The following is a 114,602-nucleotide window of genomic DNA, read 5'->3' on the forward strand; positions in this document are numbered from 1 at the left end:
TTTACTTCGCAGTTCTCTTTCATCTGAAATAAATTGTTCTATGGATGCTTTTTGTCCAGAACATTTTAATAAGGAAGTATACACGTGTTACAGCAAAGCCATTGAGATAAATGGAAACCCTGCAACGTAGCTTAATAATAACAGAAGTAAAACACAAAGTTCATGGCACCTTGTGAATTAGCACCAGTAAAGAGCCCAGATGAGCTGAACACTGTGGTAGAATGCAGCTTCTCAATAGCCCCACCTGTGCAGTACAGAGGCTACATATTAACATCAGGTTTCTGAAAGCAATGGAGATCTTTTAATTCCCTGGGGCATGAGAGACAGGTACAGTAATTTCAAAACAAGCACCTTCCTAATGATCTTGTTCTCTGAAAAACTGAAGAGAAAGAGACATCTCTCTGGGACGCAGTGTACTTCCAGAGTAAAATCATGAACTGCTTCTGCCTGTCTTCAGGTTACTGTGTGCCTTTTAAGGGGAGCACATTCCTTTTCCCCTTCACAGACATCTGAGAAACAAAGCAAACTAAACCATCTCCCTATGAAGACAGAAATTTATTTCTTCAGTTATTTCTCCTCATATTCTGCACGCTCTTTGTAATTAAGATAGCAAATATTTTGTTGAGGAAATCTCTTCCCAACTCACATGCTGGATTGAGGTCACAGACATAATGAGTGTGCCTGTAGGACTCTGATGGAAATAGACAGGAATAAAACATCTCTCATCACTGTGGAGTCTTGTACTCCCTAACAATGAATCACAACCCACTTTCCCCTCTTAAGGATGCAGGAGAAAAGGAAAAATGAGAAAGCTAAGCATATGGAAAACGGAGAATCCATGAACTCCATCTGCAATTAGTCTGATATAGTCTGATATACTCTCTCTAAACACTTTCTGAACCCTCCTGAAATCCCTGCTTCTGGCCTCCCACTGACCAAGCATCTCTCTGCATTTATCATAATTTTTCATAGCAGATACTACTAAAAATAACTTTTCTTTTAGCACTTTTCAAAAGAGCCATCATCAGATCATGATTTCAGCGAACTTTGCTAATGATTTCTTAAAGGATGATGAATAGCAGAAAATTGCATGGGAAAGTAATTTTCATCTCTTCATGGTACTGATGATTTTCTTCTTACAACATGGTCTCTGTGGTTGGTATTCACACCTCAGGAAGGGCATGAAAGCTAGAAATAACTCAGGAAAAAGTTACGAAGCATTTGATTTGATTCAACATTAGACTGCAAAAACCCAAACCCCATTCTCGGGAAACTCAATTCAAGAAAGTTAAGAATGATTTGCAGGATTTTTTCCAGAACAAGGTCTGCTCCTTTTAGCTAAGCACCTACGGACTATTCTGATACTAACTCAGCAGTTCAGTTTGTATTCACTTAAATCTTGGAAACAGCATGGAGCTGAGAGAAAGCTTTAAAAGGCTAGCTGGGAAGAGACAGCAGGTGAATAGAGAAAGCATCAGGCTTAGAGATGCACCCTTTAGAGAGGGTTCTGTCAGGAAAAGGACAGAGGTTTATGTGAATCATTCCCTTGCCAGTAGAGAAGAAGAAAAGTAATGAAAAGATCAGCTTGAAGGTGGGGCAAGGTTGGAGAAGGGGGAAGAGATCCCCCTCCCTCCACGTGGTATTGTAAGGATGAGTTAGGATCCATCTAGGGCTGGTTGATGCAATGATGTTACTATTTTCCCTTCTTGCTTGTTCCACCCACAGTCCCCAATGTCTACAGCTGGGCTGAAAGGCTTCACATTTCTGAAAATTGTGCCATAAATTTCTAGTTACTCTAGTTTTGTTTCTTCTTGGTGAAAACTCTTGTTCTCAAAGGAGAGTATTTTCTATCAGCCTGCAACAATCCTCTTAAGTACCAGGGAGGATTGAATGAAGTAGCCTCTATGGTGACATGGTCTGCAGACATCTCTTCTGTTTCAAAGCTAGAGATAAACATAGGACACAATCAGGATGTGTGGTGATAAAGCATTCACAGGTAGCTCCCTCTAAATCAGAAGGGAAGTGAATTTCTCAAGAAAATTGCTCAAGCCAGTTGACAGATTTGAATGCCTAATTATAACAGAAATACAAACAGGCTGAAATTACAATTTCATGGGCTGAAAAAAAAAATAATAGATTTTCAGCTTCCCCTCCCTCCCCCCTTAAAAGATGCCATTTAAGAGAACTGCAACCTCTTTATACACAGAACAAGAAAATACATATTTTCTCTTGGTATTGGAACAATGTTCTCTCTCCTGACTGCTTGCAGTCACTTCTCTTGAAAATAATAAGTCTTAAAAACTGATCTATATATAGTTTAAAAAAAAATGTGACTGAAGATTAGAAATGCTTTTGCACAGTGCATGGGAGTGCAGAAAAATGTATACACAGTTCTCAAGAAAACGCAGACTTTAGTGAAAATAAGAAACAAAGTTGATTGCTACAAGTCAATGATAGTGCTATTGTCAGCCATGATCCGAGGTAATGTATATGTGAACTGCTGCTAGAGAAAACTCAGAACAGGGCGACTGCAAATAAGAGATGGTTTCTGAACATAAGAAAACAGAAACAAGACACCACTTGGACACACACAAGTCTATGGGACCGGATGGGATCCACCCAATGGTACTGTGGGAACTGGCGGAAGTGCTCACCAAGTCACTTTCCATCATTTACCAGCAGTCCTGGCAAACTGGGGAGGTCCCAGCTGACTGGTGTCTAGCAAACGTGATGCCCATCCACAAGAAGGGCTGGCAGGACTATCCGGGGAACTACAAGCCCATCTGACCTCAGTGCCAGGGAAGGTTATGAAGTAGATCATCTTGAGTGCCGTCACACAGCACATCCAGGACAAGAAGGCACAGTCGGCATGGGTTTATGAAAGGCAGGCCCTGCTTGACTAACCTGATTTCCTTCTATGACAAGGTGACCCACTTAATTGATGAGGGAAATGCTGTGGATGTTGTCTATCTAGACTGATTATTTTTCTCCGAGAGTAGGAGGAGAGGAATTCAAAAGCTTTGATTTTGCTGATTATTATCCCCATTTTTTTCTAATCTGAGAATTCAGATTCTTCCCCAGGCTCATGCTAAAGCTGCCATAACAAGTAGATATAAGCTGACAATGTATCTGCCTACACAACAGAGATTCTTATGGTCTAACACATCAGTAATGCAAATCAGGCAGGAAAATTTCAGGAACCTTCACATGGTTCTTAGTTGTGCTTCAGGGAAGTGACCTCGAAGAAAATGGCTTGGAGGCTTCATGTTTCATATTGCCTTGATGTTTCCTTTGCTGACCTGAACACTGGCCTCACAGTCTTTACAGCACTTTCCCTGGCGTGTGAACTACTGGGCAGTTCCCTAGTGACTCTCTGCATTGAAGATGAGCCCTTTGCACTATGATTCAGGTTCAGAACCAACCAATGCCTTTGGCAGAAGGAGCCACAAAACTTGCTGCCCTCAGTGACTGATCTCCTCAGTTTTTGATTTCTCTTTTCTCATTATATTTAAGCCTTCATGTAACAAAAAAGTAGCATTTTAATATTAAAGTATATTTACAGTTTTGGGTGACTACGAAGGCACGTTTAAAACAAAAATAATACGAGGGGTATCATTCATTTTGCACAATAATTTTAGACTTGTTTTAAAACATAACATGGTATGCTGTTGATTTCTAGTGTGTTTATTACAGCCCAGTTCCACTTTTTATCTTTGCTAATTCAGCAGACTTTAAACCAATCAAACAAAAAACTTGTTGAAAACACCCAACAAGGAGAGCGCTGTGAAAACCAATCCTATTCACCATTAACCCCCTAATATTCAAATAATCATGTAATGGACTTACACAGGTCTTTAGGTCTGAAAGTGGAGTCTGCTACACTTTGCCTTGAGCTCTTCTGGTGGGTAGTTGTTCTCACCTGTTTGAAGACAGTAACAAAATTCATTAGTTTTGTGGGATTTGGAAGATTTTGGCAAAGTTTAGCCTTTTACCCAAGAACAGCTGCAAATCAAGTGACTTCATTAATTTTATACACAGATCATAAACACTATTTTAAAGAGATGAATGCTATGGCGGTCTAATTCTGCAGCCATCAATAGGAAAAAGCACAATTAACTTGAATGGAAAAATGAAGGACCTAAAGAAACCTAAGTTTATATGAATGTGAGGATTATATGTATATGATATTATTTATTTAATTATGTCCTTAGTAAGTCTGACTTTTTAGCTAAAAGCCACTAACAAAGTCTATGAATAACGTAATGGCCCATGTCTTTTTAAGTGGTCTATATTCACTATTTAACACACTTTGTATAAGATACAGGCAATCATTAGTCTGTTCTCATTTGCATTTGACAGAGTTTATATTTTCACAGTAGCAAAAAAAGTTAGGTCTTAGACTTCCAAAGCTGAGTGATAAGGCAGAAGTACCTAGATCCCACTGAGGGTTGGCTGGAGTTGATCTTTAATGGGAGCAGGGCACTTGTCAATATTTCACTCCAATATAGAGGATTTAACACCACAGTAAATTTTTTTCTTCTAACTCCCAGCAGTGTAGCATGATTTCCATATGCATGTTATAAAATGAATTCTGATCTCAGTTTCCATTTGCATTCTCCATTGGCCTGTATTTAAACAACCCTGATGATGGCTGATTTTCCTCTCTAGCTACACATTTTCCTTGCTGAATATACAATATATAACCAGGACAAAGTCGCTCAAAGAGCTGCACTGAGGAGTTTCTATCCTATTAGAAGCCACAGGCCTTGGTGATGTTAGAATCTAAAGGGAATGGAAAACCTTAACTATCTGTTGGTAGAAGTGCTCTGCATGAGAAAGCAGGTGTCGTTTGTGATTTTGAAAAGAACATTTTTATAACCAAATATTTATTTCTTGTTGTTCCTGTCTAAACTTTTTGTGAAACCGATGGCAAACAACAGGCCCTGTAGGTGTCAGTCACCAAAATAAAGACTCCTGGAACGAAGGACAAGGGATATAATCCGTGATTTTACCCAAAGAAGGAGGCTGAAGACCTTTGTGAAGGGAGAATGAACATAACCTGCCTAGCAATGCACATCATGAGTACACCCCGACCTTATCTATCCAGTGCTTTTGCAGAATATTGAAAATTCACAGGGAAATAAAAAACCCCACGACCTGTGATGGGATAACTTACTCCTGAGGAAACGTATGAATGGCTTCAGAAACCTCATTACATAGTCAAGTTCGGGCTTATGGATTCTGCCAAGCTGAACCAGATGCTCTTCCAGAGGGGTGCTTGCAAGCTCTTCCAGTTCATTTCTGTCATAGGATTTTCCTACTGAAATTACAAGGAGTGCATAGCCTTGGCACTTAGCTTGCAGGGAAATTTTTTTTAATATTCCTTTGTCCCATTGACTTGTTTTTCCAGCAGATATAATGATGATAACTTTGCGTGGCCTTGGATTAGGAGCCGCTGAGAAAACGTTAGCAATTGTCCATTGCACGGCAGAGCCGACGGCAGCCTCTCCATTAAGCTGTTGAAGAGATTCTTCAATATATCTTCTTATTCGGTCTTTACTGCTGTAGGTAACAAAGTCGAATTCGTTCTTTACTGGCCTCTTCCCTACGCCTGCTTTGAAATCTGGTAGTGCATGGCTCACCACAGCAATTCTGTCCCCTACAACAGATGTTTTTGGATCCAAGGAAACGTTGAATGCAGTGACTGCTTTGCTCATGAAGTCTTTGATTTGCTCAAATTCAGCACCACTTATTTTCTGTGAACTATCCAGAATGAAGGCAGCATCTATATATTCCCTCGGTAAACTGGGCCTGGGATGTTCACAAAAAGCATCTGGTTTACATATGTCTACAAAAGAATGTAAAATTAATTAGCATTTTTTTAGATAAATCAAAAAGTAAATATGTAACAATGAATGTGACCACAGACTTAACGTGTCAGACCAATTTAAAAAAAGAAAAAACAGAAAAAAAATCACTAGAAAGACCTCAATGCAAGTTAGGAAAATAAAAGCTGACTCAAAACATGTAATTATGCACCAGGTTCTACAGGAAAATTGATGCTCTGTTTCCCACTGAAATAAAAAAAGATCACAGGAATAGAGTTGATTACATTATACTTGTTTATTTTTGGACAGGTTTACAAAAAATGTGAAACCAGGTCCTTACTTCCCATTAAAAATCAATGAAACCCCCAAACTCTCCTGTTTACTTCAGTATGTATTTGATAAGGTTTTTGTTGGGTTTTTTTATTAGGACAGAGATCACTACACACGCACCAACCACAGCAACTTTTTATTGTTTGGGCAACATGTAAGAATGTATTTATGTGGCTATTTAAATAAAAGTTTTATTCCTATCTAATAGAACTGCTGGAAGCGTTTTGAGACAACCTTAAATATTATGGCACTAAAAGGAGAAATTGATGCTTTTTGAAAAAGCACTTTGGGTCAAGAAAAGAAAATGGCATTTTCAGAACCGCAATTTTCCCCAGTATTTTAGAAAGCACAATGGTCAATCTTCACAATTATGTTCTTCACAGAAGAAAGTCTTTGTGATATTGGTGACCTTCACCAAATTATTGAGGACTCTGGTCAGGAGTCAACGCTCATCAATATTCCAAAAAATACAAAATGACTGCAGTCAGAATTTTAAAGTATTTGCTAATCTTTTAAAATCCTTTCTGTGAAAAGTAACTCCAACTCAGACTCAGAGCATAAAAGTAGATGTCCAGATTCCAGCAGAATAACCAGTCTTTCTCTCAAGCTGTTAGGTGTGCTAATAGCTGCCGGACTGCACAGATTCATCATAAAGAAGTCAGGGGACCTCACAAGCCATGAATGCCAGACCATTAGCTGAGTCACAAAGTGAGATATTCCTTGTTAATACTTCACCTGTCCTCCCGATCAAAGTGTGCCCCAGTAGGAATACATAGGGGTACTCCCCAGCTTTACATAGTGATGGAAAGACCAGAAATGATCTTCTGAAGAATAAGGAAAGGAGCTAAGGAGATAGGCTCTAGCTCTATTACCTGTCTTCACCAGGAAGATACTGGTTTCACAGAAGGCAGCATTGATTATCGTTGTTACAGCTTCTTAAATGTTAGTAAACTTGGTCGTGCAGAGTTTTAAAGCTGAAGGACACTGGTGGCCTGTCTGTTACATTTAATTAACACTTGCTTTTAGGATGCAATTCAAGTAAATGCATCCTTTTCAACCAGGCATTCTGGTGAAACAAGGACTCAAATACCCTGAAAGAAAAGCATGTGCTCATTCAAGTTAGAAGGCCCCTTCTACAGGGACAGGAGTAAGGAAATGGCTCTAGATGTTTAATACCACATTTGAAGAAGCTTAAGGTGGACAAACACGTTCTTCCAACTTAAGTCTTTCCTTTGAAACGGATTTAGCAGTTATGACAATGCAGGTGATAGGTTGCCAGTAAATGACGTTCACTGGAAACAGACTATACTTTTGGAATTCAACACATCAATAAGAAACAAGGTCAAATAATTTTGCTAGGGATATATATATCCAGAGGAATGCCCTTTTCCTTATCACACTGCTCTTCACTAGGCAACTCTACATAATACTGTATTTCTCCTTTAATGACAATTCAAAATACTGTATTGGTCTTACCATGGCACAAAGTGCAGACCTGAAATCTTCGTAGTGCTTCATTATAGTGTCCATCACGAACATTTAGGACCTCGAACAATCCAGAATCATCCATCTAAAAACAAAAAATAAAGATGGCAAGTAAGTACTGCTGAGTAAGTGCTCTATGATTTCTTACTGTTGAAGAAGTGTAAATTTAGTGCTCAAACTTGGCCTAGAAGACCCATTGCTGGGGGGAAGGAGGCCAGGGGGAGGGATCCACTGCAGACAATCAGTGCACCTAGCCCTGCTGTGGTAATCTCATATAGACTTTCCTAATTAAGCCCTAAAATGAGATAAAATCATTTTTCTAGCACTATTGTGAAACACGCAAAAGACTTCATATCTATCTGTGACAATGCTAGATCCTCAATTGACAGATACTAGTGGAAATTCTGCATTCTTGGAGTCTGATAAAATGCATGACATAACAGAGATTTTCAGATTTAAAATATTTAACATGGTCAAAATGTCTGACAAAAGCTTCAGATAGAAAAATTATCTACAGAAAAAGCAAACTAAGCTATCTGAGTTGATGGCTGTGTCTCAGACATGCAGCAGTCCCTTGGGAAGCTGGAACTATCTAATCTAAAACACTACCAAGGGCTTCTGATACTGGATTTCTTGTTCTCTTTAAAATATTACTTCAACATTTGAATTTGAATATAGCTGTTTCTTCGTAAAATATTTCTAAAAGCTAACGATGGACACAAAGGGAAATAAAATCTTGTTATTGAAAAAAATTTAGATATTTTTATGTTTAGATATATGTATATATGTTCATATACATGATATGTTTAGATATATGTATTTATATATATGTATTGTTTCCATTCATTATTATAGATTACTAAACTGAATAAACTGTCATAAAGTCTGCCAATGAAGTCTGGCATACACATGAAACCGCACAGAGCTTTGAAATCCTCCTAAAAAGAAGCTCCTTATCTTAGAGACACCGTGGCTCTGCTAGATGTTAATATTTCTGCACCTCATGGGAAAGAGACCAGAATACTTTTTACAGTATTATTTGTCTGAATCCACAAAAGCTCCAAGCTTTCTTGTGTCCTTGTGCCAAGGCACAGACCTCCCAACGGGTATGTGTGCCTGGGTTCTCTCACAGCTTAAAGGGAAGGACAGTGATAAGCAGTGATAATGTACGAATAGCTTTATCAACATCAATAGCACTTTCAAGAGCTGTTGTTGCTTTGTGGAAGCAACTGATTTCTTTCTTTCCTTCCTGCCTGCCTTTCCTTCTCTCCCAGTATCCATCATTACAGTTCACTCCAGGAGTTACTCCAACAAGTCTTCTCTTTAGAATAAACACAGGGAGGATTTTTGGGTTCACTATCATAAATAAAGGGAATGTAATGACCAGAATATCATCTCTCTAGGCGAAAACTCCTGGGAGGCTTCCAGGTCATTGGGTATCAGCTTTTTGGATCACACCCATCCTCGCCTATGAACTTAGTCTCTGGACAACTGTTGTTTTTCCTTACAGAAAGATCTGAAACAGCAAAACTAGTTCTTTGGTTTTGCCTGTGCCTTACCTGTGTCTGCCCTCTCACACCACTCGCTCTACTCTAACAAATGCAACTTGAAATGAACTCTAACCATTCTATGATTCCTCACATTTACAGGAGGAAGAAAGACAGTTAACTTCCCACCTGCCTAGGATGTGACTCTTCTCACACAGAGGAAGCAGCAGCAGTGATCACTGGCACCTTGTGCCGATTTTGCAAGGTGATCAAAGTTTAAATCTGTGCTGTATCCCAGCGTATGTATACCTTAACCACACTACATAATCTTTTATAGTGACATTTTAAAGTTAATTTTTTAATTCATTGGTTTTGGAAAGAAGTGAAACCTGTCTAGATTAAGACAATAAATATTAGGAAATAAATAGGAAATAAATAAATCTAGTGAATCTGAAAGAAGTGGCAGGTCAGATCCTGCTAGGCTTGCCTCAAGCCTGACGCATACTCATGAGAACAGAGAAAGAAAATTAACTCTACCCCAGCTGAAACCAGGACAACTCCTTTACTACTCACATCGCATTTGTTTCTAGGGAAGAGCATTCCAAAGGGATGATGAAAAGCATCCTCAGTAAAAGCTCTCAATTCACACTAGCCTATAAAACAAAGCTTGCCTTTTAATCTGACAAATTGTTTTTAGAATCTCTAGAGTCCTTGGCAGTAAACGTGGGTGTCCTTTACTAACATTGCATTTATCATCTTGATGAAGATCACTTACATCTAGTAACAGGGCTACAAGAAGGAGGCACAGAGCATGCTCCACATGCACTGGAAGAACTGTCTTCAGATACCCCCAGTGTTAGAACACTATGTTTTTATCCTCACAAGAGTTGATTCCTGAAGTCCAGACAGCTATCTTAACTATTCCTGTGGGTGCTCTTGAAAGAACTTAGCATGCAAACATGCCAATATCAGACATTAGTGGTGTTTTACCTAGCATTCAATACTGTAATTCTTTGATTTTTTTTTCTTTAAATTCGTTGCCACACATATTTCATATACATTAATATAATGGAAATGCTAGTACAAAGAACAATAGAGGTTTCAACTCTTAATAATTTATTATGCATTAGTCACAATTTCCATAATTCCACCCTCTTTTGGTAGCTTCTTTACCAAGTAATAAAACAAGGAATTTGCTAGCCGTTCCTAGCCATTTACTGTACCAGGCTTGCTGGTACAATGAAGGTTTTTCTACTAAATGCATTCTGTGAGTTTTTACTACTTTAGAGTGAACCATTATTGACCACAAAATCTCTCTTCTATAAAGTTACCCATGTATTTTATGGCCTGCACACGTTATCTTTGTTGTGGTCTGCTAATGTATTCTTACAAAATCTCCAGTATTTCCACACCCTTCATTAGCATCACTGAGGTCAGGCTCTTCTCAGTGGTGCCCGGTGACGGGACAAGGGGCAACGGACACAGGGCTGGAACACAGGAAGTTCCATCTGAACATGCAGAAAAACTTCTTTACTTTGAGGGTGTCATAGCACTGGAACAGGCTGCTCAGAGAGGTTGTGGAGTCTCCTTCTCTGGAGGTATTAAAATCTACCTGGATGCATTCCTTGCTTAGCAAGGGAGTTGGACTAGATGATCTCTGAAGGTCAGAGATGATCTCTTCCAACCCCTATAATTCTGTGATTCTGTGTGCAGAATTTGAATTAAAGTTTGATACAGGTGAGTTGCTATGCTCAAAAGCATTACATATGGGATAAGCATGACCTAAAACATTTAAGGTTTCTTATTTCAAACTAACATTATTGAGCGTAAAGAAGAAAAGTTTAGAAAATTTCTTACCAGGAAAGCTTGTGAGATATGGGGTGTGTTTTCAAAAGCAATAACTACTGGAAGGACTTCTACTGCACTCATCTCCAGGACAGCTTGTTTAACAGAAGATGCATCTGTGGCTGGCCCATGGCTGAAAACCACAGCTATTTTTCTCACATGAGGACCTTGCAGAGTTCTCTTGAAAACGTTCCTGGCAATAAATCTCATTGCACCTCCAGTGTCCCGTCCACTAGAGGATCTCTGGTAAGGAATACTTTTTAGTGCTTCGAGTAGCTTATTCTTGTTGTGAAACTCTGAGAAGCGGATCAGGTGGTGGGTAACCGAGTTGTAGGAAACAACAGCAACTCTGGCTCCCACTGGGCAGTTGCTGTCTCTGATTCTGGCCTCACTCACTATCGCTATCATAATCTCTCTCATTAGTTCAAATGTCTCAGGAGTGAGTGTCCTCGAGGCGTCCAAGGCAAAAACCAGTTCTGTTGGATATAATGGGCATTTCGGTTTTCCTAGGAAAAAAAGAACAAAAAACACCCCCAAATTATTTTGTTCCCTTGCATCTCAGACATGGAGAGTAATGCACATAAAAGCTATACATAAAATAACATAATACTAAACTGCATCCCGTACTTCATACATGCACAAAGAAGAAGAGGAAGCCAAACAAAATTCTGCCCAACTTATACTGGCGAGGCATAGAAGAGTACAAATTTATGGTTCTTACAAAGAGGTTTTACAAAGATCTTTGAAAAATAGCCCTAAAACTAAAATATTAGTACTATTCTACAGATGGAGAAGCTGCAGCACAGAGTAAAAGTGGCTTTTCCAGCATCACCCAAGCAGGACAACAACAGGGCCAGCAGTAGAAATGATCTTGGGTTTTGTCCAAATTCTGACAGGCTCCACATTCACCTGCACTCTGAACCAGGGGGATGTTAGGCTGCTGCAGTCTGTGCCCCCCTTTGCTGGGTGTGCCTGCAGAGGCAGAAGGCACGCTATCGACTTCAAAGTGAGCTTGCAACAGTCTGCATTGGGCTGCATAGAACTATCCTGTATTTTCAGCACAAAATATTCCCTTTTAAAGCTCTTCTTGGGCCAGTATGGGCCTGCTGTGCAGCTCAGATACTGATTTGATGCTATTATTACTCATTATTCTTAGGAGCTCTGTGAAGACTGAAGTAAAACGCATTTCATCTTGTAATTACTCCAGCCATGATATTACATCTAAAATCAGAAACTGTGTTGAAGAAAATAATCTGCTGCATCATGAAGAAAAATGTAATTTAAAAACTAGAGGCTATAGCAGGTAACATAACTACAGTAATAACAGGATCATTTTTCTAGCCCTCACGAAGGGAGGAGATTACTGACTCACTGTTCCAGCCAAATCCAGTGTAGGACAAAAATTTCATTATCATTCCCTATACATAACTGGTATCAGAAACATTTGGGCATGGAACACACCAAGTACTGAGGGATGTTGAGCCATAATGGAAAGAGGATAGTTAGGAAGAAAAAAAAAAAAAACCAGACAGAGGAGAACAGTATTGAAATCAGAAAAAATAAAGAGGAGACAGTTTTAAATCAATAGGTGTGATAAAATTATTTGGCAGCTCAGTGTAAAGCAGTGGAAGAACTGGTGGGAGTGCAGTTAAGAGCACAGAAGAAGGTCAGAGAAGGGACAAGGAAGAAAATTAATCTGCAGTGCTGAAACTGCAAGATAATTAGCATTATGAAGGGTCAGAGAAGGATAACACTAGCCATATCACTCAAGGACAAATAGAAAGAAATAACAAGAAAGAATACGCCTAGGAAATGAACACCACCACACAGATAATAGGGGAAAATTACAAAGGAGTACCTCTTGCTATTTTGGTATTGCCAACAATGGGGTTAAATCAAATACTGTTGTAACAAAAGGACAGAGGCACTAAGAAGGCCTGTGAACCTCTATTGCAAACAGAAATCAAAAAGATTTCAAGGAACTGCACCAAGTTTTAAATGCTCTTTTTCAGTTCATGTTCTCCTACCTACCTTCACATGAACAGTGCACACCACACTGTATCATCCAAATACATGCCAGCACATGCACTGGATATAAAACAGGGACAAATATGTCAAGCACTGTGTTATTGTGGGGAGAATCTGCAACTGCTTAATATTACACCTACTCTTCAGGGAATGGAAATGAGGGTCATACATGCAGTAGTGGTTAAGATAATCACCAGCATTGGCATTAAACAAAAAGGGTATGCTTTGATTTTGAAACTCATAGCAGTCAAGCATATCCAGGAGAAATTTATCACAAGTAAACAAATCTTAGCTTTTGAGAAGTTTTACAGAACAGCAAGGTAAGGGAATCGGATAATGTTGAAAATGTCAAAAAATAGAAGGTAAGTAAATAAGACAAGTAAATAACACTTCTTTTCAGAGGAAGAAGGAAGCAGATTGTGCTGGATGGCTCAGCAGATGTGTTCTAGGACTTTAGAGACTTCAATTCTCTGCTCTCCACAGATTTCCTAGGCTTAGCATTTCTATGCCATGCTGCTCCACCTGCAGAATGGGACTAGAACTTATCTAGATGGCAAAAGCACATACACATAGTAGGGGAAATGTCTGTGTTACAGTGTGCATATAGAAATTATGTGCATATATATACATATATATATGTGCATATATATATATAGAGAGAGAGATACATACGGTGTGCATGTAGAGCATATAGAAATTACGAAGCCCTAGTTTGCTTAGGATCAGTATAGCCAGTTACAGAAATGTAATATTTGAAGCTGAGCAAGTGATGGTCAAATAATATCTGATGGTTTTAATTAAAAACACCTACCACAGCTATGACTACCGACACGTTCAGCCTCACCAAGTCACTAGTGGAGAGAGACAAACTGAAGAGGAAGCATCTGGTGACTAAACACTTGCATTTTAGATATCTAAATTAAAAGGGGATATATCTCATCCTACACATGGATTAACAACCTAAAGCTCCAGTTCAGTAAACACATGACTCTCGACGTACAATTTAACCCCTTTGAAGAGAACACATAACTGAATTTTTAGTTGAGTGGAGCCTAATACTACAAAGGCAAAGGAGTTCACACCTTATGAGGTCTCCGCTAGGTCAGTTTGACAAATGAACAACAGCATTCTACCTTTCTAGTAACAGTAACATAGGAGCAAGCAGTACTCACCATCCCAGCAAGCTAAAGAAAGAAAAAAAGAAAGTTTAATTGAAAAATTTTGCATCCAAAGAGTTTTAAAAATAAAAGTCTAAATCAATGGTGGAACATACACAATTTCTATAGTTCTACAGATTTTAAGACTTTCAGTGACTTAGGATCCATGCATTATTGTCTTCCACTGATATGGATGCTTGCAAAATTTTCTTTGGTGTTACTGCAGAGTGGACTAAAAGGATGACCAGGCCCTGCTTTAGACCAAACATTTCATTGAGGGGTTTACACCAGAGTTTAGAGATATAAATTGTAGAAACTCCCACTATTTGGCACAGTCACTTTCTAAGGAATTAGGATAGGTAGACTAGGAAAAGATAATGCAAACTTACTTCATGTTTACTGGAACCACTGGACACCAAGACACTTAACATTTCTAAGAAATTATATTACAGTAACTTTGGCAAAAGAAATTATTCTAAACAACAAAAAAAAAATATTTTTTTTGCATTCTGAGCCCTAACTTCATTTTTCAAGCACCAGCCTGCCATAAATCCACAGGCACGCTGAACACAGAACTATCACGATATTAGTAAGACAGTGAAGAAAGCAAGTGGTGATACTCAGGCTTACGATATCAAAACAAGATTGAACACTTACGGCTGTGTTTGCGGATGTAGTCAATGAGCTCACATGGCTGTGGACAAGAACAAAAAAGACATACATGAGCACATGACTACCCAATAAGATGGTGCATTGTGTGTATTTGTAACATGGAGAGTGCTAGAGATACGTACAGAAAGTAAGGCTTGTCCTTCCTGTCCTTTACTCCCCTAAAAAAAAAAAAAAAACCAAGAAAAAAAGAGAAAAACATTACAGTCGTGTTATCGTCATCTCACCTAATTGCTCAGATATTTTACCAATAACAGGGAAATAAATAAAAAAAAATTATTTAATGTCTACCATTATTTAGGGATATTAAAAGTATACAGTAGAAATTAAGGTTTCTTCTACCTGTTATCTGAGTCCATTTTTTATTTCAGTAAGGCTGAGAAAAGATCAGCATTTTGGTTTGCAAGGACAGACCTCTAGTACTTTGATGAATTTTTGTACATGGCTGCTGCAACTAATTTCAGCTATGATCCTATTTTGAAGCTATAAGAAATTCATGGTATACCATTTCACATCTGATGAAGATGTACAGGGAAACTATCAGCTTAGCATGAGCTGCAGACTTCTTAGCAGTGGTAAAAATAACGACAGAAAAATGAACCCAATCTCTCTTTTACACCATGTTGAATTTGTGAAGGTAAAAGTCAAAGAGGAAATAAGTATTTCTAAAGTGAGCCTCTTTCATTTGAGACTTAAGATACATACCGCTGAAATCCCGCAATGGTACTTCTAAAGGCTTTGTTAGAAACACATAATTGCAAAATTTACTGTGCTACTGACAGCCAAAAAATACAGTAAGGATTTTCCTTTGCATTAGTTAAAAGGAGAGGCTCAAAGTATGAGTCAGGTACACTTTTCAAACATGCACTGGCTAGGCATTTAGATTGTGACCTATAAAAATTACATTTATAGGTGTACAATTAGCAATTTGCATTCAGAAGTACCTGATTTGTGCTTACATGCACATGAATTCACAATCTTTTTTATTTAATAAAATATTGAAGTTCAAAGTGTAATACAGTCATGGCATGTACAATATATGCACATCACATCAACAGCAGTCATCAGAACATTGCACACATTACCACTTCACACCACCAAAACAGGAGAAAATATTTTGTTTCATTCCTTAGTTTCCCTTCAAAATTAAAAAGAACAAACATATTTTCCGTATGGCAAAATATATTAAGTCTAGGTCTTACCCTGCGTCCTGGAGCTCCCCGGTCTCCTGGACTGCCTTCCAGACCAGCAGGTCCTGGAATACCCTATGAATAGTAGCATGTAACACATGGTATTCAAATACACAGGTGACATTTACATTTGCTATTAGAAAGCAACATATTTCCTTCCATCTTCCTTTATTTGCTACATGCTTAAGTTCCACTGACTTAAGCGTAAACAAGAAGTAAGAAAGAAGAGCATCAGGTCTGACATAATTTTCACTTTAATGGATAAAGAACCTGATAGCATCAAAGCACAATTTTCTTCTAGTAGTTCAGCTCATTTTTGTTAAGTATATTATTCATCCAATATGTTCAAAGCCCATTTAGAAATACAACCCTCAAACCAAAATTAGCACATGCACATCTTTGCTTCTGGTGGCAAGAGCCTTGTTTAATTTCTGGCCTCTTTGGAAAAGCAGCGCTGAGTAAAAACAGTTCAGTGGGACTGAACTCTTCCTGGTTTGTTACCACCCACAGCTACCAGTTCTCCTTTCCGTGGGGAGCGGCCAACCCTTGTTAACCCCTGTCACAGCAGAGGAGATATGAAGTTAATATGCAGTTGTGGAAAAGCTTGGTGAAAAAAGGGAGAAAGAAATACACGAGAAACCAGAAAAATCAGGACAAATAAGTTAATGGGGAATAAATAGGATCATCACACTGCTCTTAAACCAGCAAATTTCTTCTACAGCATTTTTTTATCTAAAAAGCATAAGAGGATATTGAACTGGAACAGCAGGTGGGACATTCAGAACTAGCCTTTGCTTATGTTTGGTGTGACAGGGACAGAGCATGGCCAGCATTAGCAGCCTTCGAAAATGACAGACATAACATCCGAAAATCAATACAAAGTGTACAATCTGCATATCAAGGAGGAGACTATTAAAAAAAATCCATTAAAAAACAACGAGCAAGTACTTGCCATTCTGCCTCTGTGTCCTTTTAGTCCATGTTCCCCTGCAATTCCACTGTCCCCAGCTTCACCCTAGTTAGTTGGAAAAAAATGTAATTACAATGTAAAAATAGACTCTCCTGATAAAATGCGTACTTCTCAAGAAACTAAGACATTTTTCCACTGAAACAGAAGGATGTGAAAGATTGCACATGAAAAATTCGTCATGGACTCATGTGAAAAAAAACCCACAAACCAAACCTACACAGTGACCGGCCAATGATTTTTTTTACCAAGAAAAAAGAAAATGAGGCACAGCTGTTACTTCAACGCAGCATCATAAGATAACAAAAGGCTTGCAACTTCTTGTTTCACACAAATCAAAGCACTTCTCCTCTAATCTGCCAAAACCATGCCGTTGACTGCAGTATATTCTGCCCAAATAATGCCTTTTATGGCAGAAGTGCGCTGCTTCCAAAATGTGATTTATCTACTTGTTTACTAAAGCACACACTGATTTCCCATGAGAACAGTGAAGAGCTAGCAGTTAAATTCATTTAACAAAACTTCTAATCACTCCATAATTACTGTGTAGGTGAAAATATTGGAGAAAATGTTAACAGGCAATTTCTGTGCACGGGCCATTTAACATGTCCAGCAATATCAACAATTCAGTGATTCCGTGACAAGCCCCTGTCAGATTTTCTACATCTGTGGGGGAATGTATAACAGTCAGCAAACTATCAGAACATGAGCTACCCCTCACTCTTTTTTACTCCATACACAAATGGCCATTTACCAGAAAGATTTGTGTCAGAGACCTGGCATGCAACATCTCACATCGTCTCCAAGCCATGATGTTCAGCAGGATAAGACTCTGCTTTCGCTGTGCCCATAGCTCTGTATCCACCGAGAGTACAGATGTTAAGCAGCCTTATTAGATGAAGCCTAACGTATAACAGCAATTTCACAGCCCAGTTCTATTTACGCAATCTTGTCTTCCAGCATTTTCATTGTCTTTAGAACAAGTTGAGTTCAACACTGAGCTCTGTATTTCACATTCAGCTTGAAAAAAAGTTTCAATCTTTTTCTGCAAAGTCTTATTTTAAAACTCATGATTCTGAGTTGCGGCCAAAAAAAAAAAAAGAAAAAAAAGGAAAGAAAGGAAAGAGAAGCATTGCATTTTTCCATGCAATAGAAATTTTTTGTTTCACTCAGTTGTCATTATAGTATGACTTAAAAAGTTAACTGAAGTAAATCCTCCACTTGTAATTTTTTTAGCAATCATGGATTTCCTATTAGGAAAACAGGTCCTATCAAAAACTTCTATAGACACCACTTTTGTTTTATAAAACAGTGGAGGGACAAAAGATTTTTTCCCCAGCTAAATGTATTTTGCCATTTCAATACAAGAATCCTAAAGTTCATAACAAGCCCATAGGGATATTAATGGTTGGCATATATCAAGCACAAGCTTACTAAATGGAGACTGCCAGAATGAATTAGCTGGATTTAGAAACACACAGCAAGCTAGCTTGTTATCCTACTTTAAAAATTACCAACTTTTTTTTTATGTTCAGAAAATTATTATTTCTATGGTTTAGTTCTCTATTTTAAACTCTTGCCATGTAAAAATTGATGTCAACAGACTGTTGGACTTGCAAAATTAGGCACTTGAAAGTAAAGGAAGGTCGTCTTCATCAGCTTCTGCTGACGATTTTCCAATTTATTTCTCTCCATAATTCTTCATCCTCCTTTGTCCATATATTAGTGTCATTAGTAGCACTGTTAGCCTGAATGAATTCACTCTGATGTGGTCATACAATGCAGCAGAGCAAGACCTTCTACCATCCATCTATTTTTACTGCAGGGAAGGTAGAAGCTGGCTTTGAAATGCTCCTGTCCATCAGAAAGTTGGTCAGAAGCTTCAGGAGTAGAAAAAAACACTGCTAGTCCCACTTATGTGGCAGCCTCTGGATCCTTGAAGGTCAGAAGAAACCTCTGCCTACAAACATTACCTTTGCTTAAATGATTAAATGACTAAAGTGATGCAATAAGTTCAAACCTTTCTGAAAAGATGGCACACAGAGCAATTTCCTTACAATTAAACTGCAAGAGGGACAAAGGCAAAAAAAAAGGTGGGCTTTCCAAAAACCATTTCAATCTAGGCTGTTTCCCTCAAAGTTAGTGCTCATTCAGGACACTTGGACCTTTCTTCCCTTTCCACGTCTTTGTGAAAGTTGCTTCATTTTAGGGCATCCAGCATCAGATTGTTCTTCCCAGCAAAACACAGTAAAACAACTGCTTCATTTTAATTTAGTGCTCAATGGTTGGAGCAGGGAGAATGGCAGATGAAAGCTTTCAGTCATTTACCACTTACACAGGTTACCTCTTCCACCCTTTTAACAAATCAAATTCTTTCTTCTTTTCAAAAATGCCAGGAATATTCACTCAATGTATGGAAAATTATCTACAAAAACTATTCTCGTTTTTAAAAACAAATATTAGCAATAGTATCTGCCATTTTTGGAATGGCATAATTCTATCAGCTACATCTGAGTTACACCCGTATAACCACAATGCAGTAAAGAACAGATTATTTAAGCTAACATATATGAAAGCCAGAGAACTGTTGAGGTAAAAATCAACATATACCTTTCGTCCAAAATCTCCAGGAAGTCCTTTATTTCCCTGTAACATAGAGAATAGAGATAATGAACTTCACATTGTCATCCCAGTGTGTTTTTTTAATTGGCATTTGAAAGTTATATACTCTTTTGTAAGTATATGTATAAATACTAACATTATGTATAATATATACACTGCATATGTAAAAATATATGGAAAGATACACAAATATATATATAAAATACTGCCGATAAGGATCTACTTATAGCTTTAGCTTGTCCCAGTCATGAATAAAGAGTGAAACTGTCATTACATTGCCAGATAAACAGGACCAATCTTAGTGCACATGAAAACTCTTGAAGTATGTTTCTAGTAAATCAGATGTAGGTCAGAGGCTGGTATTTCTTGGTGGAGATATGCAAAGCTGTATTTTTCATTTCCAAGAAACATACTAACAAGAACTTGGTGTTGGCCTGGAGACACTGTCTTGTAGGGACACAATGTGTCATATGAGCAATGTTTAAGGACAATAACAACTCTTAGTTTTTTGAACTCAAGGGACAGGCTCATGGCTCATTTAGCCGTTGCTGGATCCAAAATCTCTCTCCAGAATTTCTTACGAGAAAGCCAACAATGCTTCTGTCAAGTGTGTGGGATGAGCATCCCCAGTTTGTCTTCTCCTTCCCACACATTCCTTGCTCACAGTTTCACCAATAATTGCCACAGTCTCTGGCTCTTCCCAAGGGAACCTCTGCTCGCTTCTCACCAGGACCTTGCTAATGACTTTTTGGATAGCATTACTTGCGTTTCAGCTGTTTGCATAAAGGACCTTAATGCCTTCTTTAGACATATTCTGAATAAAAGACAGTTTTTCAGCCACCAGCTCTTATAAATTGTAGGAATGTAAAACTAGAAGAAAAGTTGCTATGTGATTTGACTGGTGTTTCTACCAAAACATTGTACAATCCTGTGTCTGAAAGCATCAAGATCTATCTAAAAATCTACTGAAGCCTCCCGCATCCTGCAGCCACTACCAGAAATATATTCTAGAACCACAATATGTACATGACAAATGCCCACAGGGCCCTTACAGTCTGGGGTGGGCTAAGGATGCAAAACCCATTGTGAACCACACTGATTTTAGCAATTCATGGTTTGGTCCCAGGCATGTGCTCACATAGGACAGCTAGTGAATTAGTCATAGTGAGTGACAACTAGAAATAAAATCAGTAGTTGTGTAGGTTAGAGTTCTATCCATCCCATTTTGCCTTGGGATGAAACTGAAATAGCTATAAACGGTGCCTGTTGTTTGCATTTCCTCCAGCTTTCCCTCTTGTTGTAAATCACTTCTAAAATAACGGAGAAAGTAATAATTTCCTTATGATTCCTCTTTCAGTTTTACCTTTACTCCTTTTTCTCCAGGTAGACCATATCCAAAAGCACCATCTTCTCCCTGTAAACAGAATATTTTTATTTAACTATTTGCATTGGTACTCTTCTTGTGTCTATCTACACCTTCTTTTACTGACCAAGTGTTAATTCAAGTGCCTTGGAGTACAGAATCACAGGAAGTCCGATGTAAGGAATTATAATACACTGGGAAGGAGCAAGATGACTTCTACTCCATTTCACCTCATACATATGCACACTGTGCCCCTGAACTGGTTCAAAGATAAGCAAAATCTCTGCATTCCCTGGGAAGTAAGATCTTGTAAGTAAACACAAAGGTGGAAGTTGGTCCTGGATTGACCCGCAAAGACAGGAGGGATGGTGAGAATACATACAACGTATGTTGACCCAGTCTAACAGAAGGGAATGTGTTATACATAGAGGAGAAAGCCAAGTCCACACAAAAAAAATCCTCCTGCAATCATTGATCACTCTGAAAACACTACTGCACTGTCTCTAACTGCACCTCAAAGCAAATCTTTACAAAATCTGGCCCCAAAAGAAACTGCATTTTTATATTACTAGTAGAAAATGATCACTCTTGTGTATGCTCTCTTCACAAACGGCTAATTAAAACCATATTCGAAAATGTCAGAAAGTTTCGACCTCAAAACCTAAAGCATCTAGTCATTCTCCATTTACTAACTCCAATGACTTTTCTTCCTAATACTACTAATAGAAATATTGTAATATTACAGTAGAATGTACCAAAGGCCAAATGTATGAATGTAGAATGTACCAAAGGTCATATCTGCACTTGTAATTCACATCTGTACTCATTCAGAATAACTCTATTATAATTGTTAGGAGACTAGGTAGTAGCAAAAAGTAGTTTAAAATCTATATTCTCTCTGTTATTACACTTAATATGAGGTTTTAATTGACCAGAGTGAAATTCTTGAGTTACATCTCTTTTAGAACAGAACATGCCTCCTACTTTAGGTCTAGTGTAGTCAAAATAAACAGCACAAGGATAAAAGTAAAAGTACAAACCTGCCTTCCACGTATACCATATGGACCTCTTTCTCCTTTTGGTCCTGGATCACCAGGTTGTCCCTATTAAAAAAAATAATTAAGTAAACCATTCCCATACTCATTTGAGTCATGCTTGGTTAAAGGGTTACTGTGAATTTCAAAATAATGTTCTGCAAATGAAATCTGAAATACTGTATTGAAGGTCCTTCTTCAATTCTCTAAATACAGACGGAAAGGAAGATTTTCATAATATGGGCAGACAACTAGATTTTTCAAATAATATATGATTTCCAAACCAAAGAACAAAACATTTCCAGTGTCAGGTCAAACAGCCTTTATTAAAGAATAAGAAATTATAACTATTAAAGGGGTAAAATCACCGGCTCCAAAAAGTCAGCTTACAGTTTTACAATCCAGTTTCAAAAGGCATGGAAGAATTTCCTTCATGCTGTGGAATAACTCTCTGACTATAGTAGTTGACAAATCCCACAGAGTCATCCACAAATATGAAGGAATTTGACTAATCTGAAAGAAGATATAACAGCACTATTACCTTCAAGCTACTTTCTTACTATTTATAAAATCAGATAAGCAGCCTCAGATTGCAGGTAAAAAAGTACCTTAAGCTCAACTTTTATGTTAAAAGCTACTTTGCATTTATCCTTTATTTAGATGTGCACATGTGAGTGATCTCCCTCAAAAGAAGTTTTGTGTGTACCCTGAGACACCTGAATTTATATGCCTATTAAAATTATGATTGTTTACTTCTGAGATATCCCGCAAATCCTAAAATGCATAACTAAAGCATTTCAAATATCTTACACTTTCACCATAAAGATTGTTTGCCTTTTGGATTCTTGGCTTATCATGATTCTGAAAGTTTGAATTAGAAGGGAAAACTGAAACTCTATTACAATACTTTTATTGGAATCACTTCTTCTGATCTCTGGTTATGTGAAGTTTCCCCACCCACCCACCCTTTAATAGCTATTTTAGCCTGGCATAGAGTTTACAATGTCTTTCGGGAAGAGTAAATCAAATAAATACGAACTGTTAGGTCTACACAACACAACATGGTTTACCATGCAAATGATACCAGCCTTATCAAGTGCTTATGAACAGCTTATCAACTTACAGAATCAACAAACTATCCAGACGATAAGTCTAAAGGTTTAATAGATGAAAAAAATTAATTTAAAAATCTGCTTCCCTGAACTTTCTAGTCCACACTTCAGCAGAAAGAGGTTTTTCAAATAAGAGAAAGTCCAGATCTAAGAAGCTTACACTCTTGAAAAGCTGTATGCAGCTGTGGCCACAGACATTGCTAACATGCATACTGTGCCGGCTGTGTTTGGGTTTTCTTCAAAGGTAATTAAGTACCAAACAAACTGCAATCCAAAAAGAAACATGATAAAGCTTATTTAAACTTCAACATGTAAGTCCCACTCAGATCAAAAGACTGATCTTGCAGGCATCCCTTGGACCTTTGCCTGGGAAACAGGTCCAGATGGGGATGCCAAGAACAGAGTTAGCAAACCATTTTTTATATCAACAACATTAAGGGAGGGAATTAAACAGACAAAATTAATGCAGTAATTTAACTAAGGAAACTTACTTTAATTCCTGTTTTCCCAGGAGCTCCAGGAGCCCCTGCCAGACCCATAGCTCCTGGTTTATTCTGAAATAAACAAAAGGAGACAAATGCTATGATGTAAAATAAGAAAACAGATAAAACACACAGATTCTTTTCAAGGTTGGACTTACATTTTATAAATATTGACTAATCCCATAACACTTGTAAGCCACATAACCACTGTCTACGTCTCCTTACAGCCCTCCCCTAGAAAAGAGCCCTCACGGTTCCAGGAAAAAGGTTGATCTTCCAGATAACACACAAGACTAAATATTAGTAAGACCAGCTTCTACCTCCACTTCAAGCTTCCTGTTTGATTTGGGATTCATCTGCAATCCACAGTTGAACAGAATGACTGAGGAGGAGGAAACTACATGGAAGAAAACTGTAGGTGCTATTCTCTTACTTGTAAATTAGAATTAAGGATATTGATAGAGTTTGTCTTGAAAGTGACTCAGAGAACATGATCCTATTTTCTCCAGGACTTTAATCCAATGTAGGTATTTTTGATAACGAGTTTGGTTTAACCAAGCTTTGCCACATCCTTTAGTATATCTTCTCTCTGAAATATCTGGCTGCAGAATGACCATAACCAACTCATATAGTACCAAGTAAATGCTTTCTTCTGGGCATTTGGCAGGGATTAGTCAGCCAATGTAAATAAAACTTAGCTTCCTAGTTGTAAAATAGCACACTCTACTTCTTCCTTTCCCCTTCCTTAAATACCAGAAGCTTTAAAAACTTAGAGGTTATTATTATTTTTATTGGGATAGCTCATTTTTTCTAGTCTTCATCATGCCAATCTTTTCTTCTGTCAGTTCCAAACGAGTACTATTATTTGTCCTTATACTCAGCAAAAATATCTTAACAAAATTGCTAGCAGCTGTCCATCCATGTGGCCATTTAAAAACCTGAAGGGCAAAACACTGACTGCTATTACAGGAGAGCCTGTACTGCATCAGTAGCAATGACAACTTTGCTTGAGCAAGGCAGGTTAGCGTCTTGTCCTCATATTTGTAGCCAAGGAGCAGCTGCCATACTATTCTAAAGATTTTCTGAAGCAAATCAACAGATGCGAGGTTTGGATGATACATCAGAGCAAAGGCAGATCTACACTCCCAGCCCTTCACAGCTGGCTTCCAGAAACCATGACTGACACCGCCTGTTACTGAATGTGACCGCAGACCTTTGTATCAAACAAATCTCAAAGACCAAAATTAATGTGTTTCTGAAGAAGCACATGCATTTTTTTTTTTCATTTTTTTAAACCAGTGTAGAAAAAGCATAGATAGGAAGAAATTTCCTATCCTATTCCTCCATTTCTTTAGCATCTTTTTAAATGAACAAGTCTCATTATAGGGTAATGAAAAGTACTCTTCTGCATTCTCTTTACAATTGACCCAGCGACAAGCACTTTTTTCTCTATACAGGACAGATACATAGAGATTCCTATCTCTGTCATCTCTCAGGGTATTTACAAATATGTGTAGTGAGACTGGAAATTGATTTGACTACGTCCTTAGTAAGGCTTACACCATAAAGCTGTCTAACAACTGCAGAACTTTATTTCTTTTACAACAACAATAACAAAAATCCAACAACACAGAGTGGTGGACTTAGGTGAGGATTGGAATGGAGTGAATTGAATATTTGTATTCTAAAACAGAGGGTAGAAGTATTAAAAATTCTTTGTATCTTGCAGATCACTGAGTTGTTCAGGGAAGGGACATCAGAAAGGACAGTGCTTTCTCCAGTGTCCAGACCACCGTATCGCATAATATGTGAAACAGAAATGAAAACTGGAACAGTTAGCTTGAGTGAAAACATTAAAAGACCACAGACTAGAATCATTCCAGATAATAATGCCATGAAAACAGAAGAATAAAATGTCTTCCTGTAATACAGGATTGTATTTTCAGCTGAAATGCTTCAAACGACAGTGTATCTAGCATGGACTATTTTAGAGTATAAGGAAATTGAATATTTTATTTCCAAACCGAAGTTGATATGGTCAGACAACAAAACTATTATTGACAACAAACAGCTTTGTAGATAAAAGGAACTGCATAACCCCATGGCATTCATTCCTGGGGAAAAATGATATTACCTGAACAAGAGGTGTTTTCCTTGTGGTGAATTACAGCAGGAAACAAAGTCTAATGGATTAAGCAATTTGACCAGGCCTTTGCTCTTAATGTGGTTCTGTGACCTGCTCTGTGTTCCTGGGAAAGCCTATCCCTGGCTCTCTGCTTCTGCCTCTCCTCCCTTTGCTGCTGACCAGGCCAGGACTACTTGGATCTCAGATGTTTCTTCTAACAGGTTGTGACTCTGCTTCCTAGAATAACGGCAAGTCTGCTAGGTTGAGGAGAGGAGTCACTAGGGACATCATTAAAAACACAACAGCAGTCCTGGGTGTCCTATGCCAACACACAGTGTATTGTATAAAAATATTCTAATGCAAGATCTCTTTTAAGAAAAGGTTTTCAAATACTGGGCAAGGAAAAAAAGTGGTCAGACATGATTCCTAGTCACTAGTTGATGGTTGTGACCCACCTCACACAGCATGACAATTTGAGCGCTAATTGGAAGATAGGAAATAATTCCCTTTTTTGGTCACTGAACACCACACTTCCAAATAAACACAACATTAACATCTACACAGTATCTTCAATCAAAATGCCTAGGAGTGGTCTCAAAACACTGAAGACACTGAGAAAAATGGACACTTTTTGGACAGGACTGACAAAAATAAGTGAAATTCAATCGAGAGACATGCTTCATAAGTCAAACTGAAGCCTCCTCGGCTCACTAGTGGCAGAGGAATATAAAGATAAGCAGTTAGTTCCCATGGTAACTTGTTTGCTGGGAAACATATCTTTAAATAAGAATGCACATACAAAATTAATTAACGTGGCACATCAAGGAAGCATTAAAGATGTCTTTCCAAAATAACAGCAAGCATTTCATGTCTGCGGAAAATACTGTTTTAAGAGTCTCGTTGTCATGACAAAGACAACATTTTTATGGGTAACAGAAAAAATATTATGTAGGCTTGAATGTGGAGTGGCCTCTGAAAAAAAAACAAGTGAAAACAGTTTTTCTTTTCCATTAAAATCTTGGAATTTGGCAACAGAATAGCAAAGAGGATGTATGTGAGTGATCTACAGGACATTTACAGTTCAAAAGTTGGAAAGTTGGTGCTCACATCAGAAGCAGGGTAGGGCATGATAGTCCCAGTGCATTATATTTGATTCTAAAAAATGGTTACAGGTGTGACTTCGCAGCACCAAGGTTGTCCCCAACTAAAATATAGCTTCAAATTCTACAGGATGAGGTTCTAAAAAAAATCAGGCGTTAATTTGGTAGAAAACACAGAGATACTAGATAAAGAGAAGCCTTCTGTGCTCATCAATATGACCCTTCCCTTTCATATATGTAATTATGTTTTCAACACCAAAGTCTGCAGGAACAATGTTAAAATGAAAACAAGACTCATCTCCTTAAAGCCACTAATGACTGGCATTTCAACTAAGTGAAGCCACAGAAGCAATTTAGCTTGTACTTCCTCATAGAGAGCAACTAGTATTTTCACTCTCTTCTACTGAGAAGTAACAGTTTGCTTAAATCCTGCCAGTATTTATTTTCAGAAGGACAACAGGAAATAGCAAAGTGAGGGGCCGAGGGAGATGTGCGAAGGCTGCCATGGGTAGGAACTCAGCATCATCCATCATCTCCGTAGTCTACCAGACAGCTCCTGAACAGGAAAGGGGAAAATTTCTGTGGGTGGGGGCTACACTGTACAAATGAGCTAGGTGAAAAAATGATTGCAGAGAGTAACATCCTTCACCCCCTCCTGCTTTCCACCCTGTAGCCCTGCTGGTAAGTTCAGAGCAAGGACAATCAGACCAGAAAGCAGGAGGTTGAGCTGGTTTCATGATCACCGATCTGCTTAGTACAAAAGGCAGCAGCTATACTTCCTTTTCTCCACAGTCCCCTAAAAATGTCTGAAGTACAAGGGAACGGAGCTCAAGAAAACACATGGCTGTGTGGGAGATGGGAAATGTGTGGCAGCTGACAGAGGAAGGAAAGAATGGTAGTTTCAGAGAAAGAAGTGAACAAGCAAGGCACTCTCCTGGGATTTGGCTATTACTGGGAAGCCTATCACCAGGAAGCCAATAAGACAGGTTATGGCAAGACTTGAGAGGTATTAGTTCTTATGTATTATTTAATGTGTTTAACCAAAAACTTTTATCCTGTCTGGCCAAATCATTCCACTGGATTGTGAAAATCAATCTGTTTACTTTGCTTTTGAATTAAAGTATTCAACTACAATTGAATACAATTGAACTACAGTGGCTTTACTAGGGGCAGGTCCTGCCTGACTAACCTAGTGGCCTTCTATGATGAAGTGACTAGGTCAGCAGATAAGGGACGACCTATGGACATGATCTATCTGGACTTCAGTAAGGCCTTTGACACAGTCCCTCACAACATCCTGCTTGCCAAATTGGAGGGATACGGATTTGATGGGTGGACTGTTCGGTGGATAAGGAATTGGCTGGATGGTTGCACCCAGAGGGTGGTACTCAATGGCTTGAAGTCCAGAGGAAGAGCAGTGACAAGCGGTGTCCCTTAAGGGTCCATGCTGGGACTGGTACTGTTTAACATTTTTATCAACAACATAGACAGAGGGATTGAGAGCACCATCAGCAAGTTTGCAGATGACACCAAGCTGTGTGGTGCTGTCGATACACCAGAGGGATGGGATGTCATTCAGAGGGACCTGGACAGGCTGGAGAGGTGGGTCCAGATGAACCTCATGAGGTTCAACAAAAGCAAGTGCAGGGTTCTGCACCTGGGCCGAAATAATCCTCAGAATAAACACAGACTGGGGGATGAGGTATTAGAAAGCAGCCCCGAGGAAAGGGCCTTGGGGGTGCTGATGGACGAGAAGCTGGACACGAGCAGGCAATGTGCACTTGCAGCCCAGAAGGCCAATCACATCCTGGGCTGCATCAAAAGAAGTGTTGCCAGCAGATCCAGAGAGGTGATTCTGCCACTTTGCTCTGGTGAGACCTCACCTGGAGTACTGTGTGCAGGTCTGGAGCCCTCAATATAAGAAGGACATGGACCTGATGGAGCGGGTCCAGAGGAGGGACATGAAAATGATCAGGGGGTTGGAGCACCTCTGCTACGAGGACAGACTGAGGGAGCTGGGGTTGTTCAGCCTGGAGAAGAGGAGGTTCCGGGGAGACCTAATAGCAGCCTTCCAGTACCTGAGGGGGGCCTACAGGAAGGCTGGGGAGGGTCTGTTTACAAAGGCCTGCAGTGACAGGACGAGGGGCAATGGTTTTAAGTTGGAGAAGGAGATTTAGATTGGATATTAGGAAAAAGTTCTTTACTATGAGGGTGGTGGAACACTGCAACAGGTTGCCCAGGGAGGTGGTTGAGGCCCCTTCCCTTGAGATATTCAAGGTGAAGCTCGACGAGGCCCTGGGCAACCTGGTCTAGTTGGGGGTGTCCCTGCTGACTGCGGGGAGGTCAGACTAGATGACCTTTGGAGGTCCCTTCCGGCCTAGACCAATCTATGAATCTATGAATTATAGCTATGGTTGACAATGCCCAGGAGACTGTAGGAAGTCAGAGCATGAACAACAAAATGGTTAATAGACTCGTAACAAAACATCCATACCATCGCTACTCTTGACAGCAAGCCCTTATAGAAAAAAAAACGTGCTAGAGCAGATGGAACACGATGTACACCTAGAAAGGAGACTAAGGAGCAAAGGCAGAAAACCTCTGTAAGACAGGTTTTCCCCAATGAAAGAACTGGAATTCCTATGAACTAAAATGATAATTATTAGATTAATAACATAATTCATACTTGATAGTTTCTGAATGACCAAATCCGTGACCTTTCTTCTCTTTTTTTGTCTTAGCTTACTATAATAAAACTGTCAAGTCCTTTGTTAGTAGCTTGTTATAGATAACTACAACAATGTATTAGGTATAATTGCAGAATTTATCACAGCTTGGAAAAAATACTAATGCAGAAGTGCCTTACTCTATCACTTTTTTCTCCATTATTGCCAGGAAGGCGGAATTATTAGAAAGCTAATATTTTATCAGCAATATTTAAGTTTCATGAAAATTCTTTACTGCTTTTCTCTCTTAGCAATATGTATCTCCTTTTCTGGTCAATACCATGTACTAAAAAGAAACTTGAAAAATCAATATAACGAAAAACATTCAGATTGCAATCCTCGATTACACATCCAGTACTTTACAATTAAACAAAACAGCGTGCTTTCATTATATTACTTACTGGAGGACCCTTAGGTCCTGGTCTCCCTCTCTGTCCTTTTTGACCACTGATGCCGCCTTCTCCCTAAAAACCAAAGTGTACAGAAGAGTTCAGTTAACACACACAACCCATTAGTGCTGGGGTTTTTTTCCTTTTGTGAATAATAATAATGTTTACCTGAGGTCCTTTGTATCCTTGTTTTCCTTGCAAGCCATTCTCACCACGCTGTCCACTATTGCCCTGTTTTTAAATGACAACAAACTTGTGTCTTGTTAGGGTTCTCTAATGTGATCTAACAGACAGTAACATGTTGGGATTTACTGCATTGAAACGGTCTATTGTTTTCCTTTACATCTTCCTACTGTGGATAACATATTTTCTTGCATTTATGGATGTCAAGAAAAACTCTAGAGGACCTGTCTAACCAGTCTGATTTCAGCGTGCTGAACACTGCAGACCCAGAATGAACTAGTAATGAACACAACAAAAAAACCCCAGATAGTACTCTTGAAACCACACTGTCATGATGTTCTTGAATGTTCTTAAAATAATGTCTGTGGACAATAAGTGATGCACAAAAAATTATTTAATACTGTAGTCACCAGGAAAAAGAGCACTAAAAGCAGCATCTTCTGCTTTCGAAGGCAGAAGGTGCTGAAAATTGATACAAACAAATGAGGAAAGACGTTTTATGTATCTAATAATACTTACATGCAAGCTATAAATACCTAAAATTTGCATGTTTATCTCTGCAATATTTGGAACATAATCCTGCAGATGTTTTAGTGTAACACATCAAAGTCCAGATAAGGCTCCTGATCAATTAAAAAAATGTTTCTCAAACATATCTGTTGCAACCACTTTGAATTCTCTTTTTTCAAAATTCTTGATTAGGCTTCTACGTGGAAAAGGGCAGAAATAAGAAAAGAATAGTTCTTACCTCTGATCCCCGTCGCCCTCTTTGTCCTGGTCTTCCCTAAGACAAGGTAAAAAAAATGGCTATGAGACCAAGTTAGGTATCATCTGAATGCTGTTAAAAGTGAATAACTTGTTGCAATTAATTCATTAAAACTTTTCAGCTAAAAGATAAACAAATGCAAAATTTATGCTTTTTTAGAAAAAAACAAATCCCAAACTTACAAAACCAGCAGTCCAGTTTTGGCCTCCGGTGCCATTCTGAATATTGCTTAGGAAAAGGTATTTTTATTTAACAATAAGAGTATTTCTACTCACCAAATTTCATATTGCTATCAAAAGTGCATGCAAAGCAGAGGCTAAAAAGCATTCTCTCACTAAATCAAGCCCAAGCAAGTTCAGAACATTTTTCATTTTCACTGTGTACAAGCTTCCTATGTTAAAGGAACTTACCGGGTTGCCTACAGCTCCTGGTAAGCCAGGTGAGCCTTCTTGTCCTCTCTCACCCTGTACATGGAAAATTTAATTTCCTTAGCATCATTGCAATTTCTCGTTTCTTCTTTTGTCCATTTTTCCATGCCAAATTTTTAAGAATACCAAAACCTGTCTTGTGGGACTTCCCCACGACAACATTCTCTGTCAAAGTCTTTCAGTAAATAGCATTGATCATCAAAAGCAATCAGTTACACACCTCTGAATGGGCCTGGCTGACAGCACTGTCTAAGAACTGGCAAATACCGTTACAGCTGTTAGAAAGATTACTGCAGGCCCTTGTTAGGAGCACGGGGCTGGGGTTTAGAGGGTTGGCAGATGCCTGACTCTGCTCCTAGCCTGCTCGTTGACATCGGGCAAGTTACTTCCTTTTTCTGTGCCTCAATTTCTTCCTTTGTTGCAGTGAGGATAACGACAGAGACCGCTTGTGAGAGCATACTCTTGCTAGAAAGCATTGCACAAGAGGCAAGCATCCATACTGTTGTACCACAGGAAAAAAGGCTCACTCAGTCTTTCAGCTCTCCCTGAAAGCAGCGAGGGATTTACACCAGACCGTTTTTCTCAGGTCTCTTGTCTGGATGACAAAATCTGGTTTGAGTTCACTCTCAGTGCAAGAAGTGGGCCTGTTGCTTTTCCCTGGAGACAGCTGAGCTTCCCCCGCCACTTACTTCAGAAGGAGAGCATTCAGTTCCCTCGCCAAAGGCCCAGGCATGGATCTTAGATGGATTTAAAAGCTATGCTGATATCTGAGGGATCTGTGTATATGGTTGCACTTGTGAATCTAAACAGTTCGGATATATGTTCCTCATCCAGAGAGGAGGAACATGTCTTTGCTCTCTGTACATGTGTTTCACATGAGTTCTTGTAAAGTTACATGTGAATGCTACTAAGGGCAGTGCTCTGTCTGTGGTGGTCTGTGTGTCTGACTTCACTGGTGTCCTCTGTTTGTGTATATCTCTTTCTGGAATACAGGCTGAACCTCACTACTTGCCAAACCTGCAAAACAGGAGCAGCATCTATTCGACCTCCTAGGTCTAGTGTGCACTTGACTGGGCTTTAGTGATTGGGAAGCAGGAGTTCCCAGGCCCCAGAGCCCATGAGATTCAGTGGCTATCATAACACCTTCTCTTAAAATTGGAATGATTTGCACATTGGAGTCAGATCAGTTGTTTGTTATTGCCTTGCAGGTTTGATGCTGACAATGGCACTCATTCCTTTCCAGTGGTATTTCTGACAAAGGCCTTTCAGACCTTTGTTAGCACCATATTTCATAAGTGGTAAGTTCCCATACCCTTGGCAAAGATGTATTTTAAATAGTGCAGATAGGAAGAGGAAACTGTACAACTAGTAAGCAGTTATCTTACAGAAATTCCACATATTTCTAAACAATTACCTCTTCCCCCTCTTCTCCTGCAAAGCCTCTTGGTCCTGTTATTTCATTGCTCAGTCCAGGGTTACCCTGAAAAAGAGAAACAACTCCCAGTAAGAATGCTTATTCTTACAAAGTCTGAGATGTTAAATAAACAAGTCAGTCCTTAGTCAATACAACATTAGAAGGAATTTGGTTTAGAGAGAACGAGTCAAGGATTTGGTAGTACTAACTACTTAAGAACTGTAAAACATTCTTCTTTACCAAAACAATAGAGAGATTTACATATATGAAGAGTTAATAAAAAGCCTATGTATTAGACATGCTACAGTCATTGTGGTATCACGTGAACACACATCTCAGTTTTGCCCTGGTGCACAGGAGACTATGTATAAAGTCTTATAGGCCCACATAAGAAGACAGTCAACATCTAGAAAATAATGATGCACTTGAAAAAACATACAGGATCTCCTTGAAAGCCCTTCTGGCCACGGTCTCCGGGGGATCCTCTTGGTCCTGGACTTCCCTGAAAGCAGAACATACCTCAGTAAGAACCTGAAACGCTGCATTCATGCAGGAATTGCCAAGAGATAGGTCTAAGTTCCAACCTTTCAACCTGCACTTTTAAATAGTTTCACTCCCAGTTTCTTCCCCAATTCCACTCCCAAAAATACCAGAAACCTGGGGGTTCTTGGACAGGAAGCAACATAGAAATAGGCACTGTGCTCGACATTTTGTTTCATGTTTTGGTTTTGAGGGTTTTTTTAACTAAGGAATAAATTCAAAATACTTATTGCAACTAAACAAAAATTATTCCAAAGATCAAAGAACTTTGTTTGTAGACTATATCACTGAAAGGTGTATGATAACATACATTTCATGTTTTCAATGTAATGGTGCCTTATCTGTGAACAACCAGAGTCCTCTGCGTAGCAATCAGCCCCATGCCTCCTTGGGCGCTTGTTTAAGGGCAGAAAGGACAAGACAGTTTCTTCTGGAAGTGAGGTACCAAGCAGTTATATGAGAGTATTGTTTTCCACACTTGAAGCAGGTATCCAGTTGCTGCTCCTGCAAGCTTAAACTTTTCATGCACAGACCTGCATGGTGGCTACCCACCAGTCTGCCATTCCTAACAGCAGGCATTGAATTGCAGAGGCTAAACTGTAACTGATAGCCTGAACGATCACCCTGATTCCCACTGAGAGTTGTTTTTATCACACAGACCAAGTCAAAATGGTCAGTGTCTACCAAGCTGCATTTTTTGCTTCAGTTAGCCATTCTACTAATGGTGTCTCATCAGTGGGAAGACAAATGGTCAATTCTCCAACTGTTTACTGAAGCTGACACAAGGCAGTATCTCTTTTTGCCATTTGCAGTCCCAAGTTGCACTTTGTTTCAGACTGCAAGGTAAGTGGAAAGGCAACAGGGCTGCTCCATGCTTTATGAAAAAGCGGTTATCTGATGTTGGCAAACACAGATGGTAACAAAATTCTCGTCTCGTGTATGTGAACCTGCCAGGGTACTACAGAGGTAGGAGGCTTCATATCTATCTTTAGCCAAATAAAAATTAGTCATATGTAGAAATTACTTTATGAGAAAATGCCCCCCTACAGGACTGTAATTATTCTTCAAATTCTCTTTTAAATAGAAACAACCCACAGGCAACTATTTTCTGGGTATATATCCTATTAACGAAAATACCCACTGGCTATTCCATCAGTAGTTTGCTCTTCTTCAGATGCTGGAATTCCTATAATACTCTCCTGATAGGAATTCAAACAAAAAATGTGCAAATAACTTTGTAATACAAGGTCTACTCCTTGTGCTTGAGAATTTATTAAAGACATCTCTCACAGGGACAGTTTCACCAAATAGCCATAATATTGTTCTAAAATCCAAACCCTGACTAATAAAAGATAACAAAATGTTACCGGATATCCAATGTCACCCTTTTCTCCTTTCTTTCCAGGAACCCCAGGAGATCCCTTAAAGACAAAATACGGTATATTAATTCATTTTTATCACTCAGTAGCTTTGAGGTCAAGAAGGCAAAAGAAAGAAAATAATGTACCTCTTCTCCTCTAATTCCATCACTCCCATCTTCCCCACTGTCACCCTGAAATAGTACAAATGTGTATGAATTTCTTGCATAAACAACCAGTGCACAATTACAAACTCCATCAAGAATAAGGAGACATAGACCAAGGAAAAACAAAACCAAAAACAAACCCCAACCTAAAACAGAAGAAAAAAAAATCAGTAGAAAAACTAGACACAAAAATTAATGCTTGAAGTTTTATTTCTTTTATGTTCCCTAAGCACAACTATAAACTGGGCTCTGCAGCAGACATCAGCAAAGCAGCCAAAAAAAAAGTAACATTGACTCAACACTCACTGACACCTCTGCAAAACTCTCAAAATCTCTATTTAGTGCAGGACAAAGCCCTAAAGAATATTGCATTCACAACCTCAGACTGCCTAGACTCATACTGTACCTTTTTTCCCACAAATCCTCGATGTCCCTGACAAGAAAAAAGATGGCAAAAGTTAGAAAAACATGTATATAAAAACATTGAAGGATTATTTTAAATCACAATGAAGCAGTATTTTCAGAATTTTTGTTTAACCTTTAAACCTCTTTTGCCTGGACATCCCATGCTGCCTTGTCGTCCTTGTAGTCCAGGTGGTCCTCTTGGGCCCTGAAAGAAAGAAAAGAAGAATCAAATTGTGTAAATATATATGTGAGGTTTACACAAGCTGGCAGCTAATTTATCTGGTAGAGAGACCTAGTCCTATAATCCTGGAAAGACTTCTTCTCAAGAACTGTAGCCCCACTAAAGTCCCTGGTTGACTGTGGATTAAAAAGGTTGCAACAATAGAGAAATTTGTAACTGCAAGTTCTTCATAATTCAGTGACCTTCTAGCAAAGATCAAATAAATCAGCAGTATCCTAGCAAATGTTAAAATATTTTTAATCTCCCCTGCTATAATTTTCACTTCTTTTTAGCCATGTGCATTGTTCTGTTAATATTCACATTACACATACAATCCCAAGTCTCAAGCTACCATTTTCACAAATCTGACTCCTGTTAAAAAGTATGGCTATACTAATGCATCTTAAATTTGAAAGTACATACAAGTACAGAAATCTCACAGAGAAGAACCAATATTTATGGGTCTGGCTGACAGGATTTCCGTGGAATTTTCTCCCTGCCTAGTATGATGAAAGTAAAGCAAATACAATGTGATGATGCCATTACACACCTGCAGGCCTATTTCTGAGTACTGCATCTTGACATGTCAAGACTTGCAGTCTTCCAGAGCAATGCCTACAAACTACTACAAACTGGCTGACAGCATCAACAGAACAGTTACTGAATCCTCCTGATGACAGCTTGGGCCATGCTCCTCTCAAATATCCATTACACTGCTATGCTACCTCCTTACCGTCACTGTAGTTACTTTTAGTTTCCACTGATGGGTCTTTGCTCATTTATCTTTTTTTTTTTTTTCTAATTTGAAACAAAAGCTATATAGATGAAAACTGTTTGCTCTTTTAGGAGCAAACAAATGTATCCATCAATCTCAGAGATGGTCATAGCCTTGCAGTACACTTCCCAGTCTCTTTCTCTCTGATGTTTTTGGTTTCAGCAACCTACCAGCATAAAAAAATATTACACCTGGGTCAAATCAATAGGATATGGTTTGTATGGCCTTCAAAAACCACCTCTAATTTGGATACAATTAAAACTATCTAAAGATGGATGCCTAGATCAAAGAGCTGGTCATGACTGGCCAGAACTGGCTTATTAATAGTTCCTCCTGCAGAAAATGACTGGTTTTGTCTCCATTTGTTTACTTTTAGTTTCTCTACACAAGACTGTTTTTGATTTTTTCAGTAACAACTTAGAAAAACACCAAAAAAAATTCGGAGGAAAACAAAAAAAGTGCTTTCTGTAGAAGTCTTCTACAGGAATAAAAATAGCTTTGCTAAGTAGGCACCCACGCAGCCACATACATAAGCTATTCAGGTTGTTGTAATCTATGTCCATTATACCCCAAGAAATGTTACTGAAAATTTTACAATCTTGTCTCTGTTTTAGTCAAGTGATGTGGGAGACTTCTCACCTTGAAAGGCAATAGAGATTTATAAGTTCACTATCCATCTAGCTTAGATGCTCTTTTCTTTTTTCCTGCTCAAAAGTCTTAGTTTTCACAAACACAGGTTTTTAAAGTGTTAAAACTTACCGGTACTCCTTCATCTCCAGGATATCCTGGGTTGCCTTTAAGACCCCTGGGTCCCTGAAGTGAAAAGATGAGAAATAATGCTATAATACTTGGTTGACCTTCAGAAACTGGTGGGAAATTCTGGAAAAACTAAATGGGCTAATATATTGTTCTTTGCATATTCTGTCCCTCTGCTTATTCTGGGCTTCAAACACTGCTAAAAACTTGAATAACAAACGTATTCTTTCCTGATCATTTTCTCCTAATGTTACTAACAGTTTAAGTCATCAATAATGCATTATTTGTCCCATGTTGTAATTTGAAGGTGGCCCAATATTTTATTAGATACTCCAGGGTGAACAATTTTCTTTCACTGCAGGTCCCAGGAAAAGCTCTTCCAAAGTTTTAAAGCGTCTCCAGCAACTAATTAAACATTTCAAGACAACACTGAGATATACCTTAATCTACTGATTCTTTAAAAGCTGATAGAAAAGAAAAAAAAAAGAAAATCTTGTACAAGATTCATAATCTGTCATACATAAATGCTTATTTTGCATTTTTATGAAGAATGTTTTGTTGGTTCAGGTAGAAAACAAGTGTCATTGGCTACTTCTGCTTTAAGTACTTTCTTCTTGAATATCTTTTATATCGATAGTAGACAATCAACTGTTGTTCCATCTTTGCTGGTGAGGGGCATTGGACTAGGTGATCTTCAAAGGTCCCTTTCAACCCAAACCATTCTATGACTGTATGACTGGAGCTCCTCCACACTGGCATGAACTCAATTGCTTTATTGGCTCCACATTTGTCAGTCTGGATGAACAAGAAAGTATGTTGAGGAAGACCAAAGAACAATTGCCACCCACAGGATAAAACATGCCTTCTCCAAGTCATTACTTTTGACATACGCCAAACTAAGGATTTGACCCAACAGTCTGGCATCTGTCCTTGTAAGAAAGGAGTGTACTTTTAAAAATAAGCCCCAAAATAGATGTTAGCCAGAAAATACTTCTGAACAGATACAGCAGAGATTTTAGAGCTTCTACGTAGTCCTTCCTTGTATAGTCCAGATTTTTAAAGTCCATCTCTTTTCAGACTATATTCCTTATAACCACAAGCCATACACAATTTCTTAATGCTTCTGATTTAACACTGTTCTTTAATATTATTTTTTATTCTAGTCCAATTATTTTTGAAAGAGTTCATGTAACTTATCTTTATAGAAAACTTGAGAGTGCACTGTTTACCCTGATTTGGAGCCCAAGAAGAGAGAGCGATACCGGTAAACAAAGAAGTTGTGGGGACAGTATCTTCAAATGTGTATGATTCTGAATCCAAGGCGAGCATTTTCATTGTCCTATGATTCCATAGGGATGAAAGCTGCTTCAGAAACAGCTGTCCTGAGCTTTGAGTCTCAGCACAGGCTTAATGAGTGCTCCAATGTTTCAGTATTAAATGACCCTTGTTGTATATACAGAGGGTAAGAGAGAACATTCTTTCATTCTCTCATTCCCCTGTGCAAAAAAGATTCATAGGACAAAAAGCTTCTACTTGAATTCAGAGGCTTCTTTTGCAAGAGGATAATGTTTGGAGAGTGAAAATCTAGCCTGGCACAATAGCCATTATATCAAATTCTGAGCCAGGGCTTTGTGTGAGTAGTTGTTTTCTTCTGTGTACCAAGAGGATGCTGCCAGGCGGGGGAAGCTGCTGACCCTGGAACAAGCTGCTGACCCTGGCACCCTGACCCTTGTGAGAGCTTTTTGGAAAGTGAAAAGCCTTCCTATATACTCTCTCCTGAGAGAGAGAAGGATAAAAAGAGAGAGTGTCTGATCCCCCAAATTCTACCCCACTCAGTCACCAGCACTGCAAAGTGCCACCCTGCAAGGGGTTGCTTTGTCTTTTGGAGCAGCAAAGTTTGTTCTGGTTGTGAACTGAGGCTGTGAAGGAGCACCTTCTTCTATGGTCACTCAGTTTCCTGTGAAAACTCACAGCATTAAGCAAAATATCAGATCACAGATGCCTCTGGCAGATGACAGAGGCTGTGCTTTTCCCTGGCAAGCCAGGAACCCACCATCTGGCCTGGAAGAGCAGTAGAAATAGCAGCAGGGCATAGTTGTCCCACGAGTGCACCTGCAAACCTATCTTGGACTTTGCTTCATGTTTATAATGAAAGAAGAACCAAGGGCAGGAGAGATGCTGTGCAAAGGACAAGATGATATGTGTGAAAAGATTCAAGGGAATTCTTTAACTCTGGAAAAGCAGAGAAGAGCTAGAGGACAAAATAAAGCTATGGCTGCTCAAAAAATATATGTGAACTAATACTATATAAGCCTGAGCCGTTTTGTCATCTGTTAGAGGTAGAAAATCTGAAGGCTCCACCAGCAGCGTTGATGGCTGCTGAAATACACAGGTGAGAAGCAACACCCATTGCTGAATGACCAGTCAACATGTTTGACCACAGAGATACCAGGACTGTATATAAAGTAATGTTTCATTTACACAGGGGACATTCTTCTACCATATTTGCACTCCTGATGGTTTGAAAATGTATATTCTTCAAATACCCATATGATAGAACATGTTTTAGTTAGAATTAACGCACACATTTGACAGAACTCTCAATTATTATGAAAGCTGTCAAAATAAGTTAGTTAAAATTGAACAGAATTAAATGTTACACTACTGAACTACAGTACAGAATTTTCCACTATTTCTTAACTATATCAAAGAAATAGAATATAAAAAAAGTCACAGATGTCTGAGGTTTAGGAGGGTTCTGTTGCATTCCTTAACTGGATATCTAGTTAGTAAAAAAAAAATAAAAATCAAAAGACAAATAATGTAACTCAAAGTATTTTTTGCTTGTTTGTATGGGTTAGCTTTTAATTCCCTAGCCTGTAGCATTTCACTGGCATCTTTCCATCGTCTTTAATGGAAATCTTTACTATCAAAATGAAATGCAATGCTCTCATGAGATTTTGGTTCTTTCTGGAACTCCTGCAGAAACAACCAATTGCTACCCTAAGTGGTTCCAAGACTGTTAAATAATGCAGTCATTAGGAACACAAGCAGTCATTAGGAACTTTCTGATGGCTCTGAGGAGAGGTGTCTGAAAGACTCAGATTTTAGCAAAGAGCAGGCAAGTTGCTAGGCAAAACCAATGTTAGAATCTTTAGATAAGCTCATCAATTCTGAAATGTTCCCCATCCCCCATACTACTCAGAACTGAAGACTGATTCCTCCTCCTGCACTGTTAGATGGAGGGTATATTGTTATTTTGGAAGATATACCAAAATCATGACAGAAAACATAGGTAGATGAACATCTTTACATCATTATTTACAATGCAAACTTAGCACTACAAAGCTAGGATGTACTCTTACCCTTATCCCTTGTTTTCCCCTATCTCCAATGTCACCTTCTTCGCCAGTACATTTGCAAGACGAACAGCAGCAGGTCCTCTCAGCGATATTGTTCTTAAAAAGAAGAAGTTACTGCAGATAAAAATGTATTTTCCAAAAATTTCCTCATGGTTCTGCTCTTGCTCTTACTAGAAGCACTCACCATAAGAATGCAACTGGCCATTATGCTTTATTAATAGCATGACTCCTTTGTTAGTCATATTTACCAAACTTGATACTTATGGTCTGATTGTAGAGTTCTTTTACCCAAGATCTTACTATGTACATTGGTTCTTTATCAAAAAACTTACCAAGAACTTGGATAGCTTGCTAGCGATATCTGTCATGCCAATATCTAAGTAAGTTCCATATTCAAATCCTTTTCCAAACTCAATGGATAGGAGGTTTTGAATGTTGGAGGCTCCTTCCAGAGCAACAGTTAGAAGACCATCCAAACCTAAGTACAATAAATATGAAAATAAATTTAAGTTCCACTGAAAAATGGTCTCTGTACCTATCTATACATGCATTGTGATATGATATATCCTATGTATCAGGTGAACAATACCTACTAGGAATGCCAGCTGTAAAAACCACATTTTTGATGGTGTCTAATTCTGAATGATTCAAATGAGATGCTACTGACAATGAAGAGTCAATAAAAGGCTCCCTTTAGCAAATCTAGCCCTTTCATCTCCAGTTCTGTTTTTCACTGTTTATTGCATGACAGTCTCCTGCACACATCAGAAGGGCTCAGCCTGTGGCAGCTTCTCCATTCCTCCTGCCCTACCTCTCTGACCCTGGGCTCTGAAATCAGGTGCCGATGCAGATACCAAAGCCTACAGGGCAGGTGGGAAGACAATTACTTAATCCATCTTCTCCCAACTCTGCTAGGTTTCTGGGTGATAACAGATACCAAGGACAATGCAGATTGATTGGTGAAACACAACAGATACGTGTGGCTGTGGGGAAGTTAAACATTGTAAGAAAGATTGTTTCAGATTATAAAATCCCTAAATAGGGACGTCATCCCAAAGAAGCATTAGTATTTACTTAGCCCAGTTATTAGGTGTTCTCTGAAACATCCACTACTGGCCAGAAAGATAACGGCCAAGCCAGGAGGACAGTCTTGCCTGGCATTGTCAATCTCACTTCACTGGAGCTATTCTGATTTACATTTACTGTGCATAGGAGACTATAACTCCTTTTATTTGCTGCTAATCTCCCTCTGCTCTTTCTGCAGGAAAAAATTAAATACCTCTTCTCACCCCATTGCTAGGCCACCTGAGAAATTAAACATTCTGACTTTTCTAAAACAGATACCTTTCTCTTTAAGTTCTTCAGATTTTTGTTCGAGTGCTTCTAAGTCATCATCCACACCATCCGAAAACACAAGTAATACCTACAAAGACATAAAAGAGACAATTTAAATCATACAGAAGCAAAGAAAAATTGTATTTCAATCTTTCGTATACAATTTTGACCAAAGGATTTTGCCTATGTCATCCCATTACCTTTTGTCGGGTCTCATCCTTGTTCTCAAACGTTTCCCAGAGTGACTGCAAGAACTCAACATTAAGTTGGGATGGTCTCTTGATCACAGCATTTGACAGGTTATGCCAGATAGATTCACTGTCAATGTAGAACTTTGGGGATATTGGAGTAACAGTATTCTTCACTTGAACAGCCACGCTGCTCTGTGCCTTGGACCCAACAATGCAGCTCACATCCCTTACTGACAGGAGGGCTTGCAAAATCTCAGGAAAACGTTTTTCCAGTTTGCTCTGTCCATGAAATAAGTGGTAGCCTTCCCTCTGTGATGAGATGTCAAATCCCACAGTGATATCCACAAAACAAGCCACTGTTGAGAAAATAATAAATAAATGCACTAATTTTCATTTCAGGCAAAGAAAAACAGAAGAGAAAAAACACAACAAAGGGAGATAAATGCACATCAGCTAAGTAGGCAGGAGCCTCTGGAACCTGTCCTCTCCAAGCCTCAAGTAGATTATCTGAATCAATCTTTAGGTCTCTAATTCATATAGAGGCTCATTCCTTTTAAAAAAAATGCTATGCCTAATGTTAAAATTTGGGTCAATTCCAGATCACTTCCCTTCTTCGCACCTCATTATGCTTTTTACCTGCGCTTGCACATTCACTGTGGCATGAAAAAGCTCTGCACAGTTAGCAAACAGAGCAGGGGCCCCCAACTCTCAATATACATTTTAGCATAATTTGTCATTGCACGTGAGGTAATGGGAAAACCAGAAGCGAAATGAAAGCACATGCCACAAAATAAGAAGTACTGCCACCATGTCCTTTGTTTAATTAGATGCGAGGTCACTCTAATCTGTAGTATGACTGAGTCACTGCACGTGTATTCTATGGGATTAATGTCTTTCTCTCATATCATTTCTGTCTGCAACTCAGGAGAAGAGAAAATATACATTTTTAAGAACTACACCTATTGTTAGTAATACTTTATTTCTGCTCCGCAATTGTTGTAACTGCTTCTAACTTTATCAAATTAGTGTTTGGATGATACAGCATCAGAGTCACTGTCAACCCAGAAGCAAAACCTATTTTAGTACTCAAAGTACTTTAGTACTCAAAGTACGAAAGCTGTACTTTGTAAGTAAGTAAGTGGATAAAAATTATACACCGTAAAGCTCGGATAGAATTTTAAACAACTAAAACTAAAATCTTCAAGCCTTTGTTGTCAATCAATCAGCTCAAATTTGCAGAAATGAGAACATAAGTACATGGATAAGTTAATGAGGAGTACAGTAGAGTGTGAGCTTGCAGAAAACTTACTAAATTCACAGTAACTATTAAAGTGTGTCTTTTTACCCTTCCTGAAGGGGAGAAAATAGGAACTACCTTATGGACCTGGGAAGGAGAGTATTTGCATGTGCAGCAAGGCAGAAGCTAACATAATGCAAACTGACCCAGAAGGTTATTTGTTCATCAGCTCATATCTTTTATTCTATGGAGGGAGCAAAGAGAAAACATCCAAGTCAATTCTTTCAGCAATTTTAGAGAGACCGGATGTAGCCAATTTATTCCACAGAGACCATTATCTTCATGTGAGTCAGAAGAAGTTTTCTATTCTGTTTTCAGAGTGTTGCAGAAAATCAACCAAATGTATTCTGAAGAACCACTCTAACTGGGAAGCAAACTTAAAGCAGCACACTGAGATCTTGGAACAGTTTGGTTCAGGGATGTTTACCTTTTCTATTATCCTCACAAATAACATCAACCAGTCTTTTTTTAACGGTCTTCAAGTTAGAAAAATCATCAACGGCATATTTCCTACTTGATGATCCAGTTATCTGTGTTAGCTGGGACTGATCAACATTTCCCACGCCGATGGCATATATATCAACACCTTTCTTCCTCAGGCTTTCTGCTGCTCTTGCAGCTCTACTGGTTGCTCGTCCAGCCATGATTACCACTAAAATCTGTTGGACATTTTCATGTATTCTGCTACCCTTTTCTGGTTGAAAGTTGAGTTTCACTTTCTCAAGTGCATTTTCAATATTGCTTTGGTGTCCTTTAATTTGTTTGATGCTTCGAATTTTAAATTCTAGTTCTGATCTGTTTGCAAAAATGCTTAAGTTGAACTCTTCTTTATAGACACCACCATACAGCGCAAAGCCAATTTTGGTGTTTTGGGCAATAACAGCTGGACTGATTACACTTGTCGCAAAGTCCATCATTATCCTGAAGTTTTCTTCATCTATGTTTCTGGAACCGTCCATTAGGAAAATGACATCTGCTTTCTTCGGACATGCTGCCAAAGATAAAGGAAAATATATTATTAATAAAGTACATAGTATTATGTCTATCATTAGTAATCCTTCCTCTACTTCCCACATCCTACTAGTGATATTGACAAAAAACCCCCAACAAATAGATCTATAAAAAGAAAGTTAAGCACATAAAATGTAATGTACATGGAAATTCAGACATCTAGTCCCAGAACATAAAACATACTCCTGTAAGGGGGTGTGTTGCAGAAAACCATAGGTACATTTCCCTCTTATTTACTCAACATTAACAAAATTACACTGGCCTAACCAAATGTCCACAGGGCAAGGGCACGTGTCATCTCAGCCTCATGCAAATACCTAAAGAGGTCAGCTGACTCACACACCAAAAATGCCTGTTTCTCTCCATGCTGCTTAGAAAGGGAAACTACAGTGACTAGACATGACAGGTATAGACAGCTAAAGCTAAGTAAGATAAATCCCATCCTGTGTATATATACAAACTTGAGACTCTTCAGATGAGGTGTCTCCCCCGTCTGAGAACTATAAAGCATGCTTACCATAGACCCAAAACCCAACTTCCAAATAAAGTGCAGCAGCCATAGCTACGTCCATTCAGAAAGATGGCAGAAGGAGAAGGTAGGAAAGAGCAGCCACTACAAGAGCTGAACTGAACAAGCAGGAAACAGAGATTACTGTAATTTAAATCACATTAATCAGAGCAGATTTTGTTGTCTGATCGATCTGATAGATGCCTTTGCAAGACTCTTCTTCAAACACAGTTGCAGGGGAAGAGAAAGTGGAACCAATAGTGAGTATTCACGTACCTGGTACTGAAATATCACACATATTATCTGTTATATTTGCAGTTAAGTTCTCAAGCCCTTCAAAGGTATCCACATAGAAACATTTGTCCTCTGAACCAGCCATTGTCACAAGTTCATTTCGATTTGCTCCTTCAACACCAACTGCATAGATGGTAATTCCTTTGTTCCTTAATCTCTGGGCCACATCATCCAGCTTGTGTGTATCCTGGGATTCTCCATCAGTTATCACTATCAGCACCTGGGGAACTCCTTTGCTCTTGCGGCTGCCGTGTTCTTCAGTGAAGAACATTTCTGAATGGGTCAGTGCCTTTGCCGTGTAAGTATTTTGTCCTAGAAGGTCATCTCTCTTGATAGCCTCAGTAATATCCAGTTTTGTAGTATACTTATTGAGATAGAAGAGCTCTACTGGTTCATCAGAATATTTCAGTGCTCCAAACTGAACTCCATCTGGGCCAACATCAGATTGTTTCACCAGGGCAATTGTGAAGTTTTTCATGGCCTGGTACTGTAAGGAGCTTATGCTTCCAGAGCTGTCCATAACAAACACAATGTCTAAACGTTCCACTCTTCTGCATTCTGTAAAAGCAAATTGAGAAAAGTGTAGATTTCATGCATAAAATTATGCAGAATCTTACTGATTATTATAACTCAAGTCCATTTCTGAGAGTTTTATGCAATGTCTGTATAACTTTGCTAACTGAATGGTGTTTGCAGAGATAAATGTCTTGTTACTATCAGTAAGTTGCACACGACAGATTCTTGTTGTTTATGAGACTGTTCAGTGTGAACTTCATGATTCCAGTAATCAGAGCAGAGTTAGACTAAACTGAGTGTTTTCTTAGTTACCAAAAATGCTACCCTTTTGCTCTGTACATCACAGTACAGGGCTTATAAAGCAAACAGAAATTTTCATTTCAGTTGATATTGTGGAAATATTTCTATTACCTTAAAATATCTAAATTTATCCTTCCGCAGGATATGAGCATTAACTGAAACTTTCCTCCCTCTTGCCTACAGCACATTTTGTAAGTTCATACTTAACATCCAGCAGAAAAAAATCCAAATCTTTATTTCATATCTGAATTAAACATAGCAGTGATTTTGCCTCCTACAGAGCTGGGCTAACACCCTTCCCCCAGCTTACTCCCTGGTGGGAGAAGTTTGGTCTGCCTGAAGGGCAGCATTCTCCCAGTTGCAGACATACAGAGCAGCACAGATGATAGCTGGTGACTCACTATATTTCAAGCTTCCCTGTTTGCAGCTGATTTTTCTCACTACATAAGTTACCGATGCCTTTTCTAAAACTGCTGACAGGAAAAAATGATGCTTAGCATCTTGGCTAATTGTAGTAGTATTTAAAAAAATCTCCTTAGTTACAAGTTCTGTATTGCAATAGCACAAAGACATAGCCACATGTCTGAACACTGACGGTGGGACCTCTTAGAGCTATGAATAGACCACCCTTGCATGCCTTATGCTTTGCTCTTCTCCCCAATCTCCCTCACCCATCACCCCTAGGCAAAGAAAGGGAGTTTTGAAAGCTCAAAAACTGGATGTTGAGTAAAGTTCAGTACTGAACTGAACAGTTAACCCCATCTCTTTAAATGAGTGCAATTTCCATGACTGAGGCAGCAACTTTGAATGCAAGATTTAGCAAGCGACTGTATGTTCTACCTTTATACAGCAGAGAGATCAGAAAGTAGGCACCCTTTAAAGTCTTTTGCACTGTTACAGCAATTCAGTATGCCTTAGGGCAACTGAGTCAGACAATGCATAGCTGCTACTCAAGCGCTTTTTAAAACCCTCTCATGTTTGCAAGCATGGCTGACATCCATGAGAACCCAGAGCCGCGGGACATCCCATCTGGTTCTTTTTGCAGCCTGATTACTTTCCCCATTTATACCCTCAGCTAAAGGTATCATCCCAAGGAAAAAAACAATCCAGTTCACTTTGTCAGCCAGGTCTGTAAACATTACAAATACTGTGTGCAAGCTTGCCTGCCAGTGTGGTTTAATACGACTACATTCATTTAATGTGCATACGGGGAAAAAAAATAATTAAAGAAGAGAATTGCATGAATTCTTAATTGGTTTTGTCCAGAAAGGGCAAAATTTGAGAACACAGAAGAGTAAGAAATTTCAAGTGGGATTACAAATGCACTCTTGCTAAAGACTCTGATTGCACCCTAGCTGCCTCTGGCCCCAGATAACTGCATTCAGTGATGGTGTGGGCTCTTCCAACGCTGCTACTCAGAAAAGAATGAGACTGAGTCATCAGAAGCCCCCTTTCTTGCCCATGTGAAGTCCACAGAAATAGCAGCTGAAACCATAATTAGATGACGGTTAGACTTCAAAGGAAGGAGTGAGTGAAGCCTTCTCTCTGGTAGGTTTATTCACCCTAAGCAAAGACCCATACTTTTCCACACAGGGATTTAATCTCATACACCCAAGGGAAAGAATCAGGTGCCCATGCTCAGCTAGACCTCCAGGGTGTGAACAAGGTGGTCAGAGCCCTGTGACACAGAGTGGTACCCTAGGAGACCCGTGAAGTGCCTCCATCAGAGGCAGAACAAGGGGAAGCAGAGAATTCACATGGGACAAACTAACACCAGGCCAGAGAGGCAGTGAGCTCTGTGACTGCCACACTTGATTGTAACAAGTTCAGAACAAAAACCCCATGGTTGCTCATGCATTAATAAATCACTGAAGGTTACCATACTTACTATCATCAGGAGGACTAGCGCACATTTCAAAAATGAGGTTGCTATTTATCTGGCTTAGAATATCAAAATTTTCAACATAGAATACCCTCTCACGCTTCCCACTGATCTCTTCAAGCTGAGTTTTGTTTGCATTAAAAACTCCAACAGAGTAGATAATAATGCCTTTATGCCGGAGTACCCTGGCAGGGGCTTCAACTTCATCTTGCGATTCCCCATCTGTGATCAAGATGAGAACTTTTTTAACTGCATGACGTGAACCACCACTGGCTTCAAAGTATTTAAGCATGAACTTCAGTGCTTCTCCTGTCAGTGTGGTGGACTGAAGGGGAGATATCCCATCAATAGCACTGAGGATATCTCTTTTGGTGGAGTAGGTGTTGAGCTTGAACTCTTCCTTTGGTTCGTGGCTAAACTGGACAACACCAATCTGCATTCTATCTGCACTGACATATATTATGTTCACCAGCTCTCTTGTGAAGTTTTTCATTTTTCGAAAATTCTCATCTCCAATACTTGAAGAACTGTCCAACAGAAACATGACATCAGCTTTCATTTCTTTGCAGGCTGTCAAGGAAAAAAAGATTTTTAAGCTTAAGGTTTTTTACATTTTTTTAAGAAAAAACATAAACAGCTTAGACAAAAGAAAAAAATTCTGCATAAGCCTTTTCAAACTCTAGATTTTATTAGTTCATTGATAAGTTATGACTGTGACTAAATTACTTTACCCCTCAGATCTGAACAAGGGCATTATTACCTTCTTCAGTTGCAATTCGATCAGTCAGCACTAAATCACAGCCAAGCAACTGAAGCAGCATCTTAAGATCAGCAAGGAATTTCTAAAATAAAAATCTAAAGCCTGTGGCTGGTCAGGTTGTGGAGCCTGAAAAAGCTGGAAGTTTTCTCTTAATTTCAGTGAGGTAGGAAATAGCAACTTGTTTCACAGAAAGAGGTGAGTCAAACAATAGGTAGGTACAAATGGACAGCCTTCCACACTGGTGGGTCACGTTTAAGCACATTTTTTCATTAATGTTTTATAGGGTTGTAAGAAATTAACCAGGGATGGAGGTATTAGTGCAACAGAACTTTTGCTTGTTTCCTGGTGAATGCTACTGTTTAGAGAATACTTATTTCTACATCATTACTTTAAATTGTAAAACTGTCTTTTTTTGACTTCTCAAATCTCAATTCCAGAATCCTATTTAAGGGATATGTTGTACTTATCTACACCTGATAAAAGGGACTGGCTTGCTTGAGATACGGAAAACTGCAGGCTCAATTGCTAGCCTTAAGTTCAAAACTAGATACATTCACAGACCTAGAGTCTCTACAGTGATATGTGATTTTGGGTGCCTTTGACATTGGTAGCTCAACTTCATAGAATCATGGAATCGTAGAATGGTTTGGGTTGGAATGGACCTTTACAGATCACCTAGTCCAACCCCCTGCCACGGGCAGGGACATCTTTCACTAGATCATGATCCTCAAAGGCTCGAGTAACAGGCCTCGCCTTGAACACTTCCAAAGATGGGTTATCCACAACTTCTCTGGGCAACCAGAGAATAAAGTCTGTAATGTAGAGGCAAGAGATTCTTGGTGTTTTCTGAACATAAGACCTTTTCATAATATTGACCAACATTTAAGCTACACAAAAGTCACCATCACCCTCTGAAAACTTCAACTGAGCAACAGTGAAATTGTTCAGGCTAGAAAAAAGATATCTTGCACTATTAATGAAAATATTTCTCTGTCAAATCAAAAGGAATCTATTTTCTGTGTTGTCAGGACAAAGTGAAAGCATGGTCTTACCTTGTTCAGTACAGATCTCTCGGACAACTTCATTTTTAATGTCTTTCAGCGAGTCAAAATCATGTACAAAGTACACTCTATTTTTCACTCCTGCAATCTCATAAAGCTGAGTTGTATTAGCTCCCCTCACACCAATGGCATAAATGTTAATGTGATCTTCCCTGAGTTTCATGGCTGATTCCTTCACGCTGTCCTGTGACTGTCCGTCTGTGAGAACAACTAGATGGCAAGGCACTTCTGTTCTGGCCTCTTCAAACAATGGTTTCATGTAAGCTAGAGCTGCCCCTGTACGGGTATTTCCACCTATTTGCCGAATATTTTCAATTGCTTTTATCAGATCACTTGTTGAAGTGTATTTATCAAGTTTAAACTCCAGTTCATTGAAATGTGAAAACTGCACGAGTCCAAACCGAACTTTGCTTATTCCTATGTCAAACAGGCTAACCATTTCCTTCAAAAAATTCTTCATATCCACAAAATCCAAGTAGTTAAGACTTGATGAACCATCAACAAGCAAATAAATATCAGCTGCTTCTGTGTCCAGGCATCCTATGTGGGATGAGAAAGCCTCCGTTACATCACTATTGTACATATAGGCAGATCACCTATCTCCACTCCTTTTGTAATACATAATAAACTAATACACGAATAAACTATCTGGTAACATAAAAGTTGGCAAACTTAACCTGCTAGGTATCTTAGGCATGATAGCAAGAAACAAAACATTATTTATCTATGGCTATATAACTGCTTTCCTCACAGAAAACAAATCTGATAGTTTGGAGTTTTTCAAACACAACTGAAATGCTTTTAAGCAAATACCTCCAGCAATTCCCTGACTTCTGAGTACAACTTATATCAACCATCAGAATTCATCATGCATCATTACATAGCCATGTTAAATGTTTAACCTGTATGACTGGTTTTACTGTTGAATAAGGTTCCGTGGACCAGCAGCAGTCCACAATGTTCTGGAAAATGTGTAGGAAACAACTGTCTTTTAGTGCTCTTAAGCATAAATCCACTGGTAATTTTTGATAAAATATCTAAGGCTGCTCTATTGTTATTACTACTTCTAGACCAATCTGAAAACTTCAGCCACTTCATTTTTTCCCGGACACACACCCTGATGGCTTAAGATCTGCCCCAAAAAACCATAATGTACACTTTCTCACCTATTTTCTAGGTTTGATCAAAATAAAGGCTAGACTGACTAGAAGGTTAACATTCCTAGGGAAATTTCATTCAGATGCAGCATCTTCCAACAGATCAAGCTTTAAAGGTTCCTTAGTAGGTTTTTAACTTACTCTCTAACAGGAACAGTTGATGTTTCTGCCAGTATTAGTCCTTCCTATTAAATAATGGTACAAATAAACAGGCTTTTCATACTACTGAACTTCAGCAGTATGCTAATAAGAAAAATGTGAATCCATGTTCAACTTTAAATATAAATTCTTCTCCTCAAAGGTTCAATCTGAAAAGTTCAGTTTGAGAATGTGAGAAGGTCCTCAAAACCTCAATCACAGTTCAGGATAGTCTTCAGTTAAAACCCCTTCATCTGGAAAGAACCAAAGTTACTTGTAAAGCTTTACCTGTTTTGAGAATCTCTTTTCTTTCAGATTGGACATAGAGCTTGTTTTGTATTTGATTCAAGAGCTTCTTTTGAAAAATTGTACTTTGCCTTTGCAGATCAGAAAACACCTTGAGATTGGTAACATACTGCTCTTGAGGATAAGAGGCTATCTGGACCAGCTGTTGATCAGAAGCATCTTCAACACCGATGGCAAACACTGTCACGCCACTTCTCCGCAGAAGAGTAGCAACATCAGTCACGTTGTCTTGAGAGCGTCTGTGGGTAATCAGAACAGCTACTTGCTCTACCCCTTGCTTCTTTCTGCTTCCAGCACTTTCAGTAAAGAGTTTTAGCCTTGTGACATTAATAGCTGCACCAGTGTAGGCTTTTCCTGACCCAGCAGAAAGGTCCTTTATTATCTGCAGAATTTCAGCTTTGTTTGTGTCTGTGTTCAGATGAGATGCCACTTCTTGTTCATCAGCATACATCACCAGGCCAATTCTTACACAGTTCTCCTTCATGTCAAATGAGGATGTTAGGTTTTGCAGGAATTTTTTTAATTCTTCAAAGTTTGACTTTGAAGTACCATGATCAACTATAAATGCAATGTCAGCAACCAAGTCTCCATCACATACTGCAGTAGAAAAAGGATGAGAACGAAACAATGTTAGTGGCCACCTTCTACACCGTTTCTGTAATTAACTAACTATGGACTGTTGTTCTTTTGTTTTTCTAAGACAAGATTTTCTGCTTTATTTTCAAGTAAAACAAGTTTGCAAAAACTTTTTTTAACCAAAGATCACAAGCTACCAAATGACAAAGTGATAAAACCTCATCTTAAGTTAAAATAAAAGACCAAAAGACCAAAGAAGGTAGGAGATACTATAGCTGAAGTGTTTATGGCTTTTATATGAAGCACATTCTTGTAACTTCAACTCTTGCCTGTATTTTCAAGTGTATTGATCCAGAAGATACACATGTAAGGATACAGGTTGGACCATGCATGCTAAAAATCTTCAGGGGTTTTATTTATTTTTTAATCACTCATCTGATACATATATATATATTAGAAAAATCCCAATACTCAAACTTATTTTCAATACTACATGAAAAGTGTAAGTTCCTCAGCTCTACCATTAAGGATTTGATAATGGAGAGTCTAATATAATTCCTTCCATTCACACTTGCTAAAGGTTCTCAAAGACTATTCATTAATTTACAAATTGTGGAGGGTCCATAGTCTCATAAGGAGTTGTATTTCATTAACAGGTACTAGTTGTATCAACTACCGATGAGTAAAAACTAAAAAAGATGACTTCCTTTTAGCAGCAGAGAGTACAAGGCTCACACACACCTACACATGTAAAAGCACCAAGTTTAAAGAAAAGTTCCAAGCACAAAACTTCATGGGCATGAATGTATGTCCATCTCATCCATATTCCTACCTATTTTAAAACATGCTAAGGCTAGGCAAAGTATTTAAAACCCGGCAAACACACTTCTATTTTTTTTTAGCAGCCTGTGTATTTTGAATGTTACACAAGTTGCTGGAGATGAGAAGGTACATGAGCCCTAGAGAAGGTCTTAGTCCTTAAATGTCATCTTGCACATTATTGATTTTCTTACCTTCTACTTCCGTAATGCTATCCATTTGGAACTCTGCAATAATATTGGAGACATTTTTAGAAAACATAGGGAGGTCCCATTCCTTAAGAAAATAAGAGAATGGCTGCGTAGCCATCAAGGTCAGTTCTTGTATCACAGCTTCATATATCCCAAGGGCTATCACTGTTACTCCATTGTCTTGTAGCATTTTCACTGGCTCTTCCACATCATCTTCAGAAGGCAAAGAAGACAGGACAATTAAAACCTGATTTCTACCTGCTCCACTAACCGGTTCTTTGAAATATCTTTCATAAATGTACCGGAGGGCATTGCCAGTTTTTAGCAGCCCATCTTGCACTGCTTGCATTTCTTGCACGTGCATCAACATATGCTCCTTTCTTTTATATGTGTCCAGTTCAAACTCTTCATGAACATCATCATTGTACTGGACAAGTGCAAGACGGTATTGATTAGATTCCAGTGGCAGATCGTATATCAGTTTGCTAATAAAGTCCTTCATATAAAGAAATGCGTCATTTGCTGTGTCCTGTTGGCCAGGAAGCAACAGGACAATATCTGTAGTACCTGCAGAGGCCACACAAAAACATAGCATTAACAATTTTTAACAAAGTCTCCAGACACAAATATACAATGTTGAGGCAATAAAGTGACATAGTACTCACTCAGCAATAGTCCAGGAACAGAAATAGAAAAGCTTAAACAGTTTTTATACCTAGAAGCTGGTCTACATAGTTTTCACTCTTACAACATTTAACTGACAGGGTTCCAGACAAATGCTGACTTGCCCAACATCTGAAATTCTTGCTGGCTTTAACAGAGACTGCCACATCCATGATTCCTCAAAATCAGACTGTAACTTCATTTTGAGGAAATGGTGAGATCTTACATTTCTTATTAAGGAAATGAATTCTTTACATTACTCCTAGTAAAGAAAATGCTTTCAAGTATTCAATTTCTCTCAGAATTTGAATTCTTGAAAACAACTTAATTCCTGTGCCTTCTTTCAGTTACAAATATCAAGGGCCTTGATTCAGTTAATATTTCAAAATATTTCACATTTTTAAATATTTCATATATGAAAACCCAGCACAGGAGTTCTCAACCAACTAATTCTTCACAGCCCCTTTAATATCAGTTGTTATGGAAATGGAAACAAATTTTTCAAAGAATGGAATAAAACACACAGCAAAAAAACGTTCAGTGACTTTTTTTTTAAGGAAATCCTACACATCCTTGTCTATCGTAGCCCTTTCAGACAAGGTGGAAAAACAGGTTTATCCCACAAAAGTTTTATCCAGATTTAGGAAATTTGCATACAACTAAAAATTATTTCTTTTACTTTGCAGCTCTTCCCAAGGAGAGTTTAGGCAGCTGGATGAAACAACTGCCAGCCAGAAATGCTCAAAGCAGTAAACGTTACACTGTCCCCAAGCAGCAGAACCGCACAGGGGTTGTCTGAAATGGGACATAAGATCACTTGGTGTGATCAACCTCTTTCTACTGTAACAAATCACAGCCCAGCCCTTCCCTTCCTTTCTCCCTCCCTTCCTAATGTCCCTCTAGATGGTAGAAGAATTCGAGGAAAATAATATTTATTCCATGCAAGGAATGCATGGTTTAGGACCACCTGACAAATATCTTAAAACTAATAAAAGTAATAATAAGCTGCCCTAATCTCAGAGTACTATCTTCTAATTCACTGCAAATGCCTTCATCCTGTGGAACTCTAGTACTGTAAATTGAAATATGAAAATTATGCACCATCATAATATCTGTAAGAAGTTCCCTACATCAGCAAAGTCTGATCTTCAGCACAGAAATTTACTGTGCTGCTCAAAAGCCTGCATGCCTGTTGACTCTGACAGCTCTCACTGAGGATACAGTTAAGGAAGAAATATGGCATGCACTAAAGCTCCAGTGCAGAGTCTACTGCATATGCCAAAACCTGTATTTCAGAAATGCAATACACACTTACAAAGCAGAAGTAGTCTAGAGAGGGGAGAGAAAAAATTAGGACTACAAGCAATCTTCCCATTTTATCTGCCACGGAGCTATTGCCTTAGTCCAGTTGAAAGCTAAGGAGCTCACTCCATCAAGGAAAAGCCCACAGGTGATGTTGTGCTCTTTCCTTTTCTCTCTCTTCCAGCTGCCTCTCTGTACAGACCACACAATATACAATACAGATCACACATGCAATATTGAACTGGTGTTCAGAACCAGATATCTAGCCACAAGCCCAGGTGAAATATTTGCTGACTGATGTTCCTTTTTAAATGCTATACAAAAGTTATCTTAACATTTGGAAATACAGTGCAATATAGCCAAATTTTTCTGATTTTTATCATTAATCTCTGTGAGACTGAAATTAAGTAGCACAGCTTACCTTCTTGAACAGCTCTCTCATTGTAAATAGGTATACTTATTAAGTCTGTGGTGTTTGCTTGGATAATATCATCAATGATCTGTGGCATATATTCTGAGAATTTAGGTAGCTCTTCTATCACTGGATTTTTGTAATGAAATGGTGGGGTGGCCATCTCAAAAAGTTCATTATATGGAGCTTCTTTTGTCCCTATGGCTATTATCTTTACTCCAAGACTCTGCAAGTTTCTGGCAGCTTCTCGAACATCATCTTCTGAGGGTGCTGATGTCAAAAGCACAATGATTTGTTGCTTTTCTTTTTCACCTTCTGACTTTTGGAAAAAGGTTTCATAAGCCTCCATGAGAGCATTTCCAATTTGCACTGAACTCCCACCATTAAACGTGAAGTTGTTCCTGATATGCTTCACCATAGGACCCTTTCTTCTGTAAGTGTCCAGCATAAATTCAGTGGAAAATTCATCACTGTACTGAGCAAGTGCCAGCCGAAAGTGGTTAGGCTCTATTGGTAGGCTGCCAATCATACGGATCATAAAATTTTTCACATAGGGGAGAGATGAATGTTCCATAGCGTCGGAGCTGTCAACTAAGAGGACAATATCTGCAGGGACTGAAACACAGAAAATTTAGTTTGCTACATCGCTTTTCTCTTCTGGAGCTGTAACATAGTCGCAAACATTGCAACTGTCAAGAAAAGAGACTTAGAAAATTCTGCACCTCAGTTAAGTGTAATAGTGACCACATAGAAAAACGGATGCCTGCAGATTGCGAAACACCTTGTCGACTGCACCATGACAAAATTAACCAGATATTCCATCAAGTTGTAGTTTCAATTAACACTCCAACAACATACAAATGAAGGAGAGCTGGACTATGATAAAACCTCTACCTTTCTGCTTTGCCTGCTTACACCTAAATCAGTCTTTGGTGGTCTCTCTTGCACACAAGGTCATTATGTAGGTAAAATTTTCCAAGAATGGGAGAGTCCACTGTTTCACAAAAAACACGGAGGAACGGGCTGGGAGGTAGATTGCCAGCATGAAAAATTCAGCAAAAAGGACCACAGCAAACAATGTTTACACATGCCCAGGAGTCCTGTATGGGGGCGACTGGCAGCTACACTATCCTTGTGTATCTGCGGGCATGAGTTGCAAGGTGGGGTCATGGCAGGGATCAGCCTCCTGCAGCCCACTTCCAAGCAAGGCTGCACTCTGGAAAATGGCGAGCCTCACTTCAGCTCACTCACTCCTCACCCCTTCCATCCCCTCAACATTTCCTTTCATACCTCACCTCACGCTTCAGCTCACACCTTAGCCCTCACTTCACACCATCAGTTCACACCTTGAATTTCACCTCAATTCCAAAATCTCAGCTTACACCTCACCCTTTAACTCACCCTTCAAACCTCACCTTACCTCTCAAACCTTGCCTTACACCTCACTTCAAACTTCATCACACCTCAAACCTCACCTCCCACCTCGTTACCTCATACACCACCTCTCACCTCCCACATCTTATCTTACACCTCAGACTTCACGTGTTGCCATCCAAACTCAGCTTCATCTACTGTGCACAGGAGTTTCTTTAACCTCTCAAGCTTCTGGTCACTATTTAGTGCAAAAATGGCAAGCAAGTATTTTGTCCCCCCACTAAGAATTGCATTTAAAAAAAGAGATAATAAAATACCAGTGTTCTGGGAAACAGATGCATGCGCCTCAAAGAGGATGAAGAACAAAGCCAGCAGCACCTTCATCTCAAGGCAGAGTCCTCTGAGCATCCTCTCTGGGGGAGTTGAAAAGATTGGCTACAGTTAGAAAGCTGAAGAAGCTGGTTTTTAACCATGCATGTTTATCGGGAAGAGCCAGCTCCATATAGGTCCAGATGCATCCTGCATTGAGTTTCTTTTAAATTTGGGGGAAAGTGGAAAGCACTTAACTAGCCACATGTTAATTAAATGGTAATTATTATTACAAAAAAGTGTCTTTTGAACAGCTATTAACCCTAAATTAATGGGCATGTTTGTGATCCCAGGAAGACTGGGTATCTCATATAGAAATACTACTATTTTCCATTAAAGGTTTCAATTTTTGATTTTTAAAGCAATCCATGGTAAGAAGCTTTTAACACAATATTGAGAGGTGATCCAGCTTCCACTGATTTTAATGGGAGCAAGACTGCACTCTGAGGCTTGATTTATGTGAATTTATTTTAGCTGATATTCAGTATCCATCAGATGCTGAAAGTTTATAGAAATAAACTAACAACCAGAGGAGTCATTGCTCTCCTGAATGTTGCTCCTCTTGATAGGCAGTATGAAAGGAGGAGGAAAAGCACCATTTAATGATGAGCTTTTCTATTTGCCCTAGACTGAATTTGAAGAGCTGCAGGAGTAAACCTATGACAGATAAAGACTATTTCAGTGTGGGCCACGTGGGGCTTCCAGCCCCACATGGAAAATGACACTTTAAATGTCTCTGTGAGTGATCAGTCAATCCCGACCCTCTCTATAAAATGAAGTCCTCCATGTGCCAGTTCAGTTGCCAGCTGGCAGGCTTTTAAAAGCAAAAATAATTGTCAGGGTTTGAGAAACTCACAACAATTTACTGTCATTTAGACAATTATTCTATCACCCAATGACCCCTCCCCACTCAGGAAAGGGAATCAGGAGAAACAAGGAAAGCTGAGGGTTGAAATATAAAACGGATTTAATAGAATAAGACTAGAAAATTAACATTAATAATACTAAAGAACCACTATTGATCCCAATAGCAACACAAAATATACAAGGATTATACTCAGCCAATTCTCTCAGCAGGAAGCTGTGCACTCCCAGCAGGGGACAGAAAAAATCAGACACTGCGAGCGCTACGGCTTCAGGAGGAAGGGAAGGGCTCAGGGGTCCAGCACCAGGGCAAGAAGTTCTCAGGATTACAGCCATCAAGGAAGAGAGAACTTCTCAGCAAACTTTCTAATTTATATTGAATGTGACATTCATGGTATGAAATAATCCTGTTGGCCAGCCTGGGTCAAGTGCCCAGGTCTCACTCCTCCTCATCCCTGCACCTGGCTAACTCGAAAACACTAAAAACTTGAAGCCTGCATACCACAGCTGGCTATGAAGTAAATATTTTCACAAAAAGTACAGTTTTCCCAGGCATTAGAAATTAGTCCCGTCCTCAAACCAGGACAATAATTTACATAAATAAATCTTAAGTTATCTTGTAAATATTCCCCCCGATCTCAGGCTATGATCTGCCCATTCCTGAAAACATCCTGCTTTATGGAAATACTACACCCACAGCTGCCTGCACTTGGAGCCAGAGCTGATGCCAGCAGGCCTGTAGGCTGGGTCTGGCTCCTGGGAAAACAGCTCGCCTGCGAGGAAGAGCTGAGTAAGAAAGGTCCTGGAGAAGGCCTGCCTGGATCCTCTGCCCGCTGTCTCCAGGGGCAGGTTGGCCCCTCACCCTCAGTCCTTCCCTGTACTACGCTGCAGGCATGCAACAGGCCAGCACCTTCCTCACCCACACCCCAGCCCAGGACATGACTGCCCTTGGACTAGTCTCATCACCAGGGACTTGTGGTACTGCTATAAGTAATTTGATACTTTCCCTTAAAAATTCCTGGAAAGCCACATTGCTTCCTTTTTCTGACAGCATTGATAAAACACAGTCTCTTGTAGAACAATACAGGCAAGCTAGCTCTCAATCACTGTCTTCCAAGGAGGAACACTCGAAAACCTGATGTGGACAAATCTCTAACATCAGTGGGAGCAGTGCTTGCCCAGTACCAAAGTAAAATGGGCATCTTCAGGTGCCAAGTGCTGAAAGTTTTGGCAAGTGGCTCTGTAGGACATCTTTGCTGTCACTTTGGATAGCTGAAACGGGATAGTGTGTTCGTGTAACTTGTTATTCTTGTATTTTACTGCTATTTCATGTATGTGGCAAAATTCCAGTGAGTGTCCATCATCCTCCATAGATCTGCTCTTGATTTACAGTATAACTGAGAATATTGTTTGGCCCATGCTTGCTCTAAAAATGTTTTAGTATCAATGAAATCTGAAGTAATAGTTGAAATAATGAGTATAAACTGTGCTTGTTTTCATTTGTTTTCATTTTATCTGACAGTCATAAATATTCTATTTCATCAAAAATAATAAACTTACTTATTAAATATCTGAATTGAAATTCTGATGTCAAGCATAGCACAGCAAATGCAAGATTATTAGAAATACCTTCCTATTTTTATCCTCTGTGATCCAAAGTAATAATCAAAGTACTCAATAAATGATGTCACTGTAAAACTTCAAAATATTTGTGTACAAACGGCTAACAAGTGTAATTAATTTAGGGATGCCTGCCCTTTTGTATGGACACAGAAACAGTGTTAATTCTACTGTTCTTTTAAAAGATTCTTGATGGAGAAATTTCGTATTACTGAGCAAAATTTTTATGTATAAAGCAAACTTGCATGAAGAAAGGGAGGTTTGTTTCTTAAGGGTTACTCTTAAGAAAAGTAGGCACAAAGAAAGGGTGAAGGCACACATATGCTCCCAAGGTTTAGAAATCATGAGGTCAGACTGTATTTAAGGGTGCTGTTTTTCATCTCTAACCTATTCTTTCATCCTTTATACTATGCAGGGCAGGTACAAAGATAGAGAAGAAAAATAATTTCCTGTGTCTACAGATGACAGAATCCTTGCTGCAATAATACATTTATTTTGGGGGATTATTATTTACATATATATTTACTAAATATGTATATATAAACACACATATGTATGTATACGAATGATGAGGGAACAATTGGCATAATTTGGAAAGACAGCAGACCCCCCCTAGAAGGAGTGGCATAAAATAAATTAGTCAGCCCTAAGTCACTGTGGTAGGAGTAAGTGATTCTCTGCTTCTGCACAGCTGAACTGAAGTTATCCATAGTTTTACTGAGGGATTTGAGGGACCTCTGGTGCTGCATTCAGGATTCTTCCCATAACAGAGAGGAAGAGAAGCAAGAAGCACCATGCCTATGCTGCCCCTGCACCTCTGCAGGGGCCAGGTCCGCTGGCCAGGACTGGAGCGAGCAACTCCTCCAGAGGGGCAAAGAAGCTGGGGAATGCTCTCTCCTTCTGGAAGATCTTAGCAAGTAAGTAGGTAGCTGTTTAAAAAATCCTACTAACCAGAGGCTAAATCTTTGTGAAGACCTATTAGCCACAAGAGAGCACAAGTCCCTAAGAGGCATGTTCAGGAGGAACACCACCAGCAAAAGACAGCCTATATAACCTATTTCTGCTCTTCCAGTGACCTCAGAAGTGCTATTTTTTCCAGATTCTCCCTATATAATAGAGTAGGACTTGAAAGTCTAAGGTTCATTGTTCATTGCTACATTTATATTTGTTCTTCTACATTTTTTCAGTCAGGTGTCCTGGAAAGTGATACCCACTACTCATTTCCATGCATTGTCATTACATAGACTATTCCTTGTTCCTCCCATTCACAGAACAAATTTTTTTCTATTTATCAAATCCAATTGAATTAGCTTTCAGTTACATTTTAAAAATTTAAATTTTCAAGAAAAGGATCACCCAGCATTGTCCTCATGGCTAGGCCATTACAGCAAACATGATTAATACCAATGGATATCATTCATCTCCTATAACAACATTGCTGTTATTAAGTGTTGGAGGTCTGTGAGATTTTACCACCATTCACACATAACTACCTCAGCATGTATAACAGATATAATCTTAAAGACTTCATTTACTTTCCTTAAGTCATCACCCTTTGAAAATCCTGAGTGCATCGTGTCAGCCGCTGTGTGTACGCGTTCACAATTAAACACGAATATATATGCATAGTACAGAGGGAGAAAGAAAGGGAAAAAAATAACAAACCTAAACCAAAACAAGTCCAATAGCTTTTAGGGAAAATCAGTAGGAATTTCAGAAACTCAAATCAAAGCTTTTTCAGAGTCATGAATGAATACAAAGAGACAAATTTCTTAAAAGGAGAAATTTTTTGTTACTGCTGTTTTTTTAAAGAAAATCTTTTCCAATGAGCAGAACAGACAGTTTGTAACACTTACCAGACAAAGGGGAAGGTGTCTCAGTGGAACATTTCAGACCATCAGTGTCCATAAAAGGCTTATGGAGACTGACACCCTTTTATAGGGTTTCGGTTAATTGGCCATGGGAAATCTTCCCAAAATGGTATTTAATAAATACATTCTGGTGGTTTGGAAGCCTGTAAAAAAAGTATGTATTTGTTGTCTTCTCCTCCTCCTATTCTTTCGCTTTTCCCTTCTTCACCTCCCACCCCTTTTTCTCTGGACCAAGTGCTATCCTGCATTCTTGGACTGCACTTTCATTGCTTCACTTCTCAAAATTCAACACATCCATCATTCCACAGTAACTTCTTGGAATTTAAAAAATAGATTTAGTGTATAGATGATGAACAGTTAGCCAAAAGCTGGAGTTGCTCTGTGTCTATGTAACATACAAACCTGTTCATTTTAAGCCTAAAATTAGGTGCTGTAAGAAGAAAATGTATATAAAGCCTATCTATAGCCATTTGTAGGCAATCAAAATTTTTTTAAAATGCAATTTGTTGTTCTCACATTTATTTCCACTTCAGGTTGCTAGTGGTTGATACTGTAAGACATAGGAATTTTTTTTAAGATAATCCCACAGAGTGATGGGCCTAACAGCACTAACAACTTATTTATCTCCATTGATTTCAAAGAGAATTTCACCATTATAAGAATTTAATGGTAAATTAAAGCCTTGATTAACCAAAATCCTGAAATGCTTTCTGGATCCAGGGGCAGCCAGGGTAGAAGCAAACAGAGACAGAGTGACGTACACCGGCTAACAGACTGACCTGCAGAGTTGCTGGAGAGAAGCACTGCTATGGGGCTCCCAAGAAACTTGCTACAGAGGTTCAGAGACTGTCTGGACACTTCTTTCTCTCTTCTTTCATTTCATGGGAAAGTGTAAGTCCCAAGAGCAGAGCACATACCACGTAGAAAAGGGCACAAAGATCGGCCTGGGAGGATAAAACAGACAGCGGACATTGACCTTGCACAAAGCAGAGGTGACACCAATGACCAGAAGGTGGCACCTGCATGAATTTCCATCTGCAGAGAAACCTCCTTTGATTAAAGACCCCCGAGTGGTGTTACTCTGTCCACTCAGCTTCTCAGTTCATAAAAACTCCTGCATTTGTCATCGATGGCAGCCTGATAGAACATTAGCACCATCTCCAGGGGAGTGCCTTCACCTGACAGACCTGACAAAGATCTGGAGTGTGACAATATCCAAGCATGAAATTATCATCCTTTAGAAAACTCTGTTGCAGACTGCTACACAGGCTTTGCTCGGAGATTTGGCTTAGCTGAGGGGAAGAGGAGAGACAGGAAAGAATGGCTGATGACTGCTATAACATATTCCATCTCCAGAACTGCAGTTTTATGGGAGGCTACAAAAAGGGCACAGAAAATCTCTGGTCTAGAAATAGCAAAAAAAAAAAAAAAATTTTTAAAAAAATCTAATGTCTTGGTTGCAAAATACTAGAATTAAAACTGGCTAGGAAGGGCTTGCTTGTGTGGGTGATTCCTTTGAGCAAAGTCTATATTTTTAAATGGAAATTTTAAATTTTATTTTAAGGGGAGCTGACACATATTGTTCTTTATGCAGTGGCAGACATCTTTATGTATAGAATATATGCCATTATTTCACTTTATTTCTTCAGTAAGAAACATTTTGTGTATAATTTTTACAGCTCTTCTTCCAGTTTAATCTTTTCTTTTTTTCAAGGAAGCATAAGAGAGCTGCTGCTAGATCTACTCTTGTAGTTTTAAGTAAATTAATGAGGTCAAGCCTACTGCTAATCCTTTTGGTATTACACTCCGAAAGCAAGTTTTTCCAAGAAGAGAGAATCAGTGCTTTCGTTCCTGAAAATAAAAGAAATGCAGAACAAATGTGTTCTTAAATGCCCTTTTGGAGATACCTATTATTAGTTTGTTCTTATTTCTTCTCCTCTTTTCCTCAATGGCATACCACTTGGTGTAACCCAGCACAGCAAACCTGTGTTATCAGGTTTATTGGTGTATGGTTATGAAAATGGAATCAGTCTCAGTGCAAGTTAAATACTCTTTACTTATGCCACGGCCACCACACAGCCAGTAACTCAGCACATTCCCAAGAGATTCTTGCTGCCTTAAGGGAAAGCTAAGGTTTGCCATGGTGCTAGTGGCATTCCCTCAACAATTACAGAGTGCAATGGCTGCACCACTAGTAACAAATGCTTTCTTTTGCCCACCAACAAAATATAGAAAGAGATTCGTCTCTGTGTCTCCCTTCCACTCCAGGGAAATGTCTCACCCTGCAGATCTGCCAGCTAAACTTCTTACATGAGAGCTCCCAGATCCCATCAGGAAAAATGTTATAAGTCCACTGGAAGACAATGCTACTAAGCACAGAGATGAATCACGGAGAAATCCGCTTTCTTTCCAGGAGTTCTCCGTATGCAATCCTGCTTCAGCAGGGGAGTTGGACTAGATGATCTTTATGGTCCCTTCCAACTCTAAAATTCAGTGAAATTCAGTATGGAGTCGCTCATGTCAGTCATGTCCCTACACTGAACTCTCCAAGTTTGGCTTGTCACACATCAGTAAAGCATAATGTGTCCAGCTGTCCCCTGTTCAGAGTTACAGGAAGCCTGACTTAAGTTGTTGGTTTTGGCAAGATATGCAGAGCATTTCTCGAGTGAAGAGGATGAAAGTACTGTAAATGCTTTGCTGGTTATAATTCTAAGTTTTTATTTAACAATAACAGTGACAATGGCCAGATACCAGAACATGCAATTGCTTCTGCAAGCACGTTTTCCAGCTGGATTCACTCATGCAACCTGACAGCAGGCAGCAGAGTTATTCTGGAGCAACCAAGAGCAGGGTTGCCTCGGAAAGCTGATGTTCAGAGCTTATATATATTTGTACGTGTATTATATCTATGTATATGACCTGTTAAAAAGCAAGGGTGAATGGTTGTGTTGCACATTCTACTTAGCACAATAGAGTAACTTAGTATTTTTGAAAGCAAATGCAGCTCCCTCTGAGCCCTCCGTTTGCTTTAGAGGTCTGAGCAGTTCATTCCAAGCAGCCTTTGGATGATAGTACCTTTTTCAGCCATGATTCCATGTACTTGCATGTTATGAGAGAATTTTACCTGAATGTCTCAAAATGACACATGAGGCTATTTTGCTCCACTGTGGACATGTGGGGTTAGTCATTAAGTAAAACATATTAGTTTAAACCTCAGTGAAAGAGGTAGCAACAGGAATAGCTAACTGGGTAAGGCACCAGAAAAACAAGACATAAGAAGGGAAAATATTGAGCCCCTGTGGTAAAGAGAAAAGGACTTCCTGACTGCCACACACTGGTAAAGGCTTTTGTGTCCAATTAACTGCACAAAGCCCTACTAATGGTTTTGTGTAATTTTTTGTGCAAAAATTTCTAATCACAATAGCTGGTTTGCTCTCATGGCAAATTGTTTCAGCCTGCCTCAACAAAAGAGAAACTGCTATATATTTTGGCAGTTAGCAGAGTTCCCACAAAAGCAGTATCTACACAGTCACAAAACCACAGCATCATGGCATGGCTGAGGCTGAAAGGGACTTCCAGAGGTCATCTGGTCCAACCCACCTGCTCAAGTAGGGCCACCTGGAGCCAGCTGCCCAGGACCATGTCCAGATGACTTATAAATATCTCTCTGGGCAACCTGTACCAGTACTCTGTCACCCTCACAGTAAAAAAGTATTTCCTGATGTTCAGAGGGAACCTCTTGTGTTTCAGTTGGTGCGCATTGCCTCTTGTCCTCTCACTGGGCACCTCTGAAAAGAGCTTGGCTCTGTCTTCTTTGCACTCTCCCTTCAGGTATTTATATATATTGATATGATCCACCCGTGAACCTTCTCTTCTCCAGGCTAAGCAGTCCCAGTTCTCTCAACCTTTTCTCACATGTGAGGTGCTCCAGTCCCTTCACCATCTTTGCCGCCCTTTGCTGGTCTCTCTCCAGTATGTCCATGTTGCTCTTGTACTGAGGAGCCCAGAACTGGACACAGCACTCCAGCCTCACCAGTGCTGACTAGAAGGGAAAGATCACACCCCTCCATCTGCTGGTAATACTTTAACTAATGCAGCCCAGGATACAATTAGCCTTTGCACCAAGGGCATGTTACCGGGTCATGTTCAACTCTGTGTCCACCAGGACTCCCAGGTCTTTTTCTGCAAAGCTGTTTTCCAGCTGGGTGGGCCCCAGCATATATTGATGCAGGGGGTTGTTACTCCCCAAAAGTAAGACTTTGCACTTCCCTTTGTTAACCTAACATTGAATGAAAAATGAGGAAGGAGTTCTTGAAGTCACACTTCTTGTTGAATTTCACGAGGTTCCTGTCAGCTCTTTCTCCAACCTGTCCAAGTCTCTCTGGATGGCAGCATGACCCTCTGGCATATCAGCCATTTCTTCCAGTTTTGTGTCATCTGCAGACTTGCTGAGGGCACACTCTACCCCATCATCCAGATCATTAATGTTAATGAAGATGTTAAACTGGACTGGACCCAATATTGACCCCTGTGGTACACTGCTAGTCACTGGCCCCCAACTAGTCTGCACCACTGATTACCATCCTCTGGGCCCAGCCATTCAGCCAGTTTTCAATCCACCTCACTGATCATCCAGCCTACATATCAACAGCTTGCCTATGAGAATCTTATGGGAGACAGTGTCAAAGGCCTTACTGAAGTCCAGGTAGATGATATCCACTGCTCTCTCCTCATCTATCAGGCTAGTCACTTCATCGTAGAAGCTTGTTCAGTTGGTAAGGCATGACTTCCCCCTTGGTTAATCCATGCAGATTACTCTTGAAGATTTTCTTGTCTTTCATGTGCCTGCAACAGTTTCCAGGATTAGCTGCTCTGTCACCTTCCCAGGGATCAAGGTGAGGCTGACTGGATTGTAGTTCCCTAGGTCCTCCTTCTTGCCCTTCTGGAAGTCAGGAATGACATCTACTTTCCCCCAGTCTTTAGTAGTTCTCCCAATCAGCATGATTGATCAAAGATTATGACGAGTGAGTGGCCTTGCAATTAAATCTCTCAGCTGCCTCATGGGTGCATCCCATCAGGGCCCATAAACTTATGTCCTGTTTGCTTAAGCATTCCCTGACTTGATCCTCTTTCACCAAGAGCAGTTTCTCGTCGCTCTAGATTATCCCCCTGGTCTCCAGGACCTGGGATTCTTGAAGGCCTGTCACATATTGGGAAACAGCACCTGGTCACTACCAGCAACCCTGCAAACTCCAAGGCTCTACTGGTCAATGAAAAGAGCAACACCGACTTCTTACACATTGATAACTGTCAATCCCAATCGAATTCTGCACATGCATTGCACTTTGCCAAGATGCGATGGCATTCACCTCCTGTCTCAAGGAAGAACATAAGACTTGCATTCCATTCACACTGGGTTCAAATTATGGCCAGGACACGTACCATTTTGGTTACAAAAGATAAAATTTACCCCTCGCATGTTTTAGATAAACGAGGATCCTTTCTCATTAGAAAAGCTGGTCAATTCACTTGTCAGATATGCAGCCAAATTCTGCAATAGGAGCTAGAAAATAAAACAAAGCCAGAAAGCTGGATGTTTTCCCTCAAACATGCTTCAGGCATTTTCTTTCTTTAACACAATCTGGTCCCATTAAATTAATTCACATGTGTATCACTAGGTCTAATTAATAAAAGACACAATCTGAAAACTTTTACAAATTAGTACTAGATTATGAGCATTTTCACATCATTATAACCCTTATAACAAAAAATAACCAAATAAGCAAGGGCATTAAATTTACTCACTTTCATTCAGCAGAACTCACAGGCAGTGTTTTGGTCCCAGCGACATCTGTTCTCTGTTGATCACCTTACTTTTCAAAGGATTGGGCCTCAGCATTCAGCTACTCTGGATTACAAAACTTAGATAGAACATGTGCATTTGGGTTGACATATGACAGTAGCAGCATAAGGTTTAGTAGATCTACCTTCTTGCACTTTTTAAACTACAGACTATGTTAACTAAGGCCCTCACCAGCATAAACATCACACACCGGTTTACTGTGGCAAAACTAAATTGCTCCCTAAACAGTTTTATAAGTGCATGGCTTGACTGTCTAAACACAGCCTTTGACAACATCCATAAAGAAGCCACTTCCTTGTTATTTCTGAGAGGTTCACGTTTCTTTTATAGTTTGGGAGGAATTTGGGATGGAGCAGGGAGAGTTTGATCTTAATTCCCTCAACTGAGCAGCAGGTACATCTTCAGAAGACTGCTTTCATTAGTGGAGAGAATGTTCTCTCTTGGCAGACAGTCATATCCCAGTACAAATAGTCATACCCCAGTTTCTACTGTGTTAATGGACAGCTATTCCTATATTAATTAATTAGTCTTCAAAAAGCAGGGTTTACTAACATTGGCACAAAGGCCCTGAGCTGTGGTGTTTAAACTACTTTCAAACTAGAGCCAGCTGCAGGAGAAGGCATATAGCACAGGCTATGTAAGCGTGGCTGCACAAAGGCACCTGGGGGACAGGGGAGGAGGAAGGGCATGCCCTGACCCAAGGAGATCACTACATGCTACACCAAAGACTAGAGATCCTTTTACAGTTCCACCATCCATTTACACCACAGTCATTCAAAAGAATGCCATGGCTTTAATAAAAGTAGGTCCTAGGTACTCCATTACCTACAGCAATGTTCTGAAGTTTAACACCTACAGCACCAAAAGTACAGTATGAACTCAGATTTCTCATGAAAGTCTGCTAAGTTCCTAGAAGCAGCAACACCAGAATATTTCACCGGCATCAGAACTTAATATTTCACAAAAACATTTTACCACCTGCTGAACACTGATGTTTGACAATTCAGCAAAATGCAGCAGTCACAGAAGTCTGGTTGCCCACAAAATAATTATTTTCACGTTTGCATATGAAAAGCCACAATATGAAAATACACTTACATCTGTTTGAAGAACTAACAGCAGAAGTGAAACATTTAAGAATGATTGATTTTATTCACGTTAGATTATTCAGAAAAAAATTCAAAAGCCCAGAATGACTCTATGGTAGAAAATCCTCTAAATCAAAGTGAAGTAGCTTCTAGTAAGTCTGTCCTTTGAGACCTAAAGGCTTTTGGCTATTTTCTATAAGCAAGATAAATGCAAGCAAATGCATCAAAACATTTTGACATTAGTGCATCCAATGTTATTTCATGAAAGTCTCTGACATATTGTTTTATTTTATTCAGTATATTTTAAAAGTGCACATTTTGGTGTTTATGGAACCAAGTTAAGTTTCAATACTTCTATCCCTTTTAAATAATATGCTGTTAGCTAACAGAAGTTTCTCTTTACTCAACATGTTGTATCAGATCAACTGTGATATATTTTTAATTTTATTTCCCCTATCAAGTTACTAGATAATAATTTCACAAACAAGTATTTGTTTCAACTGAAACACGGGAGCAAAGTGGCTATGTAAAGATTTCTCTTTCAATCCCTTTTCCCCATCACCCTGATAGTGTAACTGAAGAACTAATGTAATTTAAGTGTCTCTGCACTAGGAAGACTCTATACACAAGAATCCACATTCTTCTTGTGTTTCAAATCTATTTTTATTGCCTCCACAGCCCCCATACCAGAACCGACCACACATTTTCTGCTCTTTGTTGTAGTACCACTTCAGAACGTAACTCTGACATTCTCCACTATCTTGAACAAGGCTGCATGCATCTGGAAAAGGCAAATAAGGACATACTTAATGAAAGAAAGATTCACTCTTCTCAGCATTGTAATTTCAGGGAAAAGCAATGTTTAGTGCAAACTGGCAGATGAAAGACTGGGATTGGGAATGGCAGTTCATTTGGCTCCCATAAATAGCTCATTGCACTGCTCACAACATCAGTGCAATGACCCTGAGCCACAGGAAATACTTTATTTGTAAGTATAAACAGTAACCCATGCTACTTAATTTTCTGTGTGACCACAGAGTTCATGCACTGGTTAATGGGAGCACTGATTCAAGATTTTACACATGCAGTTACATGACAGGACACATTCCACCTGTGCTCAGCAAGTCTGCCATGCACTGTGGATGTATGGCATTCCCAGAGGTGCATTAGCTCTTAATTAAAGATCTGACATAAAAACAGCTTTGTAAAAGCATTAGTCCTCTCTCATCAGGGGTGGGCTACCAGACATTCCCAGAACTATTTTTGAGTGGAGAGAGATGAAAAACAAAGGGATGCCATAGCAACGAGCTACCACACCCAAAGCTATGCAGACACTTTTTTTCACAGAAATTCTCTCCAATTGTAGTTTAAGCAATAAAAACACTCAATAGTGTTAAATGAACATTGGTGACCAATCATCTCACTATCAGCATCCCATACCTATTGTATCAAATAGCAAATCTGCAAAGGAAAAGGCATAACTAGGAAGTAAAATATATGACGAATATATATTTTGATAGGATACCTCTACTGAGGGATCCTGTTCTTCCTACAGGAACAGACTGTAGACATATTTAGTTCCTCCATGTTGAGTTAAGTTAGCAGAAGGAGTAACTCAGTAACTATAGTAAAACTTGGAGATTTAAAATTATCATCTGTTTTAGTAAAGAGGATTAGAACTTTATATTATATTGTTACAAAAAGTTACAAATCAAAGATAAGATCATAATGACACTTGCAATTAAGCCTTTCATTACAAACTCTGCTGTATAGATTGGGACTGAATACAAACATGTGGTGACAAAATGCTTTATAAAACATAATCAATGGAAATGCCTCATAATACATAAATGTTCAACCGAGCCCTTCACAATTTAGAGTCTTTTTACTGAATTAAAAAATATTTTCATATTCTAAAGTCATACCATAATCACTATAGGAAGCTCTAGTTTCTACTGTTGCCTCTAAGTTTTCCTCATTCTCCTGAGCTTCTCCATACTCTTGTTGCTTTTCTCCTTCAGCATCTTCCTCTGTGAAATACTTGTTCTCCTCATAATCATATCTCATTTCTGGCATTGTGTATACAGGTTCTGTGGCTGTCTCTCTAATATTTTCCAAGACTTTACTTTCAGTTCTTTCAATGTCTTCTAAACCATGACCATAACCAGTTTCATCAGTTCCAGGAAAAGGCATCCTTCCAAGGAGAGGAAAAAGAAAACAAATTAAGTATTTAAGCACCATTATGGCTTTGAAAAAAATGCATCTGGTTCATTCCTTCTGAATACCATGAAAAAAAATTTTGATCTTGGTCCTGTTTCTGTTAAAGCTATTTTGAATATAACTACTAACCCAAAGGGAATAATCTCGTGTTGAGATACACACTCAAAAAGTTTAACAGACAATTCCAAACCTTTCAATCATAGACACTTGCTGTTGTGTATCTCCCTGATCTAAGTTTTCACACTCTTCTTGAAGTTCAGGTGAAGGATAACTGTTCATGTCGTCTGTGGGGAAAGCACAGATACCACAGGTGAGTGTTAAAGTCCTCCAAATCCCAGTATGTTTAATAAAAAGCACTACATGATTTTTTTGTTGTGAACTGGAGTTTGCATCTTTCAATAAGTAACACACCGTATCTAGAGCAACTGGCACTATGTCCAGGAAAAAGAAAATTATGTTAGAGATCAGCTAGATGAGAATGATTCCTCAACCAACCTTTCATACTTTTGTCTTGCTCTGTAATACACTATTTATGAAGGAGGAGGGGGAATAACTGCAGCCAAGAGATGTTAATGCCAAATCTGCTATAATGTTTAAACTTGTATCTGCCCCAAAGCCTAAATAGGCATAAACACCTCAGTAAATCTGAACCTGCCAATGGTCAGAGGAGAAATGTAGGCCTAAATCAGGAATATAACTGTGTTCTCTTAGCTGAAGAATGGTCTTTCTTTAGTGAAAGTGGAGTCAACAAAGCCACACATTAAATACAAACTTAAGGGGAAAAAAACTACTTAAGACTTTGGTCCAAGGCACCATTAAAATACAATGCTGTTTGGTCATTACTGGCACTTCTATTAGTGTCCAGCATTGGCAGCAAACTAAAGATGAAAGAATGACTAGCTAAATTATGACTAGAAACTGAACGATAGTGCATATACCCTGGCTACCTTCTTCTATACAGCATTTCTCTTTCTTTCCATAACTTAAGCAAATGCCAGTGCGTGCTACTTACGTTGTAGAAGATTTAGAAATGCCCGGCTAAATCTCTGAGCATATACCATCTCAGACTGTGAAACCCTGCTCAACGCAACTAAGTGCTGGTCTGTGGGGGAGCTTGACAGCTCCATCAGCTGATTGTCACTCACATCATTGCCAAATGCAAGAGTGAACAAGGTGAATCCTTGGCACTTGGCTCCAAGTGAAATCTCTCTCAGCTTCTCTCTGTCCCACATGCTTGTTTTGCTTCCAACTATTGCAAATATGACCCTGTGTTTTCTTTGTCTGGGGGCTTTAAAAAACACATTTTCAACTGTCCACTGCAGGGCAGAAGCAATGGCTGATGGCCCTTCCAGTTGGTGAACAGACTCTTGGATATGTTTCTTCATCAAATCTTTACTGCTGTATGTGACTAGATCAAACTGCAAGGCCACAGGGGTCTGGTTTCTGTCAGGCAGGAAGCCCCTGGGAGCCTGCTGCACCAGTGCCACTCTGATGCCTCCATATGATTCGTTTGGCTGTGAGGAAATGACAAACTGATCTAGCATGTTGCTCACAAAGTCTTTGGCTCTCTGAAACTCTTCACTGCTGATGCTTCGAGAGCTGTCCATGATGTAAGTGATATCCATATCCATCAGAACAGGGGGAGAAAAGGGCACCTTGCAGTTGGTACTTGGTTTGCATTTATCTAGAGAGGAGGAGTCAATAAACAGCAAACTATTTAGCAATACAACCAAGCAACAGTTTGGAAAAAAAAAGAAAATCCCAGAGTTCTACTTATCTGTATTTTTTTTCTTAAATTTTTATTTAAAAAACAATAATCTGTTTGCAACTTGAAATCTTGTTGTTCTAGTAAGGAACAACAGATGAGTCTTGCTGAACAAGGTTTTAAGATAACACGGGGAATTATTCAGGCATAAGAGCAAAAAAATGTTCTTAAGATAAACTTAGGTAAGAGTTCCCTTGAGAAATTTTCTTCCGTGGAAATCTAAACATTGTAAAGGACACTGGAACAAACTATTTTTCATCTCAGACCACTGTTCAGCATTCTGAAATATTATAATTTATTACCCTCTCCTCCCCTCACAACGTAGAATTTACAGCAAATGAGCCTGGTTCCTAGAATCATAATGCTATTTCAATTTCTGTTAAAAAGGAAATGCCAAACAATAATTCATTTCACATGGCTACAACAGCAACTAATTAAATAGCTTTTGTGGTTTTGAGATTCTAATTCTTATCATCCTTTGAAGAGGAAATTCAAATTGTAACTTCTCAGCAATGACAATCTGTAACCAAGGAATGATCTGGCACGGAGGGCAAGAAAGCCCAGTTGCAGAAGGGATTAAACTGGCTGGAAGCAGAAATGCCAGAGACAGAACAACTGCCTGTAAGGGGGTGAAGTTTCTCTAGGTGATGACAAGAAACAGCCACAGCATTGTTTTGTAGCCATCCTGGAATATGAGCACTTGGGAGGCACCTTTGGGCAGCAGAGCTGGGCTGAGTCACCCCACGCAATCACTTACAGGATTGGTGCTGGTATAAGTGTATATGAGGAATCAGCTCTTAACACATCTTTGCAGACTCCTTGTAGAACCAACTTACAGCAGCAGGACTCTGCCCAATGCGCTGTTCATTAATTATTTTTTTTTTTTATATATTTAAGCACAAATGTGTTTATGGGGTACCATAAAAATTCCTCAACACCACACTGCAAAATAGAATCTATAGAATCTTTTACTGAAAGGGTAAAACGACCAATATAACACCTGGAATTTGCAAAATGTCTTACCAAAGCAAAGTGTACAATCTGTGATGCTCTTCAAACTTTCATCCTGTTGTCTTTCCCAAACAAATAATTGAAATCTTCTAGTATCATCAATCTAAGTTTTAAAGCAGACAGAAAAGTAACATTAAAAAAATATATAAGAAATACAGATGTTTTCTCTTTGTTCTCAATGTCATTACTATTTCTCTGTTAAAATACTAACCCTCACTCCCTAACTTGGTGGTTTCACTGCTATTGTAATATTGAACAGGTACACAGAAGACTTTTTCAGTTACCATTCTGGAGCATTCTGACTGCCCTGAAGCATTACAAGGAAACTGCTTTGTGTCTAAAGGTCTAACTCCATGCTGTGCAATACTGAGATTGCCAGGTTAGTGTAGCTGCTAATAACAATTAATTGGTGTCAGCACAGCTTATTAGCAAAGAATACTGCATTAAGACAGTCAAGATAGATCATTCAAAGCTAGCTCGGATATTTCTTCATGGTGTTGAACTTAGATCCTCTGTTCACATTTATTCTGTATGTCATCTTTCTGCTCTTCCTAGATCCTAGATTAGGTAGGGATTCAATTTTTATTCTGTTTGTGCACATATGGCTACCCAGGTCTTGGTTGTGTGCTGCTATAATACAAATGAGGGGAACAGTGAGTCACTGTGAGGTTGCAATTGAATGCAAATAAAAGAAAACCCTCCTGGTTTAAACTCATATACCAAGAGCTTTCTGGAACCGTCACCATATTCTCCCCTTGACAATGCAGAGCACTATGTTCCGGCTTGAAAAATACTTTCTTTAAAAAAAATGGGGAGACAGCTTTATAGGTATGAATGGAAATCTCAGCACAGGTAAAAGATATTAAGACTTGGTTTTGGTTTGGTTTTGGGTGTTTTGGGTTTTTTTTGCCAGTGAAAGGCTATCACTTTTTTTCTTTTCTTAGTAGGGTGCTACAGAGTAAATGGCGGGATCTCCTATCTCGGCTCTTTCTGGGACAAAGAGAAATCATCCACAGTGCAGATGTTTTCTTGGGAAAGAAAATTCTAGCATTAGAAAATTCTAGGATTAGAACAACCTATGTGTGGTCTTTGATCAGCTGAACAAAGAATCTTCTCCAGCAGCAGACTGGACTGCAGAAATGCTTGAGGAACCCCAAAGAAGATCCAACAACATCCTACAATTTCACTGACCACCCAACCCCATCCAAATGTGATTCAAGGCAAAAAACATTTCCTTGTGGACTAAGATAAATAAAAATGACTGCAAAATATCATAATATTGCAGGAAATGAACCCTATATATGGATAAGCTAAAATGGTGAGGAAAGAATTAATTCTTTGCATTAAACTTAAGCTTTGCGTGTCTTATACACAACACATACACAACACAATTAACTTCTGATTAATGTCTGTAAAGGATGATATGGATAGGCCTCTTCAGAAGAATTAGAATTAGCAATGACTGTTTAAGTGATCTCCAAACTGAGGCTCCTAAAGCAAACTAACCAAAGCCAGCAAGTATCTGTGGCTACAGGCTCGTAGGATCGTGAAGATCAAACCACCTGTCAACTGCAAAGGCAAAAGTCCATCTAAAAGAAAAAGGGAGGTTGTATTTTCCTGTGTGGTGGTGGTGAATTTGGTTGCCTTCCCATCACTGTAATCACAAAGGAGAGCTGAGCAGTAAGTTTTTTGCCTTTCCCCCTGCTAAGCAGCTTTTTTAAACCTTTCTACTCTGAAAACTGATTTAGGGAAAGTTGGCACCTACGTAAATACCAGATGTCAAAATATGCAATTGACTAATAGATACAAGGCTGCATAAGAGTAAACGTAATATAAAGATTAAAGGGCTGGCTTAGATGCTACTAGATCAGAATTTACACTCCAAGTTTTGCTCTTTTTGTCACATGTAAGTAAACATAGTTTCCTTCTATAAGGATAATTTTGAAGAAACAGCAGTTGGAAGGAATTTTATTTTGAAAAAGTTAAAACTGAGCACAGATGATACAAAAATAAATTGAAAAGAGAGAGAACATGGAATCATATTATGAAATCTTAAAGAAACTTAAAATTGTTTTCTTTTGGTACCTGGTAAAATGAATTGCTTGTTTTTGATTACTACCTTTTTATATGAAGTAATATTTTAAAGCAAAAGTTGTTAATTTTCCCCTGTACTAATGGCAATACAGCTATCAAAAGGTAAGCAAATGGATGACTGACTCAATTTTCTGTAGTCTATCTACTTACCGAGAAGGCACGTCTGACATTTGGCACTTCACTGAAGGCAATAACCACTGGAGTGATATCCAAAGCACTCAACTCAAGCACAGCTGTGTTGATGGCAACACCATCCTGTGATGGACCATTGGCAAAAAATAGGGCAACTTTTCTTGTGAGGATGCCCTGACGAACACGCTTGAAGACATTCCTTGAAACAAATCTCATGGCTGCCCCAATATTACGTTTTCCAGTGGATCTCCCTAGTGGTATTCTCTGGACTGCTTGCAGGAGCAAGTCACTTTTTTGGAATTCTGAGAATCGGATGAGATAGCGTGTATTCGTATTGAAAGAAACAACGGAGACACGAGCGCCTGTTGGGCAATTGCTTTCACTGATCTTAATGGTCTTCAGCAATAACATAACAATGCTCCTCATTCTTTCAAATGCAGCTGGTGTAACATCAGCAGACATATCAAAGGCAAACACCACTTCAGTTGGATAAACTGGACATGTGTCTGTATATTGAAATTAAACAATTGCGTGAGAACCTTTCCACAACTCAAATATTGTTAGTTTTTTATTCAAGTCTATAAAAGAATGGACATGCAGAGGCCAGATGGGCTTACCTGATGAGCAAGCTGGAATGAAGAGGTGGAGAGCAAATAAATTATTTTGGACTCATATTCCTTAAAATAGTGACATATTTTGCTTTCACTACAGAGCCAGATCCAAAGCTCAGACAACTGACAGAATCTGTCCATGAAAGACAACACTCCTCTTCCACAATCAAATACTTAAAATAGTGCAATTTTACTGGGTGAGAACTAAAAAAATTGTTCTGGGTTCTGCTGAGCATACAAGTCTGAGAGAATGAACACGCCAAATCTGGAGGACAGGTGATATACAAATATTGTCTTCCCTCAGATAATTCCCCAAAGACAGTTGGCAAAATGCCAAACAATTAATTTTATCTTAAATGAGGGCAAGAGACATTTGTTAGTTTTTGTAATTAAGATATAGGAAAAATGAGCAAAAAGCGTTAGCCTGTTTCATACACCTGCTGAAAACCCCTCACAGTTAACAACTACCAGTCATCATCAAACTGAACCCATACACAACCAACCGGTCTACAGGGTTTCCAATGGAGGCTATTCCATTTAAGAAGAGTAACTAGGTGGAATCAGAGGTAAAAGAAGATGCTCCCTACTTACGGCAGTTTTTTCGTGTAAAATTCACAAGTTCACAAGGCTGGAGAAGCAAAACAAAAACCAATTAATGGCAAATCCCAGATCATCCCACAGTGGGAATCTTACAATTGGTTTGAGTTGAAAGCCGTATCTCAGCTCCTGAACTAACTCTACTGTAAATCCAGAATCACACATTCCAGTTCCTCTCTATTTCAAATAGTACAGGCGCTCTGCCCCTGCTGCAGAAACTAAGGGGTTTTAAGACACGCTTTGTTGGTGTTTAATTATGCTCTGGAGTGTTAAGCAACCATTTATCCATTCTTTATTTTGTGTAATAATTTGATCTAGGAGGTCACCAGGCAATGGCACTTCCATAGTGGAACAGCCGTTTCAATAGCAACTCACATCGGAAGAATGAGGTCCACAAAGGAGGAGAGGACCCCATTTGGACATAGAACACATCTGCAACAGTATTGCCTGCAGGTAGTTGTCCATGCAAGGGTTAGATGGAACATTTACTCAGAAGTGTTCATTTTACACGGGATTAGGATTCTGAAGAAATCCTGCCCTGTGAAATTTCCCCAGTGAAAATACCTGTTTGCTGAGGAAATGCCTTCCTTTACAAGAGGGTGAAAAGCAACCCTAAACCTGAGCTGGTGCATAAACTGATGTGAATGAAGAAACAAATAAAGGAATATTAACGCCTCAACAGTTTGTAAAAGTTTGGACACAGCGTTAATCCATATGCATAATTGTTTCTCAATCCTTGATTATTTGCAGAACAGAAACACCCACTGCACTCTGACAAGTATTTGAAAAGGATATGGTTTTCTAACAGCTAATTGTGCTCATTGCAGTCATTGCTTATAAATGGAAGAAGACTAAAACTGTTAGTTCCATGCAGTGTGCGGTTAGCTGTAGGGTATTTACTTACTTCCATTAAAATGGTGCCCATTGGTCCCTTGGCACCCTGAAACAAATTAAACACAGGTCCAGAAAATCAGACCCTGATGATGTATTTCCATCTATGACTCTGTAGCCCAAAGAAAATGCAGGCATACAGTGTTTCCCTGATAACCATATGTGAATTCGAAATATGAGGAGACCTCAGTTCCCAGCACAGATTTCTGTGGACCTGTTCCCAACAGAGTTGCAGACTACTTCTCAGACCTATTTCTCAGTTCCTTTTCTTTCCTGGTTTTATAAATATTCAATAATTGTTGCCCTTGAGGACCAGTATTCAGAATTGGATTTCCTTTCTAAACAGCAATTTCTGTGGTTTGATTCAGTTATCCGTACCTTACATCCTTTTAAACCTCAGATGTGTGATAGGCCTGCCCTTTACACTTGCGGCGTACAATCCCCACAGTTCTACCCTGAGACATCCTGCAAGACCATACACACATCATGACTGCTTGACCAGTCTAGCTAGCTTTGGCTACTCTGAAGCCTTCTCCTTGGGAGCTGTGGGCACATGCCAAGATCCCAAGTGTCTTTAAAAAAAAAAAAAATAGTATTGTTTAATCTTCATAACAGGAATAAAATACAGGGAGAAGAACTTTTGAACTCCACATCCCACAACCTTTATATTAGCCTCTCTACCATAACACTACAGTTTACCAAAATCATATACTTCCTTACATCCCCAAATTACAATCCCATCTCCATATTTGTTGCTTCCCACTCCAACTAACCTTCCATTCCTCCATCTCCTGCCTGAGCTACCTTCCTCATCTCCTCTGCTGTCTTGCTGCTAGCACTACCACAGCCATTCCGTGCTTTTATCTTCTTATGTTTTTCAGCAGGTCCCAATTCTTCTTTGGTATTGTTCAGCAAGAGTTAACTGTGAGTTGCCTGAGCCCTAATGAAAGTTACTTGCAGCAGCTTATTAGTGGTGACTGAGCTGTGCCAACTTGACCCATACGGATAATCATGCCGCCAAGTTAGGAAGGATGGGTAAAACAGGCCTATTTTCGCTGGCCTTGCCTACTACCTGTACCCCTTCCTGCATCCCTATCTCTTCAACTTCCCACAGAATTCCCACCTTCCCATTTCACAGATGGACTGCTACTACAATAATTTCGTCAAGCCCATACCTCCCAAGCTCCTCTCTCACTTCTACATCTGAAGAGGAACTCTTGAGCTTGAAATCTCTCTGAAGACTTCTTGGACCATGGATTGGCAAGGTCAACAGCTATCTATCTGGCTCTTCAGCACACAGGGTCTGTCTGTCTGTAATGTATGTGAGCAGCCAAGCAGCAGGGAAGGCAATACATTCCATCTGGCACTCTTGGTCATTCTTGTGCCCAGCATCATCAATTAAGTAGGCAAGGTACATTCACTGACTAGCACAGTGTATGTAAGAAAAATAAAAATAATGTTTTCTAAGTTGCATGTATCCCATGGGCATTGTTATACAGGTAAAGATACTGTTATCAATAATGTTTCATATTTAAACTGGAAGAGTAACCTTAAGAAAGTTTAACAAGAAAATAACTAACAATAGGGATTGTTTCTTGTCTCCATGGAGCCGATTCGCAGAACTGCTGCAAGATAAAGATAGGCACATCCAGGGATTTTCGTAACTGCCTACAATGTTAGTCCTAAATACTACTGAAATCACCAATACTTTCTCTCCTGCTTAGATAGAGAATAAACCTTTTTGTTGTATAAAATGCAGATTACAGACACTGAAAAAGTACATCAAGACATCTATTTGTGTATAAGGATCAACAGGTTACTGTCATTTAAGTTTTAAGTAAGTGCCTGTAATTTCAAGTCTGATTTTAAATGGCTTTTCTTTTTAAATGAAAAAATACATTGGCTTTCAGCAGAATAATCCAGTTCCACGTTTCAGTACTCTTTTCTTTTTTAATTAGATATTTACCCTGCCTAAAGATGATACCAAATACTGTGGAAGAAATTATGCCCTGCATTATATCTTTGCAGTTCCATTTCCAACAGCAGGGGCTCTTGTGCACACACATCCACAGGCAAGATGTAACTCTATAAAACTGCCAGGCTGATTAAGCCTAGTTTACCAGATGAAACATTATTAAATATTCCATTAATCTAATAGCCAGTTTATGAGCAATCTAAGAGTGATTTTTTTATGATAAAAATACATTACCATAGGTCCTGATGGCCCTTGGTCTCCTGGATCTCCCAGGGAACCTGGTGTGCCAGCATCTCCCTAAAAATAGAAATACAAATTTTATTCGTTATAATTGCACACACAGGTGTAGAATTGCAGCAGAGAAAACCTCTGTAACTATATTGTGAGCTGGATCCTGCATTTACATAAAGATAGACTACTACCCCTAAGAATTATTAGCTGCAAACATCTCTAAAGACTTAGACCAGCATTTTCTCAAGACCTCTTGCCCAGGACATGCAGGACATGGCAATAAAAGATCAAAGTGGGAACCAATTTCAAAAAGTTTTGGTGAGGAAACACTTAAGACATAAGGGCTTTACTTATAGAACTCTTCACAGAGTGAACAAATGTATTGTTCTTACTCTTCTACCCCTAGCTCCTTTGGGTCCTTCAGCTCCTGGAATGCCTGGGTCTCCATCTTCTCCCTGAAAATTAATGAAATCCAGAACTTTATAGGCAAGGAAAAGACAGCCAGAAAGACAGATAACCACTTCCAAACAAGAACAATGTAAAACAAGACATAAAGCAAACATCCCATTTAATCATACCTCTGGACCGGGATTTCCTGGGAATCCAGATTCTCCCTACCAAAAGAAAGGATGAAGACTTCATAAGAATCCAGAACGTTGCAATCTGCTTAGTGTTTGATGTCTAAACTAAAAACAATTACAAAATTGTTTAGCATTCCACCCCATTCAAGTAATAGTGTCTACTACTCTGGTCTCAAATGACACCATTTTAGATTAACAACTTGTTCATCTAAAGGAAGAGCATTTTGAAATTTCCATCAGTTTCTGAATTTTCAAGAATATTCCATCTCCCAAGTAAGTGTTTTATCAAAACTTTTTTAGGCCTCCTAGTAACATACGTTGGAATTCATATTCAGCTGCTATAACAGTCAGAACTCAGTTTCTAAATGCAGTTTCAAAATGTTGTACCCTCTATACTAAGTAGCGAAGCCATAATATTTTGTTGGCATATTAGAAGTCACTTCATTAATTGTTTTCATTTACTTCAGTTTTCAGTTTGTTCTTTGCTCATATAGGAGAAATATGAGAACTCTCACAAAGACCAATCAGAATTGAAGCATATCTTTCCTTGACATTAGAGGAACTACCAGAATTCACACTATTTACATACGTCCTTGTTTTAAGAGCTCCCTCCCATGGAAGTGAGCATGCTTGTTAAACATCTTATGACTTTATCCTACAATTTCCAGAAAATGACATGCACATAGGCCCCACGTTACACCTAAGAGAGAATAATGTGACTGTGAACCTACATAATTAACAGCAACCTTAAATAAAATCTATACTAAAGGCTTTTCTCTTTGCTATCAGGGGAAACCAACTCTTTCTGGATCACTATTCTGGAGTAAAATTAATTGCTTTAATTCAGACCCTCCCAAACCTTGGGCAGACACACATCAGCGTGTAAGGAAGCCTTTAAATCAATCCTTTAAAACAACAAATAATGACAAGAAGATTTAACAGAAACCTTTTTTCCTCATTTCTTGTTACAAGGAGGATGTTCCCTGAAATGAACAAGTGGGAGATTCCATAAGATTAAAAAACCTAGTCTTTCATATAATGCATGCGTAACCCGTGAAGCTCTCCCATGAAAGGAAATTTTTGCGGCTAAGGAGGTAAGAAAAGAGATTGGATAATATGAAGTGTCAAGAGTTATTTTAATAAAAAGCCATTTTAGAAAAAGGAGCTCATCAGTTGAAGAGGCTCCTGGGAAGCCTTTCATATCTTTTCTGCAGCTTCTGCAGCACACTGTTTCTCCCACAAAAAGGGAGAGTGAAACAGGTGGGCCTCCAGTCAGATCCACTGGACCACTTCTGTTTCACAAGCAATGAAAAAGGACTAGTATTGTAATAAACTCTACATAAACTCTTGAAAGAAGGACTGCAGCTGTTTCCAACATGCTGACCATTTTGCTCACAGACTGACCCACTGGTGCCACTGGTCCCATGATTTTGATCTCATACTTTCTTTGTACTACTTATTTTAGCTGGATTCTTGTACGTTTTTAGAGAAGCAGGAATTTCACTGCTATTTTTTTCAGGACTGTGAAGGGAATGACAAAAATTTCTACATACGTAGCAATCCAGAGGTTAATCCTCAGATCTTACTGCCAACCACAGGAGCACAAGGAAGAATATTTCACATTAAAACAGTGAGGATGTTTGGAGAGTAATCACCCTCACCTTGGTCATCAAGGAATCCCTCCTCTGAAAGAAGAAAGGAGTCCAAGGTGGCTGGCCCACGAATACTTGCTAACAAGAGTGGCTAGTCAAGCAGACTGAAGTGGGGAGAAAGCACCATGTACTCCAAGAAGTACAATCCCCCATGTCCATATACACACAAACACACATCAAGGGAAAGAGTGAGAGAGAGTGGTTCTCAAAAGAATGTCCCTCCTACTGCAGAATTTCTCACAAGGATGGTTGTGGGAAGGCTGAGCCTCTTTCTGAAACTCAGAAATGCATTGTGGCCATGTCTTACATTTCTTTTGAATCAAGTATGGGTGGTCACATTTGATTTGACACTGTGAGACATCCTGACTCTAAGCACTCACCTTTGCTCCTTTGCTTCCTTCAGGACCATAGGCATCTCTGCCATCCATGCCCTGCATAGGTTGAATATACCATGGGTTAGCTTTTAATAGAGGATTAGATTCATATCCAATTCCATTTTGCAATAAAGATCTCCCATTACAATGAGATGTCCAGGCTGTTAAGAGTGACAAAGCAGGTCAAACTTATCACAACAGTCTAAAAGACAGTAACAAATGGTGGCAAAATCTGTAGAGAAAACAAGAATTATGGTCACAGTTCCTCTCCACTATGTGTCCTACCTCTAGCATATTCTCTTTCTTCTAGAGAACCTGATGGGAAAGATACTGTCTCTAGCCCACAATGAATCTGGTGTCCATAAGGAAACTGAGAACCAAATGTGAAATAATTTTAATTGTATCAAGTAGAGAAAACAGAAGGGAATTAATTGTACTGATTCAGATGGATGGGTATTAAGGTACAGGGGCCCTGAATTTGGGCAGACAGACTCACAGGCATGCCTCTCGGTCCAGCTGGTCCCACCGGGCCCTTCTCTCCAGGGTCACCAGGTTCACCCTGTTATAATTGAAACATAAAAGGCATTCATTTGGCTTATCCAGGAGAATTCTTCTTTCTGAAAGGTAAACTTGTCTGTTAGACTGAATTGTGCTTATACATTTTATAGACTACTTGATGCTGGTCAAAAGCATTCCATTACAAACCATGTTTCACGGAAGGTTCCTTGGGGTGGAACTGGAAAGTACTTGGCAAATCAGAATATGCTGAGCATTCATCCAGCTAAACCCCAAAGGCTTTCATCCAATAAAACTCCCATTGCTACACAGAAAAAGAGTGCTGCCAGTGAAAAGAGTGTTCTCTGCAAAAAGTAAGATTTATGTTGGCAGGGCATAGCCTGAAATTCTACCAGCCTGAAGGATCTGTTGATAACAGACAGTTTTTCCGAGGCAGGCTGTCTGCACTGTGGTCTTAGTCCTCTTGCAAGTTTTGTTTTATTTGGTTCCTTTTTTGGTTTTCACTTTCTTAATGAACTTTCTTCTAATCTCTAATATTAAACAGCAGAAAACCAGACTGAGAAAATGGAATGTATGATGGATAAGATCCCTACATTTCTTCCCAATTTTTGTCAGTTTCACTGTATGTTTTCACACAGTGACTCTTCTCATAGTAGCACTTTGACCTTTTGATATCTCTGTGTCACTGGATGTAATAATAAACTGAATGTAGTAACTCTTCAAAGAGACTGAAAGGCTTAACTAACTGGTCTTATTTATGCCTTTTAGATCCAGAAATGCAACAACACCTAAAATGAGTTATTTTTCTTTAATGAAGTAAATCCCATATCAATGGCCATTAATGAAAGGAAAGGAAGGGATAATATTTATTATAAGTAAGTGAACCATAATGTGGACCACTTAGTAGTGTAAGCCTTTCTGTTTAACTTCATGTTGATTCAGTTCTTCTCAACACATTCATTCCTGTATAATAGACATCATAACAGTCAAGGTTCCTTGAACTGGTTAGGAATCTTCAGAACAAAAGGGTTAAAATAAGCAGCTATGCTTCATTGAACTGGGAAGTTCAGACCGGATACTAGGAAAAGGTTCTTCACTGAGAGGGTGTTCAGTCACTGAACAGGCTCCACAGGGAAGTGGTCATGGCATCAAGCCTGTCAGAGTTCAAGGAGTGTCTGGATGATGCTCTTAGTCATAGGGTTTAGGTTTTGGTTGCCCTATGAGAAACAGGGAGTTGGACTCGATGATCCTTATGGGTCCCTTCCAACTTGAGATATTCTATGATTAACTGGTACATATTTCAACGGATTGGACAGATTCTAGGAATCATAAAACAAGCTCAAGGGTCATATCCCTGCTGTGTTTTGTGAGAATCCAGGCCCCACTGAGAAGCATGACAGCAATTAGAACAGCCGCCATGGCAACACTAAAAACTTCTTAGTATAGCTCTGACATCTGTAAGATTACCTTGAACAAATCACTTGCCTTCCCATGCAATCTAAAAATGCCTACAAAACTTAACATTTTCACATGTTCCATAGAAACAATACAAGTGTTTGTTCATAACTTAACATTTTCACGTTCCATAGAAACAATACAAGTGTTTGTTCATGCTTCTTCAAGTAGTTCTTGAACGAACGATGCTGTTAGATTGCTGTAATTAGGTACCTTAAAAATCCTTACCTTTGCTCCTCTTGCACCTAACTTCCCAACAGAGCCAGGTGAACCTGGGGTCCCCAGACTAGCCTGTAATCAGAAGTATCAGTTAAAAGGTGCACAATGAAGACTCAAGGGCTCATTGAACTCAAGGATTCACTGCCAATTGAAATTATTACAGAATCAGTATAAGTATTAGCACACTAACAGGCTTTTGAGCACCACAGTAAGAGTTACTGGTCAAGCTATCATTCCAGCTATTTACTGTTTTCTGTAAAACTCAAGATGTTATTAAGTATGACACGAATATTACTTGCTATCTACATACATACCTAGTGAATACATACATATGTGCACAAACAATATAAGTATATATACACACACATACACATGGGTGTGTAAGCATGAGCGTCATTACATGACTGAAGCAGATGTCCAAGACTGACAGAGTAGGATATTACAGTCTTGAGTTACACTGGTGTAATTCCAGAATAAGAACCCCCAAATCAACAGCATCACACAAGTGAGAAGACCAGCAGTCAGTGCTCAGTAGTTACAACCTCATCATAACCTGGCATTAAATCTCAAAGGCCAGACTTTAATGAAACCACTGACCATTATCTAACTTTGCCCTCAACTACACCACTCTATATCTGAATTTACACATGTTGTTAGTCCTGATACTATAGAACTGAGAGTGAAATCTAGAGCTAAGGCTTTTCATTGCAGTCATGCAAAAGCTTGGTAACACTGATGTTCACTTCTTATTCACCCACCTAAAATTATTTTCAAGACTGTAATTTTATCATATGAGGCTGCAAATCAGTTTCCTTAAGTACTATACTGAAAAATCCTCCGTTTCTTCTTCCTATTTATAGGAATAATATCAATGGTGAGAATGAAAAGCCCTAATATGTACAGCAGGAATATATTATTTAAAGCTAACCAGAGGGCCTGGCATGCCTTGTGGTCCTGGAGGTCCTCTGATCCCTTGTGGTCCTCTTGGGCCCTGATGTAAAAAAGCCATTGGAAAAAAAGTCAGTTCAATGGCAATAGCCTTGCAGTGAAAGCTAGATTGCTGCAACAACCAGAATCCAAGTGCCTGTTTTGCAAGCCTTAATGCACAGGTGAAACTTCTGGCTATTTGGTTGTAAGGACTTGTCTGTGTGAAGCATCTGAAATGGTTACTGCTTGAGGGCCATGTTCATAAAGCCACCGTAGTGTCTAAGATACCATGGGAGCCATAAGCAACCCAATATCAACAAGGCACACCTTCTCCAGATGCCTATATCTTAAAACTTAAACTTAAGAGCATCTTGAGAGCATCTTAAGGTTGGAAGCTACTGTTAGCTATAGTCTACCACCATAACTCTCTACAGTGTTACTCCACCACACAAATTTTTAAAAGACAAAGCTTTGTCAATCGGTATATCCTTTTCATCATTTTAATGCACCCTGGAAATACAGCACATTCAAAAATGTGATAGATTTTACGTATGTATTGCTAGCAATTTCTAATGAATTAATTTTGAAGATATCTGCTGGATAATATCCTGTAAATTAGAGATGTGTTGGTCAAATTACTTATTTCTGCTATTCACTTTCCATACTCACTTTTCATTTCAATAGAAGCTGCACCCACATAAAGAGAAACTTGCCACATTTAATTCTTCAGGGTTACAGAGGAGATTTGCCACAGAAGAATCTTACTTACAATATTCATTAGTTGAAGTAAAAAAAGCATTCCAAAAAGAAAAACAAAAGATCAAGACTGGTAACTCATCTTCCCCATAGCTACCATAAAAATAACTCAGAAGTTCTTTTTAGTTACCTGTGGGCCTGGAAGACCAGAGTCTCCTGGGTAACCTGCTTCCCCCAGATCTCCTTGCTCACCCTGCCAGAACAAAATCAAAAAAACCAACCACCAAAACCAAATAAATTAAGACCTGTCATATGTACATCAACAGATAATAATTTCATATCTGCACAGAGTATCAGTTGAGAGAATGTTTTCCAATGCTTTCAAACAGCTATCAAGCAAATTCCTGTTGAAGAAAACTCAATTAAGAAGCAAAAGAGTTGAGTAGCTTTTTTGTTGTTTAGGGTATGTGATTACTGTAAGAGCTGCAGCAAAAAAGGTCAGTTTTATCTGCTTTGCATTTTGCTAAGTGCATTTTACACCACAGTCTCAGCAATATTCCTGCATTACCCTTGTTCTTATCCACTGCAGAGACCATGCGAAGTCATAAAGCCAGGGCCACAAGGACAGATCCCCTTCACACTTATCTGCGGAGAACTACCCTAAGGGAGAACCGTAACTTCACAATTCACCCTAGAATTAGATGTCTTTATAACTCCCCATCTTTTGCTCTGGTTACTCAGCAAGGCAATTAAAATCCTCCTTGATGAAGGGGGAAAAAAAAACCAAAACCAAACCTTTTCCAGCTCCCAGTTACATAAAGTTGCTATCTAAGGATGTGTCAGTTTAGCTGACATCCATAAGAAATATTTCCTGTCTGCTGGACTGAGTAAAATGGTGATAATTAGCACCAAGATATTCCAGGCCTGGCACATCTCCTTTCACTGGAGAAATTATAAACATATGTCTGAAGATTCTCAGGAAACAGATGGTTTTGGAAATAATCTCCTGAGGAAAACTGCATTTAAAAGGCAGTACTCCCATTCTCCATCATATGAATGAAATGAAAGATAACAATACCAAAAAAAAAAAAAAAAAGAGGAGAAAACAAAAAAAGCATTGAGCAAGCTTATTTGTAGCCAGAGTAACAATACTGTAACACAGAACATCAGTTAGTAGGCTGATGGCAGGCTTATAGCAGCTGTAAAAAAATCAAATAGATATAGATTTCCACAAAAATCACTTTACAATGAAAACGGAAAAATTTCTTAGGCACACTCTACTGGAATCCAAAACCATGAAACCATTAAAAAGTTTTCAGCTACTTAAATTAACTTTGAATCAAACCCGGAAGAGCTGTTCTCTTCTTTTTTCTCTTTTTTTCCCCCTTTTCCTCTCTCTCTCATGCTTTCCTTTAGTTTATTCTCCTTCCTGTCTTCACTATTTTGCTTTGCTTTCAGAACAGAGAGTGCAGTGTTGTTCTTGTCTGTGACAAACACTTTGCTGAGGCTTTTAATCCCTACTGACCCATGCAAATATTTTTGTTACACTTTTAGAAGTCAAAATTGGTCATCAAATACTTAAATGAAAACAGTTTGGAAGATCTCTCTTGCTGTGAGGTTCAGTCATCTCTCTTGTTTCCTACCATATTACGAAAGAACGGCCTTATCACTGGGGGAAGGCACACCCATAGAGATGAAGAAGGTTGTCTCAAAAGGTTCAACTAATTCTGCACTCTGCGAGTTTACTAAACAAGTTGAACATTTTTACTTTCTAACCACACCAGAGTTCCTGTGCTTCTTAGTACAATAAAGATAAGGTACAAATCCATTTCCACAGCCTTCCATTTTTGTCCTGTTACCCCACAGCTCACTTGGATTCTTTCTTTTTGCTGGTACCTGACAGAAAAATGCAAACAAAGATTTTTAGAGTTCAGCAGCAATTAAATGGAAAAAAAAGAAAGCACAAAGTTGTTACACAATTACTTAAGAAATTATTTCTGAGCTATCAAGCAAGAATTGGCAAAATTAAGAGGAAGGTTTCATGAATATTGTTCAATATTTGAATCTAAAATGTCTGCATCAACACCGTAAAGAATTTCTGAGATAGAAATAGTAAACAGTAACTATAAAATGCTTGCGTTCTTTCAAGTTATGTGGATCCCTGTGAATAGCCAAAGCACGGTGCTTTCCCCCTGCTGGCGGAGGGTATCAGAATCTTCCAGAGCCTATTCCCATCTGCGATACCACAGACAATTAAAGTTCTGGATTCTCAAAGTGAAATCCAAATTGGGATTTTCAGAAACCAGTTGCGGCAGGGGTTTCAGCACAAGGCCTACCTGTGTATTGCATGAAGCTGGTATGTGATTGGACTGTAGTTTGGGGAACTTGCAGGACTCTTACTTCTCACTGTTACTTCCCAGGGAAAAACTATTTTGAATCAGCTTAAATGTAAAAAACTCATGTTACCTGGCTGCAGCACACAGGAAGACAGTAATAAAGGTAGAGCAAATATAACAGGAGAGGGACAGGAAGGCCAGAAATAAGAATCAAATCAAACCCTGTGCTGCTACAGAAATATTACTACCATAAAAGACATCCCACTCCTTCCAGTAGCCTTTTTCCTTTTCTGAAAATTATGTTCTATATTGCATCATTATGGTTATTCTCACTGTTATTTAGTAACATTTTACGCTTGGCCTTCAGTTCCTGTTGCAGAAAAGGCACTCAATCCATGCAAAAGTTTAAAGAAAAATCACAAACCTTTTGCCAAATTAAGAACACAGCAAGCGCTTCAGTTTACATACTGCATCCACAATTAAAAACATAAGAAAAGTATCAAACTAAGCAAACTGTTACCAGGTGTCCTCTAACAGCCTGTTTTGTACAGGCCAAATACTTTCTTATCGTGAGCTTTGATGAAGAGAACAGGAACTTTGAAACAATTGCTAATTGAGGCCAGAGACAAAGTACATGCACTTCATCCTGTCTCTTCTTTGATATTAGAACTGCACTGGAACTGCATGAATGTGACCTGGAAAGAAGAGATGGGGTAAAGCTGGTCTGAATTTTGCCCTGACCATGCTTGTGGGTGAAGAGTTGCCTAGAACAACCTCTACTCAAAATGCTGGTTTGCACCTTTATTCAGAACGTACAACTCTGCCCATTCCCCAGACTCCAACACAGGGTAAGACTTCAAGACGTGGTCCATTCTGCAGGTACTGACAGTGTCATACACGAAATTGTGATGTTTCCCTGGGTTTATATGCACTAAGATAAACGGAAAATGCTATACCAAGGCATATACCACCTTCCTTATCTGCGTTAGCAACTCCGCAGAGAGATTGGGTCAAATCCGAACTACTTATGCTAGAGCAATGTGTTTCCTGGAATGATGATATAACCTATACTTGAGAAAGCAAGCAAAAGGATAGATATAAGGAATGTATCTTTCAAGCAGGTGTATGGGAGTCATGTTTTTAGGTGTTCCTATAGACGCCTGCCAGTGTGAAGGACAAAGGAAAATGTTTGTTTACCTTGTCTTGAAAAAAGGGAAAAAAAAAAGATTAAAAAAAGAAAGAAATCTGAGTCTTCTCAGGTTCCTAGAACTTAGCTTTTACTTGTACTAATCCACTCGGCTTTTAGAATTGCTTTGATAACTGGATTTTGTAATTTATACCGTGGGACAAACAAGCTTTCTTTTCCAAGAACATTATTTAGAACTTCATTTAAGAGAATAGCATTGACATCTTCACCAATTAAATCTCAGCAAAGTTTCCTTTCCTTGTGGCTCCATGAGATATAGGTCTAGGAAAACCAGGGCTACCACCAATGACATGACAGAATTTCCCATGAGAGGATCTTTCTGGAATGATCAGTCAGCATACACTGGGCTTGACCTATTCTTTACATCCTATACAAGCATCCATACTACACTAATTCTCTTAGATATCTTAAATTGTTTTCAAGATCTTGATTCTTTTATATGGTTTGAGCCAATTTTCAGAGCTGTAGTTAACACTGTTATGTTTATGTTTTAGTAAAGCATCTTTTAGAATTTGCCTTGATTTTGTCTCTGCTGCATATGTGCATCATGCATATATCTGCATGCATACAACAAAGGAGGAAAAATCTGCCAGACTTCTGGCCTTATGCTGCAGGAATGCAGCCTGACTACTCATTCCCACCACCTTTAGCGATGGTCTCTTCTCTATTTAAGTTCCCACATTTGCCTTAATAAAAGCAACTGTCCTTCTATTTCAGTTAAACCTCCTTTCCAATTCTAAACCCTTCAAGTCAGGAGGACCTCCGGTACATCCACCTGAGATCCAAAGGCTGCCTGGGCTTGAAATAGACTTTTGATTATTAAGCCCTTCTGTCTTGGATCACACTGAAATTTCTCCCTTAAGAGCAACAAACGCTGAGGCTGGACATGCAGATGCATACAGATAGGCAGCAACAGCGTCAGCCACTCACCTTTATACCTGGAGGCCCTCTTCGACCTGCTGCACCCTGGGAAGGAGTGGCATGAGACATTACATCCAGAACACCATGCAATGTGTGAAACAGTAGCTTACAATAAAATACTTTATACATACAATCAAATTAAATACAGCTTATAGAAAGCAATGAAAGGTTCAAGGTAAAAATGAGAAAAGAGTGGATTTGGGACAGAAATTCTTACACAAGTAAGTCTTAACAAAACCAACCAACCAAACAAACAAAAAGGCTTTACACCCTTAGTGGGTGCAGAAGGAAGGCATCTCAACAAAATTCTGGAAAACATCTTCCCAGGCAGCTTCCCTTAGGCTGAAATAAAGAGAACAAGAGCCCTCCTCTCTCCCTCCCAGCTAAAAGGTCTGCACTGCTTCCTGCTGCACGCTGCTCAGCAGCGCTAGCAAATGTTACTGTTAAACCTCACATCACTAGGGGCCTTTGGGATGTTTCTGCAGCCTGAGTGATCATCATTCCAGACTTTGGCATTACGCATCTGTTTCACAAACTAGAAGAAATGCCTTAAAGATTTCCAGTATCCAGTGGATTAAAAAGAGCAGCTCAGCTGTGAGTGAGTTTATATATAGGCTTGAACAGGCATGCAGAACTTGCAATCACAGGGAGAAAAAAGGGATAGATTTATCTATGTTGAAATTACAAAGCAAAAATAAGGCTCATATAAAAGGTTGTCACTTCACATGAATGAGACCTGAAATTAACAGGACAGCAAATTCCCAATTTAAAAAAAATAAAAAAAATTTAAAAAACAAAACAGTGCAATATGCGTAAGCGACTAAATTTCAAGCCAAATTTGTTTCACTATGAAAATTTTAGAAGATTTTTGTTCCTTCTCATTACAGGAGTTTTAAGTGTAGGATAAAAGGAAGACGAGAAAAATTGGTTTTCTCAATGGGAACCCCATTGTATCTCGTATCAGTTACTTCCACCCCGTATTGATTACTACTCTTACATCAGGGCCAGCATCACCCTGCTCTCCTTGGAGTCCATGCGGTCCTGGGTCTCCCTGTAAAACAAAGTAATGAACAAGCTCTTTCATTTTCTTGTACTTACACATTCTTTATATGTTTCTTCTTTGCTTCTTCTCCTAAGTAATTTCATTGCAATCAGTTGTATCATGCTAAATGCTGATTCTTGTTTTCTGCAAATCATTTATAATCAAAAATTATAAGCCAGAGAGATCATACTTGCTTTGGTTTTCCAATCCATCAGTTGCTAACAGTTGATACTTGGTCAAGGCTCTTGTGAAATCACTTTTGTTGACTTCAGCCTTTCAGTTAGACTTCTTAAGATGAGAAAGTTTGATAAGGTTTGTTTCCAAAGAGTTATCAAAACATAATTATTATGCAAAAACTGACCCTCACAGTTTTTCTACTGCTTTCAGCACACCCTACATAGACATATATGAACATACGTGTGCTTGAACATGTGCACACAACCCTACTTGTTCAGATAGAATCAAACTTCCAAAAACAGTGGATTTTTATCACATGTTGCTTGTTCACACCCTCTTAAGCTTTCATCCACCACTTATATACTACTGTCCAACTACTTATAATCTTTGCTTATTCTTTCCAAACAAAGTGCAACAGTAAAATGGGCTGTGCTTTTTTTGTTTCTTTTCTTGCAGTATTGCTCAAACACCTCTTAAAAACTCAGACCACTATATAAGCACATATTCTAGCTCTTATACTCTACCTACAGGTGAAAATGGAGTTTATCCACCATCCTCAGGAAATAGCAGTTCCATAGTAAAATGAGTACAGCCTGTTGATACCCAATGCATTTTCCCAGCATGGTTTTTAACAGTATCCTTACAAGCCATTACTAAGAGCCTCTCAGCTTGATGATGTAGATTTGTGGCAGAATAATACATTTATACTAAATCCATATCTTCCCTTAGCTCTATATTATGAAAACATTTCCACAGTCTTTGTTAACTTTTTCAACTTTTTTTTTCCTTTTTTACACTATAAAGCACTTCTCAAAGCTTTCTGTGTTGCAGACATACGCTAAAGGCAAAATACAAAATAAAAGAGAAGAGCTGCTTAGTCACTGGACAGCCAATAGAACTTAGCAATTATGCAAATCCACTCCCCGTAATACAGTACTTGCTTACCTGCCGTGCTGGGTTTCCCTTTTCACCCTTAGGACCAGGAATATTATTGCTAGTCCCGGGATCTCCCTGGAAAAGTTAAGCAGAGGTGTCATAATTTTCAGTGACCACACCTTCATTACTCCGATTACAGAGGCAGGATATGGAAAAGGGATTAATGAGATTTGTCACTGCAGTCAACAAGAAATACAAAGGCTATTTTAAATGAAGATGCTTGTAAGAACACTATATACGAAGTTCTGCAAAGTCCACAAGTTTCTTTTGCAAAGAGATGAAAAGAAATACTACTAACGGGCAACAAATTAAACCCTGAAAATGTGAAGCTGCTCTGGTTGTTTGGGTACAGATAATTGAGTTAAAATCATAACTAGTTAGTGAGTTTCAGATGGGGTTCCACTAGAATGGAGTTCCATTTAGCTAGACACAGGTAAAACCCTGATTTCTCAAAGAGGCAAGTTACCATGATTTATTACTTTTTTTTTTAGCATTAGAAGACAGGAGTCAACACAAAAAGGTCTTTGAAATATATGTGGTGTCTCCACTGAAATTTTAGTACTTGGGGACTACATTTATTCATATAGGGCTCTTGAGCATGCAAGATAGAAAATGTCAGCATGAAGAAGTAACTTGCCTTTGCATTATTATAAATTGCTAACCAGGAGTCAGTGCACAGGATTGTCAAGTGATCCAGAAATTCCTCTGTTGGGTGGGAACCACCAGGGAGGACTAAGTAGCTCCAAAAGGAATTATGTTGCCCATGGTAAAAACAAACAAACAAATAAATAAAACAAAAATGCAAGGAACAAGCAGGAGACCTGAGGCTTAAACACCTGCTTCCAAGCAACATATCAAAACACATCAGTCCATCTGCATCTAAAGAGTTCAGGACTCCTGGAGTATGCCATACTTCTTGCAGAGTACTGCACCACCTAGGATTGTGAAAAACTCTTCAAATCAAATATTTATCAGGCAGCTCCATCATAAAATCCAGGCACAAATCAGCGCAACCTAAGAAAAATGAAGAAATACACTTACACGATCTCCTCTTAGACCAGGTTCTCCTCGTTCACCTGGTTCTCCTCTGGGGCCTTTTCTGCCCTAAATTCATAAAAAAAGCACAAGCAATTTGGGTACATGTAGAAACATTATCTGTGGCAGAGGAAGGCCAGATAAGATAACACTGATCTGTTTAAGTCAGTGGAGCTACAACGATTCACAACAGCAGCCACAACACATTAGAAAAGAGCCAGCTATTAAAACCAACTCACAGACATTACAGACAGCATTACACTTTGGAAAGCTGTTTCCATAAAATCTAAATGTTTCTAGAAAGGATACTTTACTTGTTTCCCTGTGTTGCCCTTCTCTCCAGAAGGTCCAGGAATTCCACGTTCTCCCTAGATTCACAAACAGGGAAGAAAGAAGAAAAAAATAATGGTTGTTCTTTCTGATAAACGTGGTTCTCAAATTTTGTCTGGCAGAATTAAACTTGAATCAGATACACAACTCTAAACAACAGAATTTCTGTTCAGGTTTAAAGCCCATTAAAGCCCATTCAAAGGCACAAAAATCTGTACTTTACTACACTGAGGTAGGTGTCTTTAACTGCACTGCACATTTAAAGCAATGATTACCTGCTCTCCATCAGTGCCATCAAAGCCACTCTCACCATGTTCACCCTGTAGTAATAAGCAAAAAAAGCCCTATTAGCATCAGTCCACTTGCCTCTTTGAGCAAGGGAAAAAGTGTTCACCCTACTTTTGGAAACTAGAATAAGAATAATGTTTTTCAATGGCTAGCATGAATAAGTAATAATTATAAATAGGAATTAATAATTCATATTTTAATGAATTATTAACTTTTAAAAAGTTCATCGTTAAGAACATTTAATAAGAACAATGATTATTAAAACTAATATATCTTCATCAGCATTTAAAATGTGCTTTTCCATCTGTTAGGTTTCAAATCTCCTTCCCAACTGCAGCACCTTCAAAATCTAGATATATTCCAAAATATAACTACTAGTATCTGATCTAAAATGCTGATGACCTTGTAATTTTGGTGTCAATCATCATATGTGTTTATATCATGCTTTTTTTTTTTTTTTTTAATAATTGCATACCATGAACGGGGTATTGAAAAGCAGGGAGGGAGGGAGGAAAGAACCATGATAAAAAGAATTACAGAAGACTGATCTTAGGCTTTATTATGGGTAAAAGAAACTTCATTTCTGTTTCAGCAACGTGATGCTTCCTACATAAACAGCCGTCACGTACAGACTGCTCTTTTCCTCCCTTTGTCTGCAAAAATGGATCACCATATTGCAACCATTCATGGAAGGCATTTTCTCACAAAACACCCATCCCAGTCTTAGGGAGTTTGCATGTTAACTTGTTGTTCAGATGAAGAGTGAGGCTTCTGAATATACTTATAACTGTGAGAACTTTATTTCATTTATGTATCCTCCTCAATGTTTCAGACTTGGTCAAACAACACACTCAATTTTTAAAGGACATTTTGAAGTGCTTCTTCTGTTTTTCTTTCCAAGGATAAAAATGAAGGCATTAACTGTGATGTTTTTATTTTAGTAGGAAATGAAATTAGCAGAGACCACTACCCTGAAAGCTGAAAGGATATTCAACAAATCACTGAAAGTGGCACAAGAGCATGTTGTAAACGTTAGTTAAACCAACAGGAGTCTCACTGTGATAGAGAGAACAGATGCGATTTCTTTGTAGGTGTTGATGCTAAATTGACTTTGCAAAACCACCAAGTTAAAGTTCCTGAGGAAAATTTTCATTTATTTGTAACAGTTTTGTATGTACTAGAAGAAAAAAAAAAAAGTGACTGTACATTTTAATAAGACTGTCACAAACAATAATTTCTTGAATAAGTATTCCAGAAAAATTTTGAGCACTAAGTAAGCAATCATAACTTTTATTCAAGTCTTAATTTTTCCATCAGTCATTTCCCACCTCAGAAAACCTGAGTCAAACTTCATAGTATTAAATATTCAGTGTTGCCTTTTTTTCTCCGACTAGCTGTACTGAAATGCCTTACAGACTTCAATAAACTGCCTCACCCTTGCTAAGTTAGCAGTATTGAAGCACATTTTTTTATGTGCTGAAAGTTTCATACTTTTAGTTAAAATAAAATTAATGGCTATAATGACACAACATAATGAAGACACTCACATATTCATTGGATTTCAGCAGGGTTTGTGCTCCTCATAACTCCTATCACACAATTCAACTTGGACAAATCAAAATTGTCAGAAAGAACTCTCCCTCTTCTATAGTCAGATGTTTTGGATATTTAAAGGAAGACAAATTAATTCAGGGAACAAAGCAGAAAATTGAAAAGGGAAGAAAAACACATGGGAGGATTAAAAAAAGTCAGTACAGAGCAGTACTTTAAATAGAGCTGAGGTATCAGAAACACTCTCTGAACTTTCTCACGTGAACAGCTGCTCAGGTTTGGAAGCAAACATCTTCTGAGTCTTTGAGGATCCTAAATCTTTTCTAGGAGTGGTTTTGTATCAAAGCACCCAATACAATTTGAATTCCATTTTAATTGCTCTAACTTGGGAACTAATATTGCCATTATAGATCACTGTCTTCCAGGCTTCACATTTTATTAACGAATTGGTGACGATATCTCTTTGATGAACAAGTATGTTTGAAAGCTTAAATAAGCAGAGCTGCAAGATCACTGGATGACAAAAACAGCTGAAGACAAGTCTGCATACTGAAAAAGTGTCAATAATGATTCAGTGAAAACGCTGCCAAAATCCGCAAAAATATTACAATTTTTTTCCCCTTTCTGCTCTGCTTCCTCAACAATTAGAACATGAGATTGAGCTGACCAGAATTACCACCTTGACAGATTATTTAAATAGCCAGTAAATAAATTCCTTTCCTGTCAATTAGACTAAATCAACTATGATTGCAACCACGCTAAAAATACAAGTAAGACTGCTGGTTTTTAATCCATTAATCGCTTAAATCCATTCTTATACAACCATAGCAAAAGTATATTAAATACTCTGAAGTTTTTACACTGTTTTGCTTCCTTGTTGATATTTTTATCTTACAAGGTAATGAACTTCAAAGGAATCAGAACATTGTTCTCAAAGAAAATTGATCACACATGAAAACACAAACCTGACTTCCTCTATAGCCTCTGGACCCCTGAAATTGAAAATAAACATAGATGAAATTTGGTTGAAGGTATTTTTATTGAACTTGAGAAGCAGGGCACAATAGCTTGCTGTGCAGAGGCATGCTGGGCTCACTATTCATAGTCCCCCCTGCAAAACCCTCTACTGCCACATATGGGATTGACCCCTTTCGTATGGGAAGGCAGTACAGCCTTCATTTTCATTCCCATTCTGTAAAGCTTTATAGCTTTACCTAAGGCCAGTCTGGAGTTGGTGGTGGAGGAGTCACTAGCAAGCTGCTGAGTCAGCAATCTATTTAGCCATTTGACCATTCTTTGGTTACACTGAGCACCTCTCAAAAGGAGCCCGCAAAAATTGTCTCCTATTCTCACAGCTGGGTCTTGCTGTCCATCCATGCTTCAAGTAGACAGCACAGGGATTTGCCCCCAGTACAGAGAACAGCTTTGTTGGAAACAAAATCAGGAAATGACATACTTGCCTTATGGCCTCTGGCACCTGGACATCCCCTGTCTCCTTGAGTCCCACTGAAACCAAATGGACCTCTCTCCCCCTAAGAAACAAAAGAGAATGTTCAAACTCATCCATACAATGATGGCTATTGGTTAAGACACCACATAAGATTAAAGCAAGACAGAATTATATTATCATTCACTGCACTAAGTACACATATGGAAGTCACCTGAAAGTTTTCATATTGGCCGTAAGAGAACAGTCAATTATTAGTTTGAGTTGCACCTGGTTCTCTGCTCTCACTATCATGCCATGTGTTAGACTGCACTACCAATCTCAGACTGAAATCTCTGTACTTGAAGGCAGGCCTTTTTGGTGGGTTGGGTTTTAACTGAGTATTGAATTACTTTCCTCTAGTCACTGATCTCTGAAGACTTCTACTCCAGGTTTGTTAGTATGGAAGTTCTGAAAAATATTGGAAAGAGAACAGCATCTCCCAGCAGATCTCCTTAAAATTGCAGTCTCAAAGGTAAACAATGTCAAACGAAATGAGAACAAACACATGGTAAACATGAGAGCTCCTGTATTGCCATGCAAAAGAGAAGACAACCTTGAAGAGCCTGAGATCAGAAAAACAAACAGCATTCTCTTTCTTTTCTCATCTTTAAAGAAAGGTCTCTCTTTAAACTAGAAAAAAGGCAACATGGATCACATTCTAGATGAAGTTAGATAATGGTCCCGCAGAACCACACAATATGAAAAAACAGAAGTATAAGCATTTTGGCCTGACTCCATTGCCTATGTGAAACATCCAGCCTAATTCCTGAGCTGAGTACTACACCACAATAAACCAAAGCTGTCCGGCATTATCTCCTCAACCTCCTTTCCTTGTGGCATCTTCTGTCATCTATTATCAGCTCTCTGCTTTCTGCTGTGCATTCACTACATTCAACTGTTTGGGATGCTTCCAATACTAATCTCGTGGCTGGAAAAAAAATTTAGCCTTTAGCAAGGAAAGTTTACAACATGAAAGTCACTTGTAGGCCTCACACATAGGAGATGATGGGGAAAGTTTCTGAAAGAGCGGACACGACTTCTTCTCATCCTTCCACAGTAAAGAAAAGGAAAACAAGGGACCAGAAAATTCAGAAAGAAAACTTCCATAATTTATCTGTTCTAGAATATTATTCTGGATTCTCAGAGGGTCAAAAATAGAAATTCAATTTGATACATAAAACCAAATTCAAAATTGTTTCCACCCATTCACCATTTCAAAAAAGACAAGATTTAGAATCTTTCAAATAAAAATGCTGTGGAGAAAAATTTGGGGCATCCCATTTCAATGTGTCCAAAAAGTTTCTCATTCTAAAAGCCCCTCAAGGTTTGAATTCTAATTCCTACTTATGTCATTCATTTTTGTGAAGGGAGGTGAAAATAGTTCTATTCCTGAGTAACAAATATTTTTTTTAAGTCATTCTGGAAATTGCTCATATGGAATTTTATTCTATTGTTCAGCAAACCAGGCCACCTGAAAAAAAATAAATTCTGTGGAAAATGCTCCAGTTTCTGTGGAAATAGCCAGTGATTTCCAAAGAAATCTTAAAACCACCATCACAATGCACTTTCTTGATAATCCCAGATGACAACTGTTCTTTTCCACTACCACTTTTCTCCAAATAGACAGTAGGGCTTGCCCCAGGCTGTCTCACCAAAGGCAAATTCAGGCAGACTAATCTACTGTGAGAACTGGAACTACTCCAATGTGGATTTTACAGTTATATACAGAGATAAATCCTTGTCCGGTTCTTGGTTTGCAACCTTCTGACCTGTAGTTAGGAGTAATATACATGTCATGGGTGCAGTGCTGTAACCCAGTTAAACCTAGAACTAGGTTTAAGGAAACTATGGTCCTAAAGAAATTATATCTTATTCTTTGTGGGATTTTTGTTTGTTTCTAGACAGCAAAGGAGGAAGAAATACTCCCAGTGTGTTGGGCTTTGGTTTATGCACATTATGTTGAAGTTTAGGTCAGGAACAGCACACTGCAAAGGATTTGGAAATCAGCAAAACATACTACAAAATTTAGATGTGTTACACAGTCAAAAAATATTCACTCATGCTAAGAAGGGAAAGGATGGCCTTTTCTATAAGAACTTTCAGCAGAGAATCTGGGACTGCCTGTCACAAAAAACGAGTATATGATTTAGCCAGAAGTATACCACATAAAATGCTGTTGTGTGACTTTTTTCTAATTGATTCTTTATCTGTGTTAGAAGCTATTATTACTGCGAGGTGCAGATGCATAGAGAATCTAGAGAATATAGAGAAGTCCATATATTTACCTTCAAATATATGTTGCTTAAACACATTTCAGGTTAACACTGATGAGCACTGAGTGAATGAGTAAGTGCAGACAGATTCAGGCACCAACCAACATCATCTTAGCGGGAAGGAGTAACATTTACTTACAATTCCACCTTCCTCACCAGGATGACCAGGAGATCCTCTGTACCCCGTACTTCCCTGAAACACAGGAATTTGAGTGTAACACTGTAACACTGTACACTGTTACAAAGTAACACTGTTCTCCAAGCACACTGGGTTCTTTTCTATCAGATTACTCTGCACATGGAGACAGAAAACATCTGAAAATTACATCTGGTCATGCTGAGGAGGGCAGGTTCTATCAGCTACATTTACACAGACACTCTGCACAGTCCTATGTACTTGAAACAGCTGTGGAAAAAAAAAGCAACCAAAACACACACAACAACGTTCAGTATAAAAATTTCAGTATGTTATTTCAGGAAACTGCCTGATGGGTTAAGAATGCTCATTAGGATATTTAGTAAAATTAAATATCTTTCTTAGTGACTTGGAAAAGGAAGCATTACACAGTAATGAAATTCTAAGGTGAAATGAAAAATAAAAGGAGTTGAAAACTTGTCAGGACAAAGATATTGCAATACTTTACAAAGACTTTTAAGAATATTGCAACTTTGTGTTTTGAAGCAATGCAAACCTCATGCCCTCAGGGCAAAAACTTGAACAGAAAGAAACAGAACAAATGGAATTTCTAGGAATGAGGATGAACAAAAATGAGACATGAATTTGTGCTGCAAAAGCATGCTTTTACAATTGTCTATACAACCCAGACATCATGTTTATCTGCCTGCAAAACAACTACACCTACATTCTGAATGCTGCTTTGTCTAAATATGTTAATTTAGACATTTTAGCAAAACAGAAATGTGCAGGAAAATCAGCAAGAGTAATGGAAGAAATGAGGAAATTGGTTTATGAATAAATATTAGAAGACTATACTTTTGCTAAGACATAACCAAAAATTCTTTTAATTGCAATCACATAACTGAAGAGTGTGAACTACAAATAAAATTTACTGAGTATGTTACTGGAATAACTAGAAATAATGGAATCAATAGTAGTCAAACAGAGACTACATATACTAAAAAGCTTAATAATGCTAGCATTACTATTAGAATGCTGTAAAAGTGATAGCTGTAATACTTGAAAGGCTTACAACAGACAACATAAAATCTCAAATAATGTAAATTAGTACTGTATTTGATAAGAAGAAACTTATAGCAGAGGATATTTAGAATAACTAGTGACACAAAAGGATAAGGCTCACACATAGTGAAGAAGGATTATTTTCTACTCTCAGCTTGTTGGCTGGAAGTTTCTCATTCACAATAGCTAATAAGCCTCTTGGCTAATCAGACTTAATTTTTTTAATCCCTCTCCATTTGCTGCTGAATCGGTGAAGGAGAGTGCTTAATGCTTTTTATGTATGAATTACTTTCATTACAAAAATATTTTTGAAATAGGAACATGCAGCAGAGAAACGATCACATTTCATGTTTCTCTTTCATCTGTCCTAACAGCAAAGGTCATGGGCACATGCATGCATGCATGCACGCTCTGAAATACTACAAAAAAGGAAAATACTTTGAAAAATAAAGCCATTCTTAAGTAATATCTATCTTAGCTCTCCTACCTTCCTTCCAGGACTTCCCTGGCCACCATGATCACCAGTTTCTCCAAGGCATTTACAAACAACCTTACAGCATTTTCTTTCTGCAACAGTATCCTGAAAAATGACAAGAAACATTTCATTTATGTATATTAATCATAAAACAAAGACTGATTTTCCCCCCTTTTGTTTATATCACAGAAGGACTTACAAGATTTTTCTGCAAGATGTTTGCAATCTCTGCAAACCCAACACTCAGAGGTTCATTGTATCCAAACCCTCTGCCAAACTCTATTTCCCGAAGTTCAGTCAAATTCTGTGTATTGTCCAGGCCAACTAGTAGAAATGCATCAAGACCTTCAACGTAAGCACATATCTAAATTAGTGGATGCCTGATCTGTATTATTTAACCAACAATATCATTGTGAATAATGGCAAATCTCTAAAATACTTATATTTCATGGCTTCAACACAGTATGTTAAAAGAAATCAAGCTACTGAGAACAACGTATAAGTAATTTGCCAATGAACTTCTCTCCCCAGTTGTCAGACCAGACTGCTACTCAGTGCCCAAACATAAGTGGAAAACTGTTCTCTCCTGCAGAAGTCAGAACTGGGTGTAGCCTCTGATGCTGCACTCATCAGTGAAAGGGGCTGCCCTGAGTTGCCCCAGCTGCCAGAGCTGGACTGCAAAAACCAGAACCATTCCAGGCCCTCTGCACCCCTAGGCATGTTTCTGGCATCTTCTGCCAAACAAGCCATCATGTACACTGGTTCACATGGAGAAGCTAACACTCTCCCAGTGACTCCTGAGGAATGCCATATTGGAGAGGTAATGTTATGTGGAAAAGTTGCAGAGAGGGAGCAATACATTGGGCCACTGGTAGTAGGAGGCTGAAGCATCAATGAGGTGCTGTATTACCTTTAAAGTGAAGTGAGTCAGCTGCTTTTCTAAGATCTTCCAGCGAATCATCCAGCCCATCTGAAAATACTAACAGAACCTGTCAGGAAAGGGAATAATGCCAAGTCAATTGAAAAGAGAATAAAATTTGAGTCATTGTAAAAAGTACAGTTTGCATTGAAAACTGGCTACGAGGTGGTCAAACTGCATTACACTGTGGCAGATCTGACGTGTGTGCTGGAAAAAGTGCTGAGGAGCAAGGAGAATAGAACACAAAATCCTCTATTCTTCCCTGACAGCATTCCCATTTGAGGGATTTCTCTTGGTGATCAATTCATAGCATTGCTATTAATTATATCTCTCATCTTCTAAGTATGCTAGGCGAAAGGCCAATTATGCTGTGACTTACTAGCTGAAGAGCTTCTCTCATGTCAGAAGAGTTCTCCTATATGTGAACATGGAGAAGAAGTTAGAGCAAACAAAAATTTCCCTTTCTGCAAGAGCAGCTCCAGTTGCCTGTCAAGTGAGCCACATCAGGAAGTGCATCCTCTCTGGGTCCAGTCCTTCCTCCCTGCAAATTCTTATGTCCCCTTGTCCTTTCCACACAGGTAGTGCATCACCCTGTTCCGCTCTATGCCATATTTTCCCTTGTTAAGACATAAGGCTTAGCTCACATAAGGATGCTAATTCTGACCCTTTTTATTGGCTACATTCCCACGTTTTCAGGCCAAAGAGCTATTGGTAAGACTCTTCCAGGGCTGAGGAAAGCACAATTTCTTACAGTTCCCCTCCAAGCAACTAGGCTCTTCCCATTTATCTCCTTACCTTCCCCTTTCAAACCAGAAGAAGTCTTCTCAGGCCCCAATCATCCAGTGAATTAGGTTTGCCAGAAAGAAACTGCCCAGGTAAAATGTCTCCTGCCCCGGACAGTAATGACTTTAAGTCCTCCTAAACATACTGACCAACAAGCGGACAAGTACAGCTGGGGCTCCTTCCCTCCCATCCTTCTTATTTTACATTCCCTATACAATGAACAGCTTCAATCAACTCTATTACTTCTGTTAAGGCAAATTTTTCCACAAGTGACAAAGGCAAATCAAGTGCCTGCCATATCAACCTTCCCACTTCTGTGCTAAAGCAGCAAGAAGACCAGAATTTAAAAGCAGGCAGAGTTAACTGGTTTTGGTGGTGGAAAGTTCCCAAACATCCAATATGGAGGCACTAGTACTGATTCTACATTTGCTCAAGCAGAGAGCGACACAGCGGAGAGCTGGACCATGGATGGGTAAACACATCACAGACAGTTAGAAACAACACTGTAGGCCTGGGCTTGATGCTTTTTTTTTTTTGCAATCTTTTCATTTTAAAAACATGCAGGGAGGGTGGGACTGTGGGGTCTTGGTGTGGGCATTATATATGTTTACAGTGCTTTCATTAATATAAAGCTCTTGTTGGAGCACATCTGAGTCTTGCTTTGTCAAAAATCCCGGAATTAGGTCCAAATCTTTTGCTGAAAAACAAATAAATAATAAAGAAAAAATGCAAACAACAGAGAATCACTATCCCTAAGAAGTTTTACAACTAATAATCTTTACGGAACAAGTATGTTATTGCTCAGGATCCTGAGGAGATTAGATTGTGATTTCACATACATACTAAATACTTTTGGACCAGATGATCTTGAAGGTCCCTTCCAACCTAGATGATTCTATGATTCTAAAGTCCTGCATTTTCGATTTGCACATAAACACTATCAGAAAGGAATATTAATCCACTTGGAAAGTGCTGAGATGTGCAGCATACTTATTTCTAGTAATAACGCATAAGCAGAAAGAAGTCTTGCTTAACTCTAATTTTCAATGGGGATCTAACAGAATTGGCAATTTGGAAAAAAACAGCACTGCTTTTACTTGTATGTCAAACAAGTTCTCTCTACTGAGGCCCAAAAGAAGGAAAATTGTATGTGGTCATGTTCCCTGCCCAGAATAAAATGACGTTTTAAGAAATCTTTGGAAAAAAACAGTATTAAATATGCACCAGATTACAACCTAGATTGGTAAGCCTTACCTATGCAAATTCTGTAAATAAATAGAATGCCAACTTTCATCTGAAAGTAGGGGAATTCATAACAATATGGCTTTTGCACTCCACATCAGATTAAAATTAACATCTTAGAAGATAAGATCTTTATAAGAGTTAAAACAAGGTTCATAGAGGAAATCCCTTATGTATTATGCAAAGGCTAACCTGTCCTTCCTCAGTAGGAAGGTCTTCCTGCACGGAGACCTTAATAAGCGATTATATTCAAACAACTACTACAGGACACGCTCAGTGCTTTACTGAGTTAGTGCTTTATTAAGAATAAACTGTCAGGGCAATGACCCTGAAACAGTCCAATGAGATCTAACCTTCTTTCACCTAAGTGGAAATATTCCCCATTCACTTCAGAAGAGATTAGATCAAGCCCTATGCTTTCTCTTCACCTCACTTCAAGATGGATGAATTAACTGCAGTGTCTATGCGGATTTTCCTGATCATCATTTATCCACGAGCAGAACTCAATTTTATTTTTTGAAATTATTTGACAAGTTAATGAAACAAAGTTCTGTAAACAAATTTTTTGGATGATGTATTCTGTGACTTCTGCTTAAAGCTGTCATTATTCTGAACAAAGATTCAGGATTAGGATTTAGAGTTTCTGAAAGAGAACTATTTCCACCACTCAAAAGTACAAAGACATTCCATGGCAGATATGAGAAGGTTTTCTGTATGAATACTCATTATCATATGTATTAATCCAAATGTTCTGGGTACCATGTCACTGCAGGAGTGCCTTGGGAATCGCAACTGGTACATGCAGTGATATAAGGCCGAGTGAAAGAACAGGAAGTTCAATATAAACCTAAGGAAACACTTTTTTACCATAAGGATGACTGAGCACTGGCACAGGTTGCCTAGAGAGGTTGTGGAGTCTCCACTCTTAGATATACTCAAAAGCCACCTGGACACAATCCTGGGCAGCCTGCTCTACTTGATCCTCCTTGAGCAGGGGGGTGTTGGATAAGATGAACTCCAGAGGTTTCTTCCAACCTCAGCCATTCTGTGATTCTGTTTACTGGATTCACCAATTCCTGAACTACCTTTTTGTCTCCCTGCAGTACTCAGCATCAGAGTCTGTAAACATCAAACTATGCAATTTTTCCAACATATATGTTCACACTATTAAGTTACCTTAATGTTAGCAGAGGTCACATTAACAAACTTCTCCTCAAGTGCCTGTAAGAAGTCTGCATTCAGGTAGGTGTCCACAGTGGTTTGTGCATCTAAGAATTTCTGGATGATCTCTTCATTATATTCTTCAAAATCAGAGTCAAAGATGAATTCTTTGGTCTGTGCCAATACTTGGAACTTGAATCTAATGTTGACTGGAGAGCCAGCATTACAGCTGGTATTTGGCAGCAACTTCATCTGGAGTAAAAGCTTGGGCAGGAATGCTTGCAATTTTTCTTTCAGAAGCACTGTGGATGCTGGCTGCACGCGCCTTGAAATATCAATTGCTATAAAAAGATCTATGTTGCAATCTGAAAAAAAGTAGAAGAAAGAGGAAACGATAAACCTACAATATTTGTGATCTTGTCTTTTGTCAGAATCATGGGAGTAGAACAAAACTCAATAAAACAGATTTAAAACCAGAAGTCAAAATCAGTGAGATGGTGTTTCATGTTTACAGAAAACCTATCAGCTCACAAGTTTCAGTGGGGCTATGTGAACTTGCAGATACTAAGGACTACATTACTGGACATATGTACATACCCAAACTGCAAAACAGATCATTGTTCTCCAGCTGTCAAATGTCCTCAAAGGGCCTAATCTTGCAAATGTTTCTGTGAGCTTTGCTACCGAGAATGTGCAACACATATTCCAATTGCAATGGGAAGTTTGATGGCTGACTGCGCTTCACCACTTTGTCACAAGACCAGATGATATATACATATGTAGAACAACAGGCCAAAGAAACATAAGTGAGAGAAAGAAGCAGCATTGCCTTAATGCAATGGTATATATCCACTGTGAATAACAGCTGCTGTAAGGTGAGGGCTACCTCAGTTATGGAATTGCTTGCATAGCTCCTGATAATAACAGCAAATACTGTGATGTGGTTAATTCCTTCTCCCTCCCCAGTCATCTTGCCCTCATCAAGCAGCTAAACCACTTGGCCTATTTCTTTTGTACCTTGATTCTTCATGTGGCATGCTAAATTTTATCCTGTGCCCCTGGATGCATTACCATCTGTTGTTGTACCTCTGCAAAGAAGTCAGAGGCATGCAACTTTGTCTGTAAAACTGCACTCTCCCTAATTTTGTTCCTTCTTCACCCATTGACTCTGAAACAAGGTTGTTTTCCATGTTTGCTAGTTTGGGCTAGCTCCTGTAGACCACTATTCCATATAAGCTTCATTACAGTTTTCTGGGATTTCCCTCACGCTTGAAAAAGATGAATGTATTCAGCTCTTTAACAAAATAAATCCAGAAATAATTTCACCTCAGAGTGGCCGTCGTTATGTTTCAGTATTTTCACTTGCAGTACAAACTGCCCCCTAGAGGGTATGATTTGCTGGTAAGCAGCATGAAAATCTTTATATGTAGAAGGTCACATTGAATGAGTTTTTATGGCTAAGAAATCCAACATTCAGGCCTTGGAGCACCATAAGAAATCTATACAACTTTTCTGTTTAGTCCACAACAAGAAAAAATTTCTCTTAAACAGATGAATATATATATCTATGCACACACACACATATGTATCCACTCATACTTCTCAGTCATGCCCCTTAGCCAGGTTTTAAGGCTGTTATCTCTGGTTTCAAGATTCACAGAACACCTGTGATCCAAGGTCATCATCAGTTCAGGGAACAACATTTTTCTAATTGTGAAGGATGTTTCTGATTAAACATTTCAATGAACATAAAATTTACTGCATATCTTCCACTATGTGTTCATGTCCAGCACACACAGAGTATGTGTTCACAATGAAATTTTTCTGAGCTTTGGGTCTTTTTAATGACATAGTTTGGAGGCAGTGTGAAGGGCAACTGTGGACTCAGCAGCTTAGCCCTGACAAGTGGTCATCCACACTGCCAAAGCTCTTAAAACATTCCCTGCCGACTCCCCAGCGTACCAGTAATAATATCAAAACAGCAGTAAAGCATTCACTTTTGTTCTAATCACCTGTTTTCCCACACACATCCACATTGTTAAACCGCCCTTTCTTACTGGTGCAAAGATTATCTTTTTACCCTGTTGATGTTCCATACCTTGAATGCAGTTTTTTAAATTTGAAAAATCTGGCAGTTCAAGAGAAGGTGACAACAGGAAAGATCAGTAAATATAGGAAAACAGATGACAGGACAAGATAAAACAGGCTTCACGGGAAGTTGAACTTTGTTTTATGAGACAAATTTATGCAGAACTTAACAATAAAAACATGCATTGGTGAGAACAAAACCAGTATGATTTCCTTAACTCTTCTCTCTCTAAACAAGCATGCCTGTATATATATGTTTACTGCTGTATCTCCCACTGAATCTCCCTGTTGTCTGGCCATGAAACACCAGGAGGTGCTACTGCATCAGCCACGGTCATGCTGTTCCATGGCAATGCACTCCACTTCCACAGCAGCCCTCTCTGTCGCTGCTTTCAGGAGCCGGGGGATGCCTTTTCAGCTGGAGGTTTGCTCAGCTCTTGATGGGAAAAGATGGGGTTGGGGTGCAGAGCTCATTCTGAAACAGGCCTGGCTGTCCTCTCTAAAAACCAACTGAGTAGATACAATTCACACAGAGTAGCTTCTGGCTTTAAGAGGGAAGGCTCAGCTCTTCATTTTAGCCTGCAACACCCTGGCAAACATCAGCCAGTCTGGGGGTGATTAAGATCTCCCAAGCCCAGGGTGCAGGAGAGGCAAAGTTATCTATTTGTTCAACCGTTGTTACAAAAAGCCTTAGACAAGCAGCGTAGTTATCCCAGTTTTCCTTTTTCATGGGAAGTTTCTGGTCACTAAGGGAATGAAACCTGGAGGACTGGGTTGGATCAATTTTATGGCATAACAAACAGAACTAAGAGCATGTTTCCAACACATTTAAAACATCAGAAGCTTTAAAGGACAGTCGAAGTATGAGCACAGAGAGAACCGCTCCAGAACTGTCTCTTACTGTTATCCCTAATCGATGCCATCCACTTACATCACAGTAGGTCCCCCTCACCTTCAGCAGAGGGAGAGCTCAGCTTTTTGATTTCTCATTCACTATGCTTTTCTTTCTGCAACTTAACAAACATATCTACAGTATTATCTTACTACATAACTGGCATGAATACATGATTTTAAAGAGCTATTGTATATGCTTTCTGCTTCAGTCTTCCTACATGACAAGGTAACTGATAGCGCAGCACCAAGTTGGAATAAACTCAGATACAAAACCACCATCTGACATCTGACAAAAGCTGCTGCGTTAATCAAAGGCAATACCGAACTTTTATTCTCTTTGGGGTTGGGAGCCTCTCAGGCTGTGTGGCATCCAAGCTTCTGTTGCCACCAAGAAGACATAGTAAGCAATACCACCTTCTGTCTCTTATACAGGAAAAGCTTTTGGTAGCATCTCAGAATTACTGTGGACTTGCTGTTCACACCTTGCCAAAACCTCCCACATATCCAAGGATGGATTTTCTCATAACCCCTCCCACAGTGCCTCTGTGAGACTTAAGTTTTGTCAACAGTTGCTGCTGACAGTCCCACTGAAGCAGTATGGTCAGCTATAGATGACAAAGTTAGGTTTTTGGAAGGCTCTTTTTTAAATATCACTGAGATGTCTGTTTCTCTCTTTTGGTTAGGATACCTTGGGCATATCTTCTCTGGCTCCTTTCAGACACTGAGGAGCTATGAATATGAACGCTAGATGTGAAGCACTGTCTTACTTCAGAAGTTATTTACCATACAAGTTGAGAAAGTTGCAAGACTGAGCAATCTCAGCAGTATTCTTTGGTAAAACAGCTGCATTGCTGTCCAGCTAGCTCAGGTACTTTTATCAGGGACTGCATGTAGCTATGTGGATATCTGCCATTATACACCCAACGAAATGTTTATGTTACTTACTCCGGCTAGTCAACAAGGAAAATAACATCAGCATATTATTCTGCAAATGCTGCACAGAGAGGGGGGAAAGTGACAGATGAGACATCAAAAGGAATACTGTCAACCTATAACCAGACCTGGCTTTAAATGTAAGCTAAACAAAAATTACAACCTTTTCATTGACCTCCACAATTTTAAGTTTAGACTGCAGCTTTATCTACAGCATACCATTAAACACACTATATAATCACTTTAATTCTGTAATTTGACTAATTAAACAAAGAATTTTAGTTAAACTAACCCTGCAAAAAAGTCCTAAGAAAAATGTCTTGAGAAGCTCTACTTCTGACAGTACTTATGTAGATAAAAGTTTCATCTTCCTTCCACTGAATGGTTGGACTCGATGATCCCGAGGGTCTTTTCCAACCTAGATGATTCTATGATTCTACTTTTGACCATGGGAGTGAGATTGCATGCTTTACCATTCCATCCCTTCAATACTCCATTAACCAAGCTCTTCTACATGACTACTGAAATCTATGTTGCATCTAAGAACTGGATCCATTTGAGCACTTCAGAATACACCTACCTCCACAACAACGCCAGCCTGTCTATTTGTTATCACCACAATGATTTGAGGAACCCATTCTTCCTTTCAGTTACCAGCACCTGCTATGAAGTGACTCTCTAGCATAAACTGGAGGCTGTGGCCAGTTTCGCTGCCTCCTCCTTTTTAATGTAATTTCTGTACCTTCTGCAAGGTATTGTTCTTGTTATAGTAAGTGTTCAACAAAAATTTGGTGTATCACTGTACTGAATCATACCAACATGGATTTTGTCTTGCCCAATATCAAAGCCACTGACCATTGTACACAAGAAGTCTTGCATGATCTTGAAGTTCTTTGTCCCTGTGCTCCAGGTTCCATCTACCAGGAAGATGATGTCTGCTATAGAAGCTTTTCTGCAGACTGAAGAAATATTTTGTAACTTTCCTGGTTTTCTACAGGATGTGCAATCTGATAGAAGAATAATTTTGCATCCCAATTGCGTTTCAGAATCCAAGACCTATTGGCCCTTGTCAGAATAATCTTTCCACCTACCCTGGAAAATTCTCAGCACCCACTAGTTCCTTCTTTTCCCCTGTTCATCATACAGAAGGCTAGAGTCTACATCCTTCTACAACACCATTCTTAGGCAAAGGAGAGATGCTGAAACTGACACCAACACAATTTCCATGCACAGCCTGCTCAGAACTCATATATAGTAAATGCATATGGTAATTGCTGTACACACTTTTGCACGTGAACCACAACCGTAAGAATGCACTGACCTGCTGTTAAGTGAGTGTCCTGGTTTGAGCGACACAGGATTAATTTATCTTTCAGTAATTTTACTTTTCAGTAAGGTCTCTTCTAATGCTAGGGAAAACTATACTTTTAGAAGACTCTAGCATTTGAATTTGTGAAAATATTTACTTTATAGTCACCTATAGTATGTTGGTTTCAGTCTCAGTGTTTTTGAGCACAGCCAGGTGCAGGGATGAGGAGGACTGAGACCCAGGCACTTGACCCAGGCTGGCCAATAAGATTATTTTGTCCCATCAACATCACATTCGATATAAATTAGAAAGTTTGCTGAGGAGTTTCTCCTCTTCTATGATCGCTGCGATCCTGAGAACTCACCCCGGTGCTGGACCCCTGAGCCCTTCCTCCTGAAGCAGTAATGTTCATAGTGTCTGACATTTGCTGTCCCCTGCTGGGAGTGCCCAGCTTCCTACTGATATAATTGGCTGAGTATAATCTTTGTATATTTTATATTGGTATCAGGATCAATATTGGTTCATTAGTATTATTAACATTAATTATTTAGTCTTATTCTATTAAATCTGTTTATATTTCAGCCCTCAGCTTTCCTTGTTTTTTCCCTGGATTCTCCTTCCCGGGGCGAGGAGGGGTCATTGGGTGATAGAATAATTGTCTAAACAACAATAAATTGTCATGGGTTCTTCAAACCATAACAGTGAGCCCAAAGGAAAGGTTACTCACGCACTTTGAGTTCCATTCTGCAAGCGTATATTACTAATAAATATTTATTATCTGAGGGGAAAAAAAAAAAAAAAATTCACACCCACTTAAACAGGACTAATCACATTTACTTGTATAAACACTAAACTCACGTGTTTCCATGCCTTTCAGAAGCATATGACACTAGTAGGGCATGGATGAAACAGTTATTTTCTCAAACCAACAGTCATGAAGAAAATGTTCTGCAAATGGACAGAACGCTTTCTCAAGTAGATCTTCCAGAAGACTTGCCTACCAAAATGAAAATGCTAAATCCTGTGACTTATCTTTCTTTTGGTGGTCTTATAATTGAAAGCTATTTTCACTGCTTTTGCAAATATGGAACCTCAGAATGCATGAACAAAAAACAAATTTTAACAAGCTATTGCATTTTAGGACAACCCTCCTATCCTAGTTTAAATATATGTTTCATAAAGACATACCATGTTATCCCTAGTTACAGAAAGAATAAACTGTCATCAATTCTTCATCTCTCTGGCATTGGGTATAAATGGAAAAAATTAATTCTACTATCAACTTGAAAAAGAGTAATTTTTTTAGTGTATTACCAGTCAGCTGTGCATCTATAGAGCAGAAGGTGGAAACAAAGAGAAGAACAAGAAGTTGTTTCCAGTCATCCATTTTGAAACCTCCCTAGAAAAAAAACAAAGACAGTAAGAAATACAGAACTTTAAATTCATATTTTGTTCCCTCAGCTTTTAACATACAGGCTTTGAACACAGAGCTGTTAAGAGTCTGACAATGATGTACAGCATACAACCAGAATGAACTGTTCACTGCTCTGCTCTCACAACCATGCTTTGTTCCAATTCACACAGCTATATTTACCACAATCCAAAATTCAACTAAAAGCAAGCTATTCACAACCTAAGATTAATGGGAATTATGCTTCTAAGATTCCCCTCTAGCCTTGAAATTCCCCACCCACCCATCTATTCAAAAGAAAATTTTTTTGTGGTGGTATCTATACAATACACATAGATATGAACAAACATCCATTTATAAATTAAATATGCCAGTTGGCCAGTAATGAAGACACTTGCCATATAAAAGTGTCACAACTCAATGCTGTGGGAAATTGGAATGAAAATCTCTCAGCAAGAAAGTACAAAATTAAGCCACACTGAGGTCAGGCACACTAAACAAGTGAGAACAAAACAGTTTTGGAAACTTTCCATTCTAGAACACATGTACACTAAATAGCTTAAAAAATAAAAAGAAATAATAAACCTGAGCCTTGGAGACCACGCATGCAAAAAAGGATGAATATGAAAACATTTCATATGTTGTTTTTCTTTGGAGCTGCTGAAGTTCTTCTTTAATGCCTAGTTCCAGCTGCTTTCCTCCTAGTTCCACCCTCACATTCTGTCCCAGATCAGAACTGAGCTCTACAGCACAAAGCTGCTGGATGAAAAGCAGGTGGATGAAAAGATTTTTGGTAATATTTATGAATATAAAGGCCAAATGCTTCTGCACAGTGACATGAGTAGCAGAGAACCAGGTTGGCTAGATATGTTCAACACTGAGCATGAGAAAACCAGGTATAGTGCTTTATTTTGTGCATTCGTTCTGTGACCCTTAGTTATTCAAGCATTTAAAACAGGTGACTAAAAGATGCCACTGCTGCATTTCAGCCAGGCAAAGTCACTCCTCACCAGCCCTTTGTAGCTGGTCCTCTGTCAACTGATAGCATATCTCTTCCTATTCTAGGGGAAACAACAGCTTGACAGAAATGCTGTCCATGTTGTACTTCTTTCCCATGGATGTGCATGTCAGAGGCAATGCTCTTCAACGCTGTATGTAGTCTCTTCCTCAGACCTCCCAAACACACCTGTTGGCAGCAAGGGTTCTGCAGAAATTAGACTGAGGACAGCTACAGAATGAATCTCTGAGGAAGGCGAGGTAAAATTCAGCAACCTGACATAACTCAGATATTATGCTCAAATGCTCAGTGATTGAAAAAGACACCCCACTGGGGGCTTCCCTAAGATCTCACACTTAATATACCACCTACGTTAGAGGTATAGTGGTGTGGAAGATGCACAGCTACTGACTTTTATGTGCTACCACCTGTTTATTACCAAAATTTTATACAAAGCACTGTTGAGCTACCAGTAATATAGAATAAGCCAAACACTGCTCTGCTCATCTTTTGAACCTGTTGTTTAATCCTGGCTCAGATCAGAAGAGATAGCTTGAGCTATATTATATTTGAGCTAGCCACTATATTGGAATATAAGCGAGCCACTCATATTCCAGGCTGGGGTTAATACAGAGCGCAACCTCAGTAAACCCAGGATCCTGGCTTGGCACTTTTTTTTTTTTTTAAAAAAGTTTCAGGGCTTCTGGAATTCTGATGAGAACAATAAATCTAGAACTTCCATTTTGGAGCTGATTTGCAAACAAATTTCCCCAGCGTCTGTATCTCTGCCATTGCTTAACGTCTAATAATTATGTTGTCATGAATACTGCCTAAACTTGTAAGTAACAGAGAAAAATGTATGTAAAGACATATAGAATCAATTGGACAGCAGGCAAAATACAAGCTAGTTCATCCTCCCAGCAACTGGAGGGCTTCCTAGGCATGCTTCTTGGAACTCAGCAGCATCCTTCTCAGAATCAGTCAGCCTTGGACACAAGTTAATTCTTCTTGTGGAGAGATGTGGAACTGTATCTGTATATTGGGAGAGGACATTCAAGCAATGGCTACAGTGTAACAAGTTAATCCACACATTAGTCTTCTCAGTATCTTCAAGGTATGTGCTGGTGGCAGGGTATCTACCTATGCATGCAGACTGCTCCTCTTTATTTCTGTCACTTTTGTTTGATAATCTTCCTTTTACCACTAATCACCAAACAAGTCCGAGTGGTCAGAACAAAGGTCCATCGTGCTCAATCCCTTACCTTTGACAATGGCCATTATCTTAAGGAAAGAGCATAAAATGAAAGTTAAACAATGTAAGTATCTTCTGCCTCCCACACAGACTGGTTTAAAAGGCTTCCAGGTTGCATATGGGTGAAGACCATACTTCCATAAATTCTTCTAACCTGTTTTGAAGCCAGCTATACTTTTACATCAAAATCACAAACCAATTTGATTGTTTATTATACTGTTAACATAATTTATATTCTACTGAAAAAGTGAGGCAAGTATCTGTGAAAATACAAGTTGATGATCAAATTCATTACACTGTTTTTTAAACTATATCTTTGATCTG

General features: G+C 38.9%; 3 protein-coding genes across 3 annotated transcripts; all 3 read right to left on the reverse strand.

The window, feature by feature from the left end:
* Positions 1-3,854: 3,854 nt before the first annotated feature.
* LOC141466779 (collagen alpha-6(VI) chain-like) lies at positions 3,855-11,595 on the reverse strand. Its single transcript, XM_074150874.1, has 5 exons — positions 11,586-11,595; positions 10,988-11,481; positions 7,635-7,728; positions 5,177-5,848; positions 3,855-3,919 (listed from the first exon to the last, which is right to left on the reverse strand). Exons 1-5 carry the CDS (start codon positions 11,593-11,595, stop codon positions 3,855-3,857), a joined length of 1,335 nt encoding a protein of 444 aa, XP_074006975.1.
* A 3,087-nt stretch (positions 11,596-14,682) lies between these two features.
* On the reverse strand, positions 14,683-56,814 carry LOC141466572 (collagen alpha-6(VI) chain-like). Its single transcript, XM_074150578.1, is given in 32 exon segments — positions 14,683-14,811; positions 14,813-14,854; positions 14,955-14,990; positions 16,032-16,094; positions 16,972-17,034; positions 19,597-19,632; positions 20,972-21,022; positions 22,012-22,074; positions 23,609-23,671; positions 29,952-30,014; positions 30,108-30,170; positions 30,871-30,906; positions 31,299-31,352; positions 32,731-32,796; positions 33,170-33,232; positions 34,638-34,691; positions 34,778-34,822; positions 35,202-35,228; positions 35,334-35,405; positions 36,955-37,008; positions 40,317-40,409; positions 40,646-40,791; positions 41,658-41,736; positions 41,849-42,195; positions 43,564-44,127; positions 44,932-45,507; positions 47,654-48,217; positions 49,460-50,008; positions 51,052-51,666; positions 52,659-53,222; positions 55,042-55,647; positions 56,724-56,814. Coding segments are annotated over 32 exon segments (5,937 nt in total).
* An 11,875-nt stretch (positions 56,815-68,689) lies between these two features.
* On the reverse strand, positions 68,690-114,304 carry LOC141466780 (collagen alpha-4(VI) chain-like). The gene is made up of 32 exons (XM_074150875.1): positions 114,289-114,304; positions 110,110-110,316; positions 105,410-105,759; positions 102,200-102,278; positions 101,489-101,634; positions 101,302-101,394; positions 99,753-99,806; positions 97,312-97,383; positions 96,817-96,843; positions 94,288-94,332; positions 93,997-94,050; positions 93,689-93,751; positions 92,657-92,722; positions 91,490-91,543; positions 90,502-90,537; positions 86,219-86,281; positions 85,334-85,396; positions 84,415-84,477; positions 82,712-82,774; positions 82,222-82,272; positions 80,187-80,222; positions 80,001-80,063; positions 79,612-79,674; positions 77,416-77,451; positions 76,506-76,542; positions 75,921-75,932; positions 75,322-75,809; positions 73,090-73,180; positions 71,314-71,985; positions 70,492-70,585; positions 70,007-70,275; positions 68,690-68,862 (listed from the first exon to the last, which is right to left on the reverse strand). The coding sequence occupies exons 1-32, from the start codon at positions 114,302-114,304 to the stop codon at positions 68,690-68,692; spliced, it is 3,699 nt and encodes a 1,232-aa protein (XP_074006976.1).
* Positions 114,305-114,602: the final 298 nt, after the last annotated feature.

The sequence above is a fragment of the Numenius arquata genome, chromosome 7 (genome assembly GCF_964106895.1).
Source record: "Numenius arquata chromosome 7, bNumArq3.hap1.1, whole genome shotgun sequence".
NCBI lineage: Eukaryota > Metazoa > Chordata > Aves > Charadriiformes > Scolopacidae > Numenius > Numenius arquata.

Excerpts from the sequence above, each read along its gene's own strand:
- LOC141466780 (XM_074150875.1), bottom strand. Across the intron at positions 99,807-101,301 it reads AGGGAAGTCCTGGAAGGAAG|GGAAGTACGGGGTACAGAGG; the intron begins GTAGGAGAGCTA and ends CCTGTGTTTCAG. Across the intron at positions 79,675-80,000 it reads AAGGAGCTAGGGGTAGAAGA|GGAGATGCTGGCACACCAGG; the intron begins GTAAGAACAATA and ends TTCTATTTTTAG.
- LOC141466779 (XM_074150874.1), bottom strand. Across the intron at positions 7,729-10,987 it reads ATATCTCACAAGCTTTCCTG|ATGGATGATTCTGGATTGTT; the intron begins GTAAGAAATTTT and ends TTTTGTTTTTAG. Across the intron at positions 5,849-7,634 it reads GGTCTGCACTTTGTGCCATG|ACATATGTAAACCAGATGCT; the intron begins GTAAGACCAATA and ends ATTCTTTTGTAG.